This window comes from Perca fluviatilis, chromosome 5 (assembly GCF_010015445.1).
Source record: "Perca fluviatilis chromosome 5, GENO_Pfluv_1.0, whole genome shotgun sequence".
NCBI lineage: Eukaryota > Metazoa > Chordata > Actinopteri > Perciformes > Percidae > Perca > Perca fluviatilis.
In genome coordinates, this window is record NC_053116.1 from 24,702,931 (window position 1) to 24,838,300 (window position 135,370).

Here is a 135,370-nt window from a genome sequence, read left to right on the forward strand (position 1 = left end):
GGCGGGCCAGATATGGGCACAGACTCAAGGGAGCGAATGTACTTCTCTCTCTCTTAGAAACCCCGAATGTAGTAAAAAGTCAGTGCTTATGGACCAGAATAAATGTTTTGAAAACATTTTTAAAACGTGAATGTTCATATCAATTCTGAGGATCAATACATTCAACAGTTTTCAGGCCTAAATGACCGGCCCATTGTTACCCTTGGGCAGGAGAGTTACTGTTTTGGAGTTTATAATCCAATTGATCTTAACAAATATTGCTTCTGCCACACTGTTTTCATGTTTATTAGCAATGCCAGTATAAAAATCCATTCTGGACCTACCAAGTTTTCCCAACAGGAAACTTATAGTATTTCCTAGTAATAATTATATATAATAATTCTACAGATCCTTGCTTTTTCCCTTCCCTGTTTTTCTCCCTGTTTACCTCAAGAAGTCAGGCATATGGTTTCAAATCATATGTCAGCATTTCCATTTTCTGCATGCCAACATCTGCTTGTGAAATGTTGATTATAGGGTAGCAGTGGGAAACTCATCATGGTGGGTTCTCGGCTTATTCAATCAATCAATCAACCAACCAATCAATCAATCAATATTTTTTATTTGTCACATAAAATTGTACATGGTATGATTCCTGTGAAATGTTATCCCACCAGCTCCTTAAAGGTGTGCATGATTCAGAATGTGGCCGTCACATCAGCATATAGAAAAAGAGTCACCCGGTTGAATGGCACCGGCACTCCATAATCCAGGTCTTGGCGAAAGGACACCACAGCTCGAGAAATCCCGCTGGAAACGGTCAAAGGCATGGGGGCCACCTAGCTCACCATCCGACGCCTGCACACTGGTTAGCAGGATGCCCAGCAGAGAAGTCACAGACGCTGTTCAATTCCTCTACGCTTGCCTCGGTGCCCCCTCTGATGAAGAGATGGAGATGAACGCAGAGACAGTCTTGCTTGTCCAAGTAGTAGGGATCGTAGCCAGGAAACTGGCATGTTGATTTCCCAATCATGATGAGGGCCTAACTAATTCAGCATAAATATGCAGAGCTGATGCAGAGGCAACTGGGGAGGTCCGCGCCTTCTAGAATAATATTGCCAATTGTTTGGGAGACACGTGAAATGTAATACATTTCAGGAGGATTTCAGTGACCACTCCGTCCTGTTTTTCTTGGCCTCTTCATAGGTTTTATTAGAAAACATTTTGGGTGTGCAAAGCTTAGAGATTTGCAGTCCTTACCCCAGGAGTGCCATGGAGTTACTGAGGTAGGGAGCATAGAAACAATAAACAAATGGCAAGCCTGTTCAACTGAAAATGAGGAACTGTGATATACAATTCTTAAGGGAAGGAGAAAACCATGATCAGAAAGGAAGTGGATTTAAAATGTGATGCTGATACATCACATTTTAACTGATACATGAATTTTTTTTTTATTATAGACAAGTACTACCAGCTCTTTTTTTCTGCCCTACCCAATTAAAGACCAGTTGACGTTCATTTTTTGTCAGTTACAATTACACTCTAGTATTACAGTCTCAGTATTTGTGGAATATTATTAGCTGTTAAAAGGGCTGTAGCCCACTTGCCATTCAGAACATTAATATAGCAGCAAATAAATGTTTGCTATGTAAAGATATAGTGGAGTAATAGTGTCCTGAGCACCGAATGAAGTCACACTCCCTCTGTGTGTGTTGTATTCTGAGCTTCTCTGTTCTTTGTTTTGAAGAACACTATAGAACACTGTAGCTGTGAAAAAACTCTCTGTGAGAGCCGTATAGAAGCAATCCCAGCCCGCTGTTTGTTCCGCCCAGTATTTTGAGAACAGCCCCTTTATGATAGAGACCATCTGTCATGTCACAATGGTAGGTTTGACATCAAACTATGCCACTTCCTTTCAAATTATACTGTTCAGATGGCAAATATTGACTCAGTCCCATTGCCCCTTCAGACCTTAACCCTTATAGTAGAGTAGATAACCACAACAATTATGCATTTAATGATAAAAGCATGAATTTTCTAAAATACGTTAGTGCATACCATAATTTATTATTATTTATTTTATTATTTTCAAATGTGGAGCTGTGAAGTCAGATTAGAATTTGACCTCTTAGATTAGAGGTCAAATTCAAATTATATTATATATTATATTTATATTACTCGCCTTTGCCTCCTTGACCTTAATCTGTTACATACCAGACGTGTTTCCTCTGCATGTGGAGAGGGGTTGAATAGGGTAGACTACAGAAACATTTATGGTCGAGTAGAACTTTCCACCAAACAGAATCATTCCAAGGTAAGGATTATCTAACTCTAAAGTCAGCAAGATGCCTCCCTTATAAGTAACAGCTGATGCTCCTGGATACCTCACATTCCCTGCTTGTGGTCGATGTGGAGGAGCAAATGGTTTACCAAAAATGATGATTATCACTTATTGTGGGATGCTCCACAATGAGTGTTGGTATTTGATAGGTTGGATATTTCAGCCTACATGTTTCAAATTTATTTTATATGTTGTATGTAGGGTACTACACAAGAAGGTTAGTCTGGGGACAACCTTCACCCACAAGAATGTGTGAATATATTATGAGTTTGGGTACAACTTTCACGCAGAGGAATTGGAGCCAGGAATGTGGGAATCTATTAGGAGCACGTGCCATAAAAGGTGTAGTTTAAGAGTAAACTGTTGCATTGAAATAGATAGCTTGAAGCGTGTGAGGACAAAAAGTATAAAGGAGGAGTTATTCTGATGTTCGTAGAGACACTATGGGTACATGCTCTTAGGAGGGTGTACACATGATTATCTTCCTTTCTAGGAGAAACCTTGGCATATACATTTGGTGCATGTCAACTGTTCTCTCTTTCATGAAAGTATGTTTGTTTGTTGTGTGAATAAAGCTGCATTAGTCTGAATTCATTGTACTCAGCATTTGTTCAGTCTCCATCTCATTTCCAGATATTTCCCAGATATCAATTGCCGTCACGAACAGGATACAGATCTAATGAGAGGTGAGTAGCTGTTTCATTCAGTGTGAATGAAGGAGTTTGCTCCCTTTTAAGCTTGTCTGTGAAAGAACTGTTTGATGGGAAGGAAAGGATGGAGATATGAAATTATTAATTGGGGTAAGACTAAAATTAATGAGGGAAATTGTAAAAGGTTTAAATGGTGTTTGAATTGTTAACGCTGTTGCCATAATCAAATCTAACCTGTGACAAAGTGTTGGCCAACACGATTAGATAGATTCTGAGTGAGGTTATTTGAAGATTCGGGTCGCTTTTTGCTGACAGTGATAAGACCAACGTATAGAGATGCGTTGAGGGACAGACACGTATCTGTTGTTTTCTTGTGATTGAGACAGGGATGAGAGAAGCCCTAGTGTGTTTGTGGCCCAAATATTACCGATGTCCTATGGTGGGTGACATTGATTAATGCGTGATTTTGGTGCGGACTTCTCTGTGTGATTGGTGCTTCGTTTGGGAAGAGATTCAGTACACAAAGTCAAAATGAATGTGATGACTGATTGTGACGCATAAGGCGTAAGAGAAGATTTGACTAGTTCAAAGCAGATTATTTTGGAGTGCACAGACATTTAGGAGTTGAATTTGATGAGGGGACATAGCCAGTAAAGATTTAAAACTGACCATTACCGACTCCAATTTCGGGATCAGGTGTAGGGTACTTGTTTGTGAGTTTTTGTCTTGTTTAGGTGTTTTGTGTATCTGCAATTTCAAAATGGATCAAAATTATAGTAAGACTTCATGCCAGACCCTAACATTACAAAGAAAACCAGAACAAGATGTGCCTTAGTTATGCTTGCTTCTGAAGCATAAGTTAAGAAGAAGGAAAGATTTGAGGATAAAAGTATGTGAAACAAGGCTCAGGCCTAAAGAAAAAAAAGGAAAAAGAAAAAGAAGACAAATGATTAACAGCTTTATAGACCAGAGAGAGATAAATGTACTTTTGAATTAGCATAATGAAGTTCCTATACTATTACTGTTTTGTTGCAACATTTTGAATCAATGTCATAGATTACAACGTAGAAAGAGAATCAAGAGAACTAAAATGAGTAAAGCACAAATAATGCTTCTGGAGGAGTTGTGTTTTGTGTTTATTCAGGGCCTCGATGTGTCAGTGCGGGCCGTCTCACTTCCCCAAGCTGCAGGACCAGAAAAAAGCTGAACAGGGACCATGAATCCTGGGCTCGGTATTCTATTCCATTCAGTGGGCAACATGGGCCCCCTCCATTAGACACCTGCACCAGAAACACAACTGGTGTTACAGAACGAGTTAAGAGGGAGAGGCCGCAGATTTTCAACTGCCCATGGTTGAAATGGACACCCAGATGGTTTTCAAGATGAACTGGAGTTGCAGTTCAGTGTCGAGACTGAAAAGCAAGAATGGGACAATGAGAGAGGCCAGGGTGGGGATGACTCTGAGGTCTCCATCACCTATCAATAGGCTCTTTCAGAAGGGACAGTCGAGGAACGGTCAGCAGACGGATCAGAGGACGGGGAGAGTGAGAGAGGACGGATTTTGCTCTGATGCATCGATGTAGGAGAAGAAGATATGCGAACGGAAATCGTTTAATTACTTTGTCACTGTAGGGTATTTCAATATCAAGTGCAAGTTGAATAAAAGATGTGCATGAGAAATTCAATGTAAGGGTTAATGTTTCATGTAAGGGATGTATTGCTATAACCAACATTCAAAATGTATTCCAGGGGTTCATATTGTTGCATATCACATTGTAGTACTGTATCTCAACTATAGGATAAAAAAGGGAGGATTGATAGGTTGGATATTTCAGCCTACATGTTTCAAATGTATTTTTTCAGTCTCCATCTCATTTCCAGATATTTCCCAGATATCAGTATTGAAATTTCATCAAAACTCAGCCAGTCAATGAGGGCCTTCCAAATACAAATCTAGATTTAAAATGACAATCTTAATTGGACAATAAAGTTGTAATTTAATTTCAGATCCATAAAAAACACAGGCTACATGTTTGAAAGGGACCAGCCCATGGGTTGATCCTCAAAAACAATTTCCATTCCAAGATAGTGGTGATCATGGAGTTGTTTTCTTCATGTTGCATAAGGACAAAAACACATGTGGTTAGCCAAAATGATAAGCATAATGGGTAAAGCTACTACTGATATAAATTATCTAAAGGGATGACTGCCAAACCAAAAACACCGCATTGCACTGACGTGGACACAAATGCAGGAAATCTGCCTCAAAATAAATGCTGAGAGTTTGACCCCTGATTGGCACCTGTGGTTTAACTGATTATTAGGGCTTAAGAAACGTTTTGCGGAGGCAGGGTTTTGAAAGGCATGAAGTGAAAAATTCTCCATGTCTCTATTGTCTCCCATTAAACATAAAGCACTGAACTTGAAAATGGAATTTGTTATGCTGTGGTGGTGATGTAGATGGAAACTCCTGGCATTGGAAGACACAGCAATTTCCAGGTTCAAGGTTCAAGGTCTTTATTTAATGCAGTGTATGTCTAAAAACATCAAGGGTACCCCAAAGTTCAATATTTTGATATACAATCACGTTCTTGTTGATTCCAACCAGCCATCATATATGACATGTACAGCAGATCTGGAGGAGATGGAAATATTTATTGACACTTTTTTGGAGACTATATGCACTATATAACACACGCATGTACATCTCCTCTGCAAAAAACATGATCAAAGGAAAGATGCCAAGGTACACTTTTCTTGACTGAGGGTATGAGGCTCGTCCAAGGAGATGATGTTGATGAAGTTTGACAGAAACTAATGCCATCATATAGCCATCTGTTTTACTAGATTTTCTGTTCTTCATCTTTACTATTGTTAGAAATAAAACCAAAGTTCCTATGACAGAACTTAGTAGAAAATCAATCCTTCTAACAATATGTTATGTTTTGTAACAGCAGCTGTATTTATGTGAAATGAGACAAATAAAGTAGGCAACTTAATTCTATAGCCTATATGCATGGTAGGAAAGTTTTGAGACTGGGTTTTGGCTCAGCTAAGAGCGATTCTATTACACACTGCTGAGAGGCCTCGCCTATGTTCTTTACTAATGTGGACACTTCGGTAGCTAGCCAAACCATACATCCAAATTAAATTTAAAGCACTTAATACTAGTCTGTTTTGATTATTTATCTCACACACTAAGTATGTTTGATTAGTGGTGGGTGGCTGAGAAAGAAAAAAGGCACAGCAACTACATAGGAGACAGTAATCTACCCATTTATTTAGTTTTGCACAGGAATCTGACTCAGGTGTAAGCTCCTTTTACAGAATTGACATCAAGGGGTTTAGAGCAATACAAGTAACTGTTTTTTTTATGAACTGCAAATTAAGCTATTATTATGCTTTATCATTCAGAAATGGGGAAGAATCCAATACCCTGTAACAAAACCCACCAGAGTCAATGAGACATGTACCAGCTTATTTCTTCAAGGGAAAGTAATGCACACTGAAATAAGACAGACTCATGACTCCTGTCATTAAGAAACATATACAACTTAACCATATGATGAATTTGTGAGGGGGTGAATATGCAGAGCAGTGGGTTTTCTCAATGTGCCATAGAGGTTCTTTCTTAACCTCCAGAGGTCAAAGGTCAAGTATGATCCAACTCTCTCCATATTTTTCATAACATTCCTGTTATGGTAAATCGCTAGGTGCAGAATATTCCTATAATGGTAAATCATGGGTGCAGTCACTGGTCCATTTGTCCTTCGGCCATGTTTTGTTATCTTAAACGTTATCTCATATAGAAAAGTTAAATGTTTTCAACATGAATCCAACAATGTTCTCTCTTTATAGTCTTTTATTGGTGGATCACATTTTGTTTTAATTATTTAAAAAACTATATTTATTTTATATATTTTTTTTATAAATAAAATAGTTTAATGGAAAAATGCGGGAAAAAAAGACCATTGGATACTTTTGGTTATGTTTATATGTTCCTTGTTATGTGTCTGTATGTTATATCAGAAAGGCCAGTGGGAATAAAGCATTTACAGAACATTAACAAACACCTAGTTAGACAAATCTGAGAAGGGATGGAGTTGGGAGTCAACTTTGTCTATGCATTTGCAAAGTTAAAACAAGTTTGGCAAATTTTACCTTAAGCCTATTTAGCAATTCATTCACATCATAGACTGTTATGATTCACATAACCAAAGCAAACAAACAGATAGGTTAGCAATGCTGTTAACACATCTACTTATTATGCTAACTTAGCATATATATAAGTATATGTGTTAATTGCATTCATTAAGCACGGAATAGCTCATGCTGAAAGAAAAATCTAATATCAATGTTTAAGAACACAGAATCAACATACTACAAAGAGAGGCACAATTCTACTCAGTTAGATGACGTTTTGGCGCCACTAAGTGGTGATTTTATGGTAACGTTTAGCGCTGATGCTAGGTGTATCGTTGTTTTCTGTGGTTTAAGATGTAATATATTTTTAAAGGCATAAACATAGCTTTAGGCTACTGTTAACTCGATACTGTAAACTCAAACTTCTGGTTATAATGTCTGATGGATTAAGACTAACTGCTCTGTCTGAAACTATGACAACTCTGTTGGACTGAATAAAATGTCAACATAATTTATGAATCATAATAAATTATATATTAGAAACATTTCATACGTGGTATGAAATGTTTTTAAACTGTTTTGACAATTAAAAACAATACAATAATCATGACTGCAAACTTGACTTCTGCTCTTGAAATTTTTTTTTAAACGAGCTTCATTTTAAGGGGGTTTAATTTTTGGCTTTAAAGTGGAGGCTACAGGAAGGAGCATCTACAGACAGTGGTTGCTTCCCAAGCACCCTATGTGGTTACCATGACAACAGTTGTCAAACACTGCCCGGACTAGCTAGCTTTGCCAGCTAGATGTTATTTATTACGCATGTTTTTAATATAAAGCTAGCTAGTTAACTATCCTAGTGTTCTAGTACTTCATATCGTGCGCCTCATGTCAAAGTATAAGGTAAATAGAAAGCACTATGTGTGCATTTTGTTGTCTTGTGGGCTTTTTTACTCACATGATGTGATAGCTAGGTAAGATAGCTTGTTTGATTGACTCGCGTTAGCAAAGTTCCAACTAGCTAGCTAGCGTTACTGCTTAAGAGTCCATGTCCATCAGGTAACTTAGCTAGCTAGCCTACTTAGACTACATATAAGGTTACCTGTTTGGAATAATGGCTTAGCAGGTAATTAGGAAGTGGGTTACATAGCTAGAAATTAGCATACCAGAGGAGTTGCTAAATGATGTGTAGTCTGCAGCTGTAAAGTGTTTGTAAAATAAAACTTTGTACTCAACACCATGGGGAATTAGGCTAAATATTGATTTGATTTCCTCCACTTTGCAGACATCTGGATACAAAGGTTCATATGACTATAGCAAAAGTGAGGAGCGGTGAGTGTTGCTCTTAAGTTGGTTAATTAAGTTGGCTATTCACATTGTATTTTGTTTTGCAACCCTGTGTTGTAGATTGACAACAAATGAACCTTAAAAAAACACTGGAAACAGTGACTATATGTTACAATGTCCCCTTAGGGAGGGAAGAAGTTTGGTGCGTTTCAAATGTGGCCTACTCAACACCATACAGGATGTCCTGCGCCAAAGACCAGGTTGGGTTGAAGTCAAAGAGTGAGTAGTGTTGTCTGTTCATCATCATATACGTTTATATGTCATATTTGTGGCTTGAATCTGTTATCTTGTCTTTTTCTCACAGTGAAGGAGAATGGGACTTCAACTGGTGTGATGTGGGCTGGCTCAGGGAAAATTTTGATCATTCGTACATGGAGGAACATGTAAGGATAAACCACTTTCGCAACCATTATGAGGTGAGGCAGCATCAGTCCAGCATGCTTTGAGGCTATAATCTGGAGATTTAAACATCATATATGATATATCATTCATATCATCAACATGTAGTCATGTAGTCTTTTTCTGTGTTTTTATGTTTGATGTTACAGCTGACTCGCAAAAACCTCATGGTGAAAAATCTCAAAAGATATCGGAAAAATCAGGAAAGGGATGTTGGCCGCCTGGAGGCATCCAAATGTGATTTTTTCCCCTGCACCTTTGCACTGCCCAGTGAATATCATCTCTTTGTAGAGGAATTCAAAAGAAGCCCTGGTAGCACCTGGATAATGAAGCCGGTTAGCTTAAGTAGAAAATAGATGTAATCCAGTGCAATACAATCATCTTTTATTCAGTATTTGCATTACCTCGGAAACTAAAATAAAGTAAGCACCAAATTGCTTTTAAGTAATTAAAATGAACTGGTATGTTTATTTAGGTAGCAAAATCTCAAGGAAAAGGCATTTTCCTGTTCAGGAAACTGAAAGACATCATGGATTGGAAGAAGGTAAGGTGTATTTATTTCATCAAGGAATTGGGCGTATATTACATGACTAAAAACAGACATTCTACATACACACACATATATATTACATATATTCAGATTGGTATCATTGTGTTAACTCAGGACGGCACCCGCTCAGAGGAACAGAAGGATGCAGCTCAAGTGGAAAGCTATGTGGCACAACGTTATATAGAGAACCCCTACCTAATTAATGGTAATAAACTGAATGAAAAATACTTTTACTGTACTTTACTGTAAATCTAATTTAATTTAAAAACTATCAAATGTGCCAACAATTAATTAACAAAAACTAAAAGTGGAATGAACTGGAGGATTAGTGAGCAAATAGAATTAGATTTATATCCCTGCTTACTTTTTATGCTTTTTGTCACCACAGGCAGGAAATTTGATCTGAGGGTCTATGTGCTGGTCACATCAGTATGTACTGAACCTTGTAAATCACATTTTTTTATAGGAATTATCAATTTTTCTGCATGAGTGAATCAATATGTGTGCATGTTTGTTTCAGTATGTTCCTTTAAAGGCTTGGCTGTATCGAGATGGCTTTGGCCGCTTCTCAAGCACCCGCTTCTCCCTTAGCAGTATTGATGACAGGTGTATCCTTTTTTCACTCTTATGTGATTGATGGTTCTGGAGTTATGAGTCATCCCTTAAAAAGTTGAGCCTTTGTCTAATGAAATATGCAAGCAAAATTTTTTCCCAAATTCTACTTAGTGCCGTTCTTCAGATATGCACCTTACCAATGTTGCTGTTCAGAAAACAGCGCCCGACTATGATCCTGAAAAGGTGTGTAATTCTGGAAAGTCAGAGAATAGGTTAAGGTCCAATATGTAATATATTTACTGTAATAAATCCAGAAATGACACCAATGCGTCATCAGATATTAAGGAAACATGCTAAGTTAAAATACTATCTTTTCTGACAACAATGCTCATGCCAGTATTTTCTCTTGAAATTTCCGTTCCGTGACGGACTTTCTGTTTGTGTTTTTGCCTGTGTTGTTATCAACTCCCCAGTTTGACAGCCAGGCCGGGTTGCCAGATTTACCTGTAAAAACGTAAACCTAGCGCGCTACAGCTGTAACATTAGTACAGCCATAGAAGCAGCTAACAAACGAACAGGATCAATCGTAATTCTAAGCCGAGGAAGTATGTCTGTCTGGCGTATGGAGAGGATGGCGAGGTTGTGGGGGTTTTAGCAGTTCCTACCGTAATTCTAAGCTGAAAAAGTGTGTCTGTCAGTTGGGTACAGAGCTACATGTGAGCACGGGCTTTTATGTTATTTAACGTTAGCTACTCTGCTGTGCTATGGGGTAATGTCTGGCTATGTGAGACAAGCGTCTAGCAACATTGTTGGATGCTCCGGTCTCAGCCTGGCAACCTCCGTGAACTTCGAGTCTGGGGAGGAGGGGGTGGGGGAGACGACTCTCTCCACTATTTTGAGTTTGTACTGCAGTAACTATTTTAAACACTAGCTGTCAGTATTACATATTGCACCTTTAAATATACGTTTTTCCTGAAATTTCTCCCCTTTTACCAATACTATCTTCTATTTATTCCTGCATTGTTTTTTATTAATCTCTAAATAGGGATGTAAGTGGCAGATGCAGCAGCTTCGAAGATACCTGACTGCAAAACACGGCAGAGAGACAGTAGAAACCCTGTTTACAGAGATGGATAACATCTTTGTCCGGAGTCTACAGAGTGTACAAAAGGTCATTATAAATGACAAACACTGCTTTGAGCTCTATGGGTACGACATTCTACTGGATCAGAACCTCAAACCGTAAGTGCTCATACTTTCACACAGTACAATGTATCATCACCTCCACATATCCACTTGCAAACATGCACTAAGGCATGCATGCTCACAAAGAAGCACAGACAAGCACATGCACAGACAAGCAAACACTGTTTGACTTGCCTTCCTAGATACTGAAAAACAAAGCAGTAAATCTGTTAGTGTTAGGCTCCAGAAATAACCATGTATGATTAACCTTATAAATCTGCAAAGCAAATGGAAAATTGACAGGTATGCAATAATCCTGCTGTAAATAATACAACACACCAATGATAGTGCCTCCGTCCAATGCAAGTATTGTAACAATCATTCACTTGCTTGTAACCTCCCAACAATCTTTTTTGAGATGTGGATGTGTTAATGGATTGGCCGAATACCTGCTCAAAAGGTTAGTAAATGTTGGTGAATGTCATCACCCTCCATCTTTTTGCAGGTGGTTAATTGAGGTGAATGCCTCTCCGTCATACACACCCAGTAGTCAAGAGGATTACGAGATGAAGTGCCGGCTGCTGGAAGACACTTTGAATGTTGTTGATATGGAGGGAAGGTAAATGCCTCTTTGTCATCAGGGAACAAGATTTGAGGGCTCTCTTTCCCTCCATTTATTATAGACCTCACATTCTTTAATGATATTCACCAATCTATACAAATTTGGAAGTATAATCTTGGGTTGTGGTATATTTAAAAGTTAAGAACACGGCTGGAAAGACGCACTTTAACAGATTGTCCTTGCAACAATAAACTATTTAATACAATTTCCCTCAGATTACAAGGTGAATGCTGTACAACAGACGATGAGTTCCTTTAATCTCTTTCTGTCACTGCGTCCTAATTAGCTGTGTTTTGTTTTTTTTCTCACTAGGCTGACTGGCAAGGAGAAAAGGGTGGGTGGCTATGATCTCATGTGGAACGATGGGCCTGTCTATAGGGAGGACGTCAACGTAGAAACATTTGGCAGTTCATGTTTCACTGCCAACACACACTTAGGTAACATGACTGTGCTGCTAATGCAAACCTTTTGAGGCAACAAAAGTCTCAATTTTTTAGATTAATAAATAAATTGCAATGCATTCTGATAAATGTGCAAACGCATACATGCAGTAATACCATGGTATTCGATAATGTAGAAAAGCCTTTATTATTCTATTATTAATAATTGCTGCGAAAATAAACCTGTTCTTTCTTGCAGGTTGTGTGAATGACAGAGAGAAGCAGCTTCGCCAGCTTCTAAAACCATTTCCTGGCCAAAAGAGGATGTAGCACACTCATCATTTTTATGTCCCACAACTAATAGCATGTGACATGTGTCTGGGAGAAGACAGGCTCCAGTGACCACAAATAACTGAAAAACATGAATTATATTTCATACAAAATGAGCTATCTGTGATGATCTGATCAGATTCCAAGCTTAAAATCTGAATACCTGATATGCAAATGAAGGAAAACTACATTTTATTCAGCAAACTTCGTACTACCTTCAATTGCGGTGTACAGGCTGGTCACGTTTGAGATTTTAGCAGTGACAGAAATAAAGATTTATTGTTCCAAAGAATGGCCAATAGATCAATATCCCTTGAGTGCAAAACATTTATTTCTATGCCATACAAATACTTGCATTCAACATTGAGAAAATACATACCACAATCTTTCTGCCTGCTTGTCAACATAATGTACACATTAATAATAACATTGCCCCTCCTTTCCCCTTATCTATGGCTCTGATACTTGACATGAATATTAGGTAAAGAGGTGCAGTCTGAATACATACCACGTTATTTACATTGATGTAGTGTTCCCATGAATTAAGTGGTGAATCACAACAAACAGATAAGACACTAACGTACTGTGTTCTACAGACTTCAAGTATGCAGTGGTGCATGGAGGTGATATGTAGAACATTACCATGTAACAGCATTACAGCTATGATGTGTTGAAATTCCATATTTCGTATTATGATAACCAATGGTACAGCACAGCAGACATTAAGTTACATTCAGCTCTAAAGATTTTCTTTTTGTGCGTGACAATGTTAACATAATAATGACAATAATGAATACAGGTCAACAACAACACTTATAAATATAACTATGGTATATAAAATTTGGAAAAATATGCATTTACATTCGTAGCAAACATTACACTGTCTTCAATGATAGAAAGAGCTCAGCTCTATGCAAAATACAGTATATTATCATAGACTACAATTCAAGCTGTTCAAACATGAAAAGCCCTTGTAACCAAACATTTTTAAACCATTTGCACAAATATGTCTGAAACAAATCACATCGCTGCAGTACACCACCACTCTTTGCACCTCTTTTTTTTCAGCCAAAGATGCTCTGGAAATATGTCTTAAAACATGAGGCACCAAAGAAAAGATAAAATGCAACATCAAGTAAAGTAAGAGCATTGAAAACAAATACATTCCAACATCACAAACTCCACTAGTAATGGCTATGGTCATATTCAATGACTAAAATGTAATGAACTGTGTTAAACTTCACTATTAATTACTTATGCTGAAAGCTGTCTAATGGTAGAGTAAATGCTTATTTTATGCCTATTTCAACATTAGTAGTATACTGAGAAATGATGATGTGCAGTGCAGCAGAGTTCAATTTACACAACAGCTGTGTTTTTAGAATCCTAGTAGTGCTTCGGGTCATAATGAGCCTTCCGTCAAAACACAGTCTCACATTATGACTGTATACTTACTGTACATTTTGAATGAAATACAAGTTCTGTTCTATTTAAGTGTCATGTTATGCTTTGAAATAATTGCTTTTTCATCTCTATTCTAGCTGCTCAACCTCTTGTTAGTTTTGACCTTTAGAAGGCTGTACACCACTGACTGATGTAGACTGCTGTACAACAGTTACAATATGTTAGTATTACACCGATTACACAGAAAGCAAGCATAGGTTCAAGCTCCTGTACCAAGTAACCACTAAGCAAAGCACTATATTGTAGGTTTACAAGAGTTACTTTGCAACAAAGTGCACATTTTTTGTTTTGCCATTCTGCTTACTACTGAGCGGAGCTCTGGAGAGAGACTGCGGCTCTTTAGCAGCTCTTTTCATGGCAGTTTTAGAGGCCTGACCTACCGCCTCTGTCCTCTGCCGGTCCCTTTCTACTCTCTTGGAGGTGGTGACCTCTCTCTTACTTGCAGGAAAAACTTGTTTCTCTGCACCAGCTGCTTTACTGCCACAAGGCTCCTTTTTAACATCTGTTTCCGAGTTAGCTCTGACGCGGCTTTTCCTCACCTGACCTCTGCTGTTTGGGTTAGTTCCAGAATCCTGGGGTTGCTTACGGACATTGCCTGCAGCCTGCATGTGCCTAAGATGACTCCTTCCAGCTGAGGGGCTAACTGGGGTCTGGGCTCCTCCTCCGACTTGTACTCCACCTTGTCCTCCTGGGCTCCTACATTCTGTTGAGGTGGCTCGGGTCTCACTGCTGCTCCTCTTCGCTGGTGCTCCAGGTCTGGCTTTGCGCTCAAGAAGTGGGCTGAGCCTTGAGTGGCGCTGGTAAGCATTAGCAGAGCAGCTTCCATTGCACAATGGGTAGCGAATGTGACAGTGAGGGCAAACTGGAAAGCGGGAGTGCTGTTGCTGGGCTGAAGCAGGTGATGGGGGGTTGTTGACAGGTGTAAATGGGAAGGCTCGCTGGCTTTGCCGCAGCCCTTTAGGGGAGTTGAGTCGTGATGGTGGAGCTGTGTGAGGCCTGGGGGGGTGAGCAGTGTTGGCAGAGGGGAAGCCCTGCAGCCTTGTACGACTACCAGGTGGGCGGCTTATTTCTGCTTGCACCGTTTGGATCTGGAGCCACTCCAGCTGCAGCAGCCTCTCCAGGTACTTCTCTAAGGGCCCTACTGGCTTGGGGCGGGGGGCGCCACGGCCATCCGTATGAAGAAACACTGCCAGCTGTCTCAAGCTCCAGCTGTTGAAGGGAGGAGGCAGAAAGTCTGGGTAACTGTAGCTGGGTTTTTCACTCTCATCTTCATCACCCACAGCCCCATGAGGTCCTGGGAAGTCCGGGGGAAAGTCATTAGTATTGATGACCTCGGCCCGGAGGTTGAGGTGAGGAGGGGTGCAGGGGGTACAGGGAGAGGGCAGTACAGGCAGCCTCTCAGAGTCTGACAGATCACTGGCACTGTCAGTGTCTTCATCCTTCTGGTTGTAGTGCCGCTGTAGTGCCTCTGGGGTTGGGGTTGGGGCTGGGGAGTGTGTTAGAGGGTGTGCTGGCATGTGTCGTAGCCCTGATATTGGGGAGAGAGGCAGGGAGAGGGCTCGCCGATTTTTCCCCATCCCACCACGATTCTGGTGTAGCTCGTTGCTGCACTGAGACATCCGTTGATTTTCACGTTGCTCCTCTTTCCTGTGCACAGATAAATGTTTGCGGAGTTGAGGTCTCAAATCTCCTTCTTCTTCCGGGCTGTAAAGACGTAAAGTAAAGTTTTGGGGGATTTAGGGATTTACTGTACTTAAAGCAAAGCATTCAGTAAAGATACAAACCCCTCAATACACATACCTGGACAGTTTGCTTGTATTGCGTGTAGTGCCAGATTTGACCCTGCCACCTTTTGACTGTGCACCCTGTAAAACAATCATTATGGAAATTGTTTGATTATTTCAGACTTGATTTTAGTAAATTTACCAGGATGCCATTCACTTACCTTCTGCACTGTTGTCACTGTGTCCTTATCCTGACCTGGTCCTGGGAGGCCATTTTTCATCTGGCCCCCTGCTTTCTTCATCTTGTTACCTTTCTTTGAACTGTGGAAACATGATAGTGCTTTGTCAGGCTCGCCTCTATGTCTGCGACAAAACATAACAAGTTTAATTTTGTGTTAAACTTGTCACTGTAACATAAGGCCCACCTGGTTACTGGTCCGCTGTTTTCAGTATATTTTACCCGAATCTTCTCTTTGGAGACGACGCGTTTCAGTGTCGTGGATGCTGTACGCTCCTGCATGATGGGCCCCATGTTGCAGGTCGCCAGAGGGGATGTTGTTTTGAGTCCAGCACAATCAAATGACACGGTAGCTAAAGAACCCAACCGACATCTTGGATCATATACCCTATTCTCAGAATGAGGCTAAAAACACCCATTTTCTCGAAAGTGCTGCAATGCATCATGCGCAGATGTCGACAGTGGTTGCAGGTAAAAACTCGTCCTTCTATTTGACGTCGACTCGCCTCTGTTGAATTACAATTCAGCGATTATTTTTAATGAATTGTTGACAGCAGACATGTCTCTTTCTCGACTGTCATCCTCCTCGCCATTAAAAATGCAAGACTGTCAAACGGCGCATACGCTTTGTGTGGCTCGCAGTCCCAGTCAGATAGGTTTGTTTACCTGCTGCTGACTGGCTCGCCGCTTCGAAGTGGGCATCAGAGGTGCATCATGGGACTTGGAGTAAAGTCATACTAGTCGCTGTTTCAAACGAAACATGCAAACTCACTTTGATGATACTACTTACTATTCATAAATAAAGGAGAAGACAAGTGGCGAAACGACCAACACTTTGTTTGAGGAAATTAAGTTTAAATCAATGCACCCAAACGTAACTGCTCATCTTAAATTACTCAATCTCCCATGCAACGTCTGTGATGTTCTGGTCTAAGGCTTCCTGATAACTGCGCACATATTAGCTGATCTCCATCGAAGGCACTATACAGACATACAGACATATCTATGTTTAAGAGATACAAAGCTGGGTCACCAGTTACAGATCAGGTTAAGTGATTGCGACGAAAAGCGGAGACCATGACGAACAGAAACGCGCAGCTCTATAACGTTACTTGAAATGGAGGGTCCAACTTAGGCTACACCCTGCAGCTATACCGCGAATATGTTAATATCGTGAGGTGATGTCACCGTCTAATTTCATTGAAACATAATACATGCAGTATAAGTAATGCTACAACTGTACAGATAGAGTAATATGATGTATGTATTTATGCACGTACTCCCAGAGTACACGCCCACTCTATTTCCTGCTGGGGCCGTTTCCTTGTCATTTTTACAAATTGTTGTTTTAGTCAAATTAGCTAAAAATCTACATTTTAGGTAGGGCCTACATAAAGTGTACACTAATGTTACAACTGTTTTAAGCTTCAGATAAGTGTAGATAAGAGTTTTTTGGGTGAATGTGACAAATAATACTAATACCTTATGCTTCACAACTTTCTTTACAGCTGAGCAGGACACCAACTCTCACAGAACATGGATAGAGGGTGGTTTATTGGACATGAGAGGATTCCCCCTTTGAAGGAGACATCCAGCTCTTACAGCAGTATCTCAAGGCCCTGCATGACCATCAACCTGACTGAAATGCTTCAAGCTGAAAAACCTAGTGCAGTAAAGAAGCCAGTTCCAATCCGCCCCCCAAGCCCCAGAGTCTCTCTGCCAAGGGAGTTCCACCACAGTCTCTCCTGTGAACCCACGCCTAAACCCATCATCCGACAACGGTCACGCTCTCTGCCTTCCGCCACAGAGAAAAAGAAGCAATGCAGAAATGTTGGTGTGCGGTTTGTTGACTCTTTGGGGCTCGACCTGGAAGACATCAAACTTTTTAAATCTGCAGAGGATCCATTTGTACCACATCATGTTACCTTCAGATTGTTGATGGGTGCAGAGTTGGCAGATGGAAGGCATCTGGAGATTTCCTTGCCATACTTGAAACCGGTTTTTGCCCAACAACCTGGAGACCAGCAAGGATTCCTGCATCGCCTCAATGAGCAGAAAGTATGTCTGGAGAGAGTATTGTGTTTTGAACTGGGTGTCATCGGAATCACCCAGGTCCTCAATTTGAACTTTGAGAAGGATGTTATAGCTCGCTATTCATTTACAGAGTGGAAGAACTGCACAGAAACTAAGGCCTCTTGGGTGTCCACCATCACCAAGACCTGCGAAGGAGGAGGGGGCAAACTCAGTTGTGATACATTTCGTTTCCACCTGCCTGTTCCTCCCTTTTTGCAGCCAGGAGCAGTGTTGCAGTTTGCTATTCAATACAAAGTATGTGGGGCTGAATACTGGGACAACAATAATGGAGAGAATTATAAGTTAGTTTGCCATAACTACAAGCTCACTGTGCCCAAAGAATGTGAGGATAGCATGGTGCACTTCATTTAGGATACTGACTAAAGTTAGAAGCAATCTATTTACACTTGTGCACTTCATGACTGTTGTCAGCAAGACTTAATGCATAACACTGCACTGTGACATATAATGTTAATATTGTTAGACTTACAGAAGATTTCTTTGAATCAAGTTGGATTCAAGATAAACTGTCAACTCTGGCGGACTGAGAGAGAGTGAACACAAACACTAATGCACTTCTACCTGATGTCAACTTGCCACAGTGCCACTGTTTTACTTTTGTGTTCTTTTTTTAAAATGGCACTCTATGATTTGATTTTCCTGGCTATTCAAAAAAATGGAAGTGACCCCCATTGACCGTTAAATAAATATTCAGTGAAATTGAAATGAATGCATGTCAGTCCACCGTTTTCTTCAAGCTGGGTATCTGACATACATTTATAGTTTTATACAATTAAGTATTTTTATCTGTATTCAGAGTTTATTTTTTGAGCCAAATGTTGTCACAACAAATGCCAAAACCATGCAATACTGTAATACAATTTAATTGAATCAGAAATTAATGCATATTTTGTTTAACAATAAAGCACAATTCCACATAATGTTTGTATTATTGTTATTTTAGTAGTGTATTTTTGTTGAAAGCTGAAGTTCCCCTCTTCTCCTGACTGTTACCAGCTTCTGTGACTCAATGGGTTTTCTCGTAGCTTTCTTTCATTAGTCTTCCTGAAAAACTGTTCAAACCATATCAACAAAATATTAAAACATACCGGTAGTTTTCTGTATGGTTTCAGCTAAATGGGAATAAACTATTGAAATCACCACATGTAGCTACAAGAATAACAGATCCCAGGAGTTGTCAAAGTTGAATACTAACACTAATTGTTTTTAACATAAAAGCCGTTTTAACATAAAATCTAAAAAAAATAGAATTATTGAGGTTATTATAATAATTATTATAATTCAAATTTTTTATCTAAATATTTCATGGTAATGAGCATATTTATGCAACCAAAATAACAGAACAAAGAGGAGACTGGTGGACAGTTAGCGACGTGTCGTGCGCATGCGCGAATGAAAATACTTCGCGCGTTTTGCGCTGAACCTGTCAAAACCATCAAATAAACTCTTATCATGTCATGTTTCTTGGCAACATTTGACATTACGGTAAGTAACGTTACAAGAATAATGCAATCGTTGATTGTAGTTATTCAGTGCCTGCTGAACGTTAAGCCGGAGATTAGCTAGAGTTAGTTAGGAGAGGGGATGTTAGCTAGCTAGTAGGTATCATAGCTAGCTAGCTAATGTTAACATTACTTTTCCCAGAGCAAATTACGGAGTTGTTAAGCCATGTCAATATGTTAAAACTCCAGTTCGCTAGCTAGTAGTAGTAGTAGTTAGCTAAGCTTTGTGTACACGTATGACATTATAGCTACATAAATCAAAGTTAGCTAAAGTAGGTTTACGTTAATAGTGTTGACAGACGTGATAAGGTTAGCTTGTCAACTGTTAGCTAAGTTAGTAATGCACAAAGTCATCTCACTAGCTATAACGTTAACGTTTCTAAAATCACTCCTACTGAGACGGTAGAGTGTAATTTCATCTGTCCATGCCTAACGTTATGTACATTAACTTAATTATTGTTCAAGTAACAGTAGCGTTATGATTGGCCTGTTGATGTTTGCAATTTACCTTTACAGTCTTTTTGAAGAAAGAAGAGGCCAAGCGGCAATAAAGCTGTTCCTCGGAAGAAAAATGGCACCGGGGCAGGACACGCAGGTGAGAACGCACACCTTTCATCGAAGCTTACCAACATTCCTTTCACTTAAGGTAACGTTACTTAAATATTTGTTGTTGAAGTAGTGGTGAAAAGTAAACGTTTTATTAAACCTTTTCATGTGCAGTTGGATAAAGTCATTGACGAGGTGTTAAAGAGTGGGGATGTCCAAGCACTGGATGTCTTCTTGCAAAGGGACATGCATGAAGAGGCCCCCATAAAATGTTCCCAACAGTTTCTCACCAAATTGGATAAACTTGTCAGGAGGGTAAGATTAAGTCCAGCACACTAATATGCCATGATGCTTTGTTGTTTGTAGGTTTATAATAACCATATCTATATTGTTTACATAGAGTTTGGATCAAAAAGATTTCAAGTCAGCCAGTTTGGGTCTTGCTATCCTCTACAAGTGTGGGAAACAACTGAAACTACCTGGTGGTTGTCAAGGACTGTCAGGATTAATAGCTCAAGGCCTGCTCAAAAAGATAAGTATACATCTAGTACATACAGGCACACAGTGTGTGAGCGCTGCATAAGAACATGTACTTGGCCAGTTGTTGATTGAACCTGGTTTTGTGCACATGGTGCAGTGGTTTGAGAAATGCAGGCAACTGTGGATCCATTGTGGCCCGCAGTGGAATGAGACCTTGTTCAACCTCTCTGAGGACTTCTTTGATGCCTTAATGGTGAGCTGATGTCTAACAGTAAAACACACTTAGTTTGTGTAAGAAAACAATGTACCACTCTTGTTAGTGTCCATTGTGTAAATCTCTTTCTGTCCTCCCTGTTACAGGTGGTTCATGAAGCATGCAAAGAGGGTACACTTTGTTTTTCTTTCATTTCTTTTCTTCATTTGTCCTTAATATGTATTTCATGGTCAATTAACCCTTTTTAGGACCCAAGTGGAGTATTCCACCTTGAATTGCTAAATGTTTAGAAACTTCATTATTTATGTAACAAAGTGATTGGATGTGTGGGAACAGATTCAGGTGGAAGACAATGAACATTTATTGCACAAAGACAAGCTTTTTAGGACCTCGTCAACTTTCATGATAAATCTCAGCATATAAGAAAAAGCTTAGGCTCTATTCACAGTATTGCCGTAATATGTTTTTATGCAGGAACATACAAAATCACAGAGTCCTTTCTGTATCCCGTTGGTCAATTGGCAGTAGACCCAAGAATCTACATCCTGATCCAAAAAGAGGTTTGAAATGGTTTTAATAACTACTTTTTTGGAGTAGAATTTAAACCGGAGTCAGGTGTTTGCTCATTAATTAACTTGCTAACAATGTTCTAACAGGCAATCCGTAAATTTAACTTAATTCTGGACAAGATCCCAGTGGAGCTTAAGAAAGAGAGGAAGATCCTAACATCACAGGAGGCCTCAGATATCATGTATGCCATGATATTTTCCTCATAGTAAGGATCATTATTACTACTTTTTATTGCACCCACACACTATTGAACTTTTGCTTGTTCATTAAATTTCTACAGGATCAAGCTGGCTGGTCGTATTTTGAAGGGTGGTGGTGAGTTTGTTTATGAATAGTACCATCTCTCTTCACCCAGAACCATAGACATAGACACAAAAAATGTGCAACACAGTCTGTTTGTGTCAGATTACGACTTGCAGACAGCCCTGATGGAGGCATTGTGCAGAATGGCCACTCCTGACCAGAGGAAGGAGCTGGCAGACCACTGGTTCAGTATGGAGCATGTGGCCAGTGCCTTTGTCAAGATCTGTGATTCTGAGTTTGAGACGGTAAAAACTTGTAATTTATCCAAGTGCATCATTTTTGCCTTTCATTTGCATTTACATGTGGTTGCACTGCAATGGTTATGTATTGTAATAATATTACAACAGGAGCTCAGCTACATAGAAAGTAATATAAGTGTGTGTGTGTGTGTGTGTGTGTGCGTGCGCGCGTGCGTGCGTTTGTGTGTTTGTGTGTTTGTGATTTCAGGATTGTCGGAAGTTTCTGAACTTGGTGAATGGGATGCAGGGAGACAGGAGAAGGTACACAAATACCATAACTCAGTGCCTCCCTGGACATGGTCTAGGGAACTTGAGGGGCCATTAGGGTTAGGAAAATTTCAGTTTACTGTTCAAACTCTTTACTGTAGCACAATGACAAAATTAAATAAGAGTGACTGTTTTGGTTATAGCTTTGCCTCTCTACCCATTGATATCACACTCCCATAGAATAAACCATTGTGTAATTCTGTGCCAGCTTCATTTCTAACATTATCTTTTCATTAAATTCTCTAAATATAAACAGCATTTGATGAAGGTAGAAAACAAAATGCAGTGACAGATGCACATAACTGAATAACAATGTCCTCTCTGTACTATAGAGTGTATTCCTATCCCTGTTTGGAGGCTTATCTGGACAAGCATGAGGTCAGTATCAACAGGGTTCTATGGTTAAAAAAAATTGGAGAAAAGAGACAAAAGTTACAAATACTGATTTTGTCTGTTTGAGTCTGACAGCACATTCAAGGCAATAATGTATAACTTCAGGGGTGTCCCTGATTAAGAGATTATATAGTTGAATCAGAATTGTCAAGCCTTGCCTATCATCGAATCGTGGGGGGGGGGGGCTTCTGTCTTTTCACATTTTTACTTACAGCAATATGTTGATATTTATATCATAATAGGCTGTATATTAACTTATTTGGAGAACGTTGCAGAACTGCGCGTTGCAAGTTTCAACTCGTCTCGCCACAAATCTTTGGTCTGAACTGGGCCTTATGCCTCTGCGAAGATTCAACTGTTAGATTGGCAGTCGAATCAGGCTCCTTTCGAATGAAGCATTGAATATTTGGCTATTTGGGGTCACCCCTATATAACTTATCAAGAAGCCTTTGCCTACTCGGTTAATTAACTATTAACTAATTAACTGTAAATTGGAATGTCACAATCCATAATGTACTCTTAAGTGTATTAGTAAATGTGTTGAAAGGATTGTGGTTATGTTGTCAGCTGCTCATGCCCGCTGATGAGAAGCTGGAAGAATTTTGGATCGACTTCAACCTTGACAGCCACAGCATCTCTTTTTACTTCTCTTTGTCTGATGAAGAAGCACAGGTACCTCACAATCATTCACGAAAGTGAAAATGCAACATTTACAAAATCAACTGTAGATGCATATTTGTTAGAACCTAACATAGAGTGATTTCTTCTTCATGTAGGAGGGCCAGTGGGAAACAATATGCATCAATGAGAATGAAGTCCAAAGCTACACTGTTACAGGTAATCAAAGTACAATAACCACCGTTTTAAAAGTATCGTTTTAGTATAAGTATAAGAAAAAACCCAAATGATACCCAACCCTAAACATTAAAGGAACACGCCGACTTATTGGGAATTTAGCTTATTCACCGTAACCCCCAGAGTAAGACAAGTCGATACGTACCCTTCTCATCTCCGTGCGTGCTGTAAAGCTGTCTGACGGCTCCAGCGGCATCAGCCCATAACAGAACAGGCAGGTGAATGGTTCCAGTAATCCTACTGCTCCGAATAAGTGACAACACAACGCCAACATGTTCCTATTTACATGTTGTGATTTGTAGAGTCACAGCGTGTACAAAAAACAACATAACATGAGGCACAGCCATCTTCTAACCGTAAACAAACCGGGAACTATATTCTCAGGCGGAAGAATATAGTACTTGGGCGGAGTGATATGCTCGCAGCAAGCCTGTCTGAGAATATAATTTCCGGTTTGTTGACAGATAGAAGATGGCTGTGTCGCATGTTACGTTGTGTTTTTTGTACACGCTGTGACTCTACAAATCACAACATGTAAATATGAACATGTTGGCGTTATTTTGTCACTTTTGTCACAATTCGGAGCAGTAGGCTAGTTGGAACCAGTTACCTGCAGGATCTAAGCTAATGCTGGAGCCGTCAGACAGCGTTACAGCACGCACGGAGATGAGAAGGGTATGTATGGACTTGTCTTACTTTGGGGGTTACGGTGAATAAGCTAAATTCCCAATAAGTTGGCATGTTCCTTTTAATCAAGAGTGCTAAACTCATTAACATAATATTCCCTTTTGATTTGCATGTGATTGTCCATGTCTTTTAAGTATTTGCTCACGTGTGCGTATGAGTGCGTAACTTTGTATAATACAGTGCTTTTTTTAATCTTTAGAGGAGGGCAAGAGGAAAGTAATTAAGTTAAAGTTGTCAGACGTGGTGGTCGTGGGTGCAGTGGAAGGATCAAGTCTTACCATCCACTTCAGCTCCTCCCTGGACATCCTGCAGACTGCTCATACCGTCTTTGGACATAGCAAAGACAAAGTAGGTCACAGCTTATTTACTCCGTCCTTTTCAGCCCCAATATTAATATGAATTTTCTGTTTTCTTGTGACACCAAAATACACGGCTATTAAATGTTAATAAATTATGTCAGAAACAAAATAATGACATTATGAAGAACTTGGCCTCCCGTGAAAAACTGTATTTTGAAATCACAGCAATCATGCTTTGGCTCCAGTCAGATTCTAGTGTGTTCATAAAAAATGTGTCCGTGTGCATTAACACATCTCATCCTGTCAGGGCTTTGTGGGGAAGACAGGCACATCTGTAGTGAAGACTACAGTTAAAATTATAATGGAAGATAACAGCTCACAGGTAAACAATGGTCTGATAACATAATGCACTTAATATACAGCTGTGTGTGGCCATTACAAATGCAAAATGTATTAAACTGAATACAGTTAGGGCGGGTGCCTTTTTGTGAATGGGACTGGCTCAGTTTTAAGATTAGTTTAGATAACATTTTCAGGATGCAAGGCTATATGTTATGTTCAGTAAATAGGATATGGCTACAGACAAAATACACTACATGTGTGGTGTTTGGTCAAATTTGGTTTACATTAATGTGATATTGTATGAGAAGTGCTTTGAACATTTTGAAAAAGCACTGAAAAGGTGCATATCAGCATGACTGCTTTGAGGTGTTTATGTGCTGTACTGCATGCCACTCTCTATGCAGGTTGTTCCGGAGAGTCAGATGTCCATTGGTGAAAGTGAGAAAAATACTGCCCCCTACCACTTACCTGCCCCGTCTGCCCCTTTACAGGTGAAATAATTTTGTTTTATATAATAATTCAAATATATTAAATAAAGTTAATATTTTTTTTAATAAAACAGTTGATTAGATATGAAATACATTGAAGTTCAAAATCCCATTGTACACCCCTTTTTTACAACTGACCTGAGATCAGGTAGTCTTCTGAATCTAGGTCACGCAGATCTTTGCTATTCCATTACAAAATTCACTTCTGAAACCTTTTTATGCGAGAAATCAACTATGTAAAGCTCAAATATGGGCAGTTTTACGAAAATGGATGGCTAATTGCAAATTTTGTCCGATTGTGTGTCGGAGTTCAGCGGCCAGTGCTGCCTGGGTTGCTGCCTCGCTGCCTGGCCTGCTTTCCTTCACAGACCCCGGCGTGCTGTGAGCTCGATTGAGCTCCGTTACGGCTGGCAGCCCACAGCACTCCATACAAACGCGCAAAGTCACCGTTTTTTGGGCTAATGGACTACCAAACGCCGCTGCTCTGACAGAGCTCCGGGGCCTCCAACTCCTCTCTTCCTGCTAAATGCCCGGTGTGTGTGAGTGAAAGCGCGGTCAGCGAGCTTGTTACGCCAGCAATCTCTTACCACATGTTCCAGTTAATCTTTTAATGTGTGTAATTATAATGTGTTGTTATTTAAACAAACGATTGGGGAAATAAACGCTTGTCCGCGAGTCTCATTGATAGAGCCTGCGGCTGGATGTAGCTCTATCAATGAGAGCTAGATAGCCTCCTCTTAGAATTCCTCTGAAATTCACAAAAATCCATTAACTTGAAATCGGACACCGTCGTTAGCTTTATAACGCCTTTAGGTAGATGTTGTATAAGTATCGTGACGAAATTCAAACTAACACTAACACATAGCTAGGATTGAAGGGACAGTCGCAGCTAATGAAACCCCTAATCTTCACAAATATTCATTAACTTGAAATCGGACACAGTTGTTAGCTTTATAAGACGTTTAGGTGGATGTTGCTACTTTAGTTATGCCGGCAGCCAGCCAAGATTAACTGGAACCGTGGTAAGAGATTGCTGATGTAACAAGCTCGCTGACCGCGCTCTCAATCTCACACACGGGCCATTTAGCTAGCAGTAAGAGGGGAGTTGCAGGCCCTAGAGCTCTGTCAGGGCAGTGGCGTTTGGTAGTCAGTTAGCCCAAAAAACAGTGACTTTGCGCGGGTATGGAGTGCTGTGGGCTTACAGTCGTGACGGAGCTCTATCTACCTCACAACAGGCCGGGGTCTGTGAAGGAAGGCAGGCCGGGCGGCGTGGCAGCAACACAGGCAGCACCGGCCGCTGAACTCCGACACAAAGTCTTACCAAATATATAGTTGATTTCTTGCTTAAAAAAGTCTCAGAAGTGAATTTAATAACGAAATAACCTGACAATGTATAACTTTGCAGTGTCTGAAATATGAGACCTGCTGTCGAGTCTCCCATGTGTTTCTATGTAGTTTGCTCAAACCAATCAGCGCGCAGCTCATTCTAAATATTCACGAGCATACCATATTTGGAAGAAAAGCTCTTGTTCCAAATAGAGCCATATTCACAGGGTAGTTAAGGGCCTAATAAAATAGCATTCGGGCAATTTTCAGCCCAACCAATGTTACATACCCTATTAGGAGACCTTAAGGAACAGTGTAAAATACTCTATATAATCATTCTATCACCCCTTTAAGTACAATGTACTTAACAGTGCATAGATTTGTCAATGTTCACAAAAATTAGTCTTTTGGATTTTTGTGGTTACAGTAGTAAATAATGCTTTTTCAGTTTTTTATTATTTTCTAATTACCCCCACTACACTAAATGGTCGTGTAGACAGAGCAATGGTTTTGTCCAGTTATTTCACTATTTTGTATAACATTATTTTGTGTAACAATACAGCATATAACACCATAACTACTGTCTACAAAAGATGACTCACCAGTGGATTCCCCCCACCACCAAAAAAACAGCTAAATATATCACTTAAAGTGCAGTTATTGGTTGCAGTTCTGCTGTAAAAATATGCACCTTCACTTCACCTATCACTTTCCAACTGAAACACCTTAAAACCTAGCAGCCTAGGCCAGTAGGGGGCGTAGAGAGCAAGGGAACCAACCTCATCAGGCCTTTTGCTGACCAATATCAATTTCCATTCTGTGGGTGATCCTGTGCTATTACCTTCATGTGGAAGGAATTACAAAAAAAAGTGCATTATTTTAGTTTCACATTTAAATTGACCATTCACGGAAGCCACACTTAAAGATTCACAGACACATTGTGGTTTTCCATCCAGATGATCACCCCAACCAGGATGAGGATGTCAGAGTCTACCACCTTCATCAGCAGCAGTGGAGGAGGAAGTGTGCATGGTGCCAGTTCCCTCTCTGCTGTTATGTCATCAAGTAGGTGTCACAGAAATTGTCAAGAATTCCAGTGTTATTGTATTATATTCATGGTATCACCAGTCCTTAAAAGACTAAAGGTTTAAAATAAATGTAATTTAAATTCTTAAAAGAATTAAAATGCAATTGATGATTTAGCTTATTTGCAATGGAATCACAGATTTGTTTTTTTTGCTGCGTTTCTGTTGTTTATTTGTTTATATATTTTATATTCTTCAATGAATACAGGGTTAATAGTACACTAAGCAAATATTTTCATTTAAATCTGCTTAACTAAACTATTTGATATTATTAGAGGGCTTCCTAAACATTTTCATGTCAAGGACATAGTGGTGTACTGTGAACCTTTGTTAGATAAGATTCATGACCTTTTTTTAAAATTGTATAAGCGCGCAATTAGACAGAGGGCGTTTGTAGGTTCCACAACGCGAGTCGCACTGCACTGCCTTTGTGGTTAAAGATGCCCCGATCGGACCAGTTGCGTCTTTTTGTTATTCTTGCTAGGCAACCATGGAATCACCTGTCCTCAGCCAACCGTTATTTTTGCCGTGGAGTTAAATGATATTGGATGTTTTTCCGCTCTGAGTTGAAGTTTTTCAACTTGAGGTGTTCAGGGCACTCAAAAAAAACATGAAGTGCTCAGTAACACAAAAGCAGCGAGCAAAACACTTTACTATCATTGTAAACAATTACAAAAAGCTGCCCCAGACTGCTAAAACGTGCTCCATCTGATCAGAGCCTAACTGTGCCCTGTTGTTGGGGAGAAAACAGTTAGGATAGATCCAGCTAGGTCACATCTAGTGAGAGAAATAACTTGTTTGAATTACAATAAATCAAACTTACATAATTTTTCATTATCTCTTACTTTCTTATTGTCCACAAATATGAATTATAGCACGGCATGCCAGTTCAGCTCTCAACTATGAAATTATTGTTTTCTTCTTTCCCTTTTAGACACTTCAGCCAAGCATAAAGGGAAGCCATCTCTGGAGATGGTTCGTTCATGTGATAGGCAAGGGGAATTTTACCTGGGAGAGCTAAGGACCACTGCTAAGAGCTGCAGTAGTGTCACAACACCTAACAGCACAATAGCAGGTGGCATGACAGAGCAGGTATGACACATACTGAATATACTCCATTTAAGTTCAGCAGGCCTAAAATGTGTCATTACAGTATGCAAATTGTGATTTTGTTTAATTGTTTGTCTGTCTCAGAGTGCTACATCTCTACAGAGCACGGCTCCCAAACTGTCCAATAAGAATAAGGTTGGCAAACACAACAAGTTATGATCACCAAATTATTATGTTTATAAATAAAGTTAGGCTAGTATGTGTGTACTTTGCTCAATCGCTCTGAACGGTTTTCAGTATGCATGTATGATGGTATGATATGGTTAAAGGCAGCTTTATTTGTATAGCACATTTCAGCAACAGGGCAATTCAAAGTGCTTTACATAAAAACAGATTGAAAAAAATTAAAACGGATAAAATACGAGAATAAAAGTTAGTGCAGTATAAGAAATTAAACATTAAACAGCAGTTAAAACAGTTAAACATATAAAAGCAGATACAATAACAGTTATTTAAAGAAATGAAACATCAAAGATAGGTCTTCAGCCTTGATTTAAAAGAACTGGGAGTTGCAGCGGACCTGCCGTTTTCTGGGAGTTTGTTCCAGATATGTGGAGCATAAAAACTGGTGCAAAATATATTATTCTGTTGCATTTGTTGTCTCTGCTTGTCCTACAGAGCATACCAGTGGCAAAAGCAGTCAATGTGGTTTTAGCTGGACAAGGAGAAGAACAGTCTCTGGGTATTGTATTGCTATAGTGACTTTAGCTTCGCCATGAAATACAGCTACATTGTTATTCTTTAGCGACTCTTGAACCCACCACTGATCTTTTTACTTACAGAGCCTAGTTTTTTGCCTGACACCCAGCCCAGAACTGGGAGGAACATGTAAGCACTGTAAAGAACCTCCACACTCCAAATCTGCTGCCATCAGAGTAGCCGATGCTCTGATTGGTAATGTGTATATCTTAACATTTATTTGTTGGAATTGCAGATCTTTGAACTGGAACAAACTGTCAGTTTCTGAAATGCTAATGATGCCCACACAGAAAATTAATTCTGTGCCAAGACCTGGTAAGCAATGTTTTGCATGTTAAAAGCTATAAAAAAACACAAAAAGGCCTAGCTAGTTAAAAACTAAATTCATCACGGCATCAATGTCGACATCAAACTTGTATGAAGTTTATACATTCGATTATTTGTTCTGTTTAGAGAATCGATTAAGTTTGGCACAACAGCAGGAGCGCCTGTCCTCACCACAGACATTGTCAGGTCCAGGCTCAAGCTCAATCAGCCAAAAGCAACTCCATACCAAACTCACCCAGCGCCTGCAGCAGGTCCTCAGTGAGAGGAACCGAGATCCTGCACCGCAGGAGCCATCTGTACCCCAGATAAAAATGTCTGATATCAGAGGGGACTCTAAAGGCAGAAGTTCTGCAGATCGGTGTGCTTCAATACCTTGTCCTCCCAAAGAGCAGCAGGCCCAGAGAAATGGCGTGGCCAAAGGGAAAAGAAAACCCCAGGTGTCACTGGAGGCAGATGCTACTCCAATCACAACTCCAGCCAAGGCCTCCACAACCAAAGCTCTGAAGAAGAGAGTATCAGCAAATGTTAAGGTTGAAACTAATAGGGCCCTTTCAAGCAAAGAGAAGGTATGACTTTTGTAAGCTTTAAGCATCTTAGTGTTCATTCTTAGGTTATTGTCATATATTGAGATTCTCACACCTACTGACTCTATGCAGAAGGAGGAAGAGGTTGCAGGCAGCATGGTGAAGCTCATCTCTAGCCGTTATGACACTAATACCCAATCCACAGCAAAAAATACTGCAGAAAGTATCCCTAAGAGCTGGATTCCTCCTCTTTTCAACAGGTATACACAAATGGTAGATTGTAGGTCTACATTATGTTGTACTGTAGTAAATGAACAACGGTTTGTATGTCTTCGCTAGCATTATTGTGCCACTTATTGCTGTGTTTTTCTAACAGGCCTATCTTCAATATGAGCTGGTTATCAACTGCTAAAGTAAGTGATCATGTACGTAAGTGATTACCTAAGTTATGGTGAGGAGTAGGGTTGCAAAATTCTCGGAATTTTCAAATTTGGAAACTTTCCATGGGAATAAATGGGAATTAAAGTGAATAAACTGGATATTTTTAATATTGGTTGTTATAATACTGTTGGTCTATAACAGGGAACTTAAGTGTAGTTGAAAAAAAAAACATCTTGCAGCATAATCTTGGTTAAAACAACCTGATTTAATGCAAATAGTTGAATGTCCTCCCTATATTCGTCAATGACATGCACACACGCAGTAATCAGCATAGGCTACTACATACTTGCCAACATTTAGTTTTTAAAATATGGGAGTTTTTTTTCTTACCTTTTTCGGGGGGGGGGGGGGGAGAATACATAACCCATTGCTATTAACCTATGTGTGTTAATTGTATAGCCCACTTGTTCTTGATAGGCTGGAAACAATAGACAGCGCTGATGATTAGCTTAGCACGCATATAACCATAACCATAGTAAATCAAAGGCAGCATGTTAGCTACCTTCATATGTTAAGCTAAAGGTCAATGGTTTGGGCTACTACTTAGCCTACTGCAGGGCTATTGAGGCCACACCCACTGCACAGAACATTTCTAGAATCCGACATTGTACAGCAGATTCAGGGGCCATCCACACGGAGACGCTTTTTGATGCAAACGCACGTTTTGCATCATTTGGGCCGGTCGTCCAAACGAATCCTGTAAACGCACTGCCTGAAAATGCACTTTTTTGAAATCTGGTCCCAGGGTGAAAAATTCGAAAACGGCTCTTTTTTGGCTTCGTTTGGACGGCAAAGACACATATGTGCAAATCGATGATGTCATCGCCACACCCCTCGACCTCATAGCCCGCACTAGCTAGTGCACGGCCACTGACACAACTGCGGTCAAGCTAACCGTATCCCATCTCCTTGGTCAAACCAGCTCACTTCATCTAAATACTTTGTCTCTGCTCCCTGACACGTCCCTCTGCTCTGCCGGTCCTGAATTCTAAACAAGATATATTGACCGCCCCAGCAGGGACGTAACGTTAACGTTAGCTGCTATGGTTAGCTGTTTCTAAATTGGAAGTAGACAATTTATCAACTAGCTAGCTAATCTGTCTGCTTATCAACTCCTTTAACGGATTATAGCAATTTTTAGCACGGCTTATTGTAGAAAGGCTACCGCAAAAAAAACGTGGAGCTAGATTATCAAAAAGACATTGGATCATTGATTGTTTGTTTGACTGCCGATGTTAGCTAGCGCGCTAATGTTAGCTCTGCTAGCTAGCGCGCTGCAATCATGTCCGATGGCAGACAGAACTGCAAAATAAAAAGCAATCCAACAGCACATTATACAATGTAAGCAAAGACACATTTTCTTGTGGTGGACTTTATAAAATGAGCAGTGGTGAAAGTTATTAAAGTCTACTCATGTTATGAATGGAAGTGAAGAATATGCTCTTCTTCTCCGTTTTTGGTGAATTTCTGTAGCAGAATCAGCGCCACCTATAGGCCTGGAATATGAAGTAGCGTGTTGAGTCTTTTACAAATGGATCCGTTTGGACGCACATTTTTTTACATGGCTCCAGGGAAGACGGGGGGGGGGGGAGATCGTTTTGGTACGTGTGGACGTGGCCTAAGGCTGAAATGTTTATATTTATGTTTGTATAAGATGGAGTTTGTGTGAGTTACCCAACATTTCCAGTTAATTCTCATAAATTCCTATTATTTCCCATAATTTCCATTAATTCCCATGAAAGTTTCCAAATTGGAATGTTTCCAAAATTCCACAGCTTAACTTTCCATGGAAAGTTTCCAGAAATTAACTGGAAAATGTCCACCCCTTTGCAACCCTAGTGAGGAGTAACTTCAAGTTAGTTTTCTCCTGCTTGATTTACTAAAGATGATCTTTATCTGCTATAGAAAGGAGAATCTGGAGATGTAAGCCTAATAAAATCCTACAGCCAAATCACAACAAACTCTACAAGGCAGAGGTAATGTCATTCAGTTAAAATATTTGAGGTACATTTGGATATTCCAGTGCATTTAAGGATGTATTTAATGCTTTTTTCCCCATTGTACAGAAAAGATATTTTTGCATTCAACATTGATGAACCATTGAGTGTTAAGGTAAATATTGCTAATGTTAGTTATTTTATACCTTGACACCTGGATTTATTACATACATGGTTGATTTATGAGTACATGGTATCTCACTGTATTGTTTAAAATCTGTTTTATTGCTCTTTAGGGAAAGAACAAAACCTCCACTAACACTTCTGCCATATCAAGCAGGTAGGTCTAAGAGATGAAAATGGCACGTTGACTGTCAACCTTGCAACCTTTGAAACAGTAATCTTTTGTAAATATTTTGTATTAAAAGAATGGTCTAATTTCATATTCCTCATATTGTTTGACAGTGACATCCATGACTCCTCAGCACTCAGCACAACCGAGAAAGGACAGCCTGTTGCAAAAGTATACTTTCATTGTACTGTGGTGGTTTATATGTATTGAAAGTTGAAGCTAGTAGAGACATATCTCTGTCTCTTAATGTCTGTTGACACGTGTGCATGCTTGCTGCATGTGTGCTCATGTAGTTCTGCTCTTGTCAGGAAGAAATGAGGAAAGCCCACTTTTTAAAAGTTATGGCATACACTTATATTGAGGGCAAGACAAATGCAGCAATCACAAAACCGAAATACGCTATGAGCTAGCCAATAAACCTTCTTACTCTCTGTCTCTCTCTTTCTATCAATCTATTTCCCTGTCTTCCACTAACTTGTTTGTTGTAGGGGAAGCGGTATGTGAAGAAGCATCTGTTTAGTGACACAGACTATGTCACGACAGATGTCAGCTGGCTGAGGGAATCAAGCAGGAAACCCAAACCCAAAGTTACCACGTACTCCAGGCAGGCACCTGTCAAGCCTAAAGCTGTATCACCTCATACTTCATGTAGGCCATCAAAGTCACACATTAACGCTGCTTACAAACTGGAATTAATCACATTAAGACTGAATGTTGATACATTTATTTAAAGACATTGGTTGACATTAGACTGTCTTTCATTACAGATGAATCCCCAGATTTACCCCCACCCTCTCAAAAACTTGTAAAGGGCAATGCCAAACCCAAAAAGGTAAGGCAGTATTGTTGTTCTTTGTAAATAATGTGCTTTAAGCCTGTGATGCACTATCCCAGTCAGCCACAGTGTGTCGTTGTTTAACCAGAAGAAGCCTGGTGTGCAGGAGAGAGTGGAGCAGCCAAACAAGACAGTAAAGCCAGCAGTAGCTCCCAGCAGACCACACGCAGCAGTCAGGAGGCCCCGGAGAAGTGCTGCCACCTCTAAGAACTACAGGGAGCCAGACACTGATGACAGCCATTCGGAATCAGAGAAGCCTCCTGTTCCCAAGGCAAATGCATCCCCTATATCTTATGTAATTTTCTCTCCTAGTTATTGCCCTTATTTTGTAAGCACTTGCCTATTAGAATTGGTTTGTCTTGATCAGAATATTATTTTCCGTCTTGAGTAATTAAGTTTTATAAAAAACAAATACCTATTTAGTTAAAGTGCTCATATTATGCTTTTTGGCTTTTTCTCTCTTTTGTTGTGTTATACTGTATATCTATTTTGTTCATGTTATAGGTTTACAAAGTGAAAAAGCCCAAAGTCCACCCCAAAGGAACTTACCAGCTTCCAGAGAAAACACTGTTCACAAACTACTCCAAACAGCTCTATAGTCCAGCCTTTATTTCCATTACAAACGTGCGTCACTTTGTAACACGTTATAATGCTCGCCCAGCTGCTAGCGTGGCACGCCCTCATACTCTGCTTCTGACTGGCTAGTTGTCCTTACCTAGCTACTGCGCGCGTGCGACTGCCAACAGAGATGGAACAAAAGTGTGATGCCTCACTCTGTAGCTAAAACAGAGAGCTCAACACACAGGGTGAAAAGAGGAGCTGCAGCAATGTGCAGTACAACAAAAATATGGTGTTTTTTGAAAATAAAACCATGTAAAGCGATTCTGGTACAACCTCTAAATACAATTATGAACCTGAAAATGAGCATAATATGAGCACTTTAAGTATGATACATCAAAGTTTTGGTTTGGCAGATTCCAGATCCCTAGTATAAGAACAAAAACACTGGTGGGATTCACTTCATGCCATTGAGCGCACACACAGTCAACTATGTCTTGTGCAAAAGTTCTATGTATTATTACAAAGATGGCAGTTCATTAGAGTGCTTTTGCAAAAATATTTCAACCATACTGTCTTTGTCCGCACAATAACAGTACTTCCCTAATCATCTGGAGAATGCTGAGAAAACCCATGAGGCTGCTCAAGTGACAAAGAAAAAGGCTGCCAGCAAACAACCAACTAAAAGCTATAGGAAGCTAGATAGCAGCCAGTCAGAGTCGGAGTCTGTGTCAGAGCAGCCAACCACTTCCAAGGTAGAGGTCATTGAGATGATATCTCATGTTGTCGTGATTATCTATTCTGCATGCTACATAGCATCTGTAAGTCTAAATATATCAGAAAACATATCCATATCACCACATGCTCACCATGTATTGCATGTGACTTTGGTATTGACATTTATATTGTTACATAATTTTAATCAGGTAACACATTTAGCTAGTGGGCATGTATCAGGTAGCATCTAGTCTGGCTTACCAGATGTACAGTGTGGTTATAAGTTCTCCAAGCATTATATAGGGCTGCTCTAAAACATTAGCTCTACAATCCTATATTATAGGGTTGTAGAGCTAATGTTTTTAAAACAAAATCACATTGGCAAAAAACTAATCAAATTGTCTTTTTGGAAAAAAAGAATGACCAAGAAACATTTACGTAACTTTTCTCAACTGTAAACCTTGTTTACAGTTCACACGTCATCTTAGTCTACTCTTACTGAAATCTGCAGAATACACAAATCATTTAAACATCATGGTTGTATTAGTAGTAGACTGTTGCAGATACATTTTATTCCTTTTTGGTTTGTCACCCAACAGAAATATTTTGTAGGCCAGCAGGTGAAGAGTAAGAAGACCCGTTTAGAGGTTCCAGAGGTAAAGAAGAGAAACAACACCTCCTCCGAGCAGTACCCAGATACATACAGGAGACAGGACAGCATCAACCAATCAGATCTGAAAAAGCCACCTGGTCTCAAGGTGGGAGCCCAGCCCTCTATTTAGGTCCTTGCAGCTTACCCTTTGAAAAGTAGTATGCCTTGTGAATTAAGCACATCTGATGTTACAAGGTTATTGTGAAGATTGACTAGTTTTTTGGTCCCATTTGAAAAATGTTAGTTAAATTCTGCAAAGAGAAATATATAGAATATAAAAATCCCACCATTTTACATCAAAAGGCAAAAAAAACCTTTTAGCTGTATTAAGCTGGGAATGAGTCTTGAACATGAAACACTTTGTTTTCCAGCAGCAGAGACCTGAGAATGTTCTTCCAGAAACTTCCAGAAAGTTAAATAAGAAAAATGTCGTCCCTGCCCAAGAACAGATGAATGGAATGAAGGAGTCCTGGGCTGCCCGCCAGACCTCTTTATGTCCCCCTCCTCCTCTAATTGAGAGGATGAGATGTAAGACTGGAAAGCCACTCCCCCAACAGTTAGATAACAGTCATTTGACTCCTTTGACATCAGTTAATGTATATTACATGATCCATAGTAGGTCAAAAAGTTTTTGTTAATTCTATAACAATGGCCACATATATTACTTGCTCTTGACACTATTGGAACTTTTTTCCCAGCATTGAAAAGATTGTATAGCAAGATAATGTTTGGTTTTCACTTACTGTATTGACACTGCATGTTTATTTTACTAGCTCGAGAGTTTTAAAACTGTTACATAATGACCTTATTGCTCTCCAACCTCTTAACTGTAAATTGATATGTAGAAAAGCATGTATATATTGACCTACTGCTCTCTGTCCAAACTCTGAGGCCAGCTGCTTAAACATCTGTGCTTATTTTGGACCTTCACAGCTGCTGAGAGGTCAGCCCAAACCTTTGGTTTGACCTGCTCCCCTCTCCTCACCCCACGGGGGTCCCCACTCCCTGCCTCCCCTGACCCACCCTGTGAGGACACCCCCTCGCCAATCCTGCTGCTACCCAAACCTCGCTCTACAGTCAACAGTAAAGGAAACTTCAGGGCCTGCTCTTTCTACAGTTCAGAAAAAAAGCGCAACTCATCCAAAACTCAATCCATCCAGTCTGTCCCCTCTCTCCCTTCACTGACCCCTATAGGTCAAACGCCTGCACACCGTGCTCTCACTGGACCTCGTGCAACAGAGGTAAAACAGCACATCTCTGACACCCCATGTAGGTCTCATGCCCATACAGTATGTGGATTCTGTGTTAAAGGTTACAATCAAATTTAAAGATTTTTAGTGTAGCATAAAACCACATGCTCCCTTTCACCCCAATGATACACAGAATTTGGGCAGTGTAGTTGAGAATACGTTAAAGTAGACAATTGCAACTAGACTTCATTATTTTAAAGATGTTGAACTACTCACCTCTTCATCAGTTCTAATGACTGGTGGGGGGTTCCTTGGTATTAAACATCTTCAAGTGATTCACACATCCTTTGCACTACATGGAAGTCATTGACTTGACTACAACATGTGAGAATCACTAGAGTGATATGAATGGAGGTGTGACTTATTAGATGACTTAAAGGAACACGCCGACTTATTGGGAATTTAGCTTATTCACCATAACCCCCAGAGTTAGACAAGTCAATACATACCCTTCTCATCTCCGTGCGTGCTGAAACGCTGTCTGACGGCTCCAGCATTAGCTTAGCCCAGCACAGATCCTGCAGGTAACTGGTTCCAACTAGCCTACTGCTCCGAATTGTGACAAAAGTGACAAAATAACGCCAACATGTTCCTATTTACATGTTGTGATTTGTAGAGTCACAGTGTGTACAAAAAACAACGTAACATGAGACACAGCCATCTTCTATCCGTAAACAAACCGGGAACTATATTCTCAGACAGTCTTGCTGCGAGCATATCACTCCGCCATGTAAATAGGAACATGTTGGCGTTATTTTGTCACTTATTCGGAGCAGTAGGATTGCTGGAACCTTTCACCTGCCTGTTCTGTGATGGGCTGATGCCGCTGGAGACGTCAGACAGCTTTACAGCGCACGGAGATGAGAAGGGTACGTATCGACTTGTCTAACTCTGGGGGTTACGGTGAATAAGCTAAATTCCCAATAAGTCGGCATGTTCCTTTAAGGCGTTCATAGACCGTTACCTAGAATTTAAGGAAGTAGGTCTGTGACCTCAACATTGCTGGTTGAAATTTCCAGGCCAGCTGAGAAAATGTGGGCAGAGAAAGTAAAGAGGTAACACTTCCCTTTGTAAACAATCATTTTTGAGTTTTGAGGTTCTCTATTTGAGCAGATAGGTTACATTAAATCTCAAACTGCCCAACCCTTAACTGCTAACAGTTGTAAGGGACAACATTAGAGGATAAATTAGAGGATACCAGATAAATGCATGTAATTAAATAGAATATGTTGGAATTGCACATGATGATGTAAATGATGTATGATTAAAATGACCTATTTAGCTCCAGGCAGAGCATATAATAGCGCTGCATCAATTCATCTGTGCCTCTTAATGCATTGTTGAAAATGTCTTTAGAATTTTACCGTCCCTAATCTATGACAGACATGGTGATTAGATAACCACTAAATGAGTGGCCATATTTCTTATTGTCCATTATTTTCTCATCACTTCCTGTCCCTCTCCATTCCTTTATTTGTTTCCAGCTAAGTCCAATCCAGCAGCATCTACCCTCAGCACCTCAATCTCCTTTGTCTCTGTCCACTCGGCCCCTGTTGACATCCACACTCGAGCTGGACAAGCCGTCCATGCCCTCTCCTCCTCAGTCTCCATTCCCAGAAGACACCGTCAACCATGGGAGCCATTATAGCTTTAGTAAAGTGTCTTCAGTATCCTGGCTTTCACTGAGCCAGTCATCCACTAAGTCATCATTACTCACTAGAAAAGTAAAGGACAGCCCTGCTGGCCTGGCTGTGTCTCATAAAACAGAGGTAGGGCTTTACCACACTTTATGTTTTATGATTGATTTTAATTGGATGGATAGATGAATGGACGGATGAGAGCACTGAAAGGCCACTAATCACTGAGTTATTGTAATTTTTAAATATTTGTAGTCAATCAAACAAACAACTAATGCATTAACTGTCCATCCTGACAGAAAACACCATCTTCAGACCGAAAGCCTGAACAGCTTCTTCTCTCAGGTAAAAGACCTTTTGTGTTCAACTTGGTTGTTGACAGGTGTACAAAAGATTTATCAGTTGCTACAGTCTAACCCCACAGCTAGATCCCCTCTACACCTAAACAATGTTGTAAATAAGTATAAAATTACATCTAATGTAATAGTCATCAAGAGTATGAATTCCCCCAAATGGGGCTCCACTGTCAAATCACTGATCTGCTTCAGAGGAAACCCCTGTGTTAAGTTAACCAGTCGTATACTGGGTAATGTATTATAACTACTGGTTCTTGTTACAGGACCCAGTCGCAAGCGCCACACCTCCTCGTCCAGTAGCTCAGAGGAAGATAAGAAGGAAGAGAGGAAGAAAAGCAAGATGAGAGGGCAGCGTTCTCCTCGGATTAAACCAAGGAAGTTGTTCAAGTCCTGTAAGTCCAGTTACCTGCAAAGTAAATTAGTTGTCAATTCAGTCCGAAATAACTTTTCCAAATGTCTTGGTAGAACAACATCTATTGAGAAATCGGTGCCTCTAAAGCAGAGATTACTAAAGCAAAACCTGGAGGAGGGGATTCTCACTAAAATGAGAAGAGCTGGTCCACCTTAAAGGTCAGCCCACCTTAAAGCGTAACTCTCGCCAAAATGCATCCTAGGGTATTTTTGTGAATGTACGTGAGTCAAACTTTAGTTTAAAAGCATAATTAGGACTGAATCGCCACTTTTAAGATTCACCGTATTCTCGTTTTTGGGTCAAATGACCTTTTGAATGGGAGTGCTAGGGGCACTCTCATGCTAGTCTCAAAATAGCTATTTTCGAAATACTAAGAAGGTTTGACACAACATGAAACTTTGCTTCAAGTATCGCCAGGGGCTCTACACCTTAACGCAAGCATTGACAACATTGTTTTTGTACACAGATTTACTAAAAAAGTTTTTGAGCAACTCACCGCAGCTGTTGTTGTTTCTGGCCGAAGCCATTTTATCAGTCAAAAACAATCAATTTCCGAATGCAACGTAACAGGGAGGAGAGTAAAGATGGAAAGCTCCTAAAACTTAGTTCCATATAAATGCACGGATAAGTCGTTGTTTTGTCGTTATTGAAAAACAATATTGACCTTGTAGTTGAAAAAGGAGCCTCATATGGAGTCCGTTCATTCGCATTCGGATATCGACTCGTTTTGACTGCCGAGGTGGTAGTGGCCGGAAACAACAAAAGCTACGGTGAGTTGCTCAAAAACTTTCTTTTTAGTAAATCTATGTACACAAAGAATGTTGTCAATGCTTGCGTTAAGGTGTAGAGCTCCAGGTGATACTTGAAGAAAAGTTTCATGTTGTGTCGAGCCTTCTCAGTATTTCGAAAATAGCTATTTTGAGACTAGCTCTCCCATTCAAAAGGCCATTTGACCCAAAAAAGAGAATATGGTGAATCTTAAAAGTGGCGATTCGGTCCTAATTATGCTTTTAAACTAAAGTTTGACTCACGTACGTTCACAAAAATACCCTAGGATGCATTTTGGTGAGAGTTACGCTTTAAGTTAGTGAGCCTGTGCTGAAGTTGTCACTAGCTCTGTGGCTAATCCCCTTCACTTTAACCAGCTGGTAGCAAGCAAGACATGGGAAGTTGGCATGGTTCTTGAGGACTTGTAGCCCTAATGCATCCATGGTTTAGGCATTTATTCACCAACAGATAAACTGAACACACACTGCACTGCTGCTTCCACGGCTATTACGTTACTGCTTACTTCATACTCACCAACAAACACACCTTCCTCTTTTTTTGCTCTCTCTCCACCGCACACTTGTACCTGTAATTCGGTACTGGTACCAACAGTACCTTTTTTGGGTACTTTCTCTCTGTAACGGAGTCCGACCGATAAAGGAGTTTTACGGCCGATATTGATACAAATATTTGGTGATTTAAAAATCCGATATATCAGCCAATATGTATTTAAAAAAAAGTAATCCAGAAACCGATTTCCCTAACATTCGGTATTTGTAGTTATTTATGAGTCCTCACTAAAATAATATGATAATGCAGTTTAAAAATAAACTTGTTTGTTTTATTGTCACAACAGAACAGAGGAACATCAAAATATATTAAAGTTCTGATAAATAAAATGTATAAAAATACAAACATAACATATGAAACTTAGTCCTTTGAACAAAAACACAATAACAACAAAAAAAATCAAAGAGTGTTGACAACAGGGACATTGTACAGTGCCCCTTGGTGGACAAACTATGCAACGCCAACACTCATAACATGGTTGAAGGATGTTTGGTCCGTTTTTATTTTATTTTTTAAATATTCGTTTATCGTTTATAAATGTTGATACCGATAGTTTGGAAAATGCCTAATATTGGCCGATAATATAGGCCCGCCGATATATCGGTCTGGCTCTACTCTGTAATAACAAAAACTATTTTCAGTTGTAAAAATAAGTCCAAACCTAAACTCCTCCCTACCTTCCTCTCCCCTCCAAACCCGTCCCTACAGTCTCCAGTCTGTCACCAGGGCATAGAGAGCCCTAATCCTTGTCTCGTCAGGGCTCATAACTAACCTTTTTTCACCATCCTTTCAGAACTGTCCTGACCATCCCAAATTTAAAATCTTAGTTTTTCTACATGATCATTAGTTAGAGTAGTATGATTTGAGCTGTTGTGGAGTTTTGACTCTTCATAACTTTATACGGTTATCGTCAGCTCACTCACTGTAAATACAAACGTTGACTTGTTAGCTAGTGTTAAATGTAACGTTACTGTTAACATTAAACAGTCCGTTAGCTGATGTGTGTGTGTGCGTGTGTGCGTGCTCACACGTGCACACGCACGTTTATGTTGTCAAGAAGGTTTAATAAGAACTGTGTGCTTCACAAAACGTGTCCATTTCATTTTCTGCGGCGTTTATTGTAAGTTAGCTGGGCTTTTTTCTTTCAACTATCGTCCCAAATTTGTCTCACACTTGCGACCACTTTATCGGCATTGTCCTGACTGTGACTTAAACAAGCTCCAGAGGCGACGTAGTCTTATTTTTCATATATTTGTCATTTTGATTGTGTATTGTGTGTGCTTTTACTGTTTACCTGTATAATTTAAATAATACGTATTTTTGGGATGTTATCTTTGATAACGGATCAGTGGGTCTGTCTGTTACTTTCAGTCGCTGAGGTGTCTGTTGAGGGTGAGGTGAGCCGCGTGATGTCTTCTTCCCACACGATGAGCTCCAGTCACTGGGAGGCTGAAGTGGGGGATGGAGACATGGACATGGATGAGGATCTCGAGTTGCCAGAAAATGCTGTAAATCCGAGTAACCTGTGTCAGCAATTCAGCTCTGAGTTGAAGAAGAAGTTCCAGGTTGGAGACACACACACACACACACACACACACACACACACACACACACTTTACATGACATTTAAATAGTCAACAGGGAAAGAGAATATGCAGCAGTAACTGCATCACTGTGTAGTTCCAGTTTTTCTGAAGGAATATCAAAAGGCACACCACTAAAAATAATGTGTTTTGTTTTAGATGTGGTGACCATGTTGGTTTGAGAAAGCTGTGACAGATGTTTAGACTTGATATATTCTCAGAATTTGTCATTATTTCTCATAATCCTGAGCCACTGAAATGTTGTTAAATGATGGCCTTGCTGAACCACTAGCTATTAAATGTGTTTGTATTCAGAACCGTTTTAATATGGTGGAGATTTACAACAAGCATTCTTTGAAGACCGTCCAGCAGCATGTCTCCTCCCTCAGCACGCAAGTTACCAAATACAGGTCAGTTAGTATGTAGTTAGTGTGTAAAGCTAACAAGCTTTCCATCCACTGTCCATATTGGCTTATAGATTACAAAATGAATATGCACATTTGATTTTTTTACCTTTTTAAGATATAGCTTAATTTCATGGTTGGTTGCCCACCAATGTAGTTCTTAGAGATGACAGTGCAGTCAGCAGTTACTATTCATTTCCCAAAGCTGTTCAAAGTTTACTCTGTTAGTACGTAAGTACTTATGTGTTTTATGGGCTCCAACTTTACAGTGTCCTGCTTTACATTTTAGATGTCTACTTCACTGGTTAATTCTCTCTTCTCTGTAGGACTCAGAGGCTTGAACAGGTTCAGAAGGTCCTCTTGGAAGAGATCCACAAACTGGAGCAGGATGACACTGTGCTGAAAAGCATGGAGAAAGACCTGACTGTATGTCACTCTGTCTCTCTTACACTACAGCCACACTACTACGTTTTTATTTTAAAACAGCATTTTAAGATGAAAACGATCTCCATCCTAACTAGAGTTTCAGCACTGTTTTAGAACTAATGTCCTTATTAACACGCCTAAACAACGCATATCACAGACCATTCACGTCCAGGCTGATTATGGCACTGGACAAGGGAATTGTCGCAAATTGCTTGAATAATCGCTTGCTTTCTGCTCATGTAGACAATATTAGCATTATAAAATGCAGAATTAAACTGCATAACAGCTGCTAGCATCAACAACGAGATCAGAAACCACTGTAATTAAGTATCCATGTTAAATTAACCGACGCAGACGTATTGTGTATTAGTAGTGACCTATTTGTGTGGATGTGGCCTCTCTTTCTCTCTCTCTCTCTCTCAAATAAAAAAATAATACAATATTGTGTTAAATGAGATTGTCACTATGTTGATTTGGCAAGTTTCTGATCACTGTTTGGTCTCTGTTCTTTCACAGATGTACTGGAAAAAGCAGACCGTGGCTTTCCATTCTTACCAGGAGCAGGCAACCACAAGGTGAAATTTAGGCCTTTGTGTCTGTTTGTGTGAGCACTGAAAGAGCCATATTGTTAGTTTGAAATTCTCTCTGTTAAAAATATTTTGAATAACTTGTTTATTCCAGGGTACCTGCCGGGTCCTAAAAGTATTGCATTTTATATTCTAAAACTGAGGCCTTTTAAAGTACATTTACAAAATATTACTTTATTTTTACAAAGGTCTTACATTTTTTTCTTGTCCTTTCATACGATTAAATGCATATCGTTACGTCATAAATACATGTACTTTGTGTGACATTATAATATACTCTAGTGTGACTTGGATGTTATAAGACAGTTACTATTTACGTCAGTGTTTTGGTTTATGCGTGACCGCGGAGTGTGCGTGAACTCGCGAATCAGTCAGTCAATTGTCAGGAAAGAAACAAAATGTCGTACACCTTGCTATTAACAAGCTAACGTTAGCTCGCTGCCTCAGAATAGACATGTGTCTGAAGGTCTGGCCAGCGACGCACGTGGACAAGTTGGCGGACGAGGCTGAGGGCAGTGGTGCTGAAGTTAAGACAACAAGCTTGTTGGCATGCAAAGTTAGCACAACAAGCTGATTGGTGTGCGAATCAGTCACACTATGGCGAGTGCTAATGAAATGGCGGTGTCTGCGTCGCTCCACTGTTACAGGATATGTGAATGGAAAGACATCCAACATGCCAACGCACATTCAACGGCATCACTTAGATGTGCTGATCACCGGGATGAGGGCAAAACTAACCGGAGCCCAATTTCTTATCCTGGTTGCTTTCAAGCAGCCTTTGGAGAGCAAAAGCATATGGGGATAAAACATTCACTGAAGCAATTTGACAAGATCAAGAGTAACAAATAATCCCTCTGTCTGACTTTGCTCAAAATACGATTTTTTTCAGTTAACCCCAAAATTGTTCCTTCTGTCTGTATATGAGTCGAGTTACTTCTGCTGAAATGCATCAGAGATGTGATGGTGTTAGGTGGGTGAGCTGCTTCTTTTTTGGCCACTTGCATAAATGCCTAAAACTGTAGGATTTATTTTTGAGTCTTGATCAGATCCATGCTTCCCCACATTCACAGACTTTATCATAGGCTTTCTGCTAGAAACGTGGTTGATACGGAATCACTGACATGCAATCAAAGGGTCCAGTGGTGGACTTTCAAATTGTTGAGACATATCATGAAAAACATGTAAAGCAAATCAAGTACATCTTTAAACCATTTTGATTACTGCAATTGTGTCAAGAAAACCAGAAATCCTTTTCCACACGGAGTGCACTTTTTCAGAAAGAAGTGCATTTAGTTTATCAGTGTTTCCCCTTAAAGCCGCAGTATATTTGCATTTTTCCTTTAACTTGAGCTTGTGTGTTCTCCAACCTTCTTCTGCTCTCCCTCATTTGGTTGTGTGACTGTCTGTCTTCTTCCTTCCAGAAATGAGGACCTGAAGAAAGCCCTACAGAGCAACATGTGTCACAGCTTGGAGTATGAGGAGAGAATATTCACATCCCAGGTGTGATCCTCAGGCCTAACCTTCACAGCTGACATCTAATATGTGACCCATATTGTTGCCCAAGCATTAGACTTTTTAATTAGCTATGTAAATCCAGTGCTCGGGTTGCTTGGAATAAAGTTAAAAACATTTTTAAATAGAGCATGTCACCTTATGGTACGTGTCTATGTGAGCAGTCGGGGAATGCATTCTGGTAGCATTGCGTTGACTTTTGAGAAGCAGGGCATCGAGTTGCCTGCTCCTCATTTGCATACATACCTGCAAACTAGTCGCTTTTCGGCGAAAATCGCCATTTTGAATGGGAAAATGTCATCCACGTGAATCGTGTAGATCCGAAGAAGAGACCCGGTGCTAGAACGGCCCAGTTCGGTGCCTTATTTAGGTGCCACTGAAATGCCTGCCCTTCTCTCTGATTCTCTGAAACGGACGTTATAGGCAACTAAAACATCGCCGCATGCCACGCTAGTTAACACTACACTTTGCAGCAGGTAACGTTAGCCTACCGTTAGCTAGCAGCTGGAGTAAACACGGTTAAAATGCTGACGGCTAAACAGTGTAAAAGTTTGTATGTATTTCACTGGAGAGGAACGTATGACAGCGTGCAGCTGCCGTTGTCGGAAAAACAACACAGATGTTGCGTTCACTTGAAATTTGCCTCGCCAGCCTCATGCTGCATTGAAAGTTATTGTAAAATGCCCTTTTCCCATCCAGTGGTTGTTTTTGTCATTTAACAGGAATTTACTGGTGAAATAAGTTATTGTTATAACTTATTATATATTTTTTAAATCATTTAATTTTGACCCTGTAGCCTTAGCAATAAACAAGCCATTATTTAATGTTGGTGACTATCGTTTTGTGCTCCTTTTTAAAAATAAATAAATAAATAAATAAAATATATATATATATATGCATGCAGGTATGTACATATTTATGCAAATCAGAGGCATCCAGCTCAACTTACCGCATCACCGAAAATCTTTTAAACTAACCGTTGTCATCTAAAATGAAGACAGACTCAGCAACTGCATAGCGTATTTCTCGCATAAAATGCTTTCAGAAACAAATTACGGTAAACTATTTCTGTAAAATAAGCTAAAGCTTCCGAACAAGTCCCCATGATGGTCCTGTTTGAAACCTGGGAGCAGACGCCCCACGAGTGAAGCCTTCATCCAGTCAGGTGCAGCCATTGCGGTTATAGGAGGGTATGGCCTGTTTTCTTTGTTTGTCAGTGGTCATTGAAAAAAAATTGATATCTGCTAGTTAAACGTCCAAGGGTGGGAAGCGGGCGATCCCAGCCGTCCTACCATTAGCCTGTCAACCTGTCTGTCCAATGATTTTTCGCTGAGTGGCCTAAATAACATTTTGCTTATCTCATTGTCACACGTGTCAACCCTTCCCCTGCTTGTCCTGACCGTGTCATATTCAAAACCCTGCTGCTCTGCCTGCTGTTCTCAGATGGGCCTGATAAGAAAAGACATGAAGTCAGTTCAGGACAGACTCCTCAGCGAGATGGTGAGTAGACAGGACACAGGTGGCCAGAACAATTAGGCTGGCTTTCATTTTGTGTCCTTCACTCGGTCAGCAGAACAATGCTCATTTGAAAGCCCGTATATATAACAAAACAGTCTTGAGAGAATGTATGACTCAGATGATGTTGTGTAAGATTTTAAAATGAAGTGTCTTTCCTGAATCTTTTCTTTGTGCTTGTTTACCTTTCGTAGCAAGAGGGCGAGATCCAGAGTGTGAAGAGAGGCCTGCATGCTTTGTTTTTCCCCTGATGGAGCCATGTTTTGAGCTGAACAAACTCCTCCCAGGGGTCTCTACACTATAAACAAGGTTGTGCATTTCACCACATGATGTACACTGCGCTGTGTACTTCAGCTGTGCTGGTTTTATATCAAAGTTTGTCTGAAGTGTTGATTGTTCCTAGTTCTGCTTTTATTATTGGATGTTTTTGGTTTTATTCTGACATGGATGTGTTGTTTCTCAATGTTTTTTTTTTATCAGAAATGTCATGTTATTCTGATATTTGATTACATTTACAAATTCAATAATCTTAGTGTTATTTGATAGAAAGTACAGGTAATTTTTGCCACTGTGATATTTTTAATACAAATTCCTGATTTATTCATGGTTAGTTAAGTACTGAAAAATGACCAATTAAACATTTAAATTGTTAAATCTATCAGTTGTTTTTAAAATACCTTTCAACCGGATTCTTGATTGAAAATAAAACTGTTTAAAAATGAGATAAGCCATTCTTAAAAAAAGACCTTGTATTTTGAAGACAAGTAGTGCTTACAAAGGTATTTCTCTTTTCAGTGAAGACATTGACAGTCCCATTCAGATTGACATACTGTATGTACAGTTACTATCAAATTCATCCCCAATACCACCTCCCCCAGACTGCACAGTCTTTACACAGTCCAAGTGACACATTACCAGTTAAGAAAAGGTGAAGCTGGTCACATGCACAACTTCTTCCCATTACGCGGATCCACACCGCCTTGTCAAAGGAGTTCATGAAATAGTACAAAAAATCTAAACAATGACTGAATGACAAGATTGTTTTTTTTTCCATCCGCTCTCATCCTGAGAGTCGGAGGTTCCACCAGAGCCCGCTTCCACCAGCCAGCTTCCATGTGGCGACATTCAGTAGTCTCCAGGACGCGCTGACGCAAACATTACCGTCATCGTCTCTCCCACACCCGTGCCATCATACGGATGATATGATAGTCCCGGGTGCTGGAAGAATGTTTAAGACACACTGAAGTCGAAAAAGGCTCCAGGCTCTTTAAACTTTCCACCGCTGAGCAGCTTCATAAAATTTCCAAACTCAGCATTTCTTCACAGAAGAAACTCCCTGCTTTCATGGCCGGTGGAACCTGGAGAGACAGACATGCAGGTTAACCATGTGTAAAGGGGAAAAGTACAAACCGTAAGAGCAGCTACATATGTCATCGCACCCAGCTATTGCAGCTATAAATCAGTTCTGTGGGGCTATTTTTAGCACAGTCATACTTGCATCTAGTCCTCCCTCTTGTGTCACTGTTACAACCCACAACAAGGACCCCGGCTTCCATAACAAGCTTAGCCAAGGACACCATGGCATTTTAATATTTCTCTCTGCTCGACAGAGGTCAACCCCCTCCCTTCCCTTTACAAGCACCCATCTATCTTTAGCTCCTCGGAGCTCTGGATGAGCAAGGAGAGCTAAATTTAGACCGCTGCAGCCTAGAATAGAACATGCGTGCAGTCCCAAACACACTACAAACAGACATACGCTCCAGAATACTAACCTCGTTAGATGTTTGCTTGAGGCATGCACTTCCATCTCGGTACTTTTGAACTCGTTGAGCTCTTTTCGGATTGCAGCCTGTGGTGAAGAGGAAAAACAACATTAGTGCATCCCTAAGTACATCCTGAGCCCCCCCATTTAGGTGCTGCAACCTCTTGACAGCAAAGTGACAGCAGGAAGCGTAAACAGAATCAGCCTAAAAAAAAATTAAAGAATATGGGGGATTCGGCGAGATAAGCTGATAACAGTAACATGCCATGCAAATAGTATGGTTGAGCAAAAGGGTATAGAACTTCTGGGATTTTGTAATAAGAGCTAAGGCTTAAATGGTGAATTTGTGGCAGGTTATAAAGGTTGACATACATACAGCTGTTTTTTTTTTCTTCACTGTCTAATATTTTTCTCTGCGTTCCACACAAATACACACCTTGTCTGCTGCCGAGAGCCGAGTCCAGGGCTTGTCTGCTCTCCTGTCGTAGTCCTGAGCTTTGGCCACCTCCACATAGTCACTGAAGCGGATCAGAATCTTTCTGTCTCGTAGTTCGTCTACTGTAGGCCGCTGGTTGAGCTGGAACACAAAAGAAATTGGCAGACATTGATAGCTGACTGCTACAAGAGTCTCCATGTGCATAACCTACAGTGGAAAGAAATCTAAATATATGGAAAATACACAATCACAATTTTGTACCTTTCTGTTTAGCCGCTGTTTGATCTCCCTCCTCTCCTCTTGCTCTGTTTGGTCGTTTCTCTCTGGGGAAAAAGAAAACAGACAAATTAGAAATTCACACAATATCAATTAGGGTATTTTTATTAAATGATTAACGAATATAGATTCATCACCTTTAATGTAATTAAATTGATGTAATTAAAAAAATATATATATGTGTGTGTGTGTGTGTGTGTGTGTGTGTGTGTGTGTGTGTGTGTGTGTGTGTGTGTGTGTGTGTGTGTGTGTGTGTGTGTGTGTGTAAGTCATAGCAAGTTTGTCATAGTCTCTATCGAACAGGGTTCACAGTGAAGAGAAGAAATGTGCACTCATGCATTCTTCTGCTCCTGAATAATGTACTGCACTGGGCAATCCGTGCTATCATTAATGCATCATCTTGCCCTGGTTTTTGATAAGGGCTTTCACATATATATTTTAAATTGTAAACATTAGTATTCGGGTGAGGAGACGGTAGTTTGGAGACCGAAATGGAAGTGTTTGAACTTACGTTTCAAGATGTTTCTACTCTCCAGCTCCTCCACATTCGGTCTCTGGCTCAGCCTCCTGCGGAGAAACACCAAAACCACGTTTTGAACCATTTTGACTTCAACTGTTCTCCTGTCCTATCCTCTTTAAACCGGCTGTAGTTTCTTCACTGTGCGCGTTCTCGAGAGGAATCCCCTATGTCTCCATCTCGCATCCAAACCCCGGCTGTGATGCTTCGGCAGAGGCGATCCCCACATCTGGAATAGTCAAAAAAGCGCAATTCTCTTGTTTGAGAATTCACCACCGAATTATTTTTCGATTTCAAGATGCTGCATCTCAGGTGTAGCTGCCGTATTGCGTTTACTCTACACCGCAGCAGCAGCTCGGGCACTCCTCTCTACTATCCGACAGAGACTACAGGCGCTTTTGAACCGAGTCGTGATGGGCTGCTGGTGCGCGACTCCCCTAGTTTCCCCGGTTACTGCATACATAATTTGTAGGAGGCGGAGCTTAACAGGCTCCCACTCACGGCATCCCCAACCTCCTCCTGGGGTACACTGGGCTACTGGCACACTCATTTTACCCACGTTGTTATTCATTTCAGTCACGTAAAACACCCTTTATTTTTAAAGCAAGAAAAATAATCTAATTCAAACAGGAAATAAAATACTTGATAGATTAAAAATATACTTTGCCTATTTTATGATGTGATCCAATTCCAATCTCTTCTTTGCTCTAATAACCAAGTTTAAACATTCAGATTACACTTACAGTAGTGCATTCATTTGAAGCTGTCACGTTCTCTCACCATCAAAGCATCCAAAAGGTCTCCAAAATCCAATGTTTTCCCCGAGTCCCCTGTGTGTGAACTATTGATACTTTGTATAAATAATACATGTGAGCTGCACAACATGGGCTCAGCCCCAGACAGCATGCGGCACACCCCACGGCACACCTTCAAAGGTTGAAAGGACAGAGCGGGCAGAATGCCGCCACGCAGCAGGACTCTCTTTATCCCCCCTCACCCAAGATAACACTGGACACTTTATAGTTCTGTCCTTTTAAAAGATCAAAGTTAGGTCACATGGACTGAGACCCGGGCACCCACAAATCAGGTGGCTCTATGTGTGTGTCTGTGTGTGTAGCACTCTAAACCCTGTTTTATTATTCAAAGTGAGATTTACACCAACTTAAAACCAAATGTGTGTCAGCAGATGCCACCATCGAAACAGAAAGGCATCAGTAATAAACTGCGTTATGTAACAAGCATTTGTCCTAGATTTGTTTTCTACATTAAAACACTGGCAGAGGAAACAAAGCTGGTTGCATGGACACAAAATCACACTTTTAGATATCTATACAGTAATGAGTACACGCAAGCAATCAGGTCAGTGTTAATTAATACATGTATGTCTAGACATCCCGTAATAACATGAGGAATAATGCAATAGTTGACTCCCCTCTTCTGAGAAATAAGAGTAAAAATGGAACACAAACACCAAGAAAGCGGCCTAGAAAAAATTCAGCATTTTGCATATAATCAGTACATTGGAGTTTGATCCATTTATTCCCGTTTGCTTTTTTTAATATATTGTATATATATATATATATATATATATATATATATATATATATATATATATATATATATATATATATACTTTTATCAAAGTGTAGTTGTTGATCAAATCAGGCTTGTTTTTAAGGTTCTTTGTTAGAATCTCATCAGGTGGGGAACATCCCGACACATCTTTTGTTCTTCACGACTCTTCAATAAACCAACCGAGTGTTCCCAGAGCTCTTACAGTGTTACATTTTAAACAGATGAAACAGAAAATCACTTCCAAAGCCCCAGCGAATACGAACCATCCACTGTATTGACCTGGCCGCTGAGTTGCTTAGCAACAACACTTTTCCCTAGCAACACACTAATGGGGATTTCGCTATTGCACACAGAGCTGTATGTGCTTTACAGAGAGTCTGTGGCTATTTTTAGTTTTGGTTGGCTGAATAAATCAGAGATTGCTGTCGATATGAAACACTATTTTGGTAACAACGTTGGATGTCCTTCTTTGTGAGCCACATGGATCACAACACCTTATTACTCTGCTGCTCTCAGCTGACAGAAGATGGCTTATTTGGGATAACTAATACTGTGTCTCACCCACTGCTTTCTATATCTGGGTTTAGGGTATGATTTCATAAATAAGATTTTGAAAGGTATCCCCGAGAATACGATGATGACGCATAAATGCCTGAGGGCATGAGGGTTTCCATTTCCCACTCAGGATGTTCTGAAACAAAACGAGTTAGAATAGAAAATCTAACTATGCTAGCCAAGGGAGCAATGAAAAATCCAAACTAAGGAATACAAAAGCAATGAGTGGGTGGCAGAGGCTTTCAGTCTGTTCTTTTATTTCAGCTGCCAACTGTGCAAGGAGATAAATTTGGCCATTGCCAGCATTCTCCCTTTAGTACGGTAGCAACCTCCCTTTATTTCTTCTGATATACAGTAACTCCCCGTCAATACATTTGTGGAGAAAATGGAGATGCATTATTGAACAGTTTCATGAGCTAAGATTAGAAAAAGGGCCGCAGCACAAGTGCTAGGTTGGGAGTCTCTAAAGATAGAAAGGTCATCTATCACTGACACAACGGACAGACAAGGTGTCATCCATTTTCTGCTTGATCGGCATCAAATGTAACAGTAGGTTTTCATTGTGAGCTGCAGATAGGACGGGAAAAAAGAGCAGATTGAATCTGTGGCGGGATAGTGTGGGATGGATTGTTTTGTCATTCGTTATGAATGCCCAGGGGAAATGAGTTTTTTTCCTCCTACCATTTTGAGCTATATTTAGCCAGGATTTCCTTCCAAAATGCTGCAGTATGCCTTCAATTTACACATATACTGTAGGATGAAAAGGCATTTTCTTGCATTTGCTTGACACTGTAGGTGAAGAAATAATATTTTAAATAAGTTATTTTAAACCTCAGGCTTTACAGATAATAACTCCAGACAAAGCAATAAACTTGAACAGATGCCAAAAGCCTTTTACATGTGCGTACGTTTAACACAGCCTCTAAAATCCTGGAGCAAAGTTGTTGTTTTTTTGGCAAAGTTAGCATGAAGCACACAAATAAAGCTTAAGAATCCTTGTTGATCCTCCTGAGATCAATAATTTATTCTGTATTATTCTGACATTTAAACAGCTATAAATCAAAAAGACTGGTTCAAGATCAATTGAACCTGGTGCTGTGTATTTATGTAACAAGCAGCTGTGGAACCTCTGTCTTCAAAACAGACCCGGGCTGGCTCTTATGCAAGCTGCAGTTGTGCTCCATCCTCACCTTTTTATAAGCGGTTTGCTTGTGAACACCTATACATTTCACAAATAACAATAAAATATGCTCTTCCAGTGAATCTAAGAATACATCAGGGAGGCAGTATTCTTACTAGTCTCACAGACAGATGATAGATATTGTTCTCTGAAAAGTGTGGGTGGCACTCTGTGCCTGGCTGCGAGTTATTGCACAACAGGTTATGTAATGCTGTGGTGTGCCCCTGTTTGATATGCTGGTGTTAAAGAACCTGGGTCTTGTGACACATTCACACACGAGACTGCTGCCCTCAGTATTTGCACATTCATTTCTCAGTTGTATTAGAAAAGCCAGTTGTTCTATTCATGTCCTGGCAGGGGAGCAGATCATCAACATCAGCAGTGCATCTTGCACAGAGAGATTTCCTGGAAACAGGGTCTGTCTGTGATTGTTGCACTACAGAAACGACTTTTGAGAGCTAGTTGTTGCACCAAAGGACTTCTAGGACTTTACTCCATTTGGCCACCTCACTGGTTTGAATAGATATACAATTTCTCCACATTGGAATCTTCTCAGTTTTAGTGTTTAAGTGCTATTCTGGAATATAATAAAAATGCTTCCCAGTACAAGGATTGGCACTGAGTACACTTATGGTGTTAATATCATTGTATAAATCAGAACCCAAGCTGCAACTTCCGGGACTGAAATGTAAAGCCAATAGGGAAGTACCTTAAACCTGCATTTTATCTCACTTTGAAGCTTCACTTGCTCCAAAAAAGGTCCAATTGCATAGAAGTCAATGGGAAAATGACCCTACTTCTCACTTGATGTATTACCTCAATAAACATTTTCCTGACAAGTTTATGGTCTCAATCACAAGTTATTCAATACAGCATGATGTTCATTTTGTAAATTATGGTCCCAGTTATTTTAAAATAGACAATAAAGCAGTGCATGATTTAGGGCGGGGCTACACGCCGACCTGTCAATCAGGACAGAGGCTTTGCAATGCTTATTCATGGCACTGTACATTAAAATACCCGTTAACTTGTTTTGGGTGTTCTCGTCTTAAACTTTGACCCTCTCACTGTGTGTTTTCTTTTCATCAAAGTTAGGCTAATTGGAACATTTTGGCTGCCTTAAAATGTCCTGTTCGGCATTTTGTAGCACCTTGTTAACCAAAGCTAGCACTAGAGTTAGCTGGTAACTTAAGGGAAACTTTGCTGATTTTCAACCAGCTAGGTCTGTGTATTGCCAGCTCCATTGAAACCGTATACGATATTTGCTTAGATAGATAGATAGATAGATAGACAGACAGACAGACAGAAAGACAGATAAATAGATATTTATCATCAGATGGAATGGTTTATAGAGTTCATGTGTGCATACAGTTCAGTTTTGTATTAATGTATGAACGCTCAAATGTGTATGTTTATATTTTCATTTCATGCTACAGCAACTCATTCAAACCTTAAAACTGGCTTGCTTTTTTACACATTACTATTATGTAATATATGTAATTTCTGTGGAACTAATACAATTTTGCTTCCATTATTACTACTTAATTTTAACAAAGCCTTGTTAAATGAGGGGCACATTATATAAGATATATATTTTTTTTTTTGATTGATTGATTGAAAGTATAGTAAAACTGTTTTTTTCTGCCCTTGTCATAGCAGTTGTGACAATTATTATTAATTTAATTAATCTATTAAATTTATTACAGGTGTGCCTTCGGCAGGCAAGCTACACCCACACTCCAGGGATTTATTATACATATGTCCTCTACTATATTTTGAAAAATAATGAGCTGAGAACTTTCAAAATTGGTGTATACTAAAAATAACCGCCTAGCAGACATGTTCATCCAGAACTGCAGCAGCTCATATCTGGAAGCTGGAGTAGGAAACACTTACCTTTCTCAAGTGCACAGCTATGGAAGATTCAGTAATAATACAGTTCAACAAAGTATGCGCTGTTCTCTTCTTCTGGTTTCTGATTATCCACTGTTCTCCTGTACTTACAGTGTCTTACCCTGTAAAATCCAGGGCACGGGCTAATTTTATGAAGGAGCCACTGTTCTCCTGTACTTACTCACTTATTTACACAATCAACAAGCAATATGCTGTTCTTCTACTGCTGCTTTTACTTACAATACACAAAAGGCATTTGGGGTGGAATATAAAAGGTTTTTATTATATTCTCTACATTAAACTGTTGTTATTTCTTAATGACTTTAATTTATTACCATTAAATATTTATTTTCTGTCTTTTGGGGTAGTTTTGTTGCTCTTTTCCACTTTGGGCCATAATAAAAAAAAGAACACATGAATAATTTTAGTTTTCAGATGTGATTTTCCAAACCCTACTTCATAGTACATTATGTTGCTGCTTCACAAATTACTCTTTTTACATAAGACACATCAAATGTATCTATGCAATTGGAAAGTATTGCTAATGTTACTATGAGGAAAACGCCCAGCTAGCAGGGAGGCAAAACAACTGAGAGATAAGCTAGGCTAAATTGATTTAGCCTACACATTAAACATAAGTCAATATCCACACCTGCTGCAGCGAGGAGTCTTTTTATTTACAGTGTTTTAGATCTTCGAGGCTACAGTAGGCAATAAATCATTTCTCGTTTCCTCTAAAATACACCCAAAAGTACCCCCCAAGTAGGCTACCCAGTACTTATGCCGCGTTGGAACTCGGAAGCTGGAGCTGGGAATGACGTCATACCTGAGTTAAATCCGTTCTATTTAAAAAGTCGGATTTTCATTGTTTTCATTAGCTCTAGCCCGGTTAGCTATTGCAATACCAGTTGATAACAACGCTTTACGCCGTTTTTGGGCATGCAAACAGCGTAACAACATGTCCACAGATAGAAGTTGGACATGCCTGTGTGAATGACTGATTTAGTGACACAAATAAGACAGAAGTGCTTATAACTTTATGTTACTGCAGCTTTCACAACTGTTGATACAGGGGGCAGCCATGTTAGATTTTGAACTCGGGCTACTGCAAGGTTGTCTGAGTTCCGAGCTCGGAAATCTGAGGTCAGGGGGGCGTGTTTCCGACTTTGAACCTCGGAAAATCAATGAATAAACGGGAAATTATTAACTAACTGCAGAGTAATAATAAAGGATATTTAAGCAAGGACATAACAAATAAAACATACTGTTACTATTATCATTAAAACATTTCATAATTCTAACACTGATACTCAGATAGCAATGTAGAGAACATTTCCTTTCTTACTTTGCAAGTTTCATCTCAATCTGCTGGCGAATTTCCTGTCGCTCCTGGTCGCTTCTGGCTGGGAAGATATTCCTGTCTTCCAACTCCTGCTTGCTGGGTCTGTTTCGTAGTTTGACAGTTAGCAACTCCTTCCTTAGCCTGCGAGGAAGTGTGCCTGCAACCATGCATACACACATTAACACACAGGAAACTCTAACTTATTATCTTTCTTTGTATAGAAGTATATTATATATTAGTATATTATTGTAAGAATCACAGTGTTTTCATTTTCATATCTTGTCAGCAAACATCCACGCCAAGCGATTGCTGCAGTACAGAGCAAAAACAATAGAAAACGCATCTCTGTCCAGACGGTTCCAAACTGCAAGAAATTGCATCTGAAATAAAACAATGACTTTATGTGTTAAATCAGCATTAATTGATCCTGTTAGCCACTTTATAACGTTAGGGTGAAATTGTAAGCATCAGTTGCCTATTCACACACTCAGCAGCCACAGAGCAACATTAACATTTAGTTGGAGTTGTGTTTTGAGCCACCTGACAAATGTAAGGCCAATATTTACGCTCATTTTAGCTCTGATAGGATCACTGGTTGGTCTTGTGACAAAACAGTGCAGTAAGACAAGGATGTGGCACTCCCAGTATCAATGTGAGCACATTAAAATGTAAGTCACATCTAACCTCATAGCCATAGTTTCATTTTAAATCCAATATGTACAGTACAGAGCCAAAACAAAAACCAAAAAATGTGGAAATGCTTACAGACTGCATTGTAAATCACACTTTTAAGCTCTTCAACCCACCAGAGATGACAGAGTCATTCCAGCCCTCCAAGTCGGTGGGCAGGCCTGAGGCGTTGGAGAAGCACTGGTCCAGCCGCACATTCTCCTTATTCTCTTCTGCCTCCTTCTTGGGCCAGTCGGACCCTCCACCTCCCACACAGCCGCCTCCGAAAGATGATGTGTGTTGGTTCTCAGAGCTGCAGGAGCGAGAGAGCCGTCCGTCTGAACACCACAGCCTTGGGGGTGAGGCCTGCTCATACCCTTCATGGACACTGAGGGGACGCAGGGAGGAGGGAAAATGTAGGATGAATGTTGATAACAGTGGAAGGATAACATCTGGAATTTAAATATTTTAAGGGTGTCATTTCACAAAACAAGACTTAATCTATTCAGGGAGATATTTTAACAAATGGCTGTATTGTCAGAAATGAAAAATTTGTTAGCAAACCTCATTATAGTCACCAAAGCCAGCATTAGCTTTAACACCAGTAGGACTGAACAAAGCAACATTTGTTATTCACAGTCCCAGTATGTCTGAGTGAGGACGCTAATGCAAACAGATGTATGGGGTCAACCTGAGGACTTACATCTCGTGTCTGTTCTTGGAAGCGAAGGCTCTCTGCAGTTCCTCCATAATGCAGCTAGGGGGCATGGGAGGGTGCATCATATTGCCTATATGTGGAGACCCTGAGATGTTGGCCATGGGCCCTCGTAGTGGCAGGGTCATTGAAGCCATGCTTTCTGTGGCCCTGGGTGGAGGCTCCTTGGGGAGGTAGGAGTTGGGCAGGTGAGTGGGGAGCGACACAGGGCCTGAATCTGAAAGGGAGGGATGACCAGATAAACACTGGAGGTTAATCAACAAAATCTCTTTTTTTTTCATTTTCTTATCCTTATATCCATCTGCAGGCTCATAGGGGCTGGAGTTTATCTGATACTTAGCTGAAGTTTGGGAAACACATGTACATCTCTACTTGGAAATTTAGACTCCCCAGTACACTTGACTTGCACATATGTTTAATATGAGAGGAAAATTGAACATCTGGAGGGAAAATGTGAACACAAGAAAACAAACTCCACTAGTTTTCTTGCTAAGAAAAAAGAGAGAAAACTACTTTGCCAACTTGCCATCTACAGTCTCATATAAATAACTCTTGCTGTGGCCCAAAGAGGTCAAATTATCCAATATTTCACACAAAAAAAAAAGTTTGGAGAAAGGTGGGGCGCTTTGGTAGCTCACCTGGTTGAGCATGCGCCCCATATACTAAGGCTCAGTCCTTACAGCAGCAGCCCGGGGTTTGAGTGAAAAAGGCCAAAAGTGCCCAAAAATTATCTTTAAAGTAAAAGATTGGAGAAAAGTCCAAAAAGCACAAATTTCTGTGGTAGAATTTTCTTTTGTTTTTCGTTTCCCTCCCATCGATCATCTCAGGACCCCTCAGATTCATGTTATATGAGATACAGTGACCTTTCCTCACAGCACTCACCATCTCCAGTACTCAGCTGGGGCAAAAGTTTCGGAGCTACTTGTGGTGGGGACGTTCCTGAAGGAATCTCTTCCTCTGGTCTTTCTTCCATCTGTTCGCCCATGTCCTGCAGCCCCTCAGGTAAATCCCCGGTAGGGTGCACTTCCTCACCACCCTCGTCCGCCGGTAGTAGCACATTCTCCTCCACCCGTTCACAGTCCTGGAGAGGGGCAGCTACTGGAGTAAATTAATGAAGGAAAATTAGTTTTGCTGTAACATTTTGCCGAGCTGTATAGGGTCTACTGATAGCATTTTCTACAATGACCAACTATACTGGAATGAACTGTATTGTTCTGGTTTTGTACATACAAATACGCATATTGTGTACCTCTCATGGCAGATGAGAGTGGAGGCAAAGAACGTCATTTAATTGTCTTTGCTGCCCTCTAATGGTACATGTGTAGGGACACACTAATTGACACAAATGTCTCAGTTTCATCAAGCATTAGCTTTGAGGATTACATACAAAATAAAAAAGGAACACAATTAAGTCAAACCTTTACTTAGGATACATACATATAGCACTAATTAAATTATATCATAACACCAACCACTTTTGTTATACGAAAATAGTCCAAATCTCTCCTCGCCTTCATTCAGATTGGTTTCACAGCAATCTTATACTGTATATTCTCATATTGATCTACTATAAAGCTGAGGAAACTCACACCCAGCCACTTTAAAAACCCAATTTTCCCCTCATCTGTTGCTTTTGCAGATCTATAATGTCCATTGATTAGTTGACTCTGAGTACTGTGAGGGATTGTCCTACCTGGAGGGGGAAGCTCCTCTTCAGGACCAAGGTATTCCACACTGCTGACTGTGAAGTTTGGGCTCAAAGGTCCCCCGAATCCTCCAAGCAGGACTGCACCATCTGAGCAGCAGCCATGGGTGGGGGAGTTTGGGTCGTGGCATAGAAGACTGCTTGATAATGCTACATCTGTGAGAGGATATGACAGGAGGACTATGTCATGATTTTTGTGTAATGTAAAAAACGAAATATGTGACATTCATATGAATCATCTGCAGTAATTAATGCATTCCTCCTGTTGCTTAATCTCTTCCATTTCTACTACTCCTTTCAGACGGCTGATCTATGAAACAGCATTGTGAGACCATCTTATTTCCTTGATGTGAGTATTGCCTGTTACATCGTGTAGTTTAAACCAATAGAATTAAGTTGGTTTGAGGATTTATTTTCACCTTGTGCCCAATGAGATAGCAATGACAATAAAAAAAACCCTTTCCAAACATAGATATAATGTGAATGAAAATAAATATATATATTTTTTGTTAAATAAATGTATATTATTTGAGGGGAAAATTAGCCGATGAAAAGGCAGGTCCAGCTACTGGGGGGATGGACTGAGATACACTGCAACAGACCTCTGATGTGATCAACCTAGTCTATATCGACAACCTTTCATTTACGGGATTGTTCCGGTGACGCTGGATGTTCCACCTGATGTCCCTCATTTTTGGCCGGATGTCCCTCACCTTACGCTTTCTTCGTGTTGGCATTCTAAACTCCGGTCGATTCGTGAAACATGCTCCGTTCTAGAACTGATTTATCCTCTTTTTTTTTGAGTAAAATTAAAATTAAAAGCGATTTTAATTCCAGAGCTCGCCTCCCTACGTGAACACATTCCACCAAAACAAGTTCCTTTCCGAGGCTATTTTGCCCAAGATGATTGGTTTAAAGAAATGGCAATAAAAAAGAGCACGTTTTTCCTATCCCGGAATGCTGTGTGGACTAGCCAGACCTTACTCTGCAGCGCTGTGGAGGAAGGTCTGGCAATGCGAGACTACCATTTCCCTAAATGACATTCACTCTTTCTGTCACCTTGATTCAATAGCACTCTCCATTACAGCAAGAGCATCACATTTAGCCACGTGTTCAGCAAATATAATGCTTGGCATACTCTAGATACCTGCTATGCCTGCTTTTAAAAGCAAGCACACAAGGTGACTAAAGTTATCAACTTTCAGTGGAATTGTATCATGACGATCTGATCTTATCGTGTAATACTTTTACAAAAAAATCAGTTGTCCAAATTAATGATTGGAAAAGAACTGTAAATGAAGATTAGCCTGAGCTTGTGTTTTTTATTGTTACCATTATATATTAGTCACAAAACAAACATACGGTTTTCCGAAAAAGAAATACCAGGCAACATTTGAAAAATTAAGGTGTTGCCAGAACATTCACACTCCTGTAACCATTAGGATGAAAAAATGAAAAATCTTTGAAAAATCATTGAATGAAATTTTCTTTTTTTTATTATTTTCAAACCCGTTTTCCAAATAGGGACATTGTTTCCTAATCCGAACAAAGATGGTAGCTCGAAATCATATACTTTGTACATGTTCATACTCAATTTGTACAACATGAACCAAACTTTAAGCATTTAATGCTTTTCCCTGTCAAAAAGCCCAATATTTGGCCGAATCCGAAGCCGAATCCTGGATTCGGTGCATCCCTGGTTCATATTGTTTCTTGTTTTGTAGAAGAAGAGCAAGGATATATGTAATTTCGACTGGAAATAGTCATAACTTGGGAAACAGGTCAAACATTTTTTTAATTGTTTAGTAGAAAAAATTGCATGCTTAAAGGAACACGCCGACTTATTGGGAATTTAGCTTATTCACCGTAAGCCCCAGAGTAAGACAAGTCGATACATACCCTTCTCATCTCCGTGCGTGCTGTAATGCTGTCTGACGGCTCCAGCAGCATCAGCCCATCACAGAACAGGCAGGTAAATGGTTCCAGTAATCCTACTGCTCCGAATAAGTGACAAAATAACGCCAACATTTGTTGTTTACGGATAGAAAATGGCTGTGTCTCATGTTACGTTGTTTTTTGTACATGCTGTGACTCTACAAATCACAACATGTAAATAGGAACATGTTGGCGTTATTTTGTCACTTTTGTCACAATTCGGAGCAGTAGGCTAGTTGGAACCAGTTACCTGCAGGATCTGTGCTGGGCTAAGCTAATGCTGGAGCCGGTCAAACAGCGTTCACAACGGCATTACGAACCAGTATGTACTTGCTACTCTTTGGGGGTTATGGTGAATAAGCTAAATTCCCAATAAGTTGGCGTGTTCCTTTAACTCTTGTGACTGAAATGTAATGGTAATACAGTACATGATAGGCACACACTTAGGCTATGTCAGATAAGTCAGTAATCCAACAAACACTGTTTGATTGTTTCTTCTCGAGCTTTTTAAATGTGCTCAATAACCAAATAACCAAGTTAAAATGTATAAAACTCTTCTTTGGCGTCATTAAAGACTGATGAGGACTGACTTAATTCAAACAGTAGGAGCATGACTTGCTACATCTTTTCACCAACACCCTCTCATTATCGCTTCCTAACCTCATTCATTAGAGGAGATGAGGAGAAATGTGCATTTGAATGTGTGTGTGTGTGTGTGTGTGTGTGTGTGTGTGTACCAGGAAATCTACAGCCACCCTCTACCATCACTTCACCCAACCATCCAGCACTGTACCTGTGGAACTCTGCTTTAGCTTCTCATTTTTCTTTTTCCTCCACTTCCAGGGCTTGAAGATGCGTCCCAGGGTGGCCAGCTTGCTGTTACGTCGGATGGGTGGAGTGTGGACCCCGGACACCAGACAACCAGTCCTCAGCACCCTCTGCTGGTCCATCAACTCTACTGCAGTGACAGTGGCGTTGGAAAAGAAGTCCAAGAGTTGTTGCAGGAGGATGAAATGGGGTAAGGAAAGAGTGGGAGTGGGTGTGTAGAGGAGAAGGAACAAAAGCAGGGTGTGAAGGCAAAGAGAGGGCAAAGGGGAAAGGAAGTATGGAGGTCGGGACACAGGGATGAAGAAAAAAAAAAACGTGCAAAAGTAGGTGAGAGGAGACAGAGAGAGAGGGAGGGAGAGAAACCAGAGCACAATTAGCTCACCTTACTGAATAAACCATGATGGACTCCAAGTGCTGTGAACAGATTGAATTAGAAAGACTAATTTGATCAAGGCACACTCTATTACGACTGTTATTTCCCTGCGAATCCCCTCCCTCTGGGCCATACGTCACGTATCAAAATAAATATCTCTCACAGTCCAAATTTGGAGGGAACATGGGAGCACACAGACACAGACAGCCTCATGACGCTACAAAAGATGCATTTCCCCGGAGATCTACAGGTGTGTAAGCATCGTGCTTTCCCAGAAACAGCATTAGACTTGGCTTCCTGGTAAAGCAGGGCGGATTGTTTTATTGTGTTAACCTTTTTTTCTTCTTCTAATACACCACTCCTACATGTACAATACATGTTCTCTGTCCTAGCTCTCACAAGACATGGCTCCCCAAGTGATCAGTGTTCTCAGGAGTTGCAAATATCAATATGTTCCATAATGCCACAAAGCAGGCAGAAACATGAGTAGCATGCAGTGTATTTTTATAATTTCATCCCACAAAGCCGTGATGATATGTGTGTGTTTATGTCTACACTGTGCTTATGTCTGAGGATGATTGAACCACATGTTGCCATGTTCATGTTATGTTTTGCATGCAGGCAAGTACGTTTTTTCCTTTTTCTTTTTTGGAATCCCACCTAGCTCCCAAAATGCTTGCTGATCTTCCAGAAGTCCACATAAAATGATTTTTTTTAAAGTACACAGCAACTTAAAAGCACACAGGAGGCAGTAGCCCAACATACTGTAAACATCAGAAAATAAGTGAGCTGATTTTGCAAATGAAAGGTTTAACAATGAAAATTATACAAATAAAACAAAAAAACAACAACGGTATGCATCCATGATATTAATTTCTAGATACTGTGCTGCCATCCCTGCACAGAGAGCCATTTCTTTCTTTAAAGGAAATGAGTATTTCATTAAAGGAAGGCTGTGACTCATATCAGGCAAAGTGGGGGTCTACAGATCCATGTGCGAACATTGCTGCTGGGTTGTAGTCACAATGAGAGCCAAGAAAGAGGAAATGTACAATATATTCCATGTATGTAAGAGCTACATGCGTCAATGTGACACAAATGCAGCTATATCTGCCTTAAGGAGGGTGATATCTTTGTTAAAATATTCAGCTGAGGAGGAGGCAAGTATTTTTGATGGGGGAGGTTGGAGAGAAGAAGGGATTGGGGAGAGGGGGGTGTAGAGGGGCTCAGGGTGTGATGTGGAGTATACAGTGATGGAGGAGAGAATACAGCTGACTCCTTTTCATGCATTTTTGCATTCCCTTCCTTTTGCCCTGAAGCACATGGGTCAGGAGCAGAAAGAGGATGGTGGTGGTGTTTGGGGGAGGAGAGAAGAGCAGAAGAGGCGAAACAAGGAAAGGAGAGAAAAAACTGTAATTAAGAGGAAAGGAGAGAAGAAACAAGGACAGGAGAGAAAAGAAAAGGAACGCTGGTGGCTAAAAGAAAAGGAAGTTTAAAACAAGGAAAGGATATCCAAGAAAGAAGAGGAGAGGAGATGAGATGAGAAAAAACGAGAGAAGAGGAAAGAAAATGCAGTGGCTAGAAGAAAAAGGGTGGGAGATTAAAGGAAAGGAAAAATAAAGAAATGGAAAAGGAATGGCAGAAAACAGGAGAAGTAAAGTAGAATAGATGAGATGAAAGGAGTTCATTTCCAGTTTAATATTTGACCCTAAGAGTTCCTTGAAACAGGTCAGTTGACCATACACACCCCTCTCACAGTGCCATCATCACTACTGTCACACATGCAGAATCCAGGTCAAGCTTGAAGGAAATGCACCCAGTCGTGCAGAGCAAAAAGCTTAAGAGAAGAAGAGGGGGAGCAGGGGGGGTAGAGGCGTTGTGTCTGTGTGAGAGGCAGAGTGTGTGTGAAGAAAAAAGAAAAGGGAGAGGAGGTGGGGTCAGGCCCGCTGCTGTTGCCATAGCTACCACATCCACATCCAGATGCTGCCGCAGCAGTGGGAGCCAGCGGGAGGAGCAAGTCAGTCTGTAGCTTAGAGGAGAGGAGGAGAGCAGAGGAGCCCCCTACACAGACAACTGCCTGCCACATCTAAAGCCAGTGGCAGCACCCGGTGCATTGTGGGTAGGGGGTGAAGCCACATGGAGAACGAGATCTGTCTGCATTTTTGAAAAAGGAAAGGAGATAGGAGGGGGGAGGAGGAGAGAAAGGGGATTCCAGGGAGAAGAGGCGAGAAGGAGGGATAGGAGGGGGCTGTTGCTATACGGAAGAGCTTGCAGGAGAATCTGGGCTCGTCCAATCATGGAGCAGCTATTTATAATGCATATCAAGTAACTCTTCATTTTTCATAGAAGGGGTGGTTGTTAAGATAAAATGACAGGAGCACAGGAATTAGGTGAAAACACATGCATGCACATGGAGATTTCTTTTATCCGCCGGATGAGGATGTATCAAAATGTGTGTCACATAAGCATGAATGAAATACACTCACCATGTGGTGATGATGTACGATTCTAATTAATATGCTAACGCAAATAGGATGTTTTAAATCCATGTGTCACGTGATGCAGTAGACCAACAGCCATTTGCTATATGCCCGATAGTCCTCTCCAACTAGTCTCCACACACTGTAATTCCAATCAGGTGATGGTGTCACGGCTTTAAACAAGTTAAAAAATGTAATTCCCAATAGAAAATGAATATAATTCATAAACAAGCTCAGGGGTGCAGGCAAATATAAACTTTGAATGCTACACTCTATTCTGCATTAGTGCAGTGTTCCAAAATGATTTAAGAGTGGAATAAAGTAGGCAATGTGATAATGTGACTTGGCAACAAGACTACATCAGAGTGTGCTTGTGTGCCACCAGGGACCACACCCCACTTAACCAGCTTGTCAGCACATTCAGGAGCATAAGATCTCTCCCCACATGTACACATTGAGCACAGCCCATTCCCAAGTGCCTATGGTGGGCAAACTGTTGCGACACTGACAATCACAAAGGTAAAGATTGTTAGTGAGCAATGAATACAACTCTGAATCTGTATGTGTCGTTTTCAGATTTTGCAATTAAAGGGATTCACACGGAGGGATGGGATAATATAAATGGCATAGTTTCAGCAGTGAGGTTGTTTGAGGCAAGGCCTTGCTCTGATAGACCAATCTAATGTGTGGATTTGGGTTTTTAAAGCTCTCTCTGTAGTATTAAAACATAAATTAGAATAAAACAGCACTCAATCAATAATGTTCGCACTTTTCGACTGCATTACAAGTACATTGAACATTCAAGTATTTATCATCTTATTTTGCAAGCAGGTGTTTAAACCTATTAAACACAATCAGCACTCAGATCTCTGGAATAGGAATGCTGAAAAGGCCTTGGGGGTTGTCAAATGAGTCAGAAAATACTATTTTACTTCTATTACTATTACATAACAAACAATATTAATTACTGCTTAAAACGAGTACAGTCTGGTGCAGTAAAGCGATCTGTTCAGGTTATTATACTGTAGCTTCTTTTTGTAGCCATTCTATGGCTTTGATTGATGGCACTGTCGACCTGTCAGTTGGTCTGTCAGCAGACATTCATGCTAAATTCAGGATGAACTGTAACTATGAACTTTGGGGTAGAGCTGTAATCGGGCCTTAAAAGTTAGGCCCGACAAGGCCCGACAAGGCCCAAGCCCGACAGAATTCGACCCGAGCCCGACAAGTACATTTTGATTGACAGCTTTTTAAAAGCCTGAACCCGTTTACAGCCCGACATTATTCAAATGTGCGCACGCACAGTTCTTTTTTCAAGAATGAGTCATTTATAAATTTTTTAACATAATTTATTCATGACTAACGTAGTGGAAGAGTCAAAAGATTTCCACACCTCAGACTTTGCTTTATTTGCCGGTGCAACCAAAACGTAATCGCCAGAGGCCAGCCTCCGATTCACCTCGTCAGCATCCATTTTCGTGTTAATCGAAACGCATCACCTGACCGCTCATTTACTGCACAACCCGGCCAGAGCCCGTGTAAAATGATAGAAATTAAGACTGAACCCGACTGAACAAAGATCTTCAGCTCTACTTTGTGGATCCTTTTACTTTCCTCTAGCGCCATCATTAGGTCAATGTTGTAATTAGTCCAATACTTTACTTTATGACCAACATTGCCAGATTTCTGATTATTTACATATTTGTACGTTAATTTTGCCCTCTTTACAATGGTCATCAATAATGCCACAAGTGCCATAATGCACGATAATTTGTCCTCTGCATCTGGTGCAACAGAAGAGGATGTAGCATCCACAGACAGCCATTCGGAGGTGGGGCTTGAACTTTGTCGTATGCTGTGTTCAAGTCGGGTTGTTGGTATGCACCAGTAAGTTAACCATTTTCATGCAGAATATGAACATGCCTTTCAGTTGTATTGTCTTGTAATTGAATTGTGTGGGAGTAGGCTATTACAAAAATTAGTGATGGACTTATGGACACATACCCTCTTCCACACATCATAGCTTCGTCAGCTTGCTTAAAAAATACGGTGTAGGTAGATTTGTAGGAGTGGCAAGAGTCGTGTTTTGTAAAATTGCACATTTATGTCTATTTGTTCTCATGGTTACGACTACAATCATTTTCCTCAATATATGATCGTTATTTTAGATTTCTTTATTTAAAAGAGACAACGCACATTAATCAACACGAACACAGAGTCCAACATGTGAATGTTTTAAGTCTTTGGTACGATAGTTTAACATTTCCCATCTGGCAACGCTGTTTATGACCAACTACCTGCAAAAGTCATGACATTCCAATCAGCCTAAGCTCTACTTGTATTTAGTGCTGATTAGCAAATGTTAGCATGCTCATATGCTAAACTAAAATGTTACTGGTAAACATTATACCTGATAAACATGAGCTTCTTAGCATTGTCATTGTGAGCATGTTGCCATGCCAGCATTAGCATTTTGCAGCAGGGCTGAGTCTCAGTAAAGCCTTACATAGCATCACAGCAACTCATACAGCATGGCTGTAGAATCTTGTTACTATACTGTCCCTGCTGCAGGCACCTCTGAACAAAACCTGTGGCTAGTTACACAAAAATAAATCTCACTGTGCAACCTTTCCTGCTCAACACTGTGTGTGTGCTTCAGTGGTCTCATCACAGCTATAAATAACATCAGACCGACCCTCCCATCATCTTTATCAGGCCACATGGTGCCTCGGTTCCTCACTAAAGCCACCCTGCTCCTTCCACGCAGGCAACTGACAATGTGCCCTTGAATAGACCACCTCCTTACCCTCTGCCACGCCAGCTAACCTCCTCACTTTACCCCCCTGGCTTTACAACTGTGCTGCCATCTGTCCGTAGCCCCACTGCCTCGGGGGCCCAGGCACAGTCAGGGCACACAGTTAACAACTCGCAGGGAGAGAGTGAAGAGCAGGGCTGAGGCAATGAAAAAATGAAAAGAGTATGAATGAGGGACAAAGGCTGAGATCAAGAATAGTAGTCAAGTGCAGAGTGATTTAATAAAAGGAAAGCAGAGAGATTATCACAAAATTACTCTATTCAGCCTCTAAAAAGCGCAAAGTCCACCCGACACGGACTTTAATTACTTTTGAAAGCCTTGTATCATAAAGCATTCTTCGAGATTTATTTTGTCACTGCTCTGAATTTTGTCCCAGACAAATTCCTCCTATGTATAGATTTGCATATCCAATCACCAATATTCATCCCAATGAACAATATTCAACAATACATAAATAATAAAATGACTAATGAGTAAAAGATCTTTCTTCTCTTCAGGACAGTTTTATTATAAAATGCATTTTCGACAATTCTGCAACTGTAAATTCATTAGGCAGATGACCATAACCACCACTGAAGGTCATGTGCTTGTTTTTCCATTTTTCATACTGCAATGTTCTTCATTAGGTGAGGAAAGAATAGTCGTTTCTCAAATGAAAATCCCATCTAGAGTACAGCATTCTCATTTTACAATGAGAATTAAATTAAATTATGAATATTTAAGGGTAATAAAAACACCTTGTATACTCTACTGAGCGGTCAATATTAACCCTAATAAATAAATACGTTATGGCCAAAACAAACCAAAACTAGCTGTGCTTCTCAGGTAAATGCGTTCCGATGACTCATCCAAATATGTATCTGCGTACTGTAACTTGTTGTTGTTTAGTTTCTGGGAAAACCAGGTAGCACGGTGTAAGGCTACATGAGTCTGCAAAGGTCAAGCCTCCAGATCATCAAAGTGATTACAGCCCAAGTGTGAAACTCCAGCGTGTGGGCTACTGGCATCAACAGAGTGAAATGATGTCAGTGAAGCCAGCAACCAATTGAAAATGCCCGAGGCCCTTGTTTGCTACCATATGTTGGTGTTGAGAATGAGGACTAGTGGGTGGCTTCGTGTGTAAGCCTTTTCTGCAGCATCACAAGGAGAACTAAGAATCCAGTTCTAATAATCCTTCTCGGTTTCTGATGAAAGGCTGTTTCTCTGTTTTCACTCGTCAGCTTCCATGAAATATGGTGGACAGATAGATGTTGGGACAAGTACACAACATCTACCTAATTAAGTTTTGGTGGTGATTACAGGAACGTTCTTTATGACTTTTGTCAAAACTGAATTAGCCTCATCAATTATCAGCAAGTGCATATTAATATACAGTATATGTATATATATATATATATATATAGTGGGTACGGAAAGTATTCAGACCCCTTTAAATTTTTCACTCTTTGTTTCATTGCAGCCATTTTCCAAAATCAAAAAAGTTGATTTTATTTCTCATTACTCAGCACCCCATCTTGACAGAAAAAAACAGAAATTTAGAAATTTTTGCTAATTTATTAAAAAAGAAAAACTGGTTGCAATTGAAGGAAAGATGAATGCGGCCAAGTACAGAGATATCCTGGAAGAAAACCTCATCCAGAGTGCTCAGGACCTCAGACTGGGCCGAAGGTTCACCTTCCAACAAGACAATGACCCTAAGCACACAGCTAAAAGAACAAAGGAGTGGCTTCGGAACAACTCTGTGACCATTCTTGACTGGCCCAGCCAGAGCCCTGACCTAAACCCAATTGAGCATCTCTGGAGAGACCTGAAAATGGCTGTCCACCAACGTTCACCATAAAACCTGATGGAACTGGAGAGGATCCGCAAGGAAGAATGGCAGAGGATCCCCAAATCCAGGTGTGAAAAACTTGTTGCATCATTCCCAAGAAGACTCATGGCTGTACTAGCTCAAAAGGGTGTTTCTACTCAATACTGAGCAAAGGATCTGAATACTTATGACCATGTGATATACTTTTTTAATACATTTGCAAAGATTTCTACATTTCTGTTTTTTTCTGTCAAGATGGGGTGCTGAATGTACATTAATGAGAAATAAAATGAACTTTTTAGATTTTAGCAAATGGCTGCAATGAAACAGTGAAAAACGTAAAGGGGTCTGAATACTTTCCGTACTCACTGTGTGTGTGTATATATATATATATATATATATATATATTAATATGCACTTGCTGATAATTGATGAGGCTAATTCAGTTTTGACAAAAGTCATAAAGAACGTTCCTGTAATCACCACCAAAACCTAATTAGGTAGATGTTGTGTACTTGTCCCAACATCTATCTGTGTACATTAATGAGAAATAAAATGAACTTTTTTGATTTTAGCAAATGGCTGCAATGAAACAGAGTGGAAAAATTTAAAGAGGTCTGAATACTTTCCGTACCCACTGTGTGTGTGTGTGTGTGTGTGTGTGTGTTATATATATATATATATATATATATATATATATATATATATATATATATATGTATGTGTATATATATGTATGTGTTTGTACATCAAGAATAGTACAGTACTACTCCGCCTGTAAACTGTATAATGTGTTGTGTGGCTCTGATAAGCTTTGTCAAGTCTGATAACGATGACACCTAGTATGTCATCATGATTACGTGGGTTCAGCTTGGAGACTTTTAATTGAAAGCCTTTGTTAGAAAGCTGGGGGCATGGCATTTGAAAATGTTATTTGAGCTTGACTTATACTCGGGACTAACAGTCAGGATGTCTCACTCTCTGTTCCCTCACAACTCACGGCCTACCTCTTTAAAGCAAAACCTCTTCATTTAACTTAAAGTAAATCATGCTAAAACCTTTAAGCTCAATCTCTGACAACTACCTCAAATGTTGATGGAATCGTATAATGTTCATGAATAATCATTTAGTTTTTTAAAAGCCCCCTAAAGCTGAGAATTTTTCTACAACATTATCTTATATTATTATAACTATATTCATTAATAAATAAGCAACAATCAAAGTTAAAATTCCCCACAAAAAAACAAAAACATCCTTAGTTATTACTTCTCAAGAGTTTAACAGTCAGAAACTCATCTGCTTCATCAGGACTTTGTGGGGGTGGAATGGAAACAACACACTAACATGTCATCACATTTTGATTTGAATGTTGCTATAGTGATTGGTGCACGGAAGTGCACACCATCTTTTTCCAACTGGGCCTCGCCCACTTCAAACCAAGTGAGAAAAGCATGGACACCAACACAAAAAGAGAAATCTTAAGTGAAATAACCAAAACTGTTCAGGGCCTTTAAGTTTATATTCTCTTTTCATTTTTCATTTTAAGTAGCTTCTGTCTGTTAGAATAAAAAATAATATATTTAATATAAAATTAACTGTAATCAGACTGAATAAAAGCACTGCTTATACGGAACTACTCAAAATATGGATGACTTATATGACACATTTACACACAGACACACCTTTTGCATTTCAACCAAAAAAAGACTGTCATCAGCCATCACATCCACACCGTGGGCCGGAAATGTTCCTGATAAGTGCTTTTCCTGTCACCCACACAATAGGTCAAGCCTCAGAAAATGTCATTCCAACCTGCTCAGCCAACAACAACCACTAGAAGAAGAAGAAGACCCCTGAATGTGTCCAGAAAGACATCTAGTACATAGTTAAGTGTTCCCATTATAAGAGATCTCATTCTATTCAATCAAAAAGCTCCCTCCAATCAGGTAATGGAAGTTTTTATTCACCCTTTGTATCTTGGGCTGCTCCTGCAGTATATCACATTAATCTAACAAAGATTCATATCGACTCATTCAGCTCCTTTTATATGTTCAAAAGTGCTGCTTGCAAAAGATTTGCCTCTCCACAGAGATGGTTTAATTATTAAGGTTACACTTTTAGACGCTGATGACCTTGAGTTTCCAAAGACTTTCCCAGCAACAAAAAGGTCACAGCTTCAATGTTGCAACGTGTCGATCAAAAGGATATTCAAGCGTCCTTAAACAATATCCTAAACAATCTTTTTTAAATCCTTGAGATAAAGGCGAATGTAAATGGGGCAGTCATTGCTTCTTGGAAGCAGCCGCTACTCTCAAAGTTTATGCTCAGGTGAGTTCACCATGGGTCTTCAATGGGGTGTAGGCGTTCAGACAACGAGGCTAGTTATAGACTCCAGTGTCAGAGTCAGGTGGGTGAGCAATGGTGTGTAATTTGTTCTTGTTATTTCCACTGATTTAGGTCAGTGCCTGAAACATTTATATAAAACATACGGAGTGTGTGCAAGAGACAGAGAGGGCGAGCATAGGAGAGTAAATATTCATTGCACCCACAATCTGTGTGACTACATGCGTGTGTCTACATGTTTTTGTGTCTACACTTGATACAGAAGCTGATAGCTCAGTTCCACTGGGCTCCCATTGCTCTGCAGGGAGGAGAGCACATCACGGTCTCCAGGCAGGAAAGACAATGGGAGGTGCACAGAGGAACAGTACAAATCACCACTGTTTTGCACTGTAATCTTCAAACAAGTTCCCACGGCAAGGATGCCACTCACATTGGATTCCCTCAAGTGTGCGAGTGTAGGACAGTTGGGGACTATTAAAAACAACTTGATGTACCAGCCCAAGCAGTGGCTGGAACTAGAGGCAGGGAGCCATTTTTCATTACGTTATCGTCCGAAAAGCTGTGTTTATCCCATGTGCTGGACCTCAAACAGACATGAGTCAGTGCGCTAATTGTCCATTTGTCAGGGACATCCAGATATACTTAATCAGGCCACGCGTTACATACATGGTTGTATTTGTCATTATACCATGTAATAACCATGTCAATAGCCATCTCATGTATATCATGGAAGACATACGGAGAACATGGGGTCAAACAAATACGCTGCCTGCTGGTTCTATTTAGAGATCAGTGATAGGAAATGTGATGTGTGTATATAATACAACAGTCATGACTGCAGTTAAAATGATGGTAAAGTATTGGTTTTAGGCCTCAAACTCAATTATAAACACCTAAAAGTAGATCCAGATCTAGATTATGTATCTCTTGCCTGAAATGATGTCAACAGAAAGAAACTGTTGCTGTTTTGAACATTTGTTTTGGTCTGGAGCAAAAATGAGTCAGTCCTACAGTAGAATTTTTTGTTAGAGCTGTCTGGGACTGATGGCAGACAGGATAACTGTCCACATTCACTTGTGTGACCACAAAAGCTTCCATGCAGTCGCTGAGTGCCAGAGGGATGCTGCCGTAAAACAGAAAGACATTATCTGGTATAGTTGAACACGTTTGGGCCATATGATGAAACAGTGTTGATGGAGAAGTTGCTAGAAGCCACTCACTCATCAACAATGACAAACTCTGTATTACAGGCTTGGCCACAGTTCTAATAGCCGTTTTAATAAGATTGGATTTGAGCTTTTGGCTTACATGGATGTATGGGATGATTAAATTAAATTGAATTTGTGCTTGGATCTGCACAATGTGCTTTCCTCATTAATGTGTCATCGGTGCAAAAAAAATTTTTTTTGGGTCGCTTGCTTTCCCAGCAGATCAAGAGCCGGCTGAGCCAAGGCATCTGTGATCCAGGACAGACTTATCGGCACACCGAACACGGCCCTGCTCGGTTCAGCGGCCTGCTGCAATGCAAAGGCTGATGCTGTCCATGGTGCTGAAACTCCCTCTGCTATAATAAATAGAAAACGAAAATAGAAGGCTATGTCTGCAATTGTCACTTCTCAATATCCACTAGATGCATTCGCCAATTTTAAAATATAGAGTAAACTAGTGAGCATTTATTATGTGGGGGATATTGAATGAGTGAAAAGCGGAGTGATTTTTAACGCAGCCAAAGACTCTCTAACCCTTCACTCGCTTCCCTCCCAGCTACTCTTTTTACCTCACATACAGTCAGTCCAACAACAAAATGAAAAGCTTCTATTCATTTCCTTTTTATGACTGTATTACTTCGAGTACAGTTATCTGATCTGGCAATGTATTTAATTTACCATCTCCTGAGAGGCCCTGGCAAAGATGTTCAATAATACTGTAGTGTAAGTGCCTACCAAACAGTCACTCTATAGAAGGCCTCACACCACTTTCTTTCATATCTGCGGTGGTTTAAAGTCTGTCAGTCTGCCTCATCAACCCTCCCTTACTTTAGAAGCTTTACCTGCTTTGGGTTCGTCTTCTTTCTTTCTCCTTCCATCCCTAATTTATTCCTCCTTCCTGCTGGTCCCCTATGTTTCTCTGTCCCAGACAGAAGCGTTTATTGGTGATGCGGCCTGGGACTCCCCTCTGCCCTCTTCATCTATCTCTGACTGAATCTGGCAGGTTCGTTAGGAGAGAGGGACACAGCGGCTATGAACAGGTGTGAGGATAAAATACATTGATTTTCTGTGTGTGAGAGGAAAAGAGGGAGCTAGAGAGACACCAGGAGTGCTGCTCTGGGAGAGGTGGGAGCAAGAAGGTAAATAGGACTATTTTTACTTTTGTATTATACCTGCCTTACATAAAGCAGCTATAATCAATATTTTTATATTACCGGTAAATCACATGACTACTTGAATGACAGAAGAATTGTATGCAATGATGAACCCACACATTGCAGTTCCCCTCGCGTCTTTCAGTCCTCAGTCTTGTTTTGTTTTTAGAACTCGCCATTTTACTGTTCTGGTTCACTCTCGCCGCTCTCATTACTTTTGTCTTTAGTTGTTTTTGGCAGCAACAGGCAGCTCTTTTCAGCGAAAAACCTCTAAAAACCCTCTGTATGCTACGTGCCCAGCACCAAACGACAGACAGACGTTAGCGACTAGCCGGTGAACATAGTGGAGCATTTAGCTGCTACAGCGGCAGATTTATTCTCAGGAGTTGGTGGAGACCAAAATAGAGCTCCAATAACAGAGTGAATATTTGGCCCGAAATGGCCAAAAAACAGCTATCATAGGATTTGCAGGGGAGAGAAATTAGGTAGGCTAAATTGAGGAAAATTGTTATGTCTCACAATGTGAAAGATGTAAATGATGTTTGAGGTTTTGCATATTATAGAAAAATGTCACCATGGGAAAATAAAGGGCATTTTCTTGTCTATTGTTACCTTTCATTGTCTAAACAACTGATTGATTGATTAAAAAATAATAGTTATTATATAGAGATAATTATTTGTCTTTCATCAGGTTTAATTTTCTAACAAAATGTATTAAGGTTGTCATGTTTTTCAGCAGATTAGCAGATCATGTAAATTTCTGATGTCAGAGCTTTACCGAACGCACCAAGAAATAAGCGTTGCCAGAACAGTACCTGCTCACAACAATAAGTGAACTTAATAAATACAACCAACTATTAAATTTTTATTAACATTAATGGCTGCTTGGATGTACTGTATGATACATGCAAAAGCTAGGGTGAGTATATGAGAAAATATCCCTGAAGAGAAAATAATATAGATTAAGGTACAAAGAGGAATTAAGTATTATTGGTGGAATCACTTTTAGGTCTACATAGGATCCACAGAAAATGTTCCAGTATGCAGAGGCTTTCCAAAACAGACCCACACAGCCGCCGCCTCTTTGTTAATGGTCTCCTGTAGACTAGGCTATCCATCATCTCAACGTGGCCAGTTAGCAATAAGGACAAATTCTTGGCTTTTTTTCAACAAAGGCCACCTCCTCCTCATCTCTTTCTCTCTTTGCTCTGTTTCCCTCTCCTCCATCTCCTTTCCGCCTCACTAATTAAGTCTCCTGTCCTTTTCTTCTCCTTTTCTTTCCAAAAATGTCTCCACTGTTCTACTGACTCAATACCCAGAGGAGTTTCATTTCTTAGCTCTTTAACCTTCACAGCATAGTGCATGCAACTTCCTGAACTCCATTTAACCTCAGCCTTTAAAGGCTAAATAGCTCCATTACATACTGCCTTTAACCTGGGGTCTCTGACAGGTGTTGAGGGCTGCTTGCATCTTCATTCTCTGGTCTCCAAGGGCTGTCCGTTCAACTGCCTGTCTGTCTCGTTCTAGCATACAACAGGCGCTGCCATACATTGCTCAAACACTGTCAAATGCCTAATCTTCTCCCGCATCCACAGAGAGCAGGCATGATGTAGAGCTTTTGTTGTTGTCATCATTTTTGTGCTCCTTTTTCATGGTCGGCTGAAAGACAGTGAAGGCGTCCACAGAGAGCAGAGCTCAGCAAGGCGTCCAGATGCAGCTTATCCCTATTGTGTCAGTACAGTTGGTACAACATGCAGTTATGTTACAGACAGAGAGGAGAAAGGAAGACTAAAACAAAGCAAAAATGCCAAACATCTACTGACTCCAGTTTCTGAAATGTACGTATTAGCTGCGTTTGTAAATTGAATATCCTTTTTGGACGGTTGATTGGATAAAACAAGACATTTGACAGCTATTTTGTAATGAAACTGTGATGGTTATTGTGACTAAATTATGTTCCCACAATTCTCTGACATTTTACAGACTAAACAATGAATTTAAAAAAGAATGGATAGATGAATAAATTATAGTTAATTGCAGCCATCTAAGAGACAATGAAGAATAGATTTGTCATCCTGTAGCGATGTTGCTATGCAATTTCTACAAATGTACTCTGTTAATATATCTGATAGAATTAGGCCATTGTGCGATGTGTTGCAAATCAGTGAGCGAGTATTTAATGCATATTATTAGCCAAAAAAAGACCTTTCCAACTTCTTATTTTCACAGTTCAACAATTTTCCGATAGAATTGACAGAAACTTAACCATATCAATAAGCTGGTGACAAATAAAATGAAAGACTAATGTGTAAAAGTAGGAACAGCTTCAATTCTTCTTGAAATTGATTCTCCAAGAATTTAACTGGAGGGATGAACACCATTCCTCCACGTCACTCCAAAAGGTCTGATGACTGTGAAGGCCACAGCATATGAAGCATACAGCATACTTTTAATTAAACCATTTAGGTACTGCTTATACCCCGTATAGAAGTATGTTTTTAAAATAATTTATTCAGATTGGTAAATAGGTGAGTGTATAAAAAAACACAAGAACATTTTTATTAATACCGCCCATCCTTACCAAGGACAGTAAACTATGTTTCATATCTTAAAATTTCAGCTTTAAATCATACAATCCTTTGCTTCCCAAAGTCTCAACTACATCAATTAATAATAACATTTCATGATGGTGAGAGCAGGTATTTTGTTAGACAACCAGGAAGCTACTATAGATGGCTGAGTGTTTCTCCTTGGCCTCTCTGGACCTTTATAGCAGCATGGAGGAAACAAATAGCTCTCCAGTGGCTACTACTAACAGGTGGCCTTGACTGACTCACAGTCCCTGAAGGCTGACCCTGACAAACAAGTAGTGACACTGGCGTGAATTACAGCTGCGCTACTGAAAATACGAAGTAAGAGCTTAATGAGGCTGGACTTCCTGTAGGTGCATGTGGTTCTTCTGAGGACCAAATCTAGCTACACTATATCCTGATACTGTAAGCTCTGTATGTCTGTCATCTCTTTGTGTGCTTCTGCATATTGTGTTCTCCTTGAAGACAGCTGAAGAACAATTCAACAACAAAAGGACACAAATTTGCGAGATTGAAATTTACCTGTTACTCACTGTTACTGTGAGAATTAGGGCTGCACCTAACGAATTTTCTAGTGTCGGATTCTCACTTCTTCCTATTTATTTTAGACTGAAAACCTCTCAGTCACTGTTGCTCTCGCTGTTTTATCCACTTAGTAACACATATGATCCACAGCTCAATGCAACAAGTTCACATGCTGTTTCTACACTCTGGAGGTTGAAAATCATTTAGAAAAACAGAACAGAAAAAGTTACTTTGAGAAATACGCTAACTGGCTTTCTTGCTGAAAGTTAGGCTACTGTAGATGATAACATTGGTACCACTCTTATCTTTACAGTTAATATGAAGCTACAGCCAGCAACCGGCTCACTTAGCTTAGCACAAAAGTCTGGAAACAGGGGGAAACAGCTAACTTGCCTTGGGACCAACTGCCAGGCAACCTTCAAGAAATAGTCTGACACATAACCCCTGTAAAACTTTGTGGTGTTGGTAGGTGGAGTTTGTTAACTTTGGACTTAGCCAGGCTAGCTGTTTCCCCCTTTGCTAAGCTAAGATAACCATCTCCTGGTGGTTCCTTCATTTTAACAAACAGACATGAGAGTGCGGTGAATCTTCACAAGGTTCTCTGAAATGTCTTTGGGCAAGACAGCAAATCACAACCAGATCCACAAGTGATAGATAAGTAGTGCAATGTAAGCAAACAAGTAGATAGATAGACAGACAGACAGACAGACAGACAGACAGACAGATAGATAGATAGATAGATAGATAGATAATTGTTTATCATCAGATGGAATGGTTTATAGAGTTCATGTGTGCATGCAGTTCAGTTTTGTATTAATGTATGAAAGCTCAAATGTGTACATCTATATTTTCGTTTCATGCTACAGCAACTCATTCAAACCTTAAAACTGGCCTACTTTTTTACACATTACTATTATGTTAGTAATTTCTGTGGCACTATTAATTTTATAAATAAAATTTTGCTTCCATTATTAATTTTAACAAAGTCTTGTTAAATGAGGGGCACATTATATAAGACCTGCTGACTTTCCCATATTTACTCGTCAAGGCCTGTCCTGAGAATAATGGAGGTATTATGTACAAGACACTGCTCTGGTTTGGGGTGAGTCATTGTTACGGCTCAATATCAGCTTTCACAGGGTTTAATATATCTCCTTGTTCATGGGGTGCTCCACTTATACCTGCAATCTTCAGAGATTATTCTGATGTGAGATTTTAGAGGATTATCCAGGTATCAGTCAGACTGACGAAGGAGGATGTGACCTAAAAGATCCCTGATCAGCGGGCCTGGTGGTATGAGAAAGTGTCCTATAACCGCACAAATTGGGGCTGACTGTTCATGGGTTTAGGCCGCCATGCAAGCTGAGATCCAACATGTTGAAGTTGCCTTGAGCAAGATGACGAATTCCTGTGAGGGACATTGTTCTTTCATTTACCCTGCACTCTGACTTCTCAAATGGGAGGGCAAGTAAAAAGTGATTTTCTCCATTACAGCATTTCTTGTTACGCAGGATTTTCACAAAAAGAAGTAGATGGTCATTTGCGCCTACAGTATTGCTAAAACGATAGGTTGATTAATCAAATAATTGATAAACAAAAGTGTTTGATCATTTATTTCTTCATTTTGTAATTTAGGGAACAAAAAGGCAAAACATTTGTTAGTTCCTACTTCTGAAAGAGGAGGATATGCTGCTTCCCTTTGTATCATTGTACACTGAATATTTTGGGGTTTTGAAGTGTTTGTCCAACAAAACAAGCAATCTGAAGAAATTCTCTAGGGCTCTGGGAAATTGTGATAAGCATGTTTTACTCTTTTATGACATTCTATAGAGTAAATAAATCGTTTCCTGCAGCCATATCTGCACTGTATATATATATATATATATATATATATATATATATATATATATATATATACACACAGTAAATATATATGCCTTTACTGAATTATTTTTTAAATTCCCTACTCACTCCTGATATGTGTTAGATGTAACTATTCAAACTTCCTGCCTGAATCTTCCTCACCATTGATTCTCTAGCTGTGCACATCCTTCTATAGGACAGAGGAATTACTAAGTGGAATAAAGGCACAGGGACAGCCCTGTTCACAAAGCTTCAAGGTGTCCTCTCCACACCATTACCTTGGTCGACACTCTGCAATGACTAAGTGGAAGTTTGAGTGAAAGTGACATTTTATTAGCAGAAGAATCTAAAGGGTCCTTGTCTGAACAAACTGACTAAACAAGTTTTTATACTGCTGCTCCTGTTACCAGACTTACTGTATGTTCCTAAAGATCTATGGAATCTAAATCAGCAGCTCAAAGAGGATGTCTCCATTCAGTTTCCTTTCAGAATAAAAGATTAAAGCAACATTAAGAGAAAACGTTAAGTCGTTAGTAACGTTAGTCAGGCCTAAGTAAGCACTTTGAAAAAGGATTGGATTGTTGGACAGCAGGATTGAGTTGTCCTGCTGTATCACTACTGCACCTTCATTTGAGAGAAAACATTGCTAGGATTCTCTGTGTTTGTGTGTGATGGGCAACTGAGACTGCTGTTTCTATTGACTCTTCTCCCCAGTGTTGAGTAAGTGGATGAATACAGTGTCAGCCTCTGCAGCTGCAAGGGCCACTGTGTTGGAGGAAAAAGGCAGTCCTCGCCAAAGTAATCCCTTGGCAAAGACTGGTGTCCCAGACACTAGCGCAGTGATGATCCACACAGAGAGTGGGTGGGCGATGTTGTGTACTTTGGGTCACCAGACACTGACATTGTCCTTGCAGTGTATTGCCAACTGTATATACATCTTTGACAGTAATGCAGTGGTGTATATTCCAGCGACAGAGGCTGATATTCAGTGTTCCCTAATAGCTTTAGCTCTCATCACTAGCAAGAGATCTGCCAAGCTGCTGGGTTGTTTTTTCAGGTGTGTCAATAAACCCAGTGTGACATTATCACATCCTCCTACGTGTGAATTAAATCATCCATAGGAGGGTTGAATTCAGTAAGGGTTCATTAAAAATGTGTTATGGGTAGTTTATGATTGCAGGCAGGTGTGATTTGAGAGATGTGGAAAAATAAAGGGCCACATTAATGAACAGATGAAGGTGAATTTTTTTTCTGAATCATTCAGTCAAGTATTCTTTGTGTGTGTAAAACTCACCACGCGTAGGAGTAAAGGCAATGAGTCTTTCCCAGCCCACACAATATGTCCAAAAATAGCCTCACTTACGTAAAAAATCAAACATATTTGCACTGAAGATAAATTGGTAATTCAAGAGTGAGAAGAATTGACAGCAAACACAAGAACCACATGAAGTCTATTTGCAGAAGATCATCAGTGAAGTGCAGAACATGACTGCTCCCTGGTGTTCTCCTCTTATTAATGAAAGATCAATTAATTATTCCATATGCAGGGGGATGACTAACAGACCACAGAGAGATAAACAAGGGCTCCATGTTGGAAAGCACACCTGCAGGATGCATGAATTGGTGAATTGATCGCTTGTGAGTGCATGGCTGTGCTGAATTAAGGGTATTTCCACCCATAGCCTACTTCACGTGGATGGCCGGTCATTGATCATAACAGCAGAGATCATTTCAGTATGGGGAAAAGGGTGTGTGTGTGTGTGTGTGTGTGTGTGTGTGTGTGTGTGTGTGTGTGTGTGTGTGTGTGTGTGTGTGTGTGTGTGTGTGTGTGTGTGTGTGGAGGGGTATAGCTGTCATTATGCGGGTCAGAACTTAGGCTATAATACAAACAAGATGTGCTTGTGCCTTTTGAAAATGCAACACACCAAAACCTAAAGTCAAAACCCATGTGTCTCCTGAATAACCAGGCTATTATGCTGGCAGATAAGACAACAACGTTTAGACTAACATCATAGACCACATGCATGCGGAATTTGTGACGATAAGTATACGCGCTCAATTGGGAGGTATGGCACCATGCAGAAGGCAAGATACTGTAAATGTTGCACGCGTTAATATCATATTAAACGGCCTGCACGCTGATTCCCAAATAGGCCTATACGACTTGCAGCCATAACAGCCCAATGGGCTACAGGCGTCTTTCTAACGCGCAAATCTGGGGGGGCATGCAGCCATTCATAGACGCTGATTTGGCACATTCATTTTCAATTTGCAGCTCCACCATTCAGTGGTAGGCTACAGCTTGTATTTTACGTCCAAGGTTGAAAGCATATGCGCTAATTATCCCTTGGTGTTTCGATATCCCACTGGGCAAGCAATGATGCCTATTGGAGATCGCTACATCGCCAAAGAAGCGGAATCATAAAAACACTTGCATATATAGGCTAGCAAATAAATATCCAGAAAATGTCGCGTTTATCTTACCTGTGCCATGAGCCAAATCGATGCCCGGTTCGGTGAGTATGTTCGGGTCACTTTGAGATCTGCCTCGTTGCAGACAGCCGTCTAGTCCATCCGATGTAGCCATGGGGAGACAGCACAGGAATCCTGAATAAAATATTGAAAACCCAACCAGAGGCAGGCAAGGTCAGGAGGAAAGCAGCGAGCGAGTGCAGATTTAATTCGCTCTGACAACAGCCGCGTTGAGCATCTACCAGGGAGCCATGGCTGAGCAGAAATTCCGTGTGTGTGTGTGTGTGTGTGTGTGTGTGTGTGTGTGTGTGTGTGTGTGCGTGTGTGTGTGTGTGTGTGTGTGTGTATAGTGTGTCTGGACTGTGTGCAGGATGATGTGTGGATGTGGGAGGGGTGATATGCCCCCGATGATGCCCGTCCCTGTCCAGCAACACGATCAAAATATCCGACACACATTTGGAGCTTATACTGAATATTTATGTATTTTATGGTGACAATATATTGGCAACACAGTAGCTTATGATTGTATGCTCCCCCTTCATCGTTTATTTAGGGTAGGCTAAGCTTTACTATAGGTTTAAGCAGCCCCGGGGACGCTATAAAATGCCAGATTGAGTCGAGCAAGCATAGTTATAGGCTGATCATTGATGACATTGGCTGTAATTTGTTAGTTAGAATCATAGACTGTAAAGCAGGTTAGAATGCACCACTGGACATGTGGTCAACTGATGTAGGCATATGTGCTGCCTACTCAGCCTATAGTTTACAGAAATAAAAAGGTGCATTGATGACAGGGACATAGTATCTATAGTACAGTATATAGTATGCGTTGTAATTTCCGCATTGTTTAAAATTTTCCTCGCTCCACAAAGCATATAGTAAAAATAAATAAACAGATTTTATTTTTTAAACTATGATACAACGGTAGTACGTAGAAAACGTGGCAGGCGTATTGTTAGAAGCATAATAGGCTATATAAAAACGCCAAATCTGAAATAGCCTACAACTATTGCATGAAAAGCATCATTAAGAGAAGCCTACCGCTTCCGGATTTAAAATAACTTCTACACTCTATACAATACCGTTATGTTTAGAATAAGTGCTTAAAATGCGCAGACGATCCTTCCATATTAGTATTTATTCGCAAAATATCATAAAATGACACTATTTTGCTTAAAACAATGAAGGTTCACGTCAGTGCCACATGAATACATATGGAAGCAGCCCATTGGCTTGTTCCACGTATGACGCGCCAATGCGGAAGTGACCCACCGCCGAAGGAGAAAGATGGCAGCTCACAAGTGCAGCTATTCGGCTTTGCTGCTCATTATTTGTAGTTTGTCAAGGTTTTTTGTCGCAGACAGTCAAGAAACGACACTAACTGGCGATAACCATGCCGCTGCGGTCGATAATCCACAAACAGCCACAGAAACAGCGGGACAAACGGCCGAGCAGCCTGCGGTGGAGGAGAGGCTGTGGGAAGCAACTGAAGAGGCGACTCCGGATGATGCTGACACCGACAAACAGGACACTTCTACTCCCGAAACCACTGTCCCCTCCTCGGTACCACAGCCTAAAGACGATTTTCAAGAGGAACTGGTTATCAGACCGCTGCACTCAGGAGATATTTACACCAGCTTCCAGTTCCGCACACTTTGGGAGACGGATTTCATGAGAGGAAACAAAGGTAAGCTAACTGTTAGCAGTGATTTAACATGCCATTCATTTTTAGTCAGAAATAAACGTGTTATTTTTGTTAATAGAATGCATGTGGACGTATTTATACCCTTCATTTAAGTGATGGCGATTATATAGCTAGTCGTGTTTATTTTACGTACGTTCATTATCCAGGTTCTTACGTGGTTCCTTGGTGAACCGGGTAGACTTATGAGAACAGTGAAAATGTTTTGCTTTAGTTCTTTTTCAGTTATGAATTTAGCTTTATTTTCTCTTCTTATGGACATGAAAGTGTCTTAAAAGTCTTAAATCTTTACTTGCATGCACCTTGTTCTTTGCAACAGGAAATATCTGTTCCTGTACAATTTTAGTCCCACAGTTTTTGATGATTGTATTATATTTTATTTCTCAGTGTCCCACTACCGGCTCTTTCCCAAGTCCTTGGGCCAGGTCATCTCCAAGTTCTCAGTGCGAGAGCTGCACATCTCCTTCACGCAGGGCTACTGGAGGACCATGCAGTGGGGGCAGCCTTTTCTGCCGTCCCCTCCTGGGGCTGAACTCTGGGTCTGGTTCCAGGACTCTGTGACAGAGTGAGTACGGCCCTCTGGTGGAGGTGAAATAAATGTTCTGTATTTGCGGATTTATGAGAGGAAAGGGAAAACCAGCACTATTTTCCCAAATCCTAGTATGTGCTTTATAAGCCATTTCGACATTTTCGTACCATTTTCTGCCCTTTTTAGTGTCGATGGCACCTGGAAGGAGCTGACAAATGTTTTGTCAGGGATCTTCTGCGCTTCACTGAACTTCATTGACTCCACCAACACTGTTCAGCCCAGTGCATCCTTCAAACCGCTGGGTATAGGCAACGGTACAGAGAGGCTTCTTCAATCTCCCTTTGCATTTTGTAGAGCTTTTGAGTGATGAGCCTGAATAAAAGTGTATGGTGTGATTAGACACCTTAAACTCTTGCAGCATGCAGGTGCTACAGATACTGCCCAAGAAGTATGTTATTACTTACAGACTGATTTTGTTTTTTGTGTTAAACTTGAAGTGACGGACCACCGCTTTCTTCGCTATGCCACCCTCCCACGAGAGATTGTTTGCACTGAGAATTTGACACCCTGGAAGAAACTCTTGCCATGTGGATCCAAGGTGTGTGTGTGTGTGTGTGTGTGTGTGTGTGTGTGTGTGTGTGTGTGTGTGTGTGTGTGTGTGTGTGTGTGTGTGTGTGTGTGTGTGTGTGTGTGTGTGTGTGTGTGTGTGTGTGTGTGTGTGTGTGTGTGTGTGTGTGTGTGTGGGTGTTTCATTTCTGTCTTTCTGTCCTTTTGTATGATGATGCACATACTGACATCCATGATCTTTCGTCTGGAGCGCCTCATATGAGGCAAATATTCTCAAGGTCATATTTTCAAACACCCTTTCATTTCAAATGTTGATGACTGCAGCTAACTTAGTTTCTTTTTCCTTTTTTTTTCTCTTTCTTTATGTGGTCATGTTGCACTTGCAGGCTGGTCTCGCTGTCCTGTTAAAGTCAGAGAAACTCTTCCACAGCAGTTTTCATTCCCAGGCAGTGCACATCAGACCTGTGTGCCAGGACTGGCAGTGCAAAACCACATCCTGGGAGCTGAGACAGACACTGAATGTGGTCTTTGACCTGCACACCCCCGGACAGGGTAAACGAGGTTAGCAATATCACATTCTTCCTACATTCATCTCTTATTTAGGTTTAGAGGTCCTGAGGTTTGTTGTGTTTGGTAGTAGAATAAAACATGATTACGTCTCTTTGGCCTTAGTTAACTTAAGCCGTTTGTTCCTTCAGAGTGGTCTCTGTTTAAGATGTTCTCTCGGACCCTGACAGAAGCTTGTCCACTGGCCTCCTCTAGTAAAATCTACATCGACATCACAGACAACCCTCAGGTTTGACTCCCACATAATATGCTATCATGCACTCTAAATGATTAGTTTTTTTCCCTCAATGTAAACTTCACAGAAAGAGGATTAATTTTACTGAACTGTCAAAGCAGTATGAAGGTGCAGATATTCAAAGGTTCCCTTTGGAGTTTTTGACCCCTAGTAGCATTTATTTATGAGCTGGCTAAGATATGCTGCAATGCGCCAACAAAGGAAGCTAAGAAGAAGATTGCAAGCAAGCAAATGTGGACTTAAACAAGGCAGGCTTTTAAAAAATAAAAATCTGCTTTGCAAAATGGAATGCACTACACAAATTTGTTAGGGCTCAAGGATACACATAATGTTTTACACTTAATGTAAACATAACCTTTTGTATACAAGAAAACTCCACAGGGTACCATTTAAGATGATTTGAAACCAATGTAGCAAGGTGTAGAATGTATTATCTTTGCACAGTATGTATATTGATGTGCAATACAAGAGTAATTAATTGTCGTTTTGCAGGGAGAACAGTTTGAGGTGAGCCCGGCCACTCCCCTGCTGAGCCAGGCAATGGTGCTGGGGGACAGACGAACCTTCTCTGTCTACGATCTGACCCAACAAATCACCTTTGGCACTGTGCGCTCCCTCAACCTGCTGATCCGCTGGAAATCCAGTGAGGGTGAGTGAGAACAGCAGGGCATGACACGCAGCTTTGTGTAAGAGACGATGGATGGATGGATGGATGGATGGATGGATGGATGGATGGATGGATGGATGGATGGATGGATGGATGGATGGATGGATGGATGGATGGATGGATGGATGGATGGATGGATGGATGGATGGATGGATGGATGGATGGATGGATGGATGGATGGATGGATGGATGGATGGATGGATGGATGGATGGATGGATGGATGGATGGATGGATGGATGGATGGATGGATGGATAACAAATAAAATAGCTCAATACAGAATACAAGAAAAAACCTTAGCATACACTTTAAATAATATAAGATGTATATCTATAGAATACACAATATAAAGAATATACTAAAATACACTATACGAAACTACTACTATTACTAAAATATAGTTATTTAATATTGTTTTTTTAATGCAATGAGGTAGAGTGGGAGTATGAAGATGGAAGTGTGTAAGCCAGGAGATGGTGGACAGAGATGTCTACCATTGTGTTTACAAAAATACAGTATGTCAACTGCATCTGTTTGTCATATCTCTCTTGGTTACATGATGTAACTACCATTCTTCTATTCTCTGGGTTTGCATTGCAATCATCATTGTATCTGCAGTTTGTTCTCTGTTTTCGGACAGAAAGTCCTCAACAAGCAGCAGCTGAAGTGACTTTCAGATTGCAACGTGTGTCCGTTTTTACAAAACGTGTTTGAGGCAAAAAAGCAAATACGAAAACACAACTTGTATCCGAGATTGTTGTGTTTTGTATCAAAGCAAGACTGTACTTATTTGTTACCTAGAGGTTCCTTTTAATTTTTCAAACATTAGGGTGAAACTTCTTTATTAACAGATGTTTTTGATAAAGTCAACCAGAGCAACAGACTGGAGTCCTGATTTTCAAAAGAAGAAAAGTCATAAGTCATATTCTGTAACCTCTACTTTTTAAATGTGAGCATATGCAGTGTTTTCTTGTCTCTGCTGCAATGTTTCCCACATGGTCGACCGTTAAACCTCCTTGTCTCATAATCCCTGCCTGCAGGAGACATGCTGCGTCCCTTGCTCCACGGTGAGCGTTATGTGGCTGGTTACGGGCTGCAGACAGGAGAGATTCACACGCTGATGTACAACAACCACCCCTACAGGTCCTTCCCTGTGCTGCTGCTGGACTCTGTGCCTTGGTACCTTCGTCTCTACATTCACACCCTCACTGTGGCCAGCAAGGGAAAGGACAACAAGCCCAGTGAGTGACTTCAGAAAGCCAAGTAGGATGCATGTGCACACAAAATTGCAGCCAAGGTGTGAAATTAACAATTACAAATGTGCCAAATGCTGGAACAATTTGTCTATGATTTGATACATTACTAAAAGCCATAACTGGTTGCTTTTTGACATCATAAAAATTAGATTAGCCTTACGTGAAGTAAGCCAATGTAACATTTCTGTGTAAATGTACTTTTAGTTAACCAGTGGTTATGTGATTATAAAAAGCTAGTTTTAGACACTACCTGCACTGTACATGCACAGCACAATTATATGCACAAAAGAACTCTGTTCCCCAAAATTCTGTTAAAACTATCATCAGGGAAAATGTCTTTTCAAATATCTCCCACTCGCACAAGTTAATCTGCATTGCCGTGACCGTAGATAACAGAGGCTGTTTCTGTCCAAGATTTTAACATTTTTAAGGGTCAACAATTCCATGATTCATAATTGTCTTGCAATTATTTTTGTAATGCGTGGCAAATGCTGCTGTAAACACAAGAAGAGGCTGATTTCTAGTGTTTGTGATGTGGAAATGAAAATAACTGTTTACATTAGTAGGAAAGAAGGATAATGTAATTCTACTAAGACAGCCAACTTATTGATTACTATGCTTTCATTTTTATGACAATCCATTCTGTTGTAGGGTTTTTGCTTAAAAAAATGATTAGCTCTACACTGATGGGTACAATTATTGGACTAGCCTCATGAGTTACATACTGTACCTTCTTAGTTTCCTTAGAGGAATCATTGTTTCGTGTTATTCCATGCAGATGCATCATTTCACCAGAGGGAGGAGAACATGAGTCCTATTTTGTGTCATGAAAGCTGAAGCCTTTTATTTTGGTCTACCTACTGTACCTATCTTGGTGCTTGGTTCTTGCTCAAACATATATACATTATAACCTCCCTTACTACAGTGGCTTCCTTAGTATAGCCACTGTAATTTGACAAGTGTCCTTGTGCTTCATGAAAGGTGCTATATGAATAAAGGTTGTTGTTGTTATTGTTATTGTTATTGTTATTATTATTATTATTATTATTATTATTATTATAATTGTTATTATTATTATTATTATATGAAATAATGTTATGAATGTGTGGAGTTTTGTCACATTGTATCATATATCTCAACCTAGTGAAACTACAAAGGGCTATGGATAAACATTAGAATAGCCTATTAATGGTCACTCATGATTTAGTTTTTTCCTCCGCCAGGCTACATCCACTACCAGCCGTCTAAGGACCGTGTGAGGCCCCACCTGCTGGAGATGCTGGTCCAGCTTCCTCCTAACTCCGTCACCGAGGTCACCGTGCAGTTTGAGAGGGCTCTGCTCAAGTGGACTGAATACACCCCTGATCCCAACCATGGCTTCTATGTTGGGTATGGAGCATGTGGAGTTGTTTTCCAAACTGATTATTTCCAGAGGTTGCTTAAAAAAAGTAAATAAGGCAGAGACACATGTTGCTTCTTGTGTCCCTTCAAAAGTTGTAGGTGTTGTATGGTTTTGAGGGATGTAAGAGTGGGTGGTTTGAACATCTGTGAAAGCTTTGTATTGATTGTTGTGTTTCTTCAACATTTAGGTCTTCAGTAATCAGCTCTCTTGTACCAAGTATCGTCGCCATGGATACAAACAGCACTCGGGAACAGCCACTTTTCAGCAGCTTGTAAGTAAAGAGTTTTAAGTTTCTATAGAGAAACACATTTGTTGGGAAAAGTCGAATGATAAAATTTCCCATCTGCTTCCAGTTTTCCCTGCAAAGAGGAGTCCAGCTACTTTGTGCGTGTCTATACAGAGCCTCTGCTGGTCAACCTGCCAACTCCTGACTTTAGCATGCCTTATAATGTCATCTGCCTGACCTGCACTGTGGTGGCCGTGGGCTACGGCTCCCTCTACAACCTTCTGACCCGGAGTTTCCAGATAGAAGAGCCCAGCCCGGGATTGGCCAAACGGATAGCCAATATCATACGAAAGATGAGGGGTGTGCCGCCACTCTGAGGCTTTCTTTTAGAAAGTAAGATTTCCTTTTGGCGAAACCACTGGCTAACGTAACATTCAGGGAAGAGCCGAGTCAAGTGCTGGTATGAATGTTTAAAAAAATAAATAAAAAAGTCAACTTGAAGTTTTTGTTTTCGAATGGAAGAAGACAAATTTTGAACATAAATGTATTCAGGATAATTTCCTGCGGGCTAAGGAAAAGAAAATATAGACATTTCTCTACTTGGGTGGAAAGTAAGAGCTTTGTTATTGTTTAATAAGAAACCAAAGCTGTGTAGTATGCTGCTATGGTAACTGCATCAGAGGGCTTTGGTTAGACTGTTTTTGTTTCTGGATGTTTGAAGCCATAACTCCACTACATCATAAAATAGCCATCTGAGACATTTTGTTACTATGAGTGGTAAAATGATGTTTCTACAAATGCAGCATTAAAAAGCCTCAGAGCTCTGATAGAAAATGGACGAGGACTGCTGTCCTGACCTGTTGATTGTGATCTCCCTGCTAGGAAAGATAATATAACTTTCAGAATGTCATATTTCCTTTGACAGGATATATCTTTCCATGTCCAACCAGAAATTAACACAGCATCAGAGTCTAACTATGGGATATGCCAGAAGTATTTCCTCTTTATTTAATAGTTCATTTGTGTTACCTGACACACGTTTTAATGTTTGAGAAAAAGAAATACTAAAAAGTTACCAAGTTACTTTTTTTTTTTAAATATGTTCCAGTCACTAACATTACTTGTCTGGTGCTTCTTCTTGCTCTTTAAAAAAGGAACAGCCCTCTTACCAAACATTTATTTTGCACTTGGTTGTTGGATGCATGCTTGAATGTTAAATTTGATTGTCAGCGGGTCTTTTTTGCCTTTGTGGGGTTGTTGACCACTCAATGCAGTTTCAGTATATATGTGTGTGTATGTGTATATATGTGTATATATATATATATATATATATATATATATATATATATATATATATATATATATATATATATATATATATATATATATATATATATATATATATATATATATATATATATATATATATATATTAACATGTATACTATTAAAACATGTGTTTAGTTATTAAACTTTTTTACCAATAACAATCCTCTGGTGTGTGTCCGTCCTTTTTTAATAAACTGAAACATCTGTTTTTTATTCAATATATATTATATTTCTACCTCTGTGAGAAGGTACACCGTTCTAAACTGCACCAAAGCTAGAGCTGTATTACTTTCCGCTGAGTGCCCACATTTTTTGTGCAAACAAACTTGGCCCCACTTCTGGCAGTCTCTGAGAGAACAAACAGAGACGTCTCTGTGTTTGGCCGGTCAGCGATTCTCACCCCTGCACGTTTGGCAACAACGTGGAACAAAAACAAAGGAAAAAAACAGTATTCCACATAAGTAATATTCATATGTGGTCAGCTGTGAACTATGTTATCTCTCTAAGCAAGTAGATATACACAGCTGGAAAACATAGCTCTGCTGGCTCAGCCGTAGCAGTCTTCGTGTGAAGTGGCTTGTCACAGCGACAGAGCCTTCACTATATGTAGCATATATGTTTGTGATTAGCTAGACAAGTACAGTTTTTAGTCACTTAAATTACAAAAATAAATGTGTTTATAGAAAATTCAATTTGAGCTGCATTTGAGGTTGTGGTGCAACAGTGTTGAAACCTTCAAGCAATAGACCTTCTTGGCCACCTCTTTAAAATAGTCTTGTTTTCTGCCAGTAAGCACTTTCCATTCTTGGCATTATTCATCATTTGTTTTTTCAGCCAAGCTCTCGCCTAATACGCCCATAAAAGAGACCAGTGAAACTCAAGATGTATAACCAGCAAGGTGACACATACATAAGACATTTCTAGGTTCTAGAAACATGTTTATTGGTTATAATGCAAAGAAATGTAAATTGCTCCATACCTTTAACCTCTACAAGCAACTGATACTGTATATAAGTACAGTACATGTTTCATCCATTTAGAATATACTAGATGATACAATATCAATACTCAAAAACAATGACAACAATGTGAATTGATTTCAAAGTAAGATTACTTCAGTAGTAACTAAAGTTAAAATACAAACATACTGTAGGTCTTTTGAAGACTTACGGTTAAATTCCCATAGAGGCAGGCAGATTATTCCATGGATCCAGGATACTATGCATCCTGATAAAGTTCCCTTGGCCTTTGGAATTAAAATAGCCCCACATCATCATATACCGTTCACCATACCTAGAGATTGGCATGGTTTTATGTCGGTTAATAGCTTGTTTGATTTGCATTGAGAGATGATTTTATGGAAAGTACCCCATGCCAATCTCTAGGTATGGTGAAGGGTATGTGATGATGGGGGGCTATTTTAATTCCAAGGGCCAAGGGAACTTTATCAGGATGCATAGTATCCTGGATCCATGAAATAACTGGCCTTTAAAAATAAAAATCTGCCTGCCTCTAATTTAACATAGGGGTGTACTTACTTATGCCCCCTGTATTTTAAGGAACAAGATTTATTTATGATACATTATTCACTCACAAAGAAAATTGGTGTCCTTAAAGATTGGATTTTTCCTCTTTATTTTAATTAAGGCATTAAGATCAATTTGCAAAAGATGATTTTTTTTTATTCCTCTTTTTAGTCAACTTTAGCATGGGTGTCCTAATTGTTTCACATGACTGTACTTAAAGTACATAGAATAGCATCTTATCTAGATTGAAGGAAAACAATTAACTTTTTTTTCCCACAAAGAATCCAACTTTGTGCAAGCCAATGCTCAAGTATTGTACCAAAGTGTGCTACTACGGAGTTGAAAAGGTAGGGAAAATGAACATGATGCTTTTTCTGCGTTGTTGCATTAAAGATTAACGAAGTGTCGCAGAGCTGTCCAATCAGCAGGGCTCACTGCAGGCGTGGCCGCAGGTTGTCTTGCAGCACTTCTGCTCTCCTGGACACTGACCATCGTGGTAGCAGTACTCAGCACACATGGGGGTTCCCTGGGGAAGGGCGCAGCGACCCGGCTTCACTGGCGAGACAAAAACATACACAGTGTCAACACATTCATGCGATCACACACTAGGGAGTTTTGCCACTATTGCTCACATCTAACCTGTGTATGGTGCAATGCACTCGTGTCCACATCCATTGTGGCAGCACTTCTCATCCTTGGGGCAGTCGCTGTCATTGGAGCAAAATTCAGCACACAGTCCTGAGCCCCAGTGCCTGCGAGGACACACTCCTGGTTTAGCTGAAGGGAAAAGAGACATTAATATATACAAAGAGCTGAAACAGAAACGTATAGGCTACTGTCCATGCTTGATTCCCACATCAGTTCAGTCACTGAGAAGATTCAACCAAAGATTTAACTGAGCTGCCCACTTGAGAAAAAGTACAACATTGTGGCTCGTACTGAAAGCAGGAGGGACACAGACAGCTCCACAGTCAAAGACACAGCATTTGTGGTCAGCAGGACAGTCTTCATCACACACACACCCCTTATGTGATGGGACAACATTAAGGCGACGTGGGCAGTGGCCAGGTTTTGGAAGAATCACTGAGAGAAAGAAGCAGTGAAGCAGAACAGAAGAAAGATCAGCTGTGGAAACTGGGATAACAAACAACGTGTTGTGGAATGGAACACACAAACATTCACTCTTTTTCAGAATAACATGCGTTAAACACATATTACCATCTAAGTCAAAACACGTACCTGTTAAATTGCCATCAGCTTCTGCAGCAAAAACAATGTCAAAGTGCACCGATGCACCGAGTGCTAAAATCACTGCACAAACTGCGGACCAGTGTTGCTCCATGTTAACTTCTTTCTCACAAGAATGTACTCCTGTTTGGACAAATATCCCAGTACACAACCTGCAGGCTGAGCAGCCCAGCCAGAGGATGCTGGGTCCTTGTGCCTGTAGAGTTACATTCCCATCTCTGCACTTGAGGGGTCCTGAGTTATTTGATGGGATGTGACAGAAGGCACACTTTTCCCAATCAGCTGCTTCCCAGTGTTGCAACTAATAGGTCTCACTTTAGTCTTTACATGCTTATTTGTACATTATGTGTGCCTAAACTAATATATATATTATATATATTTACAATACTCAAGTTGGTTTAGTTTCATGTGAGTTTGTTTAGGACTTGGAGAGTGTTTTTTTGGTAAATTACATGATGTTTATGTCATAGTTAGTTTTTGAAAGTTGTCAACAGTGCACACACTCCTACCTAAAGTTTAACTATTGCCCTACTTTTTAAGGGTTGTGGAGACAATTCAGGTAATGTAAAGTAGCCTGCACAGATCCAAATCTTGTGGCAAGGATCAAAGAAAACAAAACTCTGGCACCCACAGTCACTCAGATCCGGAGGTTTGTTTTCTTGGAAAATTCAGGTATAATATAATAGGATGACAATGATTGTATTGTTGGCTACACTTTTGTAGCATTTCATATTTATGATGTTATTTCTGTCTTGTGCTGTGGCTTTAGTAATCCTTTTTATGCTAAATGTCACTTAAACTACACTATGTAACAATCAAAGATCATCCCCTACTAAGAATGTTATGTATCTGACAAAGCATGGAGCGTTCTCAGTCTGACCCTGTGTTTCCATCTAATGGCATAATGAGGAATTACATGTAAACTGTTGCAATAAATGGAAGGTGGTTTAGTCGTTCTCACTTACAATTGTGTTCCTTTATTTGCATCACACTTGACAAGACAGGTTTTTAGGGAAGAGGTATGCAGACTACTCATCATTAAGGTCAATATGCAATTACCTGTAGCTCTTTACAGGTGAAGTTAAAATACAGTACGCTGTGTACATGAGCCATAATACAACCACATTAATAAAATCGTCTGCACAATTACATGTGTTTCCATCATGAGACAGCCTGCACCTTTGCATATATTAGATTTCAGATGAGTCTGGCCGAGCTCCCTTTGCTGTGAGACTGGACTGTCTATCTGATTCAGTGAACTGATCCTAATAAGGTGGTCCCACTACTGTGCTGTGTGTCATCATGGTATACCAGCCAAATGCACAATATATCAGCATTACATTTGTGAGTCAAGCCTACAGGATAAAACTACAGATTCATGAAAGGGTCAACCCAAATAGTTTAATTGTGGCTATTTCTAATTCTGGAAAGAGTTGCTGTATATTATGTATTTTTCAATGCTGTCAGCAACATAAACCATTCAGCTCCATTGTATCAGGGAGGAGGCAAAACGTTTTTGAAACAAAGTTTTCAGATCTGTTCCGTAAGAGAAGTAGTAATACCACAAATTAAAAACATTCCATTACAGGAAAAAGTCTTGAATTTAAAATTCCTACCTAAGTAAATGCTCAGCAAAATGTACTTGAAGTGTATGCAACAGAATGTCACTTTGGCCAGGGATATATTGTGACATATTATATTATTATCGAATATTACTACCGATGCATTAACATGTATGCAGCATTTTCATTCGTTTTTTTATATGACAGGCTTAAAGTTTTTTGTCATACCTTGACAGTTTCGACTGCTGACTCTGCAGTCTTCTTCAGAAGCGTCACGTGATGTTGCTGTGACGTCTACTGTGGGTGTGATATATTTAGTTTGTGTAATTCCACCTGTGTGATGGAATGACACTGTGCTTCCCTACCGTCCAATGACCCTCCCAGGGAACTGGGCGCGGGAGCCAGTTTTTTGTCAAGGTATGACAAAAAACTTTAAGCCTGTCGTATAAGAAAAAATCACTTATAAATTTAAATAGCACGCTAAATGAACTTGTTTGGAGCATTTTAATGTTGTATCTGGTTAAGCAAGGTAGTTACAGTTTCTTCCAACTGCTTACACACAAAATCTTTTCATGTCACACAATTTTTGAAACCTCTCACTCAAAGTGCAAAACTACACACCAAATCTCCAAAACCATAAGCTATTTCTCAGTCTTTCACTCAGTTTTCAATTGCATAAAACACTTTTTTCAAAACACTACACACAATTTTCTACCTAAGATACAAAAATCTAACAGGAAGTGTCTTGCTTTTTCCAAACACAACCAATCTTGCTTAACTGAACACTAACGAATCACTGCTTTAGTATAGGCCTATACATAGGTCAAAGGTCAGATTACCCGTTTTGAACAATGGATGCCAACAATAGACAGAAAGCAAGGGGAGGAGGAGGAGGATGACAACGAGGAGGAGGAGGAGGAGGAGGAGGATGGAAGAAGAGAAAGAAGGATGGCTTTATCTCTGATGAGATCAGGGCCACACTTATTCAGTCACACTTATTCAATCGGCACAATGACTATTGTTTCTCATACTTATTAATATTATTCCGCCAGTTTTTTGTCCCGCTACTAGTCACGAAGCGTTGCCAAGACGCAAAACGTGTGTAATGCTCGGAAATGGTGTGCTATGAGTTTTCAAAAAGATTTGCCGCACGGTTTTCACGAAATCGGCAACAAACGGCGCAAAATTGTCCCATAGACTTGAATGGGAAATCGAAATCGCTTAACATCGCTCAAAACAACACCTCTTTGGAGCCATGCTGTATCGCCATACTTTAATGTAGACATTTTTTTAAAGTTTAAACCGAAGACAAGACTTTGGCCTTTATTGGGGTGAATGGGCATTCGGAAATCAAGCACAGTTTCTACAAAAACACAGTTTACTTATCGTCCTCTTTTCAGACCGTTTCAGATTTTCCAATGTGTGTGTATGGAGCCGGAATGTTGAGAGTTAGAGTGGGAGTCAGAATGGGGATCTGCAACACAATTCGCAGAAATTTTTCCAAACAAATTGCTCTCTCTCTGACAGAGATCATAAAATGTAACGTACGACAAAACGATAGACAGCTGACGCAGTGGTGCTGCTCGTCATATTTAATTGACGTCACTTTTACTATAATGACGGCTCGGAGGCAGAGATGTCTCATGTTTGTTAAATGGCTGTTGCCTCGACCAAGGGGGTAAACGAGCATCCGGAAAGCGTAACATAACAATTGTGTTATAACCAAGCAACTTTCTGTCGCACAGTAGAGACATTACTTTATCGTCAGGAGAAGCTCGCAGGAAATCGGGGGCACATAGAGAGTCCATAAAAGCATCGGAAAAAAATATTTCAACAACGTTTTGCTTCTTCTCCGTCGAAGTCTATGGCGTCGCTGTGTCCATTTATTTTACTGTCTATGTCTCTAAGTTTACTCAGGAACTTTTACCTTCAGTGAGGTGTGTGAGGCATTTCTACTGTTTGTGACTGCAGAGCCTCATTCAGCTCAACATGTCTGAAAACTTTGAGGACTGGTTGTACTGGTACAGATTGAGCTGATTGGTTATATTACAGTAAAGGAGTAACGTTAGGGAAGTTGAACCTGGAGCAGTTTAAAGGGGTGATAGAATGCAAAACAGATTTTACCTTGTCATAGTTGAATAATGACAGTTTAGTGGGTAACTAGGACATACATAGAACCTCTAAATCCCATTGACACCTCTTTTCTCTGCAAATCTCACTATTTGAAACTGCCTCTGAAAACGGGTGAATCTCAACGAGCCCCATAGTTGACGTCAACTATTGGCTCCTCCTCATTTGGCTCAAGTCTCTGTGTTTGTCACACCCCAACATTTGCATAGGCTACACAACTGACCTGAGATCAGTTAGTCTTCTGAATCTAGGTCGTGCAGATCTCAGAAATTGTATACATTGTTCATCTGCTATTTTACCATTAAATTCACTTCTGAGACTTTTTTATGCGAGAAATCAACTATGTAGAGGTCAAATATGGGCCGTTTTACGAAAATTGATGTCTAATTGCAAATTTTGTCCGACTGTGTCGGAAACCCTTACAGTTCACAAATATTCATTAACTTGAAATCGGACACCGTTGTTAGCTTTATAAGACATTTAGTTAGATGTTGTATAAGAGGCGTGACAAATTCAAACTGTAAATATACTCGAATTAAGACCAAAAATGAAGCTTACTATCCGTGGTTTGTAGCTACACATTGATAGGACTGAAGGGACAGTCGCAGCTAACGAAACACCTAGACTTCACAAATATTCATTAACTTGAAATCGGACACCGTTGTTAGCTTTATAAGACATTTAGGTATGTTGTATAGCTAAGTGGCGTGACATGTGTGTAACATGTGGTAAGAGATTGCTGGTGTAACAAGCTCGCTGACCGCGCTCTCACTCTCACACATGGGCCATTTAGCTAGCAGGAAGATGGGAGTTGGAGGCCCTGGAGCTCTGTCAGGGCAGCGGCGTTTGGTAGCTAGTCCATTAGCCCAAACGGTGACTTTGCGCGGGTATGAGGTGCTGTGGGCTGCAGCAGCCGGAGCTCAATCGAGCTCACAGCAGGCCGGGGTCTGTGGAGGAAGTCAGGCCGGGCGGCGAGGCAGCAACACAGGCAGCTGAACTCCGACACACAGTTTTACCAAATTTGCAATTAGCCATCCATTTTCGTAAAACGGCCCATATTTGAGCTTTATATAGTTGATTTCTCGCATAAAAAAGTCTCAGAAGTGAATTTGGTAACGAAACATTGCAGTGTCTGGAATATGAGATTCTGTCGTGTCTCTAATGGTGTGTATTGGGGATTCGCTCAACCAATCAGCACGCGTCTCTAATGTGTGTTTATGGCGATTTGCTCAACCAATCAGCGCGCGTCTCTACGTGTGTGTACGGGGATAAGGCTCAACCAAGCAGCGCGCAGCTTATCTAAATATTCATGAGCATACCATATTTAATAGGAGAAAAGAAACACTGTAATGGGAAGGGCCAAAAATATCAACCAGGCCATTAGCACAGCCCAATAAGATATAAAACATCCCATTTTCAGAAATAGTGTTACACCCCATTATATAATCATAAGGTTCAGTATCTCACTTTTAAGGAGATTGAACTTTCGCCAAAAATGACGTTCAAACAGGTAAATACAACAACACACTCTCTATGAGGGCCTTGTAAGTAAGTAAGTAAGTAAGTAAAGTTTATTTCTATAGCACATTTAAAAACAGCTCGCGCTGACCAAAGTGCTGTACATAGCGCATTAGCCACAGGGTGATAAAATAAAATAAAATTTCAAAACCATAACAGCATTTATCAGCATTTATTTCCCTAAACTATAAACGCTATTGCCCTGTTCAGACACATAATTCACATTTGTTGAACTGTCACTGCAAAACTCTTCATTTGTCATTGCCTACACCATGTGGTCATTTAGAAAGCACTAGCATTCAATATTGTTCACTCAAGTCAGCACAGCTTGAGCTCTTTTTTGTTGTTGTTTGGTGTAGTGTACTGTACAGTACATTAAGGACTAAAACATTTGCAAACGTATACATTTGTTGTGTCTTTAGTTGTGTTCATCATATTTTGAGGGGGAAACACAACCAACATTATTTATTACCGGTTTTTGTAATATTGTTTAGAATTTGATCTCACCAGTGTGTAAGACTATTTTGCAGTGTGTGTGTATTTGAGGGCTTGTGTGTCATGTCTGAGGGCAAAGTTTGGTTTTTCAGCAAGATTGACTGGAGAGCTTCATTTTGACCTGAAAATAGCAAGTTTAGGGAATTGGGTGATGGATTTGTGGTTAGAGTTTTGAGAAAAGGAGGCATAATTAAAAAAAAGTGTTTATATGATTTACATAAGCAATCAATAAAAACGAATAATGTGTGTTGCTGTATTAGCTTAGCATTTGCATTGCCATTGGCATTATAGCTCTTTTTTTCATTTTTTTTGTTTAATTGTGTGAGCTGTGTCTTCTTTTCTGGTCGTGTTATTGATAATCAGTTGTATGCACAGGCTGCAAGCTGTTTATAAAAAAAGGAATATATTGGGCATATGGGATATGTGGTGTGATGTGTGGATGTTGACTGGTTAATGCACTTATTTTGTAGCCTAAATGGAATAGGCCTATCCTATAACATCATCATCATACATTTTTTTCTTTATTCAAAGTGTCATTATAGGTTGGTATATGGGAAGGGTTCAACAAGGTGCAGTACTATTTTTTAACCTCTGGGTGGGTGTCTCCACTTGAAGATCTCAGCCTTTTTTTTTACAGTTTTTCTCAGTTGTTTACACACTTTATGAAAGCATGCCTCAAATTCTCAGAATACAAATCCAGAAAGACACGCACAAAAGAATAAAAACCACCACAAATCTCTGGCAAAATAAAGCTTTCAAAACAATGTTATGTCTTCTCATAATGACACTCACACACACCATCATATGAATAGACATTTCTAAGAACCAGTTGAACACTGATGTGCTCAATGTAAAACACTAATATGAATGTAAAACACTATTTGTTATCAGGAGACCTTTGCCTTTTGCATGTTCTGTGTTACTCCTACATCGTCCATAAATAAAAATATGTAATGTTTTAAAATATCTTTGCATAATGTTGGTTTACTTTCATTTAAAACACAAATATAATGTAATGTAAAAAGTTGATTTTCTACCAAAATATTGTTTACATCCAATCAAACATAAAGCTGAATGTGTAAAATGTTCTACATACAGAACAAATAGCATAGTATAGAAAAATATACCGTATACAGTAAAGAAAGGAAAGAGAGAAAAACAATTGTCTGCATCCTGTCTTCTGTTTTGGTCTGGCCACAGCACCTTATCAACATTGCAGGCAATGTTCTCCCTGGTCAAGCAACTGGGGAAGTTTCAACTAGCATGGCCAATTCATCCCTGCTCAAGTGTGGTTGTACTCTCTGCCCTGCCTCCCTCATTGTTAGACCAAAGTGGCCTGAATCTCATCTGAAATTATGGCTCATCTTGTACTTTCTCTTCTTTGTCCTCATTCTCCTTCTCTTACTGTACTCACACTCCTTTTGCCTCTCTCTCCTATGTTGGCTAAAACAGAAGAGCTCACCTGTGGCCCTTTGATTGCTAAAGCTCTGATTGCTAATTGAAACAATTGTGCAACATGTGTTTGCCCATGTAAGGAGTCAGAGTGGATAGTGGGACATTTAAGTTTAGCATTTTCAATTGTAGTGTGTTGCATGTAAACACAAGAGATTTTATTTAAAGGTCCCATGACATGGTGCTCTTTGGCTGCTTTTATATAGGCCTTAGTGGTCCCCTAATACTGTATCTAAAGTCTCTTTCCCGAAATTCAGCCTTGCACAATGAGCTTTCCTTAGGATGTGCCATTTCTGCGTCTGTAGCTGTTGAGGAGGAGAGAGGGGGGGCAAGGTGGAGGGTGGTGGTGTAGCCTTGACCAACTGCCACTTTGCTCGTTTGAAAGCCATGATGTCTCTCTCTCATGAGTGGGCTAAATTCTCTGGGCGGGCAAAGCCGAGAAAGGGGAGGTAACCTTGCTCCTTAAGACCTCAGAAGGAGCAGATTCCAGATCGGCCCATCTGAGCTTTCAGTTTCTCAAAGGCAGAGCAGGATACCCAGGGCTCGGTTTACACCTATCGCCATTTCTAGCCTGTGGGGGACCACAGGCAGGCTGGGGGAATGCATATTAATGTTAAACAATCTCATAAAGTGAAGTTTTCATGCCAGGGTACCTTTCAAGAAGATCATGCCAAGTGTAGAGTGTGCATAGTGTTTTGAAGAAAGCCAGGTTTAGAACTGTAATCTGAGTGTAAAGCAGGAAATGTGCTTGTATTTTAGCAGAATTGGTTCAATGTTGGGACATTAGTTACAGATTATGGTCATTGTGTCTCAAGTACCAGAATTAATGTGTAAACCATTGAGAAAAAAATACTGTAATATTCCAGCAATTTGTACATTGTTACTCAAGTCAAATAAGGAAACATGATTAGAGCTAAGCAGAAATCACTCCCTAAAATAGACATGGTTCAGCATCAGTGTGATTTTATGTTTAAGTCAAAATGATAAAGTCTGAGCATATTCAATATCTGTGGTCAAAATCTGATCCTTTTTGTGAGATATGACTTCAGTGTCTCTCAGATGTTGCAATGTAGTGTAACTATGTAAATGTATTCTGTCTGGCTTTGATTTGATTGACAGATAGCTCCCAAACCCTGAAACAGGAAACAGGGAGAATCCAGAGGGTTATTATACAGGGTGCAGTGAGTAATTTTTCTCCCAGCAGTGGAGAGGTCATGCAATTTACATGTTCGATGCATTGCTTAGAGCAAGCTCAGTAGCCAATAGGATCTTAGCTGTGAAGTGTTTTTTTTTTTTTTTTTTATGATCTGTTGTTATTCTTAGTTACTTTCTGACATATTTGACACATGCATGGGTGTCTGTTTTTGTAAACACAAACAAGGTTATAGTATTTTCATAATTTGGTGTTTTTTTAATATATATACTGTATATATCTATATAAATCTCACACCTTAGAAACACCTTGTTTGCTCACTCCCTTTCCATATCCCCCTTTTTCCCTCTTGTCCTTGGGAATTCAATCATGGAATAATGTTGCTGGAAACCTTTCCTCTATGTATTCATGTAACAAGGCTTGGCTAGTGGCTGTTATTGTATGTCCTTGAAATGATGTAGATGCTATCAGTTTCACTGCTGGCTGTGAATGCTGAACATGTGAATGAGGTGGAGAAAAGATGGTTCCGTATGACTGTAAGTGAAAGTTGGAGCAGGTATGGTGACGACAGGAGTTGTGGGAAATATGCCCATTTTTATGGCCTCTTTGTGCCTCACCAACGACAGGCTTGTAGATGGAAGATGGAGATGAACAATAGCAAATTGATATGCTTGCATAACGGAACCAAAGAACGGGAAAATATGGCTAACAAGAAGTAAAATGAAGATGTGTCAGCAAGTATTAATAGTTACCACTGTGTTTTTTAGCATGACTGACTCTAAATTGCAACGTCTACCTCTTGTATGAGACCTTAAAGAGCTAACAGCAAATATTAAGGCAAATTATTCTTCTGAGGATATAGGAAAATGGCTACACATACTGTGTATTTTAGAGAATATTTAATAAATGTAAAAAGTCAGTTTAAAAAATGGATATAGTGTTTTGGAAACAAATTATGGATTGTGTAGGATTCCTATGCAGTTACAACAGAAATATTCCGGGCCAAAGTCGTATGACAAACATGATAAATGGGCGTAATTCTTCATCTTGTGCTCATATTGTTTCCAGACTGACCCAAAACAAGTCTGAAAGCCACCCCTTGACCTCAACGCCCCTCCCCCCTTGGCTCCCATAGTCAACCATGTATTACATTGTGCATTAACCTGCCATTGACCCCTGTATGCTAAACCCAATTGCCATATTATCTTCACTGTAATGTTCTACTCTTAGTTATCTCTCCCTAGGACTGAATCAGATTTTGTGTCAGGCATAACAAAATATGTCTCAAATGACTGCTTGGCACTATGGAGGGATTTGAAAGGTGTTGTCTCATCTAAATCACTAAAATTGGGATCTGAGGTAGATGCTGCATCAGTAAAGATGGGAGAGGACCTTTTATTTATTTATTTGTTTTGCTGCATCCTGGAAAGGAGAGTTTCAGATCGGGGTCTAAGACAGCGGCATTATTATTATTTTTCCAATAGAAATAATGGTTTAAATGTAGCTCTTTCAAAAAGCCACATCTGTCACCTAACACATTTTTTCTATGTCTCTAATTAACACTTCCTGGCTTGAACAATTATTACTGTTGTTGTTACGACCAATACGCTTGACCGATGCTCCCGCAAATGTGTCTACTTATCCCGTTAATACAGAGAATGATGATAATCCCATAATAATGTTTTGAAGTCAAAATAATGCTAATGTCTCTAATGATGAAGCATGCTCAGAAATCCCTCCCCGTCATACCATTGTCTCCCATGGCGGAGGAGCTGGCCCCAAGGGCCCCATGGGAAATCTGTAATGTATTCAGCCAGGCCTTGGGAGTAAAATGAAAACAAATGTGGTGTAATAAAGGAGAGAAGATGAAGCGATTCTGTGATGATGCTCTCCACCAGCCTTATAAATCAAAATAAAAGTGGAGCAGGTCATATGTGCCCCCGCCCTCAGTGGATACACACACACATACATAGGCCTACATATACACATATGCATGCATATGAGAGCGAAGACCTGTATACCATCTATTTGAAGCAAATATAACATGTTCTATCCTGGCAAAATGCAGTTCATGTTGCTGTCAGTAATTTAGCTTTTTGTATATTTGCATGCATATCGGTCATTTCTTTATATTATATAGCCTGCAAACAAATGTATTAATTCTCTGTGCAAACAAAATTTTTCCCAGTTATGGTCAAATTTCTAATAGATACCTCAGACTTTAAGAGCATACTAGTAGGCTATTCTGACTTTCAAAAATGTACAACTGTTTTTTGCAGTTCAATAAAGAGGTATTTTGCTGACCTTTTTACCTTCTAACCCATTGAAATGAAGAAATGTCTACTTGTGACCCATTGTGACGATTGCATATGTCTATAGGCTATAAAGGTCAACCACAAAGTGCTTTTTGAGTTAAAATAATCCATTCATTCACAAGAAAAAGCATCAAGGAATCATTTTGTGCAGTTTTAAGTTTTCAGCTTAAATGTTCAGCTTTCCTACCCTGTTCATCTCATCATCTCATGACCCCCTCAGATTTATCTAGGGGGCCCCTTTGGCGGTCTCGACCCCCATTTTTGGAAACCACTATTACTGTATTTCAAAAACGATTGAAGATGATGGCAATGGTAGTACTGCTGTCCACCTGTAGGGGCTGCTGTGGTGTCAGCGTACTTACTGTATGAAGCCAATGGTCCCAAACAGAGAGACTGGAGGCTTGCTGATCGTACAGTAGTGGCAGCACTCATTATACAGAAAATCCAAAGAAATTAAAATGGAAAAAAAACACATACAGCTGGTTATCTTGGCCCAGATTTGATGCAGGCAACTGAAGACTCAGAGATTTATTGACGGTGGAATTGGGGTTGATTGGAAAATTCTCACCCTCATATACTCATGGTGTGTATACTCAAGGTTGATAACAAGAGGTGTTTTTTTTTCTCCTTTAGGCTACTTCTGCATTGTGAAATACAATAGAATCTGCTTCGGTCCCTGCTAACTTTGAAGATGGATTTGAGACTTTCTCTGACAAGGTGGCGGCTTATTACACAGATAAAGAATAGTAAACAGAGTGAAATAAATAATTGATGCCTAATAAGTTGAGGGAGAGTGCGCTAGGGCTCCTTTTTTTTCCGGGCCAAGAATAGAGAAAACCTCGAGTTGTTTATTTCCTCTCTTCTTTCTTTCTTTTCATGTCCTTCTCATTTTACGAGCCATGAGTCAACACAGCACACGTAAATGATATTTTGACACAGAGAGCCATGAATAATGCATTTGAATTTACTTTTATGCCAGAGTTAGACCCCTCTCAGCACCCTTTTGCTCCCTCCCCATCTCTCCTTTTTCTCCCCTCTGTTCCCCCCTTTCTCCTCACCTCTCAGTCCCTACCCCCCATTCGTTTTTACCCCACTATTCTCTTGTTTTTCCTCTTCCTCTCTTCACTATTCATCCTCATCAGAGCTCAACCTCATTTCTCCTCTCCTTGCCCCTCCCTCCTTTTCTCCTCTTCCTCCTGCTCTCTCCTCCTCCTACACCTCTGTCAGACAGCAGAGAAGAAACTGTACAGGATGAGGCTTGAGCTTTCAGAGCTGAAGATCTACTGTATCAGTGTTTATTATCCAGGTCTCGCTCAGGTGGCTGCTCACTGACACATTTTTATAATCATCAGATAGAAATTGGGACAGACACAGGCAAGATATTTTTTTCCCAAAAGTTGAGTGCAAAGATTGACTTATTTGCTTACTTACTGATATGCTATGAGCCAATGGTCTGAAATTAGGTTAAAAAAATGTGTAATGTGAATGAAGACTGGTTTTAACTTGTTTTTAAAGGACAAGATGTTGAGAGTGACGCTTCATTTTTAAAGTAATCAAACATTTCAAAAGCAGGGAAACCTTTTACATATGTTGCTTTACCCCACCTAATGAAGGCCTCTGAGGTCAGCGAGGCCCTAATGAAGCCAACGGCATGCATTGATTCGCTGTCTAAATTCATCATCAATAAGTTGATCTGTTCTGATAAAGTCATCAGCTGCTGACACACTGCATGATCAGCAGCAATTATTCTTCCCTGCCATGTAGCTGATGTTTTTTTTATTGGGGCCCACAAACCACAAGCCAGACACAAATGTGTTTCAAAAGTGAATCAAAAACATTTATTCTGCTGCTAAATAGCTCGCTTGTAGTGATGACATTTTATCATTATCTCCATCATAATTTTTTTCTTGGGGTTTATGTTTTTCCACCTACACATCATCTGTATCATCATCATCTTTAGGCCATCTTTTTCTAAGCGCCAAGGATCTTTGTTACCCCCTTAGGACATTTATTGTGTTTGAAAAAGTCCTTGGTTACCAATTATTTTACTTACTGGAGGTTTCCACAGTTAAACATGTTCTTAACAGTCCACTGACAGTATTGAGTATTAATGTATTTGGTCCTTTTCTGTGTCAATCCACACTGTATAGTTAGATGTTTCTGTTAAATTGTTTTTGTATTTACTGTCTACTGTTCTCAATATACCCTAATGTCAAGAGACTATTCTGGTAAAATAAAGGTTAAGTGGAATATTTAAAAGTAAGATAGTGGCAGTGATATTTTACTACGATCTGAATTTAACACAAAATCTCAGCAAGGTCCCGAAAGCATGAGGAATTTCTTAATTTAGTAAAGAAAATTACTTATTATCTCTGAGTTCCTTAACAATGTTGTCAATGCATTTTGTCCCTTTGCTATTTGTTTTTTTAAGCCACACAGTGTACTTACATGATATTGCATCTTTGCTGTTTTCTAATATTATTATTATTATTATTATTATTATTATTATTATTATTATTATTATTATTTTCTGTAAACTGTACTATCAATTTGGCCAGGATTCAGATCTCAGAGACTGCAGGTAAATAAAGTTAAAATTTAAATGGCAGATAAAGCATGAGTGATACAACAACAACCCCTACGGCAAAAGAAATCTCCTAAGCTACTTCAGATAAAATCTTATCATACAAGAGCCTGTGGCTGAATATATATCGATGTGGAAGTCTTTGACATTAAAAAGTTTGGGAATCCCTGATCCAGACCATAATCCAGATGGTGATAGCAGTCGCCGGCTGTGGCCTGTAATCTACTTACTTTACACTTGGGAGAAATGCAGTCCTCATCCCTCTGGTGTGAAATCCTTCTGCTGAGAAGTGGCTTAGAAGCAGGGATGAATAATCTGCATCATCCTCATCGTCCACAGAGTGGTTCTTCATTCATAATTTACACTCCCACCCCCCACCCCCACCCATTACATCTGATGAAAGCCACTGACCTGAAAATACAGAGGGAATGAGCTCCTTCAAGTATGGCGTTAACTTGGTCTGTGTCCGTCCTGTACATGTTGCCAGCAAACCTCAATATATGACTCCAAAGTAAACATGGGGATCTGATGTTGTTTCTGTTTGTCTACATGGGATTATGACACTGTTTTCCACACAGATGTCTTATATTTAAATTAAGCACTGTAACATTCCCTTAAATATAATGCACATTTATAGTGCGTTTCATTTTCAATTATTTTACTCTGAGATGTGATGTGCAAATTTAGACTAAAGACCACATGTGAGGCTGTTTGTATGTAAGGCAGTATGCATGTGTCCATGCAGTATTGGAAAGTCAAATGTATTAAATTCATTTCTCTGAGGCTTTTGCCCATGCTATGACCCAGAAACTTGCATTTTCCCAGTGGTATTTGAAAAGTGCAAAGACACACAGTATACAGTTATATTTATTGCAGTTATTGTGTGTGTGTGTGTGTGTGTGTGTGTGTGTGTGTGTCCCAAGATTGAGCACCAGAGGCGATTGTAGGATCAGACCTTTAGGGGGGCTCAGCCCTAATGAGAATGTGACACGGAAACAGTGCCTTGCAAAATCAATTAGCTAAATCAGTAATTTCATTACCAGATACAACAACAACGTCAGCTAATGTTTTTTGACACTAATAACACTATGATGGAACTAAACCTGACACTTTATAAGTCACAGTGATAACGACCAATTTGACACAATGTTCTAACATTCAGCAATTTTAGTTGTTTACGTTTCAATTTGGGTTCTAATCTGTGCCATGAAATGACCAACTTCTTCTGGGGACTACCAACGTTAAACTTCACAACCACACTCTTGCTCTCCCTCAGACAGATTAGATCGAGTGAGACTCAGCCAAAGGCGGGAGTCTGGCACAACCTCCTCCGATTGGCCAAAACAATGTTTCTGTTGACCGTTTCCTGGCCTGGGTTACAGGTGCATAGAAATGACGACAGACACACAGTATATTAAGTCTGTTTCAAACCCTTTCAACCTGTAATTGTTTGTCCTCTGTCTCTAATAGACAAGTTTGCAAACTCTTACTTGAAGCACCAAAATTGCTGAGCACACATTAATGGTACGTTTCCTTGTGGCCATATATTTTCCTGAGCTCAAACCTTTTAGTAGGCATCCTTTTGTTCTACTGATTGGATTGTGATGAACAATGGAAAAAGCTTAGCCCACAATAACAAGTAAACAGTAAATTAGTGTGTCATCCTTTTCCCACAATGCACTGCCCTGTACAGAAAGAAAATATGAAAATCCTCTATTTAAATGAGTTATTAAACAAACTAAAACACATTATTTTTAGCTGGGATCTGCAAAAATAATGTTATATAAGTACGTTCTCGGCCAACACAAGTTTGATGCTCTCCCTTTTCACATTAAATATATAGGCTGTTTAATTGTAGCTAAATGCATTAGTCACTGTGTTGCCCTGAGGCAAGGACTGTGTTCACAGAGCATCATTTGCTGTGATATCTAAAGCTACCATATCCCTTTAAGCTAGTTTCACCAAGTGTATTTCTTGCTGAAGTTAAGTGCTAATTTAACAGACTTTCTAGTTTCTCCTACATTTTTATTCATATCGAGGTTTTCAGAGATAAGCCCGTCTCTGAGCGCAATGTAGGAACTACCACCCCCTCCTCCCAAAACAACAGTTAAAGAGTGGAACAAAAAGAGGAAGCTCCAACCTTGTCAATACGGGACCTGTCCTGTATCAGCATGGAAATCAGTTTATTTTGAGAACCTCAGTGTGACTTCAACGCACCACATGATTCATCTGGGATTGTAAATCATGTTCTACCTCAATACAACAAGAGTCCCAGCTTTACCACACACCTACAGACTTTTCACAGACTAAAGTTACCACCTCAACATGCCTGTGACTGTCGACTACTAAACTACTTTTTTTTTTGTGGTGCAGCCCAAATGTTCAACAGATGTGATGACTAGATCAAGTTTAAACTGACTTTAGAGGGTAAACAATCTCCACAGTGGCAAGGAAACGGTAACTGACAGGAAGCCTTTGACCTTTTCAAACTTTGCATTGCTTTTAAAATTTAATTGTGTATTTTTTTGTACTGCATTTAAAGGTGCTAAGTGTGGCTTCAAGATATGAATATAGATAGAATAGCATCAATGGAATTGTTCTTATAGGCAGTATATAACTTCATTGAATCTAAATTGTTGTAAACACGCAGGAACAAAGACACGTGCTTAATAAAGTAAACCTCATCTGTAGTTGCAAACCGTCTTTGAAATGGTTGCATCTACAGCATTGTAGGGAAATAATTGTGGCCACTTTCATCCCCCGCGTAATTAGTCTCTCTTCTGCAAAGTCGTCAGTCAGATAAGAGACAAGAGCAGACAGAACCTTTGCCACTATTTCTGTTTTTTTTCCCACACTGGAATAGAATGATTTCCCTACAGTTGATGCTGTATGTGTAGAAGCAGTGTGTGTAGTGTAGTGTTTACGTTCTTTCCAACACAGATCCTGCTTGAGACAGCAGCTTCCTTTCCACACAAAATGCTTTAAGATTATTGTGTCACATTATTCCACTATTAACATACAGTTAAGTGGAATCAGAATTACTTGTTATAGTTACATACTGTATATAAGTCTTCACAAGGCTGTTGCCCACAAAATAGTTGTATCTATAAAGTGATAGAATAATCTGTGATTTTAAAGTACAGACCTTTATTAATGTATTTGTTTATTCATAAAGTAGCTCAAGCATGCATCTAAAATCAGACATTTGGAGATGGAGAGATTTTTTTTTTCTCTGCAGTTGCATAGAAAATCATAAAAATGCCCAGATAAAGATAAGTTAATACTCTATGATGTCTTGCCATCGATTAAGGGTCCCAAGGGCCAGTCTTTTATTCCCTATACCATACAGGCATTGAACACAGAATGAATGCAACAGAGACATTTTTTTTAGATGTGTCTTTTATTATATAATGTATTTGCTGCTACCTGCCCATTTGCACTGTATATTGTGTACTATGTATTTGTATGTTTTATCTTATATCTTATGTAACTTTGATGGGAGAAGCCAAAGACAAATAAAGTCAATCTATTCTAATAAAAAAAAATTCTCATTGATACTTGTTTTTGTTGTTTCACAAACACACTTGGTTTTAGGTTTCATACATTTTTTTCTTGTTTTGTTTTCATAAGTGTGACTGACGGTTTTACATGTAGTGGTGTTACATATCATACAATATAGTCTATATCGTTGACGTTCCACTTCTGGGATTGCTCCGGTGCCGCAGGAAATTCTTTGTGTTGGAATTTTAAATTCGATGGATTTATGAGGACTATGGTTGACTGCTCCTCAGATCTCTGCATGGTAAATTGAGACAGCTAGCTAGACTATATATTCAATCTGAGTTTTCTCTCGTACGACTATTTTGCAGCGGCTCTGTGCGGAGCTTAGCGCCGCCCATGACAATTGTGATGGGTTTAAAGAAATGTCAATAAACCAGAGCACATTTTTCTTCCATCCCGGATTGCTATGTGGACTAGCCAGACCCTCCTCCGCTCCGCAGCGTGTGGATGGTCTGGCAAAGGGAGACTACATATCATATGACTTTGGGCCGAATCTGTTCCACGAAAGCTTTTCTAATCAAATCTACATATCCACTGACCTCTGTGGTACAATGTAACAAAGATGAACTCAAGTACTGTATTTAAGGACAGTTTGAACTTGTACATTACTTGGGTATTACCACTTTATACTCCTTACTTTGTTCCACTACATTTATTTGACAGCGCAGCACACCTTTGCATATTAAGATTTTACGAACAAAATGTATTGATCATCTTAGAAAATATGACGCATTGTTATATTTTAAACTACCCTACTGTGTAGAGAGTTGTTCAAATCAGCTAAAATCAAATCATAAACAAATTAGATCCACCTTGACCAGCAACAATTAAAATGCTGCTTACATCGTAAGGAATCAGACATAAAAGTAATGCAATAGAATATACAAAATAATCTCTAAAAGGGACTTTACATAATAAGTACTTTTGCTTTTAATACATAATGTTTTGCTAAAATAGCGGTACTTTTACTTGTAAAGTATCTACTGTATGTACTTTTACATATCGTATTGCTGCCTTGACTTACTTTAAGTAAAACATCTGAATACTTTCTTGATCACTTCCTGACTTTTTGCTTGTTGTTCTATCACTAATCACAGATTAAAGTGACATATTCTTATGTCTTGTTAGGTCTTGTTGTGGATCTTTTAGTGCACACGGTCACTCTCCATGGTGACTGCCGCGAAGCCTAGTGAACTAAAGCTACCCCACGTCCCAATAAAACTGATTTACTCTGGCATGTATTGTTTTGGAAAATAAATCAGTCGACTCTTTCCACTTCATGCACTCATGACATCATTTGTTTCCCCCTCTTAACTCAATTATTGTCACTTAGTTCATCTGCACGGCAACAATGACCTGTAGCTACAGTATACAGTACCCTTCCCACTCTCAGAAGCATGATGGAAAGGACTAGAAAACAGTTACGCCTTGAGCCTGTGCGTTTGTCAAAGTTAAATACAAGAGAGCATATTAGCCGCCTTATTTTTCTGTCACCCAATCCTCTTTTTCCCGCCTCAAAAATAAGCTTTAAGGTAATTGTGTCATTGTGTCATAAGGCACAGGGGAAAATGGTAATCCATTAAATTGTTCTCAATGTTCTCTGTTGCTTTTGTAGTACAGAGCGACACCACAGGATTTTGGAAAAGGTGAATTATGAATAATTGCCTTTGATCCAGAGAGCCTGACGTGTAATAACATGTAATGCTATAGTTGATCAATGAAACTGAGGCTCCATGTTTTTTATGTCCGATGAGACGGTTTGTCAGAAGGAGCCAGCTTGTTTATAATCATATTCACAAAGAGAAATTGTGATTTACACTGGCTTTATCGCCACAAAGTTAGGTTAAGTTTACTTTGGCTTACTTTACTTTAGTTTAACCTTTAACCTTTGCTGCCTGACATTCATCAGCCGCTGAAACAAGTTACAGCTAGTTGGATAAAACAAAAAGTCATCCTGGTGAATAATTTAGTATTAAACATGAGAGGGGCCAGATGTTATTGAACACACATTTGAAAAGGTCTTTGTTGTGTCAATTAGTTGATTAAGTATCATCTACTGCGCTGTTACTGCCGGAAACCTGATCTTTCTTTAAACGGATTAATATTACAGGGACAGTAGAGAGCAAGAGAAAGGGGACATTTTCAATTACATGTCAGCATATTTGACTGACTGGCAGCCACCATTTGATCAGGCTTTTACTTTAATTGCTTGCATTTCATTAAGTATAATCATTTATGGTGGAATTCAATCAGCGGGGATTCAGCGACACACTGTGTAAAAGGCAAACAGACAGCAGAATATGTTCAATTAAAGTATGAGAGGTTTTCGACAGTCTCATCATTAGGGTTAATTTAACTCTCAAAATTAACAATATGTTGGTGTTAATTAGGTTCATACCACTTAATTCAATATTTTAAAATGTTGTACATGCAGGTCAAAGCCATCAGCTCAGTAACTGGACAAACAACTGTGTAATAACCACTTGTCAGCACCAAATTAACGAATGAAAAAAATCTTTAGTTATTAACAGTGAAAATTTAAACACTGGAAGTGAACAACATGCCTCTCAGTGCTAATATTTTAAAGGGTTTGAAAGACACTTTAAATCTTTTCGGAGAACTGAAACCCTTTTGTTTAAAAAACACAACAACATTTCTTCACACATGAAATACTTTCTTCCTACACAGAATCTCTAGGATGCCTACATGCGATCATTTGCAGAAAAAAAAGACAACAGCGGCAAAATACAAAGGCACAAAGAAGACATGAGTTGAAATGAGGAAAGAGAAAAGAAGTGAGATACGGACTGAAAAATGAAATAAGACCCCAGTAGTGGAATAAGATAAGCAATAACACAGTGTAACAAAACTCAAATACAAGTAAAAGTCTATCACCTGCAAAATATACTGTATCAAAAGTAAAAGTACTTGTTTTGCAAAATGGCACTATTCAGAGTGCTATACATTATTGATTATTTTTGATGATGCTCAACAAAGATGGTGAGCATGGTAAACATTATACCTACTTAACATTAGCGTTATAGCATTGTCATTGTAAGCATTTTAGCATGCTGACGTTAGCATTTAGCTCAAAGCATGGCTGGGTGCAGCCTCATAGAGCTGCTAGCATGGTTGCTTTTAGTGAAAAGTTCTGTGTTCATCTCCATAACATTTAATGCTGTAAAGGTGAGTAAGAGAGATATATAAGATAAGATAAAACTTTGTCCATTCACACAGAAAATGTACTTGCATCACATGCTCAAACAATCAACACAATAACATAAAAAGCACAACATAAACACATCTCTAAGGTCACCCTTACAGTCTACTGTTTAATATAAAACAAACTAAAACATTTTAAATTATAATGTCGTGTTTTACATGGAAAGTCTTAATCTGAAAACTAACTGCTACTAAATAAATTTAGTGTAAAGATTTTCCTCCAGAAATGTAGTGGAGTAGATGTATGAAGTTGCATACAATGGAAATACTGAAGTTAAGTACATGCAAATAGTACTTAAGTGCAGTATTTGAGTAAATTTACTTATTTACATTTATATTCTACCACTGTAAGACAAAGAAGAAGTCCTGAGTAGAGCCTTATGATGAGTGCCTCTGCCCAGCATGAAGTCTTCATCCTCCTAAATATTTAGCAAGCACCTGATTCTCAGCTGATGGTCCAGACCTGACCATATTAGGTCAGAAACATCACAAGACCTGATCCTCCACCACCTGCCAGAAGGACACACATCAACAGCTTGTCTCTTTCTCAGTCAGATTCTCTGGTTCACCTGCAGGAAGAAAATAATTTTGCAGTGAGCCAGATTATCCCTGCTACTGATGGAAGATATGCCACCTGTGGATTTGTAAAAAGCTTTGGTTTGCTGATCAAACACATTTTTAATCAAAATATAAGTACAGATAAAAACTGTTATGGAGAATTTCTGTCTATCAGCAATGCAGGCGAAAACACTAAGACTTAATTGTTTGCCCACAGCAATTCATTAAATGGGTTTGTTTAGAAAATAAAATGATATATGGAAAATGCAGTTATATGACAAATGCTCATTGGATGTTAAAGGGACGGGTCAGCCAAATGACATAAAGACACATTTTCTCACTTACCCATATCTAGCCATGCTGATAGTTTGAGATTTACAGTATGTGTCTGAGATGTAAGTCATTTTTATTTTTTATTTCATAGAAACTTCTATATATATGTGGAAGTAACTGGGACACTGTTCCTGGAAAGGCACGTTGCTGTTGAATTTTTAAAATGTAAAGTTTTTACATTGTATTGGGGTTGAGGCAACCAGTTAAGAGACTGATGTTTCAGAACCTGGGCAAATGAAACTGAAGTGATGCATAAAGCTGTGCCAAACAGCTTATTAACTATGCTAGCATGGCTGTGGCTCTAGGGATGGCAATGTTGAACTGTTGATCTGGTAGTCGGTCCACTTTGGTCCAGACTGAAGTAATTTGATAACTACTGTATTGGATGCCTTTGTCATGAAACCTTGTACAGAAAGTCATGGTCTTCAGCGGCCTCCTGACTTTGGTGATCCCCTAGCTTTTCCTCTAGCACCATGAGGTTGACACTTGCGGTTTTGAGTGAAATGTCTCGACAACTAATGGCTAGATTACTATGGCCTTTGGTGCAGAAATTCACGTTATCTTCAGGATGAATAGTAATAACTTTGGTGTTCCCTTAACTTTTCAATCTAGCGGCATCATCAAGTAAAACATTTAATTTGTCTATGACCAAATCTGCAAAATGAATCTTGACATCTTTACAGTAGGCTACTTTGTGTGTTGCGCTAATCAGCAAATGTTAGCATGCTAACACGCTAAACAAAGATGGTGAGCATGGTAAACATTATATCTACTTAACATTAGCATGTTAGCACTGTCATTGTAAGCATTTTAGCATGCTGATGTTAGCATTTAGCTCAAAGCATGGCTGTGTGCAGCCTCATAGAGCTGCTAGCATGGTTGCTTTTAGTGAAATGTTCTGTGTTCATCTCCCGGAATCCACAACTAGATGTTGGTTTCAGAACCATGTGGCTTGTTAAGGTTCACTCACTCTGAGACTGGCCTATGCTATTCTCACCCTGTGTCATCTCAGTGCTAATCCCTTCAGTTCGGGCCGAAACGCCACAAATGAACAGAAATAGAAGACAACACTGCAGGAGATGTGCATAAACAAAACACTGTCTTTGACTGCCTTCGATGACATTGTTTCTCAGTAAGAAATGGGGGGGAAACCATGACGTGGTTTCTTTCATCCTATGTGCACGACTGAGGCGCGTGGGTGTTCACCTAACAGATGGACAGCCCGATCTAAATTATAATCAGGTTATCCAGTGAGAAGAGGGACAGCTCATCATTGATGGGCATGTCATTTGCATGAAAGTACACACTGCTGTGAAAACCCCCATTGCCTGCGACATATGCCTTCAGTTCACTTTATCTAGGAATGCACAGTGCCAAAACTACATAGTGACAAGACATCAGGCATTAAAAGAAAAAAAGAAAAAATGATTCACAAGCATTGTAGAGTAGCAGTTCACTCCTCTTGTTATATGTGTTTTTTCATAAATACTTTGTGTATCAGTTTGTTCTTGTTTGCCAGACAGTGTTCAACAGCAGCCTCTGGGGCTTGTCTGCAGTCAAACAGGTTTTCTCCTCTCTTTCTCTGTTTTCTGTCAGTTTTAAGTGATAGAACACAAGGGTGAGGGATGTCAGCAACAAGCAGCTGTACATGAGTGTGTTGATGCTGGTCTCTCCTGGCACATGTGAAAGCTGTCACTTTTCCTCTCAATGACAAAATCTCAAGTATGAAAACATGGAGGCAGAAGTGATTTTAAAATCTTTGACCACAATCTTAATCAATTTCAATTTGACAGAATGAAAGAAACAACAAAATTGATTTCATATGTAACATATACTGTATGTCATTAAAGCATGTATCAGAATTAGTTAAATTAGAGAAAAGAAAAAAAGAAATCTTGCTGTGTTTATTTTCTCAGTTATGTGCTTACTCTTTGTAACGTAATGGCAATATTTTCACAATGTTCCCCACCATCTGTGGGAATGTGATACCTTTCTATAGCTGAGTGAAAGAGGGGTGGGGGGAGGAAGTGGTGTTCTCTAATCCCAGAATCCCTCACATCGAATCATGCAAATTTGGTGCACTTTGAAGCGAATCCAGCTCCTACCATATGCAGAGTGAAAACAACAATCTATTATGCATGCATTGCACCAAGCTTATGGTAATGTTATTTCACTGCTATTCCTATAAAGTCACATTTGCAGATGCGCAACATATCTTAAGTTTCTTTTAAAATAATATTTGTCTCATTGTGGTGTGTATTTGTGAATAACAAGCAAAAGTGTTTGGAGGTAGCTGCTGAGATCTGTTTGCGTCTTGCAATGGAAGTGATGCTTGGAAATTGGATGGGTGATATTTTCTTCTTCCAATCTGTTTTAGAGAGGTTGTATTTTTCACGTATTTACTTTAAGTATGTTCTCATGATTCAAGTTATGCCCTTCAAAGACAACAACACAATTTAAAACTTCCTGCAATACAATGCTGTTTGTTTTTCATGGTGTCTGTCACTCCCCTGGCACCAAGAGCTTAGCGTTCATGATGTCTGTGTCATGTTATTCATCAGTAACAGACTATGTTATCCTGTCAGAGCAACATCATGGAGTTAGAGATCTGCATCCGGCACAAATAAACTTTTAATGACCAGGTATGTGTTGAAGCTCTTAGGCTGCTCATCACAACAAACTGCTGGGCGCTGTCGCATTATATCTCACAAGCCAAGAAGCTGTCAGATCGCTTTGTTGCTCTCCGTCTACGGATGAATTAAGAACACAACATCAATGATATTTCCATTGGTTCAATGGATAATTAGGGCCTACGACATGCCAAGAATCATTTTCCATCTTGGCTCATCCTAATTTGGGGGAGGAATCATGCAAAGTGTAATTGGCAAGACAAAATGTGACTGGTGTCTCCCAAGCGGATCCATGCTTTGTTACAACATGGAGTTCTTAATTAAGAGACCGGCAGCTTGCTTGATTATGTTGCGTTGTAATACAAAATTGTAAGCCTTCCAACACTGTGTAAGTAAACTAATTTAAAACTTAAGTGAAGTTTACCTGATGTCTTTTCTATCTATCCATCTTATCTATCTATCTATCTATCTATCTATCTATCTATCTATCTATCTATCTATCTATCTATCTATCTATCTATCTATCTATCTATCTAACTATCATCGATCTATCTAACTATCATCGATCTATCTATCTCTCTGTCTCTCTGTCTGTCTGTCTCTATCTATTTGCTTGCTTTGCATATACTTATATCTTCAGGATTGAAGTTGGTTCATCTTTTTCTCTCCCTCTGAGCAGATCTGAAAGACGAAACCTTACTGAAAACAACATCAGCAGATTTTAGACTGTCTGGGTCAGTGTGGGTGGTGTTGAAGAAGGGATGGCGTATCGTTGAAAGGACACACACACACACACACACACACACACACACACACATACACACACACACACACACACACAATATGCAGACAAGCACACTTTGCGGTGTACCTGTGACAGCCCTGTTATGAAAGATGACATTGTGTCAAACAGTTTCTTGTTGATTATAAAACCTACAGTATTTCGCACCTGAAGCACTGTTTTCCTGCCGTGTTGCAATGGCCTAAACCTTGTACATACACACGCTTATTTGCTCACTTGTAGAGTGTCTAGGTGTCGCTCTGCATCTTGATGGTGGGTACTGAGGTTACAAAGGCATTTCTTAGACACATTAGGAATCTTTTTTTGTTTTACCTCCCTCAACATCCAGTTCCCTTTTCTTTTTGAATGTTTATTTAGTATTGAAAAATCTTATTCAGCACTGTCTGGCAGTACTGTCTTGTTTCAACTTTTTATTCAATCTATATGATATGCACACTAAGATACATATTCAAACCCCAAACCATGTTATGGCTGCACCATTCCATGAAATGAAAATATTCTAAATGCATTGTGAATCATTTCATACACATTTCCTCAAAATTCAGCCTGACTTATTTATCATATTTGGAAACTTTGAGATCTCTACTAGAATTTAGTAAAATAAAGCTTGTAAGTTTGTATTGACTGGACCATTGACCAGTCAAAGTGGTCTACATGTTAGAGGTTATTATGTACATGATACAGCCCTGTGGTGAATAATACAGTATATAATACATACATGTATACATACATGTATACAACACTGACATATACATAAATATGCATGTAGTAGACACAGTCACACTCACAGCCATTATGCACACAAACCCTCATAGCACGGGCATACACCTTATAAATCCACAGGATTTGGGGAATAAAACTGTTAACCTACTGTTGAGAGCGAGTGTGGCTCGGCAGGGGTGGCTGCATATCATGCAGGATGAGAGACGGGACATGGGGTGGCTTTATCACTCAAACTGGCCTCATGGAGCCCAGTGCTCTCTGCCAGCCAGACTCCCAAGTTATTCTATGCCAGTGGAGCATTGATTTTCCACACTGTTAGCTCACATGATTCCCCCTTTCCTCAGAGGAAAATTGCCGGGATGAAGAAAAAAAAAAAAGGACTCCCTGTGATCGATTGGTCCACTGCGCTACTGAATTCAGGTTACAAGCTGAGGGAGATGAGGAGAGAGGGAGGGAGTGTGAGGATGAAGACGGTGCACAGCGGGGGGAGGGACTTGTAAAACTGGGACTGAGGAGGAATAGGCACAGTTGTGAAGCAACATCAATATAACTACACAGCTACTAGTTTTACACCCTTTCAACATTTACCATTATTAAAAATAATCACCATTTGGCACATTTGTACTTGTTGCTGTTTTTTTTTTTTTTTTAATCAATTCTTGCAGAGGCCTCACATGAGTAAAATTATGTATCAGTTACGACCTATCAACCTTTATTTGCACTCTTTTAAATGTTATTAATCTTTCCAAAAATACTTTACACTTGACTTTGGCTTATACATTCATGTGGGCTGGGTACTCACATTAACGATCCTAAAATATCTGTGTAATCAAAGCCACTCATTATTTTTAGCCGTACACTTTTCTTCATGTAACAGCATTCTATAGTCAATTTTCACACATTAAAAGCTTTCGGAAAAAGCCAGCAATTATATAAAAGTCCTGGATACAGAGCCAACAGCGGCAATAAGCAACAGAACACAATTATTTAGTTACGTTCCTTGACGAAATACTTGGCAACAAAGAAAGAACAGCAAGTGTATTGGAGCCGGTAAGAAAATAGCACATGCCATCAACAGCCAGTCACTTAGCCATTTACTATTAATAAATAATGATCTGTCTTCCTCTTAGCCATTACTTCTACTAGTTTTAAATGATATACATTTTCATTAATGTCAGTGGGTTCTTCTTTATTGTGCCATCCTGCATGTTAGGTGAGCCTCTCTCTCATCCTCTTAAGACCATTATGTAGTGATGCATATGAACTCATTTTCACATGATGGATGTGAAGGGTAGAGAGAGGTACTATGGCCCATACAGTCGTTCATCTATGATGTGAAAGGAGTAGCTTCCTGTGTGTTTTACCAAGAGACATCACGGCATGCAAATATGTACTGTAGATATTTGATAGATTGTTCAGCCATAGTAGAGCCAATTCCCTTCACCTACATTGTACTGGTGTAATGGCAGAAGTCTCAGAGACAGGTATCTCAAAAACAAATTAAACCCAAACTATCTTCATGGTTAAATAGCACTATAGAAATCTGGATGGGCTCACTAGGTGAACCAGTTTTTTTCAGAGGTAACCTGATTTTAGCTCTGCAACATTTATTTGATTTGATTTTGTATGAAAAGGGGTGAGCTTGAGTAGCTCAGCAGTTAGTGGGCCTGCTTCCACAAGTGAAACCCAGATCTAAAGTGTATGCTTTATTACAGAAATGTCTTATTTTGCTATAATACCATAACACTGTCTACATTTACATGTACATACATAGTAGTGCTCTGCTTAGACTTCCATAAACCTTGAATTGCCTTGAATAAATCAAACCACACTACTTCTGTCGAGGTAGCCCCTCCATATGGGCATAATGATTACAGTTGTAATGTTGCAAACTGCTTTTTTTTAGTTCATGCCAGAAAATACACATTGTTGCAGGATGGTCATAAGTTAAAGGCTCATTCTCTACTTTTTTGACCATATAAATTTAAGTTATATTTACATATAGTATCAAAGAGTTTGTTGTGTACATTTTAAATAAGCATTTCATGTCTTTTTTTCACATGTGATGATGATGTAAATAAGTTAAGTTTGATTATTTATTTTCTTTATTGTGTGTAAAAGTCCTGCCAATAACTAGAAGTGATAGTAGTGATTCCAGTCCTGTGTTTTCACTTTGGGGATGATCCTTTTGTTTGAATTGAGATTACGGATTGTACTTTGGAGAAAGATGTGTGGATGCCATACACAACTGTAAACACTGCTTCTTAATCATGTTTCTTGTAATTAGAGGATGATCTCACAGGGTTAAAAAGTAAAACAAAATGTATTATTTTAATCAAGTTATGTAGTTTAAGTCTAACAAAAAAAATCAGGTTGAGAAGCTGTTGTTTACTTTACCTGCTGTAAGTAACCTTGTTAGGAATCATATTCTCTGTGTATGCAAATATTCATTAATGTTCAAAATCAGCACTTACTATAACACTGATCCAGTTATCCCCAGAAATAACAAATGCTATATTTACATCTAATCTTACAGTTTTTTTCGATTGCTAAACGACAGTGGGCACAACTGGAGTCACATGTGCAAAACTCTAACTACAGTCTGCACAGCAGCAGTTCATGTGGACCAAACTCTAGTTCATTTTTCATTGCTTGAACACAGTTTTCAAAACTCTACACACTTATCCCATGACTTTAACCACAACGTGCACAACACTGTAGATTTACAGCACTTTGTTCAAATGCTAACACACTGCTGTCAACACTGTAAACCACACATTCAAAACAGAATAGATTTCAGTCTGGTGCCTATCAAACACTGCTGATTGCAACTTTAGCTGAAAGCCTTAGCAGGTGTCTTGTTTTAGACTAGTTAGTGAACATATATGGTATTTATACAGAGAAAGCTCAGAAAGTCTTTTTGTATACAAAAACCAAATAAGAATGAAACAATCATACACTGTACTGTTTGAGAGAAAGCGGGTAAAGAGCAAAGATACCAATATGTCCAGGTAAGATGTCTGAGGTTATGTACACAGCTATAAAAAAAGTAAAAACACAATATCTTTACAATAGTAAAACTGCATTATTACTGTTTTCAGAAAGTAATGGAGGTGAAAGCAATAGAAACACCACATTCATTTGTATTTAGAGATGATGCAGACATCCAATGTGATGAAGAGAACCTGCCACATGATGCTGGAGAGAGGCAGGATTAGTCACACTATTAGTTGGTACTGTTATGTACCTTTAGTTTTTCCCAGTAATTCCATAAATTACTAGAACCAAAATACTTTATTGAAGAAAACTGCTGATTTTCATTCCTTCTTGTTTACCTTATGTAAAAATTGGTATGCTATACAATCTATATTTTTCCTTAAATAAACTGTTGAGTAGTGTCAAGTCCTCAAATTGTTCAAACTGTAAAGAGTGAGAACGTTTGTAATTTCTGTATTGGTGTTTGAGGCTAGTGTTTTTACCCTCAGTGTGTTCTGAGTGACAGTGTGTGTTATCTCAGTGAGGCCTGTGCATACTGTTTGAGACGTGTGTTAAGAGTTGTGTTGCTTTGAATGAGTTTTGCAGGTGATGTGAACTGTTTAGCTCAGGTGACTGTAGGTAGTGCAGACTGTAGTTTGAGTTTTGCACATGTGACTCCAGTTGTGCCCACTGTCGTTTAGCAATCGAAAAAAACTGTAATCTAAAAAGGTTAACAATCATTGTTTTCATATTTATCTAAACAATTTATTTTTCGGGGCCAGAATGGGTGAGAAGCATTGCCACTTTAATTACATCAATGTAAATATTTCATATTGGCTAAATCAGATCTTGTGGCTGCAACATTCTTGTAAATGGAATTTTATCTGTAGCTCGAGACCATTAGTGGCACTGAGTTCTGAGGCAGCCTAGAGGACGGTAATTAAGTCCACTCAGCCGTGACTAAACATTTTTGACATTTTTCCTAGTCCGGAATGAACTGTCAGTGTGCAGAGAGAGTAACCATCTTGTCACTTTGTGTTTGTATAAGAATAGTAGAGAAAGCTGGGTGCTGCGCTGCGAGTCCTGAGTTTCATATCAGACATTTTTCATTATCCGAAAAAAAGAAGGAATCAAATGCAGAAAAAGAGAAAATTGTGCTGGCTTAAACATGGGTTTGTCTGTCTGTCTATCTGTGTGTGTGTGTGTGTGTGTGTGTGTGTGTGTGTGTGTGTGTGTGTGTGTGTGTGTGTGTGTGTGTGTGTGTGTATTTATGTGCATGTGTGTGTGTGTGTGTGTGTGTGTGTATGTGTATGTGTATGTGTATGTGTATGTGTGAGTGTATGTGTGTCTGAGATAGAGTGAGAGGAAGAAAGACTCTAACCCATTTCTAATTCCAAGCTATTTCATTTTACAACAGTACTGACGAGAGAGCAGCCTGAAATACAGCATGTATTAAAATTTAGAGAATGTCTCGGGCACAGCTAATGCAAAGAAAAGTAGGGCACATTTGACTTTGCTTTGCATTATGGTTTGCTGATGGATCAAAGCTGTCAGAATAGCCCAGTTTCTCACGGATGCTTTTGTTAGATCTTCTCTATATTAGTTTGGACCTTTAACCAAGGTGTGTGTGTGTGTGTGTGTGTGTGTGTGTGTGTGTGTGTGTGTGTGTGTGTGTGTGTGTGTGTGTGTGTGTGTGTGTGTGTCTCTGTGTATGTCTGTGTCTGTGTGTGTCTGTGTGGTCAGATTTATTAGCAGAAACTGAGGTTGATTCCAACAAAGTAACTTCATATTGTGATACTTTTTGCATCTCATATTAGTAAGATACCAGGGTACTTATATGTCTCTCCTCTTGTGCGTGCAGATATAATGAGTTACAGTGGTATGGAAGACAAAATCCAGAGATAACAAGGTGACTTTGAACTTGCCTCTGAAGATATGCCACTGGCATTCTTAAGAAGAAGAAAACAACCAATGCCTTAATAGCCAATGCAAGCATTCCATCAACTTTGGTATGCTTGAGTAAATTGAATACCCATGCTTTGCCTTTTGTTCTAGAAAATGCATCAAATTGATTGAAAGAAGCAATTACGGTACCAGGGAGCAGTATTGATTTTATGAAAGTGTGCAATTACTTTAATTGGAATAACCTTGTCTCGATTAGATGTTCGTAGTAGGCTATGTTTAAAAAATGTCTGCATTTTACAGAGTTGTTTTGATTTTGAGCAAATTCCATTTCCAGTGCATCCCGACCTTTGTACCTGATTAGCCTGTTCATTTTCTTCTGTAACCATTTTCTCTGGGGATTCAAAAGACTTTCAATCAACATGGGTTCAATGGTAATGAGAAAAGTCAATGGGAACATTAGTGAAAATTCTTTTCAATGCCACATGTTTGAATGATTCTTCTGCACAATACTGGGTTAGATGTGTGTGCATCAAGCACACTGAAAGCCCAGTTATGAGTAAATAAGAACAGTTTTATTGTTGAATGTGTTGGTTGCCAGGTACGATTCAAATGTATCTTCTGTTCCAGCAATACTGAGTTAGGTTAGAACCAGTAAAAAAAAACGGGGAAAATGAACAGTGAAGTCAAGCCTTAAATCTGGCTTCATACCATGTGACTTGACACGGATCAACCGAATGAAAGAGAGACAGAGAGAGCGAGAGAGTTAGAGAGAGAGAGAGAGAGAGAGAGAGAGCTATACCCCCATAAAACCATCTCTGCTTTCAGTTCAAATAGGTCCTATCATCTCCATGACAACAGTCGTAATGGTAACATGGAAATATATTAATGTAAAACCATGGCAACGTTCTCCAATTGAATTAAGCAGCACCTGTGCACATTACAGAAGAAGATAAAAGACAAAAGGAGCCAGCCTCTGCTTGCCAAGCAGCTGTGGCTTTCAGACCTTAAAAACCCATCTACATTTCCTGAACGCATTTGTTTTCCAATGTTTCTGTGCGGCAAATTACCGTAGCGTTGAGCGCTTTTTGAGGGTTTTTCTGTCGTATTTGTGCAAACAGATGAGAAACTGGATAATTGTGTTCTTTTTTTCCCCCCGTTGACTATAAACCCAGCTCCTCTGCCAGAGTGGTGTAGCCGGATTAAGAGTATGTGTGTTTTACCATTAAATCACATAATGGTGGGGCAATCATTCTGATAGGTAAAAGGGCACAGTGTTTGTGCACAAAGAGACATGTTAGATGCAGAAACACTGTACATTGTGCTCCCTTTCATTCAAAACAGAGAGTGAGAGAGTGAAAGTGGTAGTGTTCTGCCTTCTTTTCTCTGAGCTGAGCTGAAAAGCGAAAACATTATCTACATCACCATGCCATCAAATCTGATGGATTTTATCCCCCCTTTCTTCTCACTCCCCCTAGCCTCTGTGTTCACTGGTAATGGCAATGTAGCATTCTCTCACCCTTAAAAATGTGAGTCTGTGTGTGTTTGTGTCTGTAAAAGAGGAAGAAAGAAGAGGTGAGGCTGACCAGGACACACAATCTAAGTGAAATTACTCTTAAAGTGCTCATATTATGCTCATTTTCAGGTTCCTAATTGTATTTAGAGGTTGTACCAGAATAGGTTTACATGGTTTTATTTAAAAAAAACACCATATTTTTGTTGTACTGCACATTGCTGCAGCTCCTCTTTTCAAGCTGTGTGTTGAGCTCTCTGTTTTAGCTATAGAGGCATCACACTTCTGTTCAATCTTTGTTGGGAGTAGCACATGCGCAGAAGCTAATGACAACTAGCCATTAAGCAGAGTATGAGGGTGTGCCATGCTAGCAGCTAGGCGAGCATTATAACATGTGTTACAAAGTGACGCACGTTTGTCACAGAAGTAAAGGCTGGACTACAATAGAGCTGTTTGGAGCAGTTTGTGAACAGTGTTTTCTCTGGAAGATGGTCAGTCCCTTTGGGTGGACATTTGGGCTTTTTCACTTTGTAAACCTATAACATGCACAAAAAAACATATATAACACAATTAAGGAAAGAGAAAAAGCATACTAAGTACTGTATACTGTATATATTTTGTTGTGTTCAACAGCATGTTCATTATGTTCAAGACAGAGACTAATACAGTACTTGGACTTCGCTTAACTCAGTCTGTCTCCGGGAGAAAATCCTCATCATGCAAGGTTGCAGGGTAGCGTAGATAAAATTCTAACCCTCCAATCTCTTAAGGGATCCGATGTAAAACTATTTTCTTCATCCTGCTTACCATTGGGAAACAATGTCACTCCTTTCAGGCTGATGGAAGTCCAAACCGTCAGCACTAAGTGTGCATATACATTTTAAGGCTCTCAGGCCTCCCTACAGGCACCTTCCCTGCACTGTAAATAATTTTCCTGTAAAATAACAGTGAAGAGCTGGCAGCAGGGTATATGTATATATATAGTATACCATTATTTTTACGGTATTCATATGTAAAATTACTTTACGGTAGTAGTCTGTAAACCAGAAAAACGGTATATTTCTGTATTTCTATAATTTACAGTAAAGAGCTGGCAGTAAAGACGCCAGCAATATACCGTAATTTTACGGTATCCATACTGTAAAATGACTTTACAGTAGTAGTCTGTAAACCAGACATACAGTATTTTTCTGTATTCACACTGTTAAATGAGCCATTTTGTTTATCTGTGTTTTTTGCCCCCAACGGCGCCTTCCAGGCAGCGCTGCCTGGAAGGCGCCGTTGGGAGGCACTGGTTATGGTTAGGGTTAGGGTTAGGGTTAGGGTTAAGGTTAAGGTTAGGTGCCTTGAAGGAGCAGTTGGGGGCAAAAAACACCATTGAGCAATAATTTCACAGTCTAATACAGTAAAACAAAAACAAAAAAAGTAGCATATTTCTGTGATTATTTGGAAATTACAATAATATTCTGTTTAGGTTGTTACTTTAACTTCTCACAGTTTACTGTAGACAGGCACAGTAGATAATACAATAACTAAATTTAACAGTTTCCTAAAATATCACAATCAATATTGATTGCAATGAACTTTATTATTATCAGGGCTATAGACAATTGCTTAAGATATGCATTATTGTGAATATTATGCAAAATAAGCAATACAAACTTCAAAATTAAATACCTTTATTTCAAAGAGCAATGTAAATGTCAACATGAATACTGCTACTTTCAAAAAATTTAAAAAAAAGAAAATAAACCCTGTTGGACGATGCTGACAAGAGATTTCTTGTAGCAAACAGAAACAGCCTAGTAGTGTCTGCTTTAGACTATGGCAACAAACTTATATTCTTAAATTACTCATCAGAGACTGCCCCTAACCCTTACCAAACGTGACGGGCATAACCTATAGTTGACTTTTTTTTTATTTAAGACAAGTTTGAACACTTTCTTGTCATAAGTGATTTAGCTTACCTACAGTAACTTAAGCTTTACCTTGAATAACACAATGGGTCTAAGAAAAGGACCAAGGCAACAAATACACATCATTAGCCATATTTGGAAAACTACACTATTAAGACTATTTAAACATTTTAACATTAAGACCTTTTTGATTACATGAGTAAGAACATTCAGCATACAAGCATCTTTGGCACATTTTGGGGGAAAAAAATGCCCACAGGCTCGTGTTTTTCCTCTTAAAATAGTCCTGTGAGTTAGATAAAAATTTCCTCAAAAGTCAACTCAAATCTGCAATGTATTCTCTGCTGTCTGTAAAAATATACTTTCATAACAACATTTTGAACATATGCAGAATTGGCAACATTTGGAAAACAAATTTAAGAATATTTTGAAAATGTGTATTAAGGCCATTTTGAAACTATTATAGTATAGTAGAATATTTTGACAATATGCATCAATAATATGCATCAGTAAAAACATTTAGGGATGAAACTGTAAGGTAAGCACCTGTGCCACTGTGAGCTTGACTTGCAGGTTACCTCTTAAAATAGTCCTGTGAGGTAGGCTTGTGTTTTTACGTCTTAGTTCTTGTGGAGCCAGGAGAGATGATCATCACTTTAGTACCTGCTGTTCCTCTCTGCAGCATTATTCCAGTGTTGCCACTGTCAAACAACAACAAACAATCATAATCATACTAATAAATAAACTATACAATCAAGAATGTACAGCTGCCGATTGGCCTCTCTTACCGGTTAACAAGTGTTCCTCAGATGCAGACGTTCGGCTAATGTTACCAAAATTAAACAAAAAACCCCCAAAGTAATATTGTTTTGGCTATTCAAATTTAAGCCTCACTGATAAATGACATGCTCAAATCCCTAGCAAGACAAGCTCCTGAGCATCAGTTTGATATCAAACATTCTTGGCAATACAAATAAGATTTTTATTACCGTTTAATTTGTAGAGGCAAGACCCGATGGATGTTGATGAAGAACACTCGATGATGTGTAGCATCAAAATTGTGCGTCCTCTTCTGGAAAATCTCCTATCCAAATGATGGCAAATTATTTCTGTATTTTTTAAAGAAAATTGACCAAAAACAGTAGACTCAATTTAAAAGACTAACATATCAAACTTCTGACGTGCTCCAAATTCCCCAGTCAACACTCACAAAAAATACTGTAGTGTCCTGTAATTTAAAACATCAGCATACTGTTTAGGGCATCTGTCCTGTTGCTCCAAGATAAGCAGCCCACAATGCATTGCTAACTACAGTACTAAACTGTTTAACATGAAAACAGTATTTTAGTGTTGAAAATTGGCTATACATTTACAGCAATTGCTTACAGTGTGTCATAAGTCAAAATGGAACAACTATCTCCTCAAATCTCTTCAAATCTTCCAGCTCTTTAATGCCAGGAAAGAGGAAAGGTAGCGATTGACAAGATAACAACACTGAGGAAAAATATGAAGTCAAGCGACTCTTTATCAAACAAACAGTACATCAGTGTGCTGCACAAGAAGAGCGTGCAGTGCACCAAACATTGTTTGATTTAAGTCGTTGTACAATGACACTGATGCTCATTTAGTGGAAAATGTAATAATAATTTGTCAGATATAATACAAGCATATTTTTATAGGTATTTGCCAGTGAAACACATTTTTCCGCAAACAATATCTTGTAATCACCGACATTTCTCACCACATGAATCCATTTGTAGAGTGAGATGATGTATCCCTTCATGAGGCCAAGGTGAGTTAAATACTACATTTATTCTGTACTCAACTGCCTGCCAAAAAAGTAATCTGCTCAACCAATGTGTTTACCATAGCCCTTTTTTTCTCAGCAGTCCTCTCATACAGTTTTCATACAGAGAGGTTTTTACACACATGGAATAGTTGTACTGATGATAAAGTGGCTCTACAGTAAAATGGCGGCCACATTTAGAAGCTAAATAAATACAACAATAAACTTTTCATATGGTATTTCGGACTTCAAATAGCGAGAGATGTATGTAAATGTATAATATCACCCAGTAATTAAGATCATTTTAAATATTTATTGCTATTTATCACAGTAAATAATATAATTGTAGGTGAAATATCCCTTTAACATCCAGTATGTTTGATAATTGACCATTCGCTAAGCTAATTAGTTATTAGTAGGTAGACAAAAGTAAGTTTTTCATTTTCCTGATTTTACAGGCTGAATTAATTTTATTATCTTTAGCTAGCTAGCTTATTAAGCTAAAATTAGCTCCAGTAGTTGGTTTAAACACTGTCTCCGGCTGACTTTTTAAATGTTTTTAGCTGACTTGTTCTAAAATGAGAGCCCTGTAAAATGTGTCTAAGGTTGCTTTCCCACCTGAGCAATTTGGTCCATTTTAACCGAACTCTGGAGCATATGAGTGGATAGTCCGGTATGTTAGGGTGTGAAAGCTCATTCGAACTCCGGCCAAGTGCAATTTACAGACATATATATGATTTAAGGGATGATATAACTTTCAAATCCACAACCTATTATGACCACCATCCACACAACACTCCTCGTCTGTGTAAAATCACATCATAATCTCTCTCTCACCAGGGCCCGCACTCTCCTTAACTCGCTGTCATATCAGCTGCTCATATTGTTCGCCATTTTCTAAAACATTAGAAACACTAAAGCAAAACCAGAAAACCCAAGACCTTATAAATTTAGTATTGCTCCATTATTTCTGAGACCAGGAAGTGTCAGCGAGTTCCACTCGGGTATTCTGTCCAATAGACGAGCGACCATTTCAACCATGTGACATTTGTTTACAATGTTTGGTGCGCTTGACAAAGTGCAGCGCAAACGCTCACTGAACCTATGAAAAATGCAACAATGTTGCAAATTCACCCCAGAATCTACCGAACTATTGGTGTGAAAGCGACGTTAAATATACTCTTTTTTGCTACATACATGATATTGTGCTAAAGACTGAGGCTAGTGCTGACCTTTATGATCTATGTAGATTGCAGTAGCTAGTTAGCTTTGGTATTCAATTCTTCCATATTTCATCCTAACATAACTCTGTTTTGGTGCTTATCATGCATACAAGCAAGACAAATGTTAGATGTATGTCTATATTCAAAGAATGTTTCACTTTTAACTTTACAAGAGGAAAGACTTTAAGGATCACAACAAAAAAATGATATAGAAATAACGAGTGTGGCTGTGGTTTGCTGAAGTTTAAACTTCCCCAAATCCAATGATAAGCAGGACATAGTGCCTAGTTACTGTTGCTAAGCTATGATTGGACATTAGTGGTTCAGTGGCCTGGTTTAGCAAACGACCTCTAGATAATATTTGTGAGATATCAATGTTTGATTATTGATAGTTGTTGTGTAATATTTTTTTATCGGCCAGTAAATGATGTAAATTTGAGGTGAAATATACTTTTAACATCAGGTATTTTTTGATTAAATAAAACTTTCTTTCTCATTATTTTCTTCGTTCTTCTTCATATTTGAGGCCATACAAACCATCTCATTGTCTCCATGAAGTTCACCGTGTTTGTGTTCTTATTTCACAGCCTACAGGATAGAGGCCAGTGCAGGCATCATCCTTAAAACCAGATAAAAATCAAGTATGCTTCATTTAATCATTGAATGGAACATGAGAAGCAAAAGCATTGTTTCACCACCATGCATGATAGAGATTACTGTACATAGGATCTGCATGTCTTCAGCAGACAGAGAGTGAAAATGGAAAAGGTTTTTACAGAAAACGATGCTTGTGCATATCTACACATCTGCATAGAGGGTTTTAGCATCAGTTTACTGCGATGCTGTGAAGGTTAACTAAATAAAAAAATGATATTATTAATAAATAAATTGTTCACTTCTGACCAAATAAATTCCAAAAATGTGCAGTAAAATGTAATAAACGCTTGTTATTGTTGTTAGGTCACATTAAAAAGATGACTGAATTCAAATTAGCGCCCCTGAGCAATCAAAACAACACACACTCTCTCTGTTTTATACAGTGTTCAAAAAGTGAAACTTTAACTCACTTGACATCACATTGTGCAAATGTTGGCCTTTTGAATGATAAGAAAACACTGACCTAAACTCCTGCAGACTGCAATACATTCTTCCCTAAATGAGAGCTGAAATGCTATAGGCAATTAGAAGAGTCTCTAGAATTTCCTTGAAATGAAGTGCTAAATGAGACGTGGTCAGACTAACAAGTTCTGCTCTCTTTTTCACTGAGCTTCTCTGTCTTCCTGTAGCCCGTTATGCAAAGGGGGAAAGGTATACACATCTCTTTTACCAAATCAAGAGTCGATGCATGTAAGCCCTGTGGTAATTTCCCTTAATTATGCTTCAGGGTGATTTGCAAGTTGGATGACACAATGAGGACATGATGTCAGTCAAATAATACCTCAGTATTTTTCTTCATTGCAAGCTGAGATTTACAGGCGCACTGTACTGTATCTGACTTCTGTCAGCATTTTCCGTGTATGGTATAAATCAAGAAAAACCACACATGGATATAATCTTTTAGTAGTTCAGATGTCAGAGGCTTAAAGTCCTGCAACAGAGTATGGGGGCTGACCTCAAGGGAAACTAGGGCACGACCTTTTTGCAGAGCTGCATGGGATCACTACATCTATTCCAAAAGGAATCTGGGAGGAAGAAGAGGATGGCTTATGTTTCATGCTGTACATTGAAATGGAATTCACTATAGATGGAAAATTACAACTTTTGTCCTCAAGGAAATGAACGATCCCAGAATCATTATCTTTACGGCTGTTTGTGCTATTGGGCCAGATTGTTGACACACTCAGGACATGTTGCTATTTCCCATGCCCTGCTGAGACAAGCAGGGTCAGGCCAACCTGGCACAGGGGTCGAAGGTCAGCAAGCTGGGCCAGACAAATGTCCTCCAGTTTCCCTGAGGTGATTTTTAAGATTCAAAATGTTTGTTTTTGGAAATCCTGAGGTTTCTCTATGTATGCTTTTACCTACATCACAAAAAAAAATGTAACTAATTGCACCAGCAGCAAGTCATGTTTTTTATATTCTTACTTCTGAACTACATTCAAAAGGGGAGCTGTAAAATTATTCTCAATAAATGAATGTTGATTCTCAGTTAATAAACAATCATTGACTATTTTATTTATCTCTTGACCCTGAGACAAATTTAGCTCCAAATGCCCTGCATGCTAACTGTACAGCTCTTTATTGGAAAACAGGAACAGGTTCAACAGACAGGTTAGTAATAAACAAAACTCAATGGAACACGCAGTTCCAGGTACTTTTTATACACCTCAACACCATATAGTGGTGACATAAAACTAAAAAGTAGTAAAACAGTCTTAGTTGATATGTGTTTTTAGAATGTGTTAAGTGAAAGTAACATAGTCAGAGTGAGTTATATAATATAATAATATAATGATATAATTTGTACCCTACCATAGCTGCCCTTAGGCAATGTGCATGAACAGATCCAATTATGGTAAATGCCAGATAGTAAAAGTATGACATGTCCTGCACTTCTGTGGGTGTGTCATGTGTACACCAGGAACAAAAACTGCTTTCAGAAAATCTACTGCCAACATATCCAACAACATAATTTAGATTCAAATTTTTTTAAATGTTACTTACTCCTAAATAATGCTTCAATCCTGCAGGACGATGCACACAGATACTTGAAACTGGATATACTGTCCATCTCTTTACTTGTTTTTTGTAATTCAGATCACATCATAAAAATATGTTTATCTGCAATCACAGATATATGTAAAATGCACCTGATAAGAGTTTGAACAAAACCAGTATTTTACTTCAAAGGTGTTTGGCTGTTTACAGAGTTTATAATATCCAAATTCCAACAGTTGGCTGCCAGACACTTGAAATCTAAAATTATAACTAAGTTTGGCATTACTTCAACACAAATGCATCATAGGAAGAAATGAAAAAACACATTTCTTTTGAATGTCTGTAACACCTACATTTTCACCAACAAGACTAAAATATTATGCAATTTCCTTTTTTTTGTGTAGCGCCATGTGAGGCAGTTGACTAAAATGTCTCAATATTAGAAAAAATGTTGAAGCTGTATTGAGCCACTTTCTGAATGTGGACTATGTTGAGCCTCCATCACTGGAAAAATGTAGATACATTAATTGTGAAATTACTTGTTGTGTAGTTAACTACCCTACGCATAGTCAGTAATCAATGGTGAAATGGTGAAGAAAATCACAAAACACCTGCTTAGACTTCTTCACTGTCTTTTTCACTGTAGGGCTCCCTGTTGCCCTCTGTGAGCTGTTGCCATTAGTTGCTGGTCTGCATTTTATTTACAGTATTTATTTCATTATAAGAGGACCTTTGTTACTCAACAAGCCATCAGATATATATATATATATTTTTTTTTTTGGGGGCACTTTAGGCCTTTATCCATAGGACAGCCCAAGACATGAAAGGGAGAGAGAGAGGGGGAACGACATGCAGCAAAGGGCCGGAAGCTGGAGTCGAACCCGCGGCTGCTGCATCGAGGAGTAAACCTCTGTATATGGGTGCGTGCTCCACCAGGTGAGCTACCCAGGCGCCCATCAGATTTTTTTATTTTTTTTATTAGAATTCCTGACTAAATAAATGTTTGAAAAATAACTGAATGAATAAAAACCATCAATGATCACATAATTTGTTAGCTAGTGCAAATTATAAGTGTTTTTAGTTGCCCTGTTTTTAGTTGTCCACTTTGCATTGTGCTTGAGTGGTTTGCAAAATTTATCAGCAATTATGTTTATACAATTGTATATACTGTATATAGAGAGACTTGAATGGCAATTGTTGAATTGATTGTGAGTGCAAATATGTGATGTAATTGTTTATGAATGCCTTTCAGTATAAATGCAGAGGCTAAAGAGACACATGTAACTATGATGTACAGTAATTACTTAATGTTTTGAAACTCCTTTAATGATGCATAAATCAGAACATATGATGTTTTAAAAGGCTGTGATATTTTCAAAACTGAAAAGTTTGCAGAGGAGTGAATGCAGAGGATGCATCCAGACGCTGCTCAAAGCAACAGGACTCTAATAATGTGAGACTGTGCTTGATTCTCAGAATAAAACTGCTCCATGGAAAAGATGGACACAATTACAAATAAAGTGAAACAAAGATACTGAATTTTCCATTTTAATTTTTTACCTCAGATCATGGCTTTAGTAGTAGTAACATAAACTGTATTTTTCTAAGGAATGTACCCAGCCACTAGGATGCTATACAGCTGTAGCTGCCCATACTAGCTCTGTAGTATGAAATGAACCTCATGTGGGTGTAAAACAACCAGCGCGTGACTCTACAAAGTTCTTTATTGTAATAGTAAGCCTTCATTGAATGACATCACAAACTGGAGGCTTGGTTTACGGTTTTCCACTCTAACTTTGGGAAAGAGATGTTCAGCATTCACTTCTTTTCATTTCTTCGATTTAGCTATCCAAGGTCACAGAAATATCACGTGCAGATTCTGTTTTGAGATGATTTTGGTTGAAATTAGCACAACCCTCAGCAGTTCTTTTGTCTCTCCCACGCTTTTCTCAAATCAGCCATCGTTACTGCAGAACGAACCGAAAGCCAAATTATCTTATCTACCTTTCATCTTCCAAATTTTTTCATCTGCATCACATTTTATTTGAGATTAAAGTAGGGCTGTGTCTTTGTGCAGCACTAATTGCCATAGAGCTTCAGTAATTAAAGGACAATAAAGCCTTAGTAGTAATTAGTTTCTCTTGTTTGGTTGCTAGCCCATCAATTGTGCCTCAATAATACTGATCATTAGCATGCGCCTGGGCAGTGAGGGATGCTGGGAAAGGAGCCCTGCACACACAGCACTCCACATTCCATTCCCATGAAGCCATGGCACCGGGCCATGTGGTTAACCCTCTGTGTGCTGGGTCTATGAGAGTGGCAGGCTGTGCCCAACAGCGAAGGCCCCCACTGTAAAATAAAGAGGTTGCACTGTAACATAATAGATCTGCTGAAATAATGACCAGCTTTTTACATTTCTGAAGGTTGGGAACATAGGAGCTGCAGCAGTGGGCAGATGCTGCTGTCACGGTTTGTGTAAAAACAATTGTACCCTTCTCTGTGTTACATTCTCCTCTATTCAAATCCAGGTTCACCTAATGAAAGCCTGTCTGCAATACTGTTAAGGAGTGATAAAGAGGATATATCATCACTGTTTTAATGCTAAACAGATCAAATTAAATATCTTTAAACAGAACAGCATCAGGAGAATAAAGAATATTTGTGTGCAGGCATGGGTGTATGGATTGTGCTGTAAACTGTGGCATAGTAATAACGCCAGGCAGCAGAAAATGTGCTCTGTTCTGTACTTTGCCTTGACATGATTGAAAGACAATGGTCCCATGGATAGGCTATTTCAACATCAAATGTGCATGCACATCACAGGGCAAGGGTGTCCTATCCATCACATTCAGTGAGCTGTCAGAGGCAGCTCTCAGGCTCAGCTTCTATCCACACACATTTGCAACTCTATGGCAATACAAGAATAACCTCCTTGTACATATTCCACCTTAAGTGTATATTTCACACACTTTTAAAGTGAGTTTATTATTACATCTTTAATTTGACATGTTCTTGTATTTTTTTTAGCTTCTTTTAATTAAAATAACACTAAAACTTAAAATGAAAGCACTACTGGAGAAAACAACAACATTAGATTATTGGAAATGTACTTTTTAAAAATCCTAACTAACCTAAAACAGGTTAAACTATAAAACACTGGACATGAAAATATCGGGCAGAGTTGTGTCCTTTTGCTTTAACCTATTCATATGCGTTACAATAATATGAGAGAAGTACAGAGGCCTATCCAAATGAATTTTGCGCACTGCCTTAGGCTAGGCTGTGATAGGTTTTGTATAATCCAGTGATGTATACAC

The 135,370-nt window shown here is 39.5% G+C and overlaps 7 protein-coding genes across 16 annotated transcripts; 4 read left to right on the top strand and 3 right to left on the bottom strand.

The window, feature by feature from the left end:
- The first annotated feature begins 7,852 nt into the window (after positions 1-7,852).
- On the top strand, positions 7,853-12,703 carry ttll9 (tubulin tyrosine ligase-like family, member 9). The gene is made up of 14 exons (XM_039801005.1): positions 7,853-8,013; positions 8,396-8,442; positions 8,584-8,676; positions 8,762-8,873; positions 9,006-9,191; positions 9,332-9,400; positions 9,521-9,611; positions 9,795-9,835; positions 9,927-10,014; positions 10,146-10,204; positions 11,007-11,203; positions 11,652-11,765; positions 12,081-12,205; positions 12,408-12,703. Exons 1-14 carry the CDS (start codon positions 7,999-8,001, stop codon positions 12,476-12,478), a joined length of 1,308 nt encoding a protein of 435 aa, XP_039656939.1. The 5' UTR covers positions 7,853-7,998; the 3' UTR covers positions 12,479-12,703.
- An 88-nt stretch (positions 12,704-12,791) lies between these two features.
- On the bottom strand, positions 12,792-16,744 carry fam217ba (family with sequence similarity 217 member Ba). The gene is made up of 4 exons (XM_039801004.1): positions 16,092-16,744; positions 15,888-15,987; positions 15,743-15,807; positions 12,792-15,646 (listed from the first exon to the last, which is right to left on the bottom strand). Exons 1-4 carry the CDS (start codon positions 16,196-16,198, stop codon positions 14,200-14,202), a joined length of 1,719 nt encoding a protein of 572 aa, XP_039656938.1. The 5' UTR covers positions 16,199-16,744; the 3' UTR covers positions 12,792-14,199.
- A 100-nt stretch (positions 16,745-16,844) lies between these two features.
- Positions 16,845-18,918, top strand: ppp1r3da (protein phosphatase 1, regulatory subunit 3Da). The gene is made up of 2 exons (XM_039801006.1): positions 16,845-17,082; positions 17,413-18,918. The coding sequence occupies exon 2, from the start codon at positions 17,441-17,443 to the stop codon at positions 18,347-18,349; it is 909 nt and encodes a 302-aa protein (XP_039656940.1). The 5' UTR covers positions 16,845-17,082; positions 17,413-17,440; the 3' UTR covers positions 18,350-18,918.
- Positions 18,919-19,358: 440 nt separating this feature from the next.
- Positions 19,359-47,412, top strand: sycp2 (synaptonemal complex protein 2). Of its 7 annotated transcripts, none has more exons than XM_039801539.1 (47): positions 19,359-19,483; positions 20,017-20,095; positions 20,221-20,361; positions 20,447-20,578; positions 20,675-20,779; positions 20,887-20,911; positions 21,215-21,300; positions 21,397-21,491; positions 21,591-21,625; positions 21,716-21,858; positions 22,061-22,113; positions 22,452-22,497; positions 23,080-23,184; positions 23,289-23,349; positions 24,254-24,402; positions 24,661-24,735; positions 25,100-25,186; positions 27,466-27,574; positions 28,529-28,686; positions 28,789-28,857; positions 29,323-29,386; positions 29,487-29,532; positions 29,639-29,718; positions 29,857-30,296; positions 30,387-30,514; positions 30,631-30,679; positions 32,601-32,671; positions 32,762-32,807; positions 32,929-32,972; positions 33,098-33,155; positions 33,473-33,632; positions 33,752-33,816; positions 33,908-34,114; positions 34,974-35,132; positions 35,694-35,852; positions 36,118-36,274; positions 36,680-36,987; positions 38,481-38,765; positions 38,933-38,978; positions 39,253-39,381; positions 42,111-42,304; positions 42,638-42,732; positions 43,053-43,152; positions 43,669-43,727; positions 45,161-45,239; positions 46,695-46,751; positions 46,961-47,412. In XM_039801539.1, exons 2-47 carry the CDS (start codon positions 20,072-20,074, stop codon positions 47,015-47,017), a joined length of 5,040 nt encoding a protein of 1,679 aa, XP_039657473.1. In that variant the 5' UTR covers positions 19,359-19,483; positions 20,017-20,071; the 3' UTR covers positions 47,018-47,412. The 7 variants fall into 7 exon arrangements, with proteins under 7 accessions (XP_039657473.1, XP_039657475.1, XP_039657477.1 ...); XM_039801541.1 differs by having other exon boundaries at positions 33,911-34,114; XM_039801543.1 differs by having other exon boundaries at positions 28,789-28,839.
- An 88-nt stretch (positions 47,413-47,500) lies between these two features.
- On the bottom strand, positions 47,501-82,075 carry phactr3a (phosphatase and actin regulator 3a). 3 transcript variants are annotated; one of them, XM_039801547.1, is made up of 12 exons: positions 81,801-82,075; positions 62,120-62,281; positions 59,380-59,547; positions 58,569-58,784; positions 57,675-57,903; positions 57,109-57,359; positions 56,306-56,459; positions 49,752-49,807; positions 49,226-49,287; positions 48,965-49,105; positions 48,539-48,615; positions 47,501-48,124 (listed from the first exon to the last, which is right to left on the bottom strand). In XM_039801547.1, the coding sequence occupies exons 1-12, from the start codon at positions 81,901-81,903 to the stop codon at positions 48,109-48,111; spliced, it is 1,635 nt and encodes a 544-aa protein (XP_039657481.1). In that variant the 5' UTR covers positions 81,904-82,075; the 3' UTR covers positions 47,501-48,108. The 3 variants fall into 3 exon arrangements, with proteins under 3 accessions (XP_039657481.1, XP_039657482.1, XP_039657480.1); XM_039801548.1 differs by having other exon boundaries at positions 58,569-58,781; positions 62,120-62,284; XM_039801546.1 differs by having other exon boundaries at positions 62,120-62,284.
- Positions 82,076-83,032: 957 nt separating this feature from the next.
- Positions 83,033-90,172, top strand: pigt (phosphatidylinositol glycan anchor biosynthesis, class T). Its single transcript, XM_039801796.1, has 11 exons — positions 83,033-83,475; positions 83,878-84,055; positions 84,206-84,333; positions 84,517-84,617; positions 84,973-85,147; positions 85,285-85,382; positions 85,881-86,037; positions 87,095-87,295; positions 88,534-88,699; positions 88,900-88,983; positions 89,066-90,172. Exons 1-11 carry the CDS (start codon positions 83,076-83,078, stop codon positions 89,313-89,315), a joined length of 1,938 nt encoding a protein of 645 aa, XP_039657730.1. The 5' UTR covers positions 83,033-83,075; the 3' UTR covers positions 89,316-90,172.
- A 1,766-nt stretch (positions 90,173-91,938) lies between these two features.
- On the bottom strand, positions 91,939-93,178 carry wfdc2 (WAP four-disulfide core domain 2). Of its 2 annotated transcripts, XM_039799399.1 has the most exons (4): positions 93,033-93,176; positions 92,733-92,876; positions 92,433-92,570; positions 91,940-92,348 (listed from the first exon to the last, which is right to left on the bottom strand). In XM_039799399.1, the coding sequence occupies exons 1-4, from the start codon at positions 93,133-93,135 to the stop codon at positions 92,215-92,217; spliced, it is 519 nt and encodes a 172-aa protein (XP_039655333.1). In that variant the 5' UTR covers positions 93,136-93,176; the 3' UTR covers positions 91,940-92,214. The 2 variants fall into 2 exon arrangements, with proteins under 2 accessions (XP_039655334.1, XP_039655333.1); XM_039799400.1 differs by lacking the exon at positions 92,733-92,876 and having other exon boundaries at positions 91,939-92,348; positions 93,033-93,178.
- Positions 93,179-135,370: the final 42,192 nt, after the last annotated feature.

Coding starts and splice junctions, on each gene's coding strand:
- ttll9 (XM_039801005.1), top strand. Junction 11,204..11,651: donor CTGGATCAGAACCTCAAACC/GTAAGTGCTCAT, acceptor ATCTTTTTGCAG/GTGGTTAATTGAGGTGAATG. Junction 12,206..12,407: donor CACTGCCAACACACACTTAG/GTAACATGACTG, acceptor TCTTTCTTGCAG/GTTGTGTGAATGACAGAGAG.
- fam217ba (XM_039801004.1), bottom strand. CDS start 16,198: ATGGGGCCCATCATGCAGGAGCGTACAGCATCCACGACACTGAAACGC. Junction 15,988..16,091: donor AACAGCGGACCAGTAACCAG/GTGGGCCTTATG, acceptor ATGTTTCCACAG/TTCAAAGAAAGGTAACAAGA. Junction 15,808..15,887: donor CAGTGACAACAGTGCAGAAG/GTAAGTGAATGG, acceptor ATTGTTTTACAG/GGTGCACAGTCAAAAGGTGG.
- ppp1r3da (XM_039801006.1), top strand. CDS start 17,441: ATGGATAGAGGGTGGTTTATTGGACATGAGAGGATTCCCCCTTTGAAG.
- sycp2 (XM_039801539.1), top strand. CDS start 20,072: ATGGCACCGGGGCAGGACACGCAG. Junction 24,736..25,099: donor TGGAAGATAACAGCTCACAG/GTAAACAATGGT, acceptor CTCTCTATGCAG/GTTGTTCCGGAGAGTCAGAT. Junction 32,672..32,761: donor ACAAACTCTACAAGGCAGAG/GTAATGTCATTC, acceptor CCCATTGTACAG/AAAAGATATTTTTGCATTCA.
- phactr3a (XM_039801546.1), bottom strand. CDS start 81,903: ATGGCTACATCGGATGGACTAGACGGCTGTCTGCAACGAGGCAGATCT. Junction 57,360..57,674: donor TCCAAGAACAGACACGAGAT/GTAAGTCCTCAG, acceptor GCGTCCCCTCAG/TGTCCATGAAGGGTATGAGC. Junction 49,808..56,305: donor ATTGAGATGAAACTTGCAAA/GTAAGAAAGGAA, acceptor GTTTCTCCGCAG/GAGGCTGAGCCAGAGACCGA.
- pigt (XM_039801796.1), top strand. CDS start 83,076: ATGGCAGCTCACAAGTGCAGCTATTCGGCTTTGCTGCTCATTATTTGT. Junction 83,476..83,877: donor TTTCATGAGAGGAAACAAAG/GTAAGCTAACTG, acceptor TTTATTTCTCAG/TGTCCCACTACCGGCTCTTT. Junction 85,383..85,880: donor ACATCACAGACAACCCTCAG/GTTTGACTCCCA, acceptor GTCGTTTTGCAG/GGAGAACAGTTTGAGGTGAG.
- wfdc2 (XM_039799399.1), bottom strand. CDS start 93,135: ATGGAGCAACACTGGTCCGCAGTTTGTGCAGTGATTTTAGCACTCGGT. Junction 92,877..93,032: donor AGCTGATGGCAATTTAACAG/GTACGTGTTTTG, acceptor TCTTTCTCTCAG/TGATTCTTCCAAAACCTGGC. Junction 92,349..92,432: donor GTGCATTGCACCATACACAG/GTTAGATGTGAG, acceptor TTGTCTCGCCAG/TGAAGCCGGGTCGCTGCGCC.